The sequence below is a fragment of the Peromyscus leucopus genome, chromosome 13, assembly GCF_004664715.2.
Source record: "Peromyscus leucopus breed LL Stock chromosome 13, UCI_PerLeu_2.1, whole genome shotgun sequence".
In the NCBI taxonomy this organism is placed as follows: domain Eukaryota; kingdom Metazoa; phylum Chordata; class Mammalia; order Rodentia; family Cricetidae; genus Peromyscus; species Peromyscus leucopus.
The window spans coordinates 14,121,310-14,265,488 of NC_051074.1; the positions used below are offsets into that span (position 1 = coordinate 14,121,310).

The 144,179-nt window shown below is 38.6% G+C and overlaps 3 protein-coding genes across 32 annotated transcripts in view; 2 read left to right on the top strand and 1 right to left on the bottom strand.

The window, feature by feature from the left end:
* Positions 1 to 8,516: 8,516 nt before the first annotated feature.
* On the bottom strand, positions 8,517 to 34,512 carry Gin1 (gypsy retrotransposon integrase 1). 8 transcript variants are annotated; one of them, XM_037210159.1, is made up of 10 exons: positions 34,407 to 34,505; positions 33,108 to 33,177; positions 29,624 to 29,749; positions 25,910 to 26,021; positions 24,252 to 24,397; positions 21,743 to 21,936; positions 20,028 to 20,333; positions 17,885 to 18,244; positions 16,744 to 17,026; positions 8,517 to 9,186 (listed from the first exon to the last, which is right to left on the bottom strand). In XM_037210159.1, exons 5-10 carry the CDS (start codon positions 24,388 to 24,390, stop codon positions 8,912 to 8,914), a joined length of 1,557 nt encoding a protein of 518 aa, XP_037066054.1. In that variant the 5' UTR covers positions 24,391 to 24,397; positions 25,910 to 26,021; positions 29,624 to 29,749; positions 33,108 to 33,177; positions 34,407 to 34,505; the 3' UTR covers positions 8,517 to 8,911. The 8 variants fall into 8 exon arrangements, with proteins under 8 accessions (XP_037066054.1, XP_037066052.1, XP_028734921.1 ...); XM_037210157.1 differs by having other exon boundaries at positions 25,910 to 26,048; XM_028879088.2 differs by having other exon boundaries at positions 25,910 to 26,090.
* A 14-nt stretch (positions 34,513 to 34,526) lies between these two features.
* Ppip5k2 (diphosphoinositol pentakisphosphate kinase 2) lies at positions 34,527 to 107,675 on the top strand. 19 transcript variants are annotated; one of them, XM_028879100.2, is made up of 33 exons: positions 34,528 to 34,837; positions 41,824 to 42,216; positions 44,122 to 44,317; positions 46,531 to 46,621; positions 47,560 to 47,645; positions 48,390 to 48,544; positions 50,559 to 50,660; positions 52,386 to 52,547; positions 53,519 to 53,640; positions 55,071 to 55,172; positions 56,144 to 56,230; positions 57,174 to 57,249; positions 57,366 to 57,475; positions 58,786 to 58,871; positions 60,563 to 60,688; positions 60,810 to 60,931; positions 61,279 to 61,461; positions 69,308 to 69,449; positions 70,296 to 70,519; positions 76,347 to 76,474; positions 77,158 to 77,272; positions 79,611 to 79,718; positions 79,806 to 79,922; positions 85,587 to 85,751; positions 88,486 to 88,659; positions 89,835 to 89,907; positions 92,137 to 92,256; positions 93,067 to 93,129; positions 94,931 to 94,990; positions 96,565 to 96,705; positions 100,538 to 100,663; positions 101,678 to 101,731; positions 106,015 to 106,101. In XM_028879100.2, the coding sequence occupies exons 2-32, from the start codon at positions 42,103 to 42,105 to the stop codon at positions 101,689 to 101,691; spliced, it is 3,690 nt and encodes a 1,229-aa protein (XP_028734933.1). In that variant the 5' UTR covers positions 34,528 to 34,837; positions 41,824 to 42,102; the 3' UTR covers positions 101,692 to 101,731; positions 106,015 to 106,101. The 19 variants fall into 19 exon arrangements, with proteins under 19 accessions (XP_028734943.1, XP_028734933.1, XP_028734928.1 ...); XM_028879095.2 differs by lacking the exon at positions 101,678 to 101,731 and having other exon boundaries at positions 106,015 to 107,675; XM_028879097.2 differs by lacking the exon at positions 101,678 to 101,731 and having other exon boundaries at positions 60,813 to 60,931; positions 106,015 to 107,675.
* A 34,383-nt stretch (positions 107,676 to 142,058) lies between these two features.
* Macir (macrophage immunometabolism regulator) overlaps positions 142,059 to 144,179 on the top strand; it is a 20,846-nt gene continuing 18,725 nt past the window's right edge. Inside the window, exon 1 of one of the 5 annotated variants that reach the window (XM_028879113.1) lies at positions 142,059 to 142,244. The gene's annotated coding sequence lies outside the window, so the exon portion shown is untranslated. The other 4 variants (XM_028879117.1, XM_028879115.2, XM_028879114.2 and 1 more) reach the window with 4 other exon arrangements.

Sequence of the window (144,179 nt, forward strand, 5' to 3'; positions counted from 1 at the left end):
CTACATGGTATACACTAAGTATTCAGAATGTAATCTACGTGGCTAATTGAAACTTTCTACCCATTGACAAATATCCTTTGTTGTTGTTGTTACCAACTCCTGACTTCTGATTTCTGCAACTGTCGTTCTAACTGCCCCATAGTTGTTTATATTTTGAGATTCCACATATAGGTCACTTCACACAATACGTGTCTTTATGTGCTTTGCTTGATTCACTTAACATAAAACTGTGCGTATTTATTCTTGGAAAAATGATAGAATTTTGTAAGACTGAAAGCTATTCCTTTTTAATACATTTATATCTATGTTCTTAACCATTTTTTTACTGTTAGTATTATGAATAGTGCTGTAAAGGACATGTGAGTGAGTGCAAATATTTCTTCTAGATACAAAGGTTCAAGTTCCTTTAGCAGTGGAACTGCCAGGTGTTGCTAAAATTACTTCCTAGGGGAATGAAAGCAATGTCTACCCCTTCTTCTCAAACTAAGGTCCCAATGACTAACAGGGATAATCCCACAAAAGTTCACGCTGGGGACCCAGTGTTTATTGAGCTTTCTTATAGGGCACAGGTGAAGGGTTATTTACAGGTTGTGGGTGCTTCTCCTCCCAACTGGCTGCACCCAGAAAGCCTTCACCCAGAACAGAAGAGAGTTTCCCCATAGTTACATGGATCTAGTCTCCTTTCCCTCATTTCCCCTGGCTTATATACTCTAGCCCCTCCCCAAGGCCGTGTGCAAGTAAGGTAGAGGTGCACACAACAGGTGGTAGGGAGCAGCTCAATCCTGAGGTGAGAGTCTCACAACCCTCCTCACATGAGAGGGCATAGTCAACTGGCCAGTGGGGATAATTCTTTTGCAAGGGGGCCTAGCTGAACTTACCAAGATTGTGGTTTCTTGGATCAGAGAATAGTTACTGTCAACTCTGGATCACATTTAGTTTCTATTTTGTTTTTTATAATGGTTACACCAACATACTTACTCTCACCCAGTGTATAAGGCTTCTAACCACTTGTTAACTCTTTCAGTCAGAGTTCTTTAAAGTAACAGAACATAAGAATTAATATATATAATATATTCATATAAAATTATATAGTATACTTCATATAATTCATATAATATACCTATTATAAATAATTATTAATAAAAATTAATGGTACAATTATATATAATGATATATCTAATTATATAATATGTATATATATGATATATGTGGGATTTATTATACTGACTTACAGGCTGTAGTCAAGCTAATCCAACAATGACTGGCTATGAATGGAAAAGTTCAAGAATCCAGTAGTTGCTCAGTCCACAAGGCTGGATGTCTCAGCTTGTCTTCAGTATATGCTGGAATCCTGAAGAAGTAGACTCTAATGCCAGTGAGGGAATGACTTGCTAGCAAGCCAGAACATGCAGTCAAAGAGAAAAGTTCCTCTTTTCCATGTCCTTATATAGGCTTCCAGCAGAGGGAGTGGCCCAGATCAGAGATGTGTTTCTCCAGATCAAAAGATCTGGATTAAAGGTGTGTCTTCTTATCTCAAAGACCTGGTTCAGAAGTTGATCTTCCCACTTCAAATTAAGCAAAAATCCTCACACGTGTGCCTTCCATTTTTGTATTTTAGTTAATTACAGATGTAGTTAAGTTTACAACCAAGAATAGCCACCATACTACCTAATCTTTGAAAAAAATAGCCATTATATTTCTTTTTTAAACTTTTTTTATTAAGAAATTTTTTATTCATTTTACATACCAACCACAGATCCCCCTTTCTTCCTTCCTCCTGCCCCCAGCCTTCCCCCTCAGCCGATCCTCCATTCTCTCCTCTAACAAGGTAAGGCCTCGCATGGGGAGTCAGCAGAGCCTGGTACATTCATTAGAAGTAGGTCCAAACCCCTCCCCCTGCATCAAGAACTCTCTGTTTAGCACTGTATCCCATTTTTTAATTGAAATGTTTGGTATTTTGATGTCTAGTTTTTTGAATTCTTTATATATTTTGGAGATCAGCCCTCTCTCAGGAGTGGGGTTGATGAAAATCTTTTCCCATTCTGTAGGCTGTTGTTTTATCTTATTTACCATGTCCTTTGCCTTACAAAAGAAGCTTTGAAGTTTCAGGAGGTCCCATTTATTAATTGTTGCCCCCAGTCTGTGCTGCTGGTGATATATTTAGGAAGTGGTCTCCTGTACCAATGCATTCAAGGCTACTTCCTACTTTCTCTTCTATCAGGTTCAATGTAACTAGATTTATGTTGAGGTCTTTGATCCACTTGGGCTTGAGTTTTGTGCATGGTGATAGATATGGATATATTTGCAATCTTCTATATGTTGACATTCATTTATGCCAGCATCATTTGTTGAAGATGCTTTCTTTTTTTTTTCCTTGTACAGTTTTGCCTTCTTTGTCAAAAATCAAGTGTTCATAGGTGTGCAGATTAATGTCAGGAGTTTCAATTCAATTCCATTGGTCCACATGTCATTTTCTATGCCAATACCTGTTTTTATTACTATAGCTCTATAGTAGAGTTTGATGTCAGTGGTGGTAATGCCTCTAGAAGTTGCTTTATTGTGCAGGATTGTTTTAGCTTTCCTGGGTTTTTTGTTTGTTTGTTTTTCCATATGAAGTTGAGTATTGTTTTTTCCAGGACTGTGAAGAATTGTGTCTTTTGTCCTGCCCCTTGGGATTCCTTTAAAAAGCCCTTTAGAAGAGACAGAAGGGGCTGGTGGATAAGGATACAAGACCTCCAGAGCTATCCTGTGTAGCTAGAGTTTTCCTGCCTTGACCATAGTCAGGACAAATCTTTGTCACCCGCCAGTCCCACAGCCACTCAGACCCAACCAAGTAAACACAGAGACTTATATTGCTTACAAACTGTATGGCCATGGCAGGCTTCTTGCTAACTGTTCTTATAGCTTAAATTAGTCCATTTCTATAAATCTATACCTTGCCACGCGGCTCGTGGCTTACTGGTACTTTACATCTTCCTTGTCCTGGCGGCAGCTCCAGGCAGTGACTCCTTCTGCCTTTCTTTTCTTTTATTTCTCCTCTCTGTTAGTCCCGCCTATACTTCCTGCCTAGCCACGGGCCAATCAGTGTTTTATTTATTGACCAATCAGAGCAACTTGACATACAGACCATCCCCCAGCACAGCCAAGTGCAGACCATCTCAGACACCTGCACTCAGGCCCGTGGTCCTAATCATCCCCTATGCGGACCTGCTGGGTAAAGCCATGAGGAACCCGAGAATGGGCTCCCATAGGACATACAAAACATCCCACAGCAATCCTGTGTCTATTCTTCTATCTAAATATTTCTTACTTCTTCCTCCTCAAGAGTATCCTGGGGTAAAAGTGGGAGTGAGTCTCCCACAGATGGTGCCTGAACAGGGACCAGGGACTTTGCATAAGGGGGGGAGAGGGCCCCAGAGGAAGTTTGGGCATGCCTGGTTATGCTGAAAAATTATGGTGGGGGTATTCTATTTTGGGCAGTGAAAGTTAGGTGGTGGAATGCTGAATTGAAAAGTGAAGCTGCAGCTGGGTTGTTCAGCTCACCAGGTTTCCCTCACCATCACTACCCAGGCAAGCTCTCCCGTGCTTCCTCGGCTAGCTCACCCAATGCAGCCTGCAGCGAGGAGCAGGGCCAGTTCTCCTGCTCCCAGGCCCTCCGATCCAGGTCCCTCTTCTTCATATGACCAGGGCTCTACTGTTTTGCCCAAAGTGCTGGGCCCTCTCTCCTGATTGCTGTAGGGGGCATATGAGGGGGAACAGGTTCAGCTCTCCTACACTCATGCCCTCAGGGTTGGCTCACCTGTACCTTGACAACAGAGTCTGGACATCACCATGGCTCCTGGTGGCAGTATCAGCCACCCAGATCAGCATGGCCCTGGGCATGACACAGTCATTGGTCACCAACATGGTCAGCCATCTACATGGCCTTTGGGAACATCAGGACCCCATTAGGAACCCCAGATATCAAGTCAGATGCTGGCTGCTGTAGGGCCATGGACCCAGACATGGCTCTTTGTGGCAGCCCTGGTCAGGATAATACCATAGTCCCAAGTGACAGCACAGGACACTCTGATCAGGATGTCCCTGGTGGTGGCATGGCTTTCAAATGCCCTTATGGCCACAGATTGTGGCCCAGACCTTGGGCATCTATGTGGCCTTTGGTGGCAACATGGGCCACAGACATCAATACAGACCTTGGCTGTGGTAGAACCATGGAACCAGACATGCTCCTAGATAGCATCCTTGGCCTAGATGTCATCATGGTCCCAGGTGGCAGCGCAGGACACCCAGACCAGCATGGCCCCCCAAAAAGCATGGTCCTCAGACACCAACATAGCCCCAGGTGGCAGACCAGACACCCAGCATCACCATGATCTTCAATGATCTCAGGAGCCACAGACATCAACATAGACCCTGGCTGTGGCAGGGCCATGGACCCAGATATAGGTCTCAGCTGCAGCCCCTAGTCTGGATGAAACCATGGCCTCAGCTGACAGCCCTGGCCACCCAAATTGGTCTGCTCCCACCCCTGGCAGCACAGTCCTCAGACACCAACATGGCCTCGAGTGGTGGTCTAGACCACTGGCCCTTGCACGGCCCCCAAGAGCCACGGACACCAATACAGGCCCCTTCAGCTGCTCCAGGGCCCTGGATCAAGACTTGGCCCTTGGTCATAGCCAAGGCCAGACATCTCCCTGAACTTGGGTGGTCATTCATGTCTGCCCTTTCCTCACTAACCTCAACTCTCCCTCTCTTCCACCTCCCCACCCTGTACTCTCTCATCACACAATGGTACCCAACTGCCCAGAGCCAGGGCTCTTGATTAGGTCACAGGGGGCTCTTGGTTGAGTACTGCCTGTGGCAGGGAGCTGCACCTTTCCTCTCTCTGGTGCCCGGGCCTAGAGATGTCGGGCAGTACTTGGTATGATGGTACCTGATTGATTGAGACTCCGGCAGACCCCAAATCTGGTGGGGAGGAGCGGTGGTGGCCATCTGTGTCCACCGCTGATTCAGGCTCAGGTCAGGCCAGCAGTTCCTGGTTGATGTGTCCTGGTTTTCTTCTGGTAGTTTTTGGTGTTACATTTAAGTCTTTAATTTACGCTGACTTTAAATTACTTTTTATTATATAGTAGTCTTATATGTAGATACTTTCCCCAAGATAATTTGCTGAAGACTACTCTCAGCCATTTTGTATTCTTGGGAACTATCAACGATCACTTAACTGGGAAGGCGGGATGGCTCAGTGGGTGGAATACTTGTTATGCAAGTCTGATGATGTGAGTTCAATATCCAGAACTCAGATAAGGTGGATGGACAGAAACAACTTCACAAAGTTGTCCTCCGACATACTCTCCCTCTCCCCCCTCTTTCTCTCTTCCCATCATAACTCATGCATAAATACAAAAATAAAACTCTAAAACTGAACGACAAATGCATAGATATTTGTTTCAGAGTTTCTTTTACTCTGATGAAACACCACGACTATAAGCAACTTGGGAAGGAAAGTGTTTATTTGCCTTCTCTACCACAGTTCATCACCAAAGGAAGTCAGGACATAAACCCAAACTGGGTAGGTACCCAGAGGCAGGAGCTGACGCCGGGGTCAGGGAGGATTGTTGTTTGCAGGCCTCCTTTCCTAAAGCACCCAAGACAACCAGCCCAGGGGTGGCACCACCCATGGTGAGCTATGCACTCCTATATCAAATATCAATCAAGAAAATTCAGCACATGTCTGGAGAATTTCACTGAGCTCTGCAAAAAGACAGATGTTGCAAGGCTACTCTAACTCCCTTGCTGATGCAACCCTCCTCCACCAACACTGATGTAATTGTGGGTTTATCTTTAAAAACACTGTGCCCCTGAGCTCTGGCACCAAAAGAGATTTTGAAGGCATTATCTTACTCTTGGTCTGGCCATTATTAAAGGTCTCATACTCTTAATTGGCTTAATTAGCATGATTGCCGGTAATTGTCCCCCATGGATTGTTTTACTCTGAATTGAAAACATTCCCACAAGGAAAGAGTGAGAGGCTTATGAGACTTGGGAACTGAATGAACTTCACACGGATGAGAAGAATGAAACTTAGAGCATTCACGGGGATCCCTTCCCAAGGATACAGAAACAGTTAAACAACTGCCAGGAGAGGAGACTAATCAGCCTAGCTACCAAGAAGAGATTCTTCAACCTGTCTAGTTGCCTAGAGGTCATGTAGAGACCTCTGAAGTTTTTACGCTGTCACCCATGTTAGGGTAGGCTTTGGTGATGGAGCTGTTTTGAGTCATCTCTGCTCCTGTAAGTAACCCCAATAAAAACTCATTGGCTCACTGGGGGGTGGCGGGTGTGTGTGTGTGAATTCACCACAGCCTCACAGGCCAGTCTGATGGGAGCTTTTTCTCAGTTGAGGTTCCCTCCTCTAAAATGCCTCTGACTTGTATCAAGTTGACATAAAACCGGCAGAGTATAGTTATAGGTCACTGTTTCATTGGTTTATATACCATAGGCCTCTTGCTATACCAGTGCCATGCTGCTTACCATATCGATGCAGTACAGTTTGCTAAGTTGCTTTTTTTTTTTTTTTTTGTGATTTAAAAATCGTCTTTGGTTTTTGAGAACTTGATTATGTCAGGGTAAAGGCATTTTTACATTTAATATAGGTATCGTTCATAAATCTGCATACTGAGTTTTCACTTTTGATATGGTAAGGTTCTGACATTACTTCTCAAGCAATTCCTCATCTTTCTGGAGAGGAAAACCAATATCCAGACGCAAGGGCCCTGACTATATTAAATGTAAAGATCTTCAGCAAGGAGAAGAGTGTAATAGTTGCTCTGTTGTTGTTGCCTCTTAGGAGCAGACAATTCCTTAGGCCTTTTCTTTCCACAAATTGTAAGTTTAACTGGGTTGGGGTTTGCCCTCAGGGTACTCCTCCCTTTATCCCAGTGCAGATTAGCCTCCCTGACAACTAGGGATAGTACCACACATAGTGAGAGCATATTCCCGTTTCAAACAATACAATCAAGACAGTCTTTTTCCATGTATGGGTTTCAGGTTTCTTTTTAGTTGTCTATGCTCACCTGTAGAATATCTGAACTTCTTTCAGACAATTATTTGGAATTCTTCTCCAGGCACATTTTAGGTATAGGCTTCTTGAGGGTCAGGAATTGGTGATTATTCTGAAACCTTGGTTGAATAATGTCTTTCTGCTTTGTCAGGATTTTCAGAGTCTTAATGTTGGTGTCTACACACCTGAAAAAGCAGCTACCTCTTCAAATATTTACAGACCCTTTCATCAGGGAAAGCCCTTTACTGGTCTGACCAGAGTCTGTGGGTGGTTAATCTGATAATAACCTCAGAAGGTTGTTCACAGGGGTCTGTTCCATGGGGTCATCCTGGTGCCATTATCAAGTGAGGAGAATATGAACAGTAGGCAAAGACAGTATGCCTGAAACACCCTTGTAGATGGTAAGGTTCAGTGAATTTTTACATATTCACACTGTAAAACTTATCATTAATTTCAAAACAAAAGAAATTCTGTGCCCACAGCAGTACATGGCATTGAACCACTGTGGTGATGTGCACAATGTCTTGGTCAACACCCTTTGGTCTAGTGCGCAGTTCAACGTGTTACCTTCCCTTTGGCATGATGTATAGTGCCATTTCCGGAACTAAGCTTCATCACTCTACATTTGTGAGGGTGAAACTTCAAGCAGTCACTGATGACCAAGAAGGACACGTGGGTGGCCAAGAAAGAAGCTTTATTATTTTAAGCCGCTAAGATTTGGGGATAATTTGCACAAAGAACAATGTAGCCTGATATGACTCAAACACACATAACAGAAATCTGATGAGAAATTACTTAGGCAAGAAAGACTTTATTTTTAGCTGTTCAGAATCTGCGACTCAGAAATGAATCTGATTGCTAACTGGCCTCCTTAAATAGAACAAGTAAAATAGGCCAATTTCAAGTCAGATGATCTCTAAAAGAAACAGAAGAAAGTGACTTCATTGAGAAGAGAAATGACAGGATCACTTTATCTACCATCTAGGCACTGCAGCAGGATCCCTTCATGAACTCAGCCCTGCTGAGGAGAGAGATAAGGCTACAACAACCACACCTTTTTTTTTTTTCTTTCTTTTTTTTATTTCAACAGTTTCTTTCTAGAATTCTATCTGCAATTTCTTTGGTCTGTATTATGAGACCAGAGACTTAATTCTTTCCCTGACAGTCACTTGCCTTTTAGCTACAGTATATCCTGCTGATGCAGCAGGTCCATGTTTGGTTCCCAGTACTCATATTGGTTGCCTCACAACCATCTGAATCTTCAGCTTCAGAGTATCCGGCACCTTCTTCTAGACTTTATAGGCACTGTACTTGCATGCACAAAGCCATAGACAGAAACAAACACACACACACACACACACACACACACACACACACACACACACACACGTAAATACATAAATGCAAATTTAAAAAGTTCCAATATCACAGAAAAAAATGTTTCATTTCATTCATGTTATTGTTCACTAAATATTTATTAACTAAACCATAGGTAGTTTAAATTTATTTCAAAAGGGAGATATTCCTGAAAAATATTAGGCAGAAAATGCAGTACCAATACTAGAAAAAGTTTGAGAATATTCTACTAGAATTTATTTCCAAAGAAGCAAATGGATTTTGTCTGTTCTCTGAGACATTCCTGAATTCTATGCATGGTATACTTCTGTTACATATATTTATACGTATTTTCAAATGTGCCACAACTTTACATAGGATTAAAATAAGCCTTTAGAATTTAGTTAATAATATTGTACTAAGATATTTCTTCTATACAACATATTTTAATAAAGTGCTTACAATCTAGGAATATATACATTCTAAGTAAGCATTTTAAATTAATTTTGGTATTTACTAACTTAAGTACTCAAGAACTTGATTTGAAGAATCCAATAGACTGAAAGTCTGTTTCTCAAGAGAATTTGGATCTTCTACCAATGCAGAGATTTTGGAATTTCTATATTCCAAGAGTTCATGATCCTTGCTTGATGCCAATAATTCATTATCGGTTACACCAATAGTTGCATCTTCTACCAGAATATTTGCCTGGTATGCTCCAACTGAGATTTCAGGTAATCCAATGTAGTCGTGATCTGCTACTATCGAACCTTGCAAGAGATAAAGACTGTCTGAAAGAGAGAGATCAATGTTTGAAGGCAAACGTCATTTTAAAGTTAAATATTAAGTGACGGATGAAGCTCAAAGCAATACACATTAGTTCATGAATATTAACTTCTGAAAAGCTCTCTTATCAAGCTGGCAATGGTAACACACATCTTTAATCCTGGCACCTGGGAGGCAGAGGTGGGCAGATCTCTCAGTTTGGGCTACACAGAGAAACCCTGCCTCAAAAAACAACCAAACCAGAACCAAACCAAAGAAACCAACCCCTGCCCCCAAACCAAACCTCTTATCCTCTTAAAACATTCATAAAAGTGAACAAAATTATATGTACACACACACACACAATTCACATATAAAGAATGTAGGACCATCAAAGATGTTGAAACAAAGCTTCCAACTTCCTTGAGTGGTCCTTGGTGTACAAGGAGCAGGAGTGATATAAGTTGAAACAAAATTACAGAACTATAATTTTGAAACTGATGATATCCTTAATATGCATCTACAAAGCATTTCTGTGTGAATTAATGAGGGTATTTTAGCCAACTGAATTGCAAAACTCTTACATTTCTAATTTCAGATGCCTTCCAATTTGTACAGAATTCACAGTAGTACAAGTATATCAATGAGTTATAATATAAAGCCATAAACTAGAATAAGATAAAGTAGCCAAAATCTGACTCATGTGACAGGAATGTGTAGTAAGGCGAGCTCCAATGAAGCAGCTAAACTTATTTCAGTTGAATCTGATAGCAAAAGCCTTAGGAATGTTCAAGATCTACCTGATCTACACTCAACAGGAAACCTTTCCTTGTCAGTATTTTGTTATATCTTTAGCAAACTTATCATAAACTCCTTGGAAACAGGTCTAAAATAAGTTGTTAAACTAAGAGCAAAACAGCAGTCTCTTTCACTATAACGAATACAATAGACAAAAAAATTTCTCCAGGTCTGATTCTCTAATTCATCACAAAAAGGAACTCATCTGCCATAGCTGATTAACGTCATCCCCGCATTCTCTTTCTGGATCTTCTCCCAAACATTAACAGAGTCTCTTAAAGATTATAATAGTTTATAGAACCCTTTAATCTAAGTGCAAGAAAATAAGACTAATTGCCTATTTAGATCAGAGGTCAGTGGGGATCACCCCAGAGTTGGTAGCATGTTTGGGAAAATGAACTCTCTCCAGAAGTTCATACATTTAAAAACTTAAAATTTATAAACTTTAGGAGCTCTTAGAATCCACACTATAAACAGGTGGCATAAAGAACTTGTGTGGGAGTCTCTGTAAACACTATGACCAGCAGACAAATGATCCACGAAAGGAAATCTGGTACAGCATGACTTAGCCTGGCTGGTTCAAACTTGCAGAGTCTGACACCAGGCAGCTTATTTTAGGCATATTTAAGCACAGCTCATTTTTGGAAAGTAGTTTCCTGATAATTAACTCAATCTCATGTATACAACAAAGCCTAAGACATGTTTAGATTGAAACTCTTTACAAAATAGATATGGTTTCTTACATAAAGATGGGTACTGTTGACTCAGAAACAATCCTCAAGATAATCCTCAAGAGTCTAAGGAGAATGACAGGAAAACAAAATAGCCTGTAGGAGTCAGGACTGGCCTGACTCTAAGATAAACACAGACGTTACCTAGGCTGTTGTAAAGCACAAGTGACATCTCTCATAAAAAAAGGGACATCTCTCAGAAAGACGAGTTTTATTGACTGAGAGGCAATGCTCAAGATGTAGGGGGAAAAGTCTGGGATAAACAAATATAATAGTCTGGTGGATTTGGGCGAGGCCTGGTCCTGTAGATAGCAAACCATCACCAGGTAATAAACTACATCCATTTCCTACATTCCAGGTGGAAACAGGTAAACACTTCCTTCCTTTGAAGAGACAAGCCTGAGTGCTTAACTTTCCTGTCTTCCTTGGTGCTTATCTATGTGCACAAGGACCCCATACCCTCTACAGGCTTGGGTTTACACAGCCATTTAGTTCATTATTATGCAAATTATGCCTGGGCATTAAGTGTTGAGAGGTTTTCCAAGTTACACTTTACAAATTCTTATGAAAGAGTATGTGGTGATCAGACTGAAATTAATTCAGGAGATGAATTATTTATGGGGGAATAAAAGTACACAGAATTGCAAGGGGCAAGAAAATGATGGGCTGTATGCTATTGTGGGAGAACTGCTGTACAAAAGGAATGAATTTGAAAGACAGGCTACAAATCATCCAATTAATGATTGAGAATTGTTTTGACTAAAAGCACCAAGAAGATGGAAAAGGGTCAATAAATTTGAAAGACAGTACTATTAGAAATTTAACATTGCAGCTTGCTTATTAGCTTATGCTTAATACAAAAGGCCAGATAGTTCATGAGCACAATTAAAAGGTTGGGTATGTTAAAAAGTGTTGTTGAATTTAAAATATTCATGAAGAATTCTACAAGATCAATGCCTGTATGTTAGATGACATCATCATTGACTGCAGACACCACAGCACCTAGGGTATGCTGGATGAGGTGATTGCTGATGGCAGACATCATAGCACTAGGGGATGTTAGATGGGGTCATCACTGACAGCAGACACCACAGCACCTAGGGAATTTCCAAGACATTTTTCAGGAATGATTGATAAAGGAGGTTTTCTGAAATTTTTTTCATATAGATGAGTAGGTTAGTTTATTGTAACCCAAGACCAACAGTCAACCCCTAGGTTGGCTTATTTTAGAAAAATATGCTTAGGAAATACATATCAGTGAGGGCAATGAATCTAGATGCAAGAGGCAAAACTCTCAGAAGCTGATTTTTCGGATCTGTGCTCAGGGACTTTATGTTTAGGTTTGTTTCAGTTAACTGGACTTAGAAAAAAATAAATCTTACCAACATCACTTATTATTAAGAGAGAACATGTTAGCCGGGCGTTGGTGGCGCACGCCTTTAATCCCAGCACTCGGGAGGCAGAGCCAGGCGGATCTCTGTGAGTTCGAGGCCAGCCTGGGCTACCAAATGAGCTCCAGGAAAGGCGCAAAGCTACACAGAGAAACCCTGTCTCGGAAAACCAAAAAAAAAAAAAAAAAAAGAGAACATGTTATATATATTATATATATATGTGTGTGTATGTATGTATACTATATGAACACATGCATTTTTCCTTTCCATAAATGATGGTTCTTACAGTATCTTATAACAAAACTATGCAGAGTTATGGGTCATATTGTAAGAATTACGTGAAAATGTCGAGGCTAGTTAATATTAAAAAACACCTCATTCATCCATAAGGAACAAATATGTTTCAGTTCTAACTATAGTCTCTAACTGGACCCAACTGAAATGTGATTCAATTTCAAAAAAGTTTATTAAAAGACTCTCAGACTCTTTGGGACCTCCCAAGTATGCAGATTCAATATTTTGCATATATTGTTAAATAAAATGAGACATCATTTTCATCTCTTTCCATTTAAAATGTGCTAGTAGAAAATTTAAACTACATGTCACATAGATTTTGCGTCACTGGACAATACTGATGTGGATCTACAGAAAGATCCCGAGTAAAGGACACAGAAAAGAATATGCTGACATTCTTACTTTTAAGGCAGAGACAAACACCATATTAATGGAGTTTTCCACCAAGTTACATTACACAAAATATATTGTATTAAGTAGTTTTATTTCCCCATTCTATTGATTCAGTTGTGATTATGATGAAAATACATTTAACAAAGGTAATTGTTTCAACTTTGAAAAGACTGAATAGTGTCTTCAGTTTTTTTTTTGAAACAGATATTTTCAAGATGTTTTTACAAACTTTCTCTTACGTGGTTTTAAGGAATAAAAAATTTAAGATTAGGAAATAGATATTTAATTTTTAGGAAGGAATCTACATTTAATGATCACAAAAATTGAATGATTTGAGTGAATTAATGTTTTAAATTATAAAAATAAGGTTTCTTGTGAGTTAGTTTTCTTATTCTTATGTGAGATGTCAAAATAACTTGTCTGATAATTTTCAAACTTTTACACTATATTGCTCTTGTACTATATCCTTTCCAAGACAAAACAACTATAATTTGATGCTATTATTATTACTGTTATAATACTAATAGTAGCTACCTGTAACAAACTAGATGGGCTCTGGGTCTGGAGAGTATGTAGCTATAAGTACAAAGGAATGCTTTCTCTGCATAAACTATATTACTAATAATGTGGTGATCACAGGTATAGTGTCATAAAGCATTATGACACGATGACATTAAGACACATTGTTTTATTAATGAGACTGTTAATTGTCTTCAGCACAATAATAGTCTCCCAAAGTGTATACCCATTAATCTCTGCAAATGGTGAATATGTTGCTTTACCTGGCACAAAGGAATTTGAGTAGTCATGAAATTAAAGCTGCCAATGATCTGATCTTAAAATTAGTGAGATTATTTTAAAGTATTTGGGTGGGTTGAAGGACAAAGGTCCTCAAATGGCGAAGATGGAGACAAGAGGAATTTGAAGCATGCTGGCTTTGAGAACGGAAGAAGAGGACTGCAAGCCAGGGAATAAACGAAGCATCTAGAACAGTGGTTCTCAAGCTGTGGGATGCAACCTGTTTGGGGGTCAAACAACCCTTTCACAGGGATGGCATATTAGCTATCCTGCACATCAGATATTTACACTGTGATTCATAACAGTAGCAAAATTACAGTTATGAAGTAGCAACAAAAATAATTTTATGATTGGGGTCAGCACAACATGAGGAATGATATTGAAGGGTGGTGGCAGCATTAGGAAGGTTGAGAACCACTGCTCTAGAAGCTAGAAAGGACTAGGAAATCCACTGTCTTCTCTTCTAGTCATTCTAGAAACATGACTCTATCAGTACCTTAATTTCAGCCCAATAATATCCATGTAGAAATTCTAAAGTACATATGTTTATGGCAATAAATATGTGTTGTTTGAAGCACTAAATCCACTGCAAATTGTTTTGGCAGGAATATGAAACTTGCAAAATAAAAATTATTTCATAAGTGGGCATTTAATCATAAAGGAAAGAATGAGACTAAAACTTTAGTGAGGTAGACCCCAATCTATCCTCAATACAGCAAATAAATTAAAAACCAGTCTGTGTCAGATGGGACATCAGGTCAACACCAAGATCATCTCTTTCAAACAAGATTGCGATCACAATGGGACAGTAGAATATTTTTAAAAATTCCTATCAGAAAAAGGAGCTTAGCTGTGCTCAGCATCTAATCAGACAAACAGCAAACAGGCCTACTTAAAATAGCAACGACAAGTACTGCTAACCTAGTACTGGATGTGTTAGCTCAGTGCTATGTTCCAGACAAGAATGACAGGAACTTGGCAACAGAAGTTTTAGACTGTGACCCTTTAACATAGCGAAGAAATCAGCAGTAGTAAAGAGTAATATGACAGATATAAACAGATATTTGAACTCCTTTTCGTTATTGGATGTTTAAATTCATGTCAAATAAAAATCATCGATGGTCAAAGTGACTGTTTTCACTAAATTCACTTCAGGGACTCTTCAAGGTCAGCTGCTGAGGGAAAGGCTTTGAGGAAAATGTATGATGCTGAAGCAAAAGATGGAGTAAGCCACATTTACTTTGTATTTCTGCCAATGAAACACCACATACAAACACAAAAAAAGATCAGACACTATTGAAGAGCTAGTTCATAGCATGGCTGACAGGAAATTTTAAAATAAATCCCACTTATCAACTTCCAAAGTCTATGTTCATAGCAATACCAACACTACAATTTTCTTGTATTACTAGAAGAAACATTTCCAGAAAATTTCAACATGAGGCAGTAACTCTATTGCTTCTGTTTAGACACTTGTGTTTTCAACTTGTTTCTGAAATATTCAGAAGGAAAATAACTGACTTCCTTTCTGAATGTCTTTGATAAGAGACAACTGAAGAATGACAACAAGATCCTGCACAGCAGCATTTTACATGCAAATTCTATATGAATGAATATCAACATATTAGAAGGAAACACATTCCGAGGGCGAAGGCAGAAATCATGGTGGGATTAAAGAACTCATCCAATTCCCTTGTCCCTGCTTAGGCTGTAGAAGGGAGAGTCTACAGGCAGCTCTGGAGTGAGAAGACACACGAGAATGAATGTACTGCCCTCTTACAGGAAAGACGAAATCACCCATGTGTTCAGAGTCAGAACAGTCTGAGGTAAGTTTGTGACTAGAGCAACTGGTTCTGCCACAGGAAAGAAAAGGACCAAGAGCCCTTAACGGAAGTGCTGGGGTCCAGACCAGAAGTAGATAAGAAGTACTATAATGATAAGCCCCATAAGGGCTTCATATCTCAACAAAGAAACAGGGTAAACATAGGTCATTGCTTATTTCTTGTTATTTACTTGTATCTATTAAGTGACTTATTTATGATATTTAAATATATATTGCAACACAATTAGATGTAACTTGCATTCAAATAATATTAATGCATCATTTTTTGTTTGTTCATATATTACTAACTAGCATATATTCAATGTACAAAATGAGCAAAGTATATGATAAGCATGCATGAAAATGGTACAATGTATTATAGTCTTTACATAAAAAGCATAATTATAAAATAAGTACCAAATAACTTCCTCTCACTTATCTACCTCAGGGAAGCTTGGAGGAACAAATACAGTAGGAATAAATGAAATAATCTTGAAGAAGCAGGGGACTTAATCTGAAAACTATGTTAAAATATCATTCAAGTCTTATAAAGAAAAATGTTAGAGATCAGAATGCTTGTTGACATAGTTTGGGGCATTATAACACTCCTATAATTATAATTATGGGAATGCCATAATTCTATAGTCTGATAGCATTCTGAGTATTATCTGTCCTCCATCCTTACCCACCCCAACCCATGACCTAATTATGAAGTCACATTAAAAGAAAATAAATTTTTAGAGTTCCCCTATTTATTTTACAATAAATTAGATTCTGGGCAATATGATTGTCTTTGGCATTAAATGATCATAGCTGCTATTTTTCCACATACAAATGAGGCAGAAAGTAAAAGTATATTATGCAAAACTGGAGACAGAATCTTTCCATTTTTGAAACAGGTTTAGCATTTTTTCAAACAATTAGGAAAAGTAAACATAAGTCAAAACAAAAATCCTGGTTTGTTTGCTTTTATAGCATACTACTACTACTACTACTACTACTACTACTACTACTACTACTACTACTATTATATGCCTGCTTGTTTTCTAGCAAGAGAGAGAGAGAGAAAGCATGGATTTGGGTGTTTGGGAAAGTGGGAGGATCCGGGAGGGGCTGGAGAAGGGGAAGACATAATCACAATACATTGTATGAAAAAAAATCCATTTTCAACCATAAAGTAAAAAAAAAGTTTGTACAAGTACATTCTGATCAGATGACGAGGGAGAACTAAAACTCTATCAAGTATAAAATTCAGAGGGGGTAGCAGTTTAACCAAAGGAGGCAAGAAAGTTTGCTTGAAATTCGAATCCCTCTTCTCAGGGCAAAGGACACACTAGGGAAGTAAGGGACGCCTACCTTGTTCAGTGGGCTCCCTCACGTAAGGCCGCAGGTGGGACATTTTGATGGGCCTCTTCAGTCTGGTCCCCGTGTTGTCCCTCAGGACAGCACATCCACTCTCGGTGATGTAGTCTATGACACAAGGGCCGACCCATTCCGACTGGAAACGGCCATCTTTCCACCAGTTCTTCCTCTGTCGTAGAACCTCGTGACCCACTTTTAAATGAAATGGATTTAACTGCTTTGGTTTCTTTTTAACAGTCTTGGTTTTGTTTAGTTCATCCAAATTGTTGTTCTCCATCTGTCAATGCAAAACCAGAATTATGACCGGGCTTAATTTAAATGCATATACTGATCAGACAGTAGCAGTGGGCATCGACTGAGTTGTTACCGAAATGAAGGATGGACTCCTAACTAGTTCTTTAAAAATATCTTAAAGTTGGTATCTCTCTTTACATAAACGGTAAAACACACAGGCTGAGTGCTTCTGAGAACTTGCACTAGCACAAGTACAGAGTACAAAGTTCTACAACTGCTAACAAGGGTACAGATTAGACACCAGGTCCACCCAGTCTTCCCTAAGTCATACCCTACTGTCCATTTCTCAGACTTTCATCACCTTAGCAGACAATTCAGGGGCTGGGGAACAGGCTCAGTGGTCAATGCCTGATACACACTCACGAGGCCATGACTTCAGATTCCCAGCACCCACTGGACACAGTACCACACATCTGTAACCCCAGCAATGGAGGGGAAGGGGTGAGCCTGGCACACCCGGGTGCACTCTGGGCAGCCTGTGTAGATGAGTTCATGAGCTCCAGTTTCAGGCAGGGGCCTTGGCTCAAAAACTCAGGCTCAGAGTGAGGAAGACAGTGGATGTCTATTACCAGCCTTGACACACGTTCACATGTGTGCACATGCACTGCACAAATACATACATAATCGACATAAAGCACATACACACGAAAACAATAAACAAGCATATTACTTAACCAAAATAAGCAGGACTTGGTAGATAAAAACTTTTCATTTTTAAAATTTTTTTTTTTTTGCTTAAGGGTATATCATGCCCACATACGTGAACGTGCCCACATGCTGAGATTTTAAACATAACTCCTCTTCTGTAGGGCTTCACAGAGCTTTTCCGGTACAGACTTACCTGGCCACCTGCCGGTGTCTTGTCCTCCAATACCACATCAGCCTCTCTAACTGCAGCTACGATTCTGGCAAACACGCTTGTATTTTCCCCAGCCACTTCGGGAGGCCACTCCAGCAGACAGGGATTCCGGTTGAACATCTGGAAATACGGTGTGTTTTTAGTAGGCTCTGAGTGAGTCACATTGAAGGCAAAGGAAAGCGCAGGCAGATGCTCGTCCCAGGTGTTTGGGTGGTCGGCACAGTGTTTGGAGAGAAAGCCTTTGATTGTGCTAGGTGTACTTTCAGATGGATTAACACTTCCAGAAGCATGAGAAATGACAATCTGTTTTGTACCAAACAATCTATATAGTTCTGTATTGATCTGGAAAATACGAAAAACAAAATTGACTGTTTGAAGTTCTTATTTTTCCTCTGGCTTAAAAAAGGTTTCAAGAAACCCAAGTCTTGTCTTTCATTGAACACAGGCATTCAGATAAAATATATAAGCACTTTGGGTAAAATTCTACTGAGTCGTTACTAGGTGCTGATCAACACATGAAATGTCATTTTTGTCATTACATGTCAAGATGACTTTATGATGTATTATTAACTCCATTTTAAAGACACAAGCTTAAGATTTGGGAGTCTAAGTACATAATATACACACACAACAAGGAAACTGAAGGACAGAACTCAAAAATAACCTTGTGGTCAAGTAATTTTTGAATTCAGTAGACTATTTTTTTCAAAGGACCACTAGGTCACATGACACAGTTTTCTCCTTTGTAAATTGAGAAAAACCCTACCCACAGCTGCCTAGAGGCATATACAAAGTAATGCTTGTAAGAAATCAAACAGCTCTCAGCAAGGAGTAAGTACGGAATTTATAGAATTTAATGGCAACTACTATTGCTGTTATAATAATAATTTTTATGGCCTGAACTTCAAAGAATTCAGGATGAGTTTAGGACACTTGTAATAGTAAGTCTCTCAAATGTTAAACAACTATTTTCTTTCCATGTTGATGCTTTCATATTTTCTGTTATTTTAATTTAGTTAACCTGATTAATTTCTCTTTAAAAGAATATTTTCTACAAATAACTGTCAGAATAATTAGAAAGATAAAGATTATCAGAGGAAAGCTAATACATATCTCACATTTCCCAAGATCCCTAGAAGGCAGACGTGGTCATGTGAGGACTGTGTCAGAAAAAGACGTGAGTTATAATTTTTGCACAAACTCAGCCAGCACTAGCTTTTTTCCCCCCCCACCATTCTGCCCTGCTAACTGCAATATAAATATTATGACATGGGCTCCACACCACCACACAAAGACTGACAGCTGCTTTCCCAAAGACGGGAAGAAGCTGGGAGCCTGAGCTCCCACACGTTCACGGCTTTCCTTCCAACCTTACGTAGTTTACACTTCTTTCACTTGAGTACAAAAGACGTTTCTATTTCCAGTTTGGTTTTAGGGAGAGGAATTCTCTGTTGCTTGCACCTGAGCTTGACTCCTCACCCATTCTTATGTGGAAGACTATATGATACTTAAGTCATGTGACCACTCTATAAGGAATAGCTTGTTAAAATTTAAATTTTGTATTCATAAATTTAATTAGCTGCTGAAATGAAAGAATGAATAAGGGATCTACTTCAACATGTTGTTTTCCATTTTGCTCTTACTGAACTTTATGTATCATGTGTGACTACTGAATTCCTTATTTATTATCAATCTGTAGTGTTAATAAAGCCTTTTAGTTTGTATACCTATTATAGTTACCTATATAAATATATAATATGTACATATAAAATTATTCTTTATATTTTTAACATGATATAAATATTGTCAATCATTTCATGCTAGTTAATATCATTTTATTATATTTTTATTTTTGGTTGTTCTTAAGCTAGAAGTAAAAAATATTATTTGGTTCAATCATCTCACTTTAGTTTGAAGGTATCAAAAGATAGGCTTACAATTACTTAGTAGTAAAGTAGTAATAAAAATCTTGATTTCCTAATCTCTAGTTCAACAAATCTAGTACTATATATTATATACCTCCCTATCTATAGCAATTTATTTGAGTGTATTAAATATCCTATAAGAACTGTGTGCCAGACACCAAGAGTGATTGCTGCTCCCAGATGTGAGCACTCTGTCCTACCTGTTCAATGAATTCATCTCTTTGGTCCATTATTATTTTCTGAGGAGGTCCATATAAGAAAAATATGTTGATAATAGCTTTAGAAATTTCTGATGCCGAGACATCACATAAAGGCAAGATCATAACCCATTTTGTGAACAAATCAGTCACGATTATGGCATAGACATGACTCCTGTGGCTGGTATGGAAAGGTCCCATCAGATCCGCAGTAACTACACTCCACGGGTTTCCCACCGTGAGAAGGTGCTGCTGAGGCGCCACCACAACTGCATTTTTTGCTACTTGGCAATGCTGACAAGCATATACCTACAGAGAGGCACACAACAAGAAAAATGCATACACATGTTAAAATAGTCACCGTAACACCTCAGTCTTATGAAGCCGAATCTCTCTATTTTAAAGGGAGTTTACTGGCCTGGCAACAGCCCATTCAATGAAGCCTTTTATTTAGAACAAGCAAATATCGGTCACCACAGCTGTGTAGCTAGGAAGTCCAAACAGCTGCACCACAGGGACCGCTCACACTCTGATTAAATGATAATCTCAATAGGGCCTCATTCAAATGGAATATGATTCTGGTTCACATTCAAATATATATTAAATCAACAGATCTTAGAATAGTTTTTTTTAATTATTTTATTTTTAATTGATGCATTTATGTAATCCTTTGACTCAGGATGCTGAAGCCCGACAGGGCAACATGGTAAATTCAAATCCAGCAGGATCACATCATAGGAACTCAATTGCCAAAAAAAAAAAAAAAAAAGAAAAAAAAATAGATAAAAAGAAAAAAAAAATGAAAAGGAAGAAGATAACAAAGAATCTCCTAATAGGTTACCATGAAATATTCCATTTTCTATCATTTTAAGCCAGCATGTGGCTATGCAATAATTTATATATACAAATGACATTTCTTCCTATAGTCTTTATTCTAAAGTTCATTCATTCACCCATTTCACTAATATTGGCTGAGCTATAATTTTAATCAAATCATATCTAAAGATGCCAGAAACCTCCCTATGTCCTAGGGGAAATCAAGGTCTCATGAAGCTGTTATTTAAGTCAGTGGTTCTCAAACTGTGGGTCGTGGCACCCTGGGGTCGCATATCAGATATTTACATTATGATTCACAACAGAAGCAAAAATACAGGTATGAAGTAGCAATGAAATAATTTTATGGTTTGGGGTCACCACAACATGAGGAACTGCAATGATACCTTTTCTCAAATTATAACCACTTGATATTTCACTGAATGCATGGAACACTTACAAATTGGATTTAGGTTCCTGCCATTTAGATTTGAGATTTTTCTATCTCCAGGATAGGTACCAAAGCTGAGAATCCACATGGAGATTGAATTATGAATGCACTTATTTTGATTATATAAAAAGTCATTCATGGTGGCATTAAAGATATAATAGTTATCTAAAGAATTTCAACCTCAATTGAATTTGCCTGCAAAATAGAGCTCAAAGTTCCAATTCTCAATAATTTCCTATCAAAATATTGTATTTTCTTGGTCTAATTCATACTTTACTGATTTAAAATACTTATAAAGAAAAATAAACTTACTTTTAATTTAAATGTTTTATTTAAAAAATAACACATACAGTACTTATCCCATAGGTGATTTGTACAGTACATTGTACAGCAATACTGACCTTTGTATTTATTAGAAAGACAATAAAAACGTTTCTAAACACACAATCCATACCCACTGTTTGACGTCATTGGTCACGGAAGTCCAGTAGTAACTGGACTCCACTAGAGTGAGAGTTCTGGATATGCCATGATGGACACCAGTGCCATTTTCGTGGCACTCTCTTAGGACTTTCTTTTTTTCCTCTTCTGAAACAACTACCAAACGATTTTGTTTTCTGTCTTTTCCAACATAAAACAGCTTTTTTTCTGAAATGAATGACATAAAAAAAATCTGTAATTTTCAAAGCTCCATAGTGTTTAGACCATTATAGCCTTAAATTAAAACCATGAAAATTTTTAATTTTATTTTTACAGAAATCTTTCTTTGAAACAGAATATTTACTTGCAATGCTAGTGCCATGTATTCTGAAGACCCAGAAGGGCCCCCATCTGCTATAATTCTGTAGGTATCAATGTAAATGGAGTAAGCTTGCTCACTAAAGCATGTGGTAACTCTGAGAATATGAAATGACCCTTCTTTGGGAGTACTCAAGTTAGAGAAGTACTTGTAGAAGCTATTAAAAATGGCTTGGGTTATAAAATGAATTCTGTATAGATGGAGAGCTTCTTGGTACAAAGTTTCCTGAACAACTCATTATAATTGTTTTTTTGTAAGCAGCCCCGTTTCTTTCCTTGTTCTGAGTTGAGTAGAGCTGGGGGGGGGGCGTAGTGGGGGACAGAGGGGGATGGTGTAGTGGGGGACAGAGGGGGATGGTGTGGGGGGGACAGAGGGGGATGGTGGGGGGGGACAGAGGGGGATGGTGTAGTGGGGGGGGACAGAGGGGGATGGGGTAGTGGGGGGGGACAGAGGGGGATGGTGTAGTGGGGGGGACAGAGGGGGATGGTGTAGTGGGGGACAGAAGGGGATGGTGTGGGGGGGACAGAGGGGGATGGTGTGGGGGGGACAGAGGGGGATGGTGTGGGGGGGACAGAGGGGATGGTGTGGGGGGGACAGAGGGGGATGGTGTGGGGGGGACAGAGGGGGATGGTGTGGGGGGGACAGAGGGGGATGGTGTGGGGGGGGACAGAGGGGGATGGTGTGGGGGGGACAGAGGGGGATGGTGTAGTGGGGGGGACAGAGGGGGATGGTGTAGTGGGGGACAGAGGGGGATGGTGTAGTGGGGGGACAGAGGGGGATGGTGTAGTGGGGGACAGAGGGGAATGGTGTAGTGGGGGACAGAGGGAGATGGTGTAGTGGGGGACAGAGGGGAATGGTGTAGTGGGGGACAGAGGGGGATGGTGTGGTGGGGGGACACAATGCTCAGTTCTTTCTTTTGAGGACACTAAGTGGAGGAACAAGCAGGGAACAGGGAGAGTCATTATCTCTCTCCAGTTCATATGGGTTGCTACACAGACCCCAGAATACATCATTAAGATACTAAGGTGATTAATAAGCACTGCTTAAATTAGAAGGTAGGCAACGGGAATGCTGAATCCCTATCTTACTCACTAGAATATCCCAGGGCCTAGAATGTGATTACATTTTTAATCCCATAAACATTTCTAACATAAATGATTAAATGAATGAATGCACCTCCACTTTACTGTAAGAGGTCTCCCTAGTGTTAAGAATAGGAGTTCCTGACAAGGATCTGGATAGGGATACACGAACAGACATTTACTTATGACTTTATATTCTGACCTGATTGGGAGAAAGCCTAACGCGGTATCTGCAGGGGAAACTGCCATTCATAGCAACACAGTTCATGTATTTAGTTACCTGTTGACTGTGCCTGCTGATTATCTCATGCTCAGTTTGCTTCCTCCATTGCAGGAGGGAAAGCTCTCATAACTCCCCCCTGCTTCTCAGATATTTAACGTACTGATGGAGTGTCAAGGCAAGGAAACAAATGTAATCCTGAGAACAACTAATGGTACGGTGTGGGGGGGAGGGGCAGGTATGTGGGTAAACTCAGCTTTGAACACAGTTAGATCTTCCATTCTTTTATTTTAGTAAGCAAACTAGTTAACTCTGTTAACATTTCCATACTAAGCATCAAATAACTTCTTCAACACTGTGGCATCAATGTCTGAAAGTGAACCATTAGGTGGCGAAAGCAAGAGAAATTAATTTGTGTAATTTTCATAGTTATTTCTTTTGATCTACAACTTAATAAGTCATTTCCTTTTCATTTTTATAATTATTTTTTATTTTAAATTATGTGTATGTGTGTGTCACTATGTGTGTGTATGTGCACTTGAATGCTGAAACACACCAAGACTAAAGGCCCAGGTTCCCTTGGAGCTGGAGTTAGAGGTGGCTGTGGGCTGCCCAACACAGGCACTGCAAACTGCACTTGATCACTACGTGCTTTGAGCGGCTGAGCTCTCTCTCCAGCCCCATAATAGTTCTTTTTCACGTGTACCAGCCTTCAGTTAGCTTTATTTATGTTACTTTTGAGGATGATCTTACATTTAGTTAGTAACTGCTTAGCAATAAGCAAATACTAGAGAATTTCCCAGGATTCCACACACATATATGGGAGATAATCTATAATTTAAGATTGAGACACCAATTTCACCTTTGAAGACAAATTTCTTCGCTGCTCGTCTTATGCCGCTTCTCTCACTCGACAGTGTGGTTGGATGATATTCACCTGTTCGTTTGTAATATGCAATCTGCTTAAGATGGAGGTCACCATTTTTCCCACTACGGACCATTGTGAACCTAGGTAAGATTATTTAAAGATGTTACTTAAATGACAAGCTAATTCCACTGCTATTTCAGTTCAGGCTTCTGTCACATTTCTGCTTATGCATGAATTGAGCATTCCCAGAATATTATCTGCGAGGGAGGTAATTGCAGTACAGAACAGGGACAGAATGATGTCTACAAACTAAAACATCTGAATGCTACTTTTGAGATCCTTCTCCTTTCATGTGATGTAAGAAATGCTGAAAGTTTTTGAAATGCTAGGAAGAAAAAGGAAATGAGTCAGTACACTTCAGAAGTTTGCCTGGAGTCTCTTGTTTGCAACCAAGGAAGTGTTATTCACAAAGGTTGACTTTGTTATGTAGAATTTAAGGAGAGAAACATAATCTCACATTATTTTAAGTGCATTCACATTCAAGATTATCACAAAGTGAAAACAAAACTCTACTCAAATCACATTTGATGTCTTTTATAAATGTTTAAATGATAAATTCTAGTCATTTAACAACCAGATTCCATACACTCTGAACCATATATAATCCTAGCTTTCCTTTAACAAAAGTGGCAAAAAGCAAAACAATGCTCCTGTCCATTATGGGCTATCATTAATATAAGACCTTTTAAAAGTAAATGTGGGAGGCCAGCTCCCACCTTTTCAAGGATTCTTATGAGTACGAGAGAGGGTAAGAAAATATTAGGTAGAAAGATAGCAAAGAGGAGAAAGACGGAAACACAGGATTGCTTCGGGAGGACCTAGGTCAATACTCAACGGCCCTTTCTGTTTATTCAAAAGGGCTTTTTATAACAATGGCAAGGGGTGGGGCAAAAGCCCTCCCCCTTGCTAGATCAAAGCACACTGCATAGCCAAGTGTAGACCCTTCCAAACACCTGATAACCATGTCTTTGGTCAAATCATTCCCTTATGCAGGCCTGCTGGGTAAAACAAGCTCAGGTTCTCACTAGGAAACCTCCTTGGGTCTCCATAAGTAAAAGAAAAAAAAATTTTTTTTTCATATTTTCAGTGGCAAAAATGACATTATGCAGTTATCTAGTTGGCTATCAACTCAACCAACCAAACTAATTTTTGGTCTTTCTTTCTTGGCTGTTGGTTTTAATAGGTAGCACTGTTACTGTGCGAGAAAGGTTACGAGACAGGACAAAGCCCAGTATCAGAGCTTTATTAGGAGGAAGGGACAGAAGAGAGCGTGGCCAGGCCTGTTGGAAAGACACGTGAGGAGGAGGTAGAGATGGGCAGCACATGAATTAAATAGGACATAAGGTCCCTTGCTTGGTTACTGAACTGCACATGTGCAGTCATGCAGCTGGAGGAGTGGCTGGGAATTCCAACACTGCCTGCCATGTTTCTAGGAGACTGACTCTGTGAGGCCATATTTGCTGCTTTCCAATAGGAACTGTCCACCATAAGGCAATGACGGGGAATCAGAACGCACAAGAGGTCAGGGTATTTACTTCTGAGCTCTTGCTAGAAGCCGACATCTCTACAGAGTCCTGCTGAGAGCCCCTTACCTCTGTCCTTTCTTTCTCTGTAAGTCAACCTCCTTTCTCCTGGAAACTTCAGTCACAGGGCGGCCATCTTCCTCTGTGCAGCTAATTCTCAGGTTTCTTTCTCTCTACACCTCTGGAAATAGGAGCATCACTACAGCGCCTTCAAAAACCCCGAGAATGTATTTTCTGCTTCTTGCTGAAACTCTGATACCAATTTCAAAATTCTGAATAAGGATGTTTATGCAGCTGAAAGTTTTCCTGTGTCCCACCCAGCTGGCAGCCGGGACAAATCTCGTGCCCCCCAAGTAAACACACAGAGACTTATATTAATATAACTATATAACTGCTCAGCCATTAGCTCAGGCTTATTACTGACTAGCTCTTACACTTAAATTAGCCCATAACTATTAATCTATGTATCGCCACATGTTCCATGGCTTTACGTGCATACCATTACATGTTGCTCCTTTGGTGGCTTGCTTGCATCTCTCCCTTTTGCCTTTCTGTCTCTCTCTTTGAATTCCTGCATGCCTCTAAGTTGTCTTGCCATAGGCCAAACAGCTTTATTTATCAACCAATCAGAGCAACACATATTTGCAGCATACAGAAAGACATTTCCCTATCACTTCCCCTTTTCTGTCTAAACAAAAGCAAGGTTTTAACTTTAACCTATTAAAATTACATATAACAAAACAGTTATCAAGCAAGGATTACAGTTACAATATCTAGTCTATTTGTATTTTGTAAAATTAAAGAAATTTTTTTTATCTATTCTATATTTGTGAGTCTAAGGTATATCTAATTTATCTTTTATCATAACCAAGGAAAATTATAACTATCTAGTCCTCAACTATATCAAAGACCTCAGAATACTACTCATTAAAGTATCTAGGGATTGTGATGACTAATCTCGGTTGTCAACTGGACACACAAGGGAAGAGGAAGCCTCAACTGAGAAGTTGCCTCCATCAGATTGGAGGCTACTATAATATAAATATTCCATAGTACTAAGATAGTCCCATCAGAACCTACAAATAGGTTAATTCAGCTATAAAGTATTATCATCAATGAGTTTTAATTCACCTTTTTGAAGACAGGGTTTTGATGAAGCTCAGGTTTGCCCTGGGATTTGTCATCCTTCTCCCTTAGCCCTAAATCCTAGACATAGAGGTCCACATTGCCATACCTGGCATGAGCCCACTTTCAACTAGAGATTTGAGTCATTTTATAGTAGATAGCTATACGCCAAATAAATGGTGAATGGAGCTGCCATGGTTTCTAAAGCATCTCTAAAGGAATGAAACACAATAGGGCATGTAGCTCAGTGATACAGTGCTTGGCTAGGATGTATAAGGTCCTGGGTTTTAAACTTGAGTCCCACACGTATGCATACTGTACCCATACACAGACAGACAGATAGACATATACATACATACATACATACATAGAGACAGACAGCCACAGACACACACACATAGACACACACACAACCAAGTATCTGGCACATGCCAGACACAAAATTGGAGATACACTAATGATAACCCTCATGAAGTTTATATTATAGTGGGGTTAGAGATTATTTTGAAAGCTAAACTCAAGCTGCATTATTGATAGTAGTTAGAAAATGGAAAGGATCCAAGTGCCCAATGACAGATAAATAAACAAAATATGGCATGTACACATGCCTTAAAAAAAAGAAACGATTCTAACACATGGAAGAATATGGATGAATCTTGAGGAAAGTATGCTAGTGAAATTTTTAAAAAGACAAATATTGTCAAATTCACAGAAACAGAAATTAGAATGGTGGTTCCCAGGAACTGAGGCTATGGTGGCTGACAGATAAATTCAGTTTCACAGCTCCTTCTCTAATTCCGAAACATGCTTGGCTGAGTCAGTAACAGCCTGGGGCCAGGATGTATGGAGGAACATAGTTCCTTCTCTAAAACCTGGAATACGCTTGGGGCCAGGGCGTGGGGGAGCTGTAGCTTCAGATCCTGAGAACACAACTCTTGCCACTGTACGGAGCTTTGGTGAACAGTGTCAAGGCCGCTGTGTGCTCCGTCTGTGATGCTCTTGAGATACTTGGTGTTCCCTCTGTGCAACATTGCTTGATTAGCTTCCTGCTGACTTTGTCCCATTGTGTGATAGCTTTCCAAGGACACTGTCCAATTTCTCTCCTAAAACCTGTATATAAAATGCTGTACTTCTTAACAAACTTGCTGGCATAAGCCACCAGCTTACGCAAGATCCCCTGACCCTGGCTTTCCTGTGTTCTTTATCTTTTCATCCTCTGGTTCTCCCCCTTAAGACCCGGTCACTGAAGAACAACCTGTTGGTCCAGGTCGATATGATGAGTACTTTACTAGAACCTAGTTGTTTTAAATAGCTTACAAAATAGTATGTTTCCTTATATACTTTTCATTCATACTTAGTTTCTGTTGACCCTACCTCTCACCTACTTCTAAGTCTCCCTATTCCTCTTAAACATTTACACTCATTTTTCTCTTGTCTACTTTCATGTCACATGTGTTCAACTGCTCTTCATCACCATCCCTTAGGCCCTCCTTTTCCCCCCTCTCCTGGACCCCTTTCTACTTTCTTAACCTCTACACATAATCACACACTTCTGTCTTAAAATTAGAAGCTAAGAAGAAAAGGCTCAAACATGGGAGAACATGTAATATCTGTCAGCCTGAACGTAAGCAATATTTTCCAGTTACATTCCTTTTGTTTGCTTTTGAAAATTTTGTAACTTCATTTCTCTTATGGCTCAACAAAATTCAGTGGTATGTATGTGTGGGGGTTTGAAGGAAAATGACCCCCAAAAGGAGTAGCACTATTAGATGTGGCTTTGTTGGAGTAGGTGTGGCCTCGTTGGAGGAAGTGTGTCACTGTGGGGGCGGGCTTTGAGGTCTCATACATGCTCAAGCCATGCACAGTGTCTCAGACCAGACCACTTACTGTTGCCTGTGAACCAAGATGTAAGAACTCTCAGCTCCTTCTCTAGCACCATGTCTGCCTGCATGCTGTCATGTCCCACCATGATGATGATTAACTAAACCTCTGAAACTGTAAGTCAGCCCCAGTGAAATGTTTTCTTTAGAAGAGTTGCTGTGGTTATGGTGTCTCTTCATAGCAATAGTAAACCTAATTAAGACAGTATGTTCTACATATTCATTACCCACACATTCTGTGATGGAAATCTATACAGATTCAATTTCCTCACTATTATAAATAGAACAGCAGTAAGCACAGATATGCAAACATCTCTGTGAAAAGATAGAGACCCTTGGTATATGCCCAGAAATTATACAGCTAGGTCATATGGAAGTTCTTAGTTTTGTGAGAAGCCCCTAGGCTTACTTCTATAGTGGCCATACCAGCTTACACCGCTGCCCAAACTGAGTAAGAGTTCCCTTTTCTCACATCCTTGGCCTGTTTTTTGTTGTTATTTGATTTCTTGATGATGGTCACTCTTACTGGTCAGAGGCGGAATTTCAAATTTAATTTGCACTTACCTCGTGGCTAAAGATGTAAGACAATTTTTAAAAAAACGGCTTCAGTTATCTGTATTGCTCTTTTGCGAATTTTCTGCTCAGTCCTTAACCCATTTATAAAACTGGATTATTGTTTATTTTAGGATTTTGATTTCTCTGTTTCTAGGTAGTAATCCTCTACCAGAAGCATACCATGGAATGATTTCCCCATTGCGCAGGCTATCTCGGCACTCACCAGTTCCCTTTGCTGTACCGAAGCTTTTCAGTTTTGTGAGGTGCGTATATTAGTTACTGTCGTTACTGTTGCTAAGAAGACCCGGCAAGAGCACCTGAGGAAGTTCTGGTTTATTCTGGTTCACAGCTGGAAAGCACAAGGGTCAGGACAGGGAAGTCAGTGTGGGAGCCCGTTTTCAGGTTTCCTAGGGGCTTTACCCAGCAGGTCTGCATGGAAAGGATGACTGGACCACGGGGCCTGAGTGCAGGTGTCTGAGACGGTCTGCACTTGGCTGTGCTGGGGGGAGGTCTTTTGCTCCACCCCTTGGCATTCCTATAAATACTCTGGGGCAGAGACAGTCAGGGCCAGTGGATAAGGATCCAGGCCTACCCTCTCTGTTTCTCTCCTCTCTATTTCTAACCAAGTCTCTTATCCCTCATTCCTCAAGAGTTCCTGTTGTAAATAAGTGTGGGGGCTGGTCTCCCACAAATAAGTTGGTTGGAGTGAGGCAGCTGGGCACATGGCGTTCTCCTAGGAAGCTGGGTATGAGGAATGTTAGGGCTCACATGCCAGTTACACAGGTCTTCCTACCTCAATTCATTTTATCTAGTTAATTCCCCAAAGGCATCCTGAGACACTTGTTTTCCAGGTAATCCTAGAGCCTGTCAAGTTAATGTTATCAACTATTCCAGTGTCATTTTTGACTGGTGGCCTTATTTCCTGAGTAACTGGAGTCCTAGTCAGGAAATCCTCGAATATGCCTATATCTTGATGTATATACATTTCCTCTAACAGTTTCAGAGTTTCAGGTCTGCTGTTAAAGTCTTTAGAACACTTGGAGTTAATTTTAAGCAAGGTGAGAGATAAGGATCTAGGCTTCATTCTTCTATGGGTAGATTTCCAGTTTTCCAAGCCCCATTTGCTAAGGAGGCTGTTCTTTACTACAAGAATTTTTGACATCTCTGTCAAAAATCACTTGGCTACAGCTGCACAGGTACAAGTCAGGAACTTTAATTTGGTGTCAGTACCATGCTGGTTTTGTTACTACGGTTCTGTAATGTAACTAGAAATCAGATATGGTGATACCTTCCACCCTTATTTATTATTGCTCAGGATGGGCTTGGCTACTTTGAGGGCTTTTGTGTTTCCAAATGAGTTTTGACTGTTTAATAGTATTTCTATGAAGAATGGCATTGGGTGGCATTGCTTTTGGTAAGACACTCATTTCATAATATACAGATTCTTGTAATCCAAGAGCATGGAATAGCATGGATTCTTCTAGGGTTGTTGTTTTTTTTGTTCCTTTGTTTGTTTTGTTGTATTTTTTAGGCAGGGCCTCACTGTGTAACCCTGCTTGGTCTAGAACTCTCTATGTATACCAGGCTAGCCCTGAACTCACAGAAATCTGCCTACCTCTGCCTCCCAAGCCCTGGGATTAAAGGCACAACCACACCACACCTTATTTTAAGGGTTGTGTTACAGGGCCTTTTCACTTCACTGTTGAAGATTACAAGGAAGGTTGTATTGTTGAGATTTAGACGCTTGTGAATGGGAACCTTTCCCTGCTCTCTTCCTCAGCATGCTGGTTTATCATAAACAGGAAAGCTATTTTTCGGATGTTAACTTTTTATCCTGTCACTTGCTCAAAGTGTTTTAACCAACCTAAGAATTTTCTGACAGGAGTTGTTAGGGTCTTTTATGTATAGACTCATTATATTTGTAAATAAGGATACTTTGACATCTTCCTTTCCGATTTGTATTCCTTTTGTTTGCTTTGCTTATCTTACAGCTCAAGAAAATAAGTAAGTAAGTAAGGAAATAAATATATATATAGAGAGAGATTTGGCTTTCATGAGGGGCATAATCCAAAAAGGTTAGTTCCAACAACAGGGCTATGACAGGCCATTGGAAACAAGAGGAAAGAAAACTTACATGACCAAAGACATGACGTTCTTTAGAAGGAAGGGGCAACATTTAACACAGAGAAGACAGGAGTGAAAATTAGACAACTTCATTAACACTCCAATTCCCATCAAATTAATCTACAGCTTCAATACAATCCCAATTCGAGGAAAATTGGCAAGTTAATGCAGTTATCCAGTTTTTTTTGTTGTTGTTTTTTTTCTTGTTTTTTTTTTTTTTTTTTTTCTGTTGGGACTTACAGTTTTTTTTTTTATTCTAGACAAGGACTTTTTATAGACATTTCAGAAAGAAATAATTTATTTCCATTTTCCCCTATCTTTTGTAAAACCCAGTAAGTTACTTCTAAATTGAAATGTAAAATCAAAAGGCTTAGAAGAGTTCAAATGACTGTGAAAAACGATATATGTAAAAAACTTCACATTGGAATATTTTAAGACTGTGGGACTGAAATAATGACAGCTGCCGATCCATTGGACAGAACAGTGTCTAGAAACAGCCACTCAGATATGGTAAACTGATTTTCAACAAGGGTAACAAAGAAATGATAATTTTCAAGAAATGTTGGGCCAATTAAACATCCATATATTAAAAAGGTGAACGTCCATTCATATCTCACAGTACGTGTAAAAATCAGTTCACAACTGGCCACAGACAGATACTTAAGAGCTAAAATGACAGTATTTCCAGAAAAGAAAAACATAAAACACTTGTGAGCTTAAGTTAGACTAAGGAGTAAGTCTAAAACATGATTTCTGAAGGAAAGGATTAAAAATTTTTTAAAAGGACACTACTAAGAAAAAGAGTCGAAGGAATAATATTTGTAGTACCTATCTATGACAAAGCATTCAAGAATTCTCAAAGCTTAGCAAGAAAGCAAACAGCCTAACTTTAAACATGGGCATGAAATCCGAAATGAACGTCTATGAAAGAGATATCATAGCACATGAGAAATACTCAACATCATTAGACAATGGAAAATGTCAAGTACAGCCACATAAGGATTGGAGCATACAAATACAGACAACAAAAACCAGAGACTCATGCACTGTTGGTGAGATACATAACAAGTAGGGGATGTGAGGAAGACACGAACTCGGAGTAAGAATTTCAGGTGTGTGACATTTACGTAGGTCTTAGTGACCATGTTGGGTGGAAAAAAGGACATAGTAATTGTCCCTCCTTTTCAATAAACAAAAAGATCAATGAAATAATGGATTTAAAAGTCTTTTCCAAATGGCAAAATGATATATAATCATTCTTATATTTATGTTTTCAATCAAGCGGTTTAAAGTAATAGAATCTTCTTTCTTAAAATATTCTATCAAAAAAGATTTTAAATTTTTTTATTAATGTAATTAATATTTTAGAGCAATATCTATGTTTTACTGTTAATAGTAAAGTTCAGAAGACCTAGCAAGAGGTATTACTTGCTTTTTTTTTTGTTGTTGTTGTTTTTTGTTTTTTTTAGGGTATCTGCAGCCAGTGCTGTCCTTGAATTCACTAAGTAGACCTGGCTGGCTTCAAACTCATGGTGATCCTCCTGCCTCAGCCTCCTAGTTGTATATACTTTATAATGACTTACATTACTATTCAATGTAGTCCATCAACTGCTGGCTTTGAAGATTGAGATAGATGAAAAGGAAAAACAGTAACTGCATAAAATGGAAAAAAAATCACACATGTAAAGAATATTTTAGGACTTTAACAATAGTTCTTATGTTTTCAAGAATTTAGGAATTAGAAAAGATATTGAAGATGGCTCATCACAACTCACTGCTCCAAGATCACCAGGCTATCTGGTTAAGTTTTTTCACACTAGGTTTCTTGTACACGTTAAATAAAACAAATATTTTTACTGATACTTATTGCTTAACTTCAATAACTTTGCTTTGTGTATCTAATAAAATTAAAGCGATTAAATATCCCTTTAAATAAGGATTTGTTCCCCCGTATCATACCTACTAAGCTACATACACGAAGCTACCTTTAAAAGCAATGAAAGGTTATGGGAGGTTTGTATTCCAACTTAAAAACATAAAACGTGTAATGTTTTAATAAACATAGTAATTCGGGATTAGAATTCTGACTTTTGAATTTTTTCTAGTTTAATCTCTGAAAACTGAACCAGGACAGTTTATATATTAACTGGGACAAGGCTGGGAGAAGACTGAGGAGGCAATACTCCAGGACATTCTGTAATCTGTCTCACTGAAGTGTATACATTTGTTTAACAAGAAATCCCTTTACTTCATCTGCCGCACAGGACAAATTCATGTCCGTTTTGAAAATTCTCAACCGAGGTTCGAAATGTCCACGAAAGGGGAATTCAGTGAGACTTTAAAAGTGCCTTTTTCCTGTAAAGCTACGTGCTAAGACGACCCCCATCCCCCTTTGGGCTCATTTCTTTGCTTCGGTGTAGGTTTTCACACTGAATGGTGACTATGATCCAGGGGGGAGACTTCTCCGGCGACAGCCAAGCGACCAAGGGTGCTGTTTTGAATGCAGTCAAGCATTCGCAGCCGCCAGCGAGGGAGCGCTCCGCAAGCATTTCGCAGCTTGTTAACCGACTCCGGAGGGCAAGGTCCAGCTAATCCTTGCATAAGCAAGAAAATGACCGTTGACAACTCAATCACACACACAGCCGCCAACTCCCTGAGCCCAGCAGTCCTCGCCTCTTGGCAGCCAGCTTCCGATCGGCTGCAAAAGCTCAAGGCCCTCCCGCCCCAACGGCGCCTGCGCGAAGCCTCCACCTCCTCCAACCCTTTCTCAGAGCAGTCACCGGGGGCCGTTTTAAAGTTATTATCAGGTTACGCCTCACTTTAAAAAAAAGAAAAAGAAAAAAAAAAATAGCACGACAGAGCACGCTAGAACGACCACTCACCGAAGTGGTCCTAAATGCAAACGGCAGGTTTTAACTCTCCTCTCGCGACTTATCTGGTGCTGCCGGAAGCGGAACTAGCGGGGTCGGTGTTTGGGTTGGAGGGGCGGGGGGGGGGCGGGAGTGAGCTGTGGAACAGGAAAGCTCAGGCGGATCGTTGGCCCGGGCGGAAACTGTCCCGGCCGGTGCAGTTTCCGTGTGAGACCGGTGGAGGGCAGGCCGGGGAAGAGGCGTGTCGGAGACTCCCGGGGTGTAGCCGTGCCCGCCCGGTCCGCTGTGGCCGGAGAGGGAAGATTCAGGTCCACGCCTCCGTGAGCCGCCTCTGCCCAAACGCCTCAGCCTGGCCCCCCGCGATTAACAGGGGAGGAACCGAAACCTGGATGGGCTCAAGCATCTCCCGCAGAGCGCTTGGTTGACCGCAGCAGCCGAGGCAGGTGAGGACCCGGAGCTCGGTGGAGAACCCGAGCCAGACCCGATGGCCGGAGGCTCGCCGCTGCCTCGAGGTGTTTGCTTTGTTTCGCCTCCGCTCTGCGGACCCTAGACACGTGCTCTTGCAGGAGACACGGACCGTGGCGGATGACAACGTGGTCTGGGAGGAGTGACAGGACAGCTCCGGGGGTCCTTTTCAGGCTTGACTTCTCTTGCACTTCCCGCCTCGCTTCCCCTTTCCATTTCTTGGGTTTGAAAAAGCCAGAAGCTGCCTAACTTCTAACGGAGGGGTGTGTGTGTGTGTGTGTGTGTGTGTGTGTGTGTGTGTGTGTGTGTGTGTGTGTGTGTGTGTGTGTGTGTGTGTGTGTAGCGTTGTGTGGATTGTGTGTGTGTGTGTGTGTAGCGTTGTGTGGATTCTGCCGTGGGGAGAGGTGGCTGTGTGATTCCTTAGTCTCCATCCCTCTGCCGGCCTTTGCTTTCCACACCCACTTTCCAAGAACAAAAGCCCTGTGAGCCCGCAGCTTCGCGGGGTGAGATATGGGGTTGCAGGTCAATGCCGCACCCGCACCTTATAGATTAGACGGCCTTGCGTCTTCCCATGTAGGTAATGACCTTTGGATATCATCCTCGAGGTTCTGGGCAACTTCCCGAGAGTTACCGTTCTTGGAGTTTTGTGGTAATGGTTGTCTTGTTTCAGCGTCCTAGAAGTCTTAGCTGTAAAAGTAGGAAGCATGGCTGACTCCAGCATTAGCGTCCTAGCCTACCCGGGGACAGGACTTTGTTTCGCTGTTACAGTTTTAAAAAACGGAAATATGTGGTTTTACAGCGATAACATGATGATAGCTACTATTTAATGGGTAGCAGCCAAATGCTTTGCACATATATTTTCATCCAGTCTTTCAAGAGTTCCGTGAAGGTTGTTAGATTATTCCTTTTTTTTTTTTCAGCTGGAAAATGGAAAGTTAGTGAGGTCATGTAACTTACCCTAGTAACATTTTGCTACGAGTAAACCTTTGAAGCTTTACTAGAAAGTAGATCTGAATCCAACATCTGCATTCTATTGTCCTGCCATTATTCTCGTTATTATGATTTCTTCACTAACATTTTGAATGGCTAAAAGGTATATCTGTCCATTTAAGAAAGCACATAGTGTGCTTTTTTGTGTCTGACAAATGACAGCCACGATCTCTGTGCAACTTCTGTGTGTGATGTAGAATTAAATATTTCAGAACCTCAAATATTCTTTCTTGCAATATAGACTATTAAAAAATACAAGTGAAGCTGATGAAGGGTCATAATTGTACAATAAAAGCTTGCTATTTAAGTGTTGGATCAATGTGATTTGTAGATTAAGGGTATTAAACTGAACATTATGAGGGTATTAAATTGAGCAATTAATAAAATGTTGACTCTAAGGCTAGACATATAAGCAGTTGGTGCAGTCTTTCCAAAAATTTGAAATGTTTGCTAATTAAAAATAAACAAACTCTTGAGCTCTCATAGAAACAGATCATTGGAAAGAGGTCTTTATGGAACTTGAACGGTGGGGAAAGGTTAATCTATGTGTTTGGGGTTGGTAGACAATGCATGAGAATTGTCTGGAAAACATTCTTTGAAGTCTTCCAGTTGTTTATTTCAAGAATAGGAACTTCCACACCAAAAAAGCTGACTCAGCGGAATGGTGAATTTCCCAACAGAAGAGCTGACTCAGCAAAACAAGCTGTATACCTTTTGAAGAGGGAGGGGAATCAGTGCCAGAGCTGTATGGAACTTGGTACAGGCTTGGTTTGTATAAAAAAAAAACTATTCTAGCTTGCCTTTGCTAGCCTGAAGAAGCCAACATTGAACTCTTTATGTAGCTTCTTCTTATTGTGCTGGAATTAGCTACTATTTATAACAATGTTTCCCCTGGAAAATGTTCAGTGGATCTCAGGAAAACCGGTTATGTTTTTGTGTTCTGGTTCAACAGCCGTTATTGGAGTTCTAGTTTCCTTAGATTTTTTTTTTTTTTTTTTTTTTTTTTAGTGGAAATTTACTCCTTGATGTCTGGGTTTTAGTGGAATCTATGGGAATGATAGCTTGAAAGATCTTTTGAAGGGAGCTCTAAATACTGTTCAGGACTGATGGTTTATCCAGGGTGTTATTTTAAAGGACGCAGCTCTACCCAGTATCAATGAACTGTTTATCCAGCGCTGTAGGACTGGAGTGTTGTAACAAGGGCGCCACAAGCAGGAGAGGTTCTGAGCTGGCCAGCATCCTCTGCCAGAAGGTACACTCTAAACTTAGCTGAGTTTAGATTTTTTTTTTTTGTCAGTTAAAATAAAGTCAAAAACTTCTTTACAACCATAGTTAGCCACTTACAGAATCAGCTGATGTTTACTGAGTCCTTAACGTATGCTAATTGTCGTGGCACGTGCATTCTCATTTAATCTGCAAAACTATGGGATTTATAACCCCGTTTTATCTGGTGGCTAGAGCTGGGCAAAACATAAAGAGAGCTGAGCCAGTGTCTGGGGGGGGAAGTTGAAGTTCATTTTGCTAGAGTGGAGCAGTTCTCAAAGTGAGACTCCTTGCAATGTCGGCATCACCTTGGAGTTTTAGGAGGGCGGAATCCTGGGCTCAGCCCTAAACTTCCCTGGTTGAGATCTGAGTCCACCAAGTGGTTCTGATATATGTTCAAGTTTTCTGGTTGCTGCTTGGCATGTGTGGGAACTAGTAAATGGAACACATTTCAAATTTGGAAGCCAGTGTTAAGTCATTTTAATTTTTTGCACTCATCTCAAATGTAGCTGCTTGTCTGTTTGTTAAAATACAATTTCTCTCTTTAAGAATTCCTGCTCAAAACTTTTGTGATAGGCCAGTAATGTGTTTATTATTATGGTGTAACCAGTCCATTTGGGGACCATTGCTACAAAAGGAATCATAAAACTAAAGAAAGATTCAATTCTGATATTTGAATAATCCATAGATCTTTCAGACTAGGCAGTTATTGTCACTTTGGAAATTCATGAATGAACATTGAGCAAATTGTTGAGTATTGATTGTGTGATGCTATGACCACAATCAGTACAAGTTGTAGATTTCAAGTGAAATAAGCATTGAGAATGCTCTAGATCTCACATTCTCATTAAATTCAATTTTGTGGGAGACTGTATACCACTTGAGAGGGAAAAAACTTATTCAATATTTTTGAGTACTTATTAAACATCTGCAATAATGTGGTAAAGAACTATGAATTTTTTTTTTTTTTTTTTGCTTGTATTAGTGACCTTAGGTTTAAACAGACCTGGCTTTTGCAGATTTTTTGATTGATTGTGTGGTCATTGATTGGTTGATTTAATATTATTTAAATTATTGGAATACTTAGGCCTCATGTTCAGTACTACTGAAATGATAAACATTTATCTATGTACTTTAAATATTTATAAGATGGGGAAAATATCCATAATCAAAGATGATTTGAGAGCGTTTATTCACAAAGCAGTAATTGCTTCCTAACTTTTTCCATGTTAAGGCATACTTTGAAAATGAGTCTCTTTGCTGTATCATAGGGAAAACCGAACTCAGTGCTGCTCAAGTTATCTGAGTAGGGCTCATAGCCATCTGAATGGCTCAGACGATTTTTGAACATGCCTAATTTTACATTCATGGTTGAGCAACATGTTAGGAAGCTCTGCATTAAAAAACTTAAGTCTTTAGCACATAAAAACATTCAGTAAAATTTCACCTTGAGGTTTATATTTGCAGAGCTGTATACAGCTGAGATTATTAAATAATAAGACTGTAGGTCACTTAGGCCGAATGAATGATAAAAGGAATAAATCTTGAATATTGGGAAATTTTGTGGAGAAATATTTATATTGGGTTAAGCCAAGCACCAGGAGGACAGAGATTCTATACTTTATCAGGTTTAGATCCTTTTATTATAGAAGATAATCTGATTTCTTATAATAACAAACTTCATAGTCATGAAAGTGGTGAGCATGTGTTTTGCTTCCTTATGCTTTTATTATTTTACTCTTTTCCCCTTCTTTTTTTTTTTGGTCGGGGGGAGGTAGTACATGACTAAACTTGACTGCTTGTTGGAACTGCTTGGGAAACCTTACGAAATACCCAAGTCCTACTCAAACATTCTCATTGGTGTGGAGTTTGCCCCACATTTGGGGTATGGATACCTTTAATGTATGTATGTATATTCAACCCTTACATGGGCTATGACAAGTACAGTTTACTTATAGAAATTGAGGACCCAGGAGATCAAATACAATTAATTATAAAGGACAATAATCCAGCTTAGGTCTTTTGACTCCTAAGTTCTTATTTTTAAGCATTGATTGGTTCAGCTTTTTAATAATCTCTCTCATATGTTGAAATAGAATTACAGGAAAATAAATGGAAGCATTACCCAGCCTTATATTCTTTTGAGGGCTAATTGCTCTGCTCACCATTATAACACAATTCTTTACGGTCTAACCTGCCTGCCTCTTCTTCATCACCTGCTTTTTCAGTGCAGTTCAGAAAGTGATTGTTACCCCACCCCCACCCCGAGTCCTCTGAACATTATTTTCTCCATATTTCCTTTGCTTTCCTGTTCTACTCTGACCTCCTTGACTATTCTTTGGACTCAGGAAATGCACCAAGTGTACTTCTGCTTCAATATTCCATGTTTCTTGACTAAAATGATCTCAGCATATCACCCCCGGCTTTGGTCAGACGTCATGTGTTTGGAGAAGACGTCCTAGCACATGCTTCGTTGTCGGTTCATCTACTGTCTTTCTCCAGTGAACGCATAAGACTCGGATTTGGGTATAAGCTTACAGTTGTTCGGAGGACATGTACTCTTGTCCTCTAGGCAGCATTCAAAAGACGCAGCTCAATTCCGTAAGTGGTGTGTGTGTTGTAGGTGGGGGGAGGCAGATCACTTACTAATTTATATTGTTGGGGGAAGAAGAAAGGTGCTACACACCTTCTCACCCTATCCTCGGGTGATTTCTGCTCCCAATGCGGACTATTCGTTGAAAAGAATAGTAGGAAGTAGAAACCAGTATTTTTTTAATTTACATATGTTTTTCATGTGTATGGTTTGTCTGTATGTATGTCTACACACCAGAAGAAGGCATTAGATTCCATGGGACTATAGTTGTGATCTGCCATGTGGGTGTTTGGAATTGAACTCAGGACCTGTGGTAGAAGACACAGTGCTCTTATTACTGAGCCATTTCTCTAGACCCACAAATTAGTAATTTTACAACCAACAATAGCAATCATATTTCTGTGACTCGTCATTGGATTCTTGACTAAGTTTTTCAAAATTTTACATTCATGTGTTTGCATTTCACAAAGAATATTTAAAGGAAAAACAAACAACAACAAAAACAGCACTGTCTCTAAAATGAGGTGGTTTATTTTTATCATTTTTGTTACGATACTTAAACTAGAGATACAGTTGTTTGTGTTTAGTGAAGTGTGTCTATGAGAAGTGACTGGTATTTATTTAATAAATATGTCCAATTCAACAAATAGCTAGCAGTACTCTTAGATTTCCATGTTATGTTAGTAGGAAGCTTAATTTATAGTAGTTCACATAGAACTGTTGGTTTATTAAGTATTCAGTATGCGTGAAGCACTGTGCTACATCAGTTTTCACAGTTACAGGCTGTTGGTATTTCTCTCTTTCTCACACGTACAGACGTACACACACACACACACACACACGGGTGGGAGGGAGGGAGGGAGAAAGAGAGAGGGAAACTGAGATTCAAAGACGTTAGCATAAGTTGTTAGTTGTTTAGTAGCAGGTTGGTATAGTTGACTCCAAGCACATACCCTTTCTGCTACTAAAATATTTGGAGAGGTTTAAGTGGAAACAAGATACAGAGCACTCAGAGCCCCCAAGGATGTATGCCATTTAGTAGCAAAGCTGAGCTGAAATTATCTACAGCTATGACACGGACAGGATTGACAGATTGATAGCTCTTTCTCTTTCAGTTTAGTCCCAAATGATTTTAACTTTTATAACAATTTCATGAAGTCAAGATTTAGTGAGTAAAAGTAAACTGATTGTAATATTTCACAGAGAGCCATCAGTGAAACTGGATCAGACCTCTGGAAATAAGAATTTTGAGTTGTGCTTTGTAAATCTATCTAGCACATTAATCAATATTTTTTAAACATTACTTGATTAAGTAGTTTTTTTTTTATCCAGTCATCAAATGGAATATTGACACACGATTTCATCTTGGCAGATAACTAACTTTAATGTCACCAGTGTTCAAATACATGTAAACAGCTTTGTAAGGGACAGTTTGAGATTATATTACTAGCATATGGTAGTTAATTAGTGGATTTTCATGGAGCGTTTTTATTGGGAGTGTCATTGAATCATATGCAGTTTCTTGACAGAGCACATTATATTAGGAGGCTATATCAATTGTGTTATTTTCGCTAAATAGTTTAAAACTATCAGTTTGAGAACTTCTATTGAATAAAGTCTTGTTTTCACTCTACTAATTAATGCAGAATAGTTATGTTCACTAAAAGAAAAAAGCCTGTTTTTAACTGAACTTTTACAGTTGATTTAATGCCGTCTCAGATCGATGCTCAATTTTCAGTTATTAGCAAACTTACATTATGTTTTCTCTGCCCTTGTCTACTCCTTTTAGATACTTCTGCATGGAGGATTTTAACTTTTAACAAACTTTCGTTTTATAATTTGCATTAATTTATATTTTCTCAGGTCCATTATTTGTCAGGTACTCTTTAGATTTGAATTGAGTGTAATCTTTCTGTTATGCTTTGTTATCTCATCCACTTGTGCTGATGTATTTTACTAGAATATAATCTTCGTTACTTAATTTTATGGAGGAAAATCTATTTTCATTTTGGTGGCCTTTATCAGGTTATTGGTTCTGATTTTTCTAATATCATTTAAAATTGTTTTACGTGTTTTTAAAGTATACTCTTCAAATTAATTGTTTGCATTGCATTTTAGGTAAAAGGATTGCTGTTTCAACTCAGGGAAGCAGTAGCCTCGTTGTCTTTGTGTTTAAACTGCAGCAGCAACTTGGAGACCAACAATGAAGCCATGATATCTGAGAACAAAGGAGCATTTGCCAACTAAATGTCAGCACATTTCACGGGATTGTGGAACAACACTGCAGCAGACCTGTGTGTCAGCTAGCACAGCGAGAATGTTGTCTTCCAGCACGACTTATTGGAAGAGGTTTTAATGTAGATTCCTGAAATTTGTCATTTATCAAATGAAATAAAAATGAGTGAAGCCCCCAGATTCTTTGTTGGGCCTGAAGATGCAGAAATAAACTCTGGAAATTATCGTCGCTTCTTCCACCACGCAGATGAAGAGGAGGAGGAAGAGGATGAGTCTGTGAGTTGTTTCTTTTGTGAGAAACCAGTACAGAACAGAACTTTCTCTAATTACTGTCAATGTAAATGAATACTGTGATTTTAAATTAAGACTGCTTTTTAATGTGCAAATTTGTGAAAAAGTCTTTAATTGAAAAAGTATAAGTGAATAGACAGGCACTTAAAAAGTGTAATACATGTAGCTGGAGATAAGATCCTGAAGTAGTTTAACGACAGTTCAGTGTTGTTGTAAGATATCAAGAAACTCCTTGACTTGGTTTATGAAGTTCAGTAAGACTGTCTCAAAGGCCTGCTTAGTACGTGTGTGATAAACTAATGTATCTGCACGTCATGTCCACGTTGCATCTTAGAAGTGGAGCACATCTGTTAGACTCATTTTCTTCCTTGTTCTTCACAGGCAGAGATTATTTTATTTGGGGAACTGATTTAAAATGCAGACACATGTGTTGATTTTCTTAAATTTCAAATTAAAAATAGAATCTTATTTTAAAAGAAAAGCCTATCACACTTGGTAAAAGTGGTAAGGTCAGACTACAGGAGTGATTGGACACTTACTTAGGCTCTGTGCTGGAAGAGAGTCACTGGGGGTATGTATGCCTTGGAGGGCTAGTCAGGATGCACGCCCTTGCACACTCTTACTGCCTCCCATTTCTGTTGCGGTGATGTTCTGCCTAAGCCACTGTGGGCTGAACCTTAAGGAACCGTGACTAAATAAACCCTCCCTTCATGGTTTCTGTCACTTACTTTGTTGTAGCAGTGAGAAATAACTAGTAGATGTGACCTGTGAAATCTCCTTTAGGAAGATTTTATATATATATGTAATGAGCCATTTCAAAAATTGTGATGAGGAATAAAATGAATAGGGAAGCCTAAGATGGATGATGAGGGGAAGTGGAGATAGTAGACCCCAAGACAGTTATTGTTTATAATCTGATTGGTTTATAATCAAACCTAATACTCATTTGAACTCCAATTTTCATGTTAGAAGAGGCAATGTAGAATTATTTTTTCTAGATGAAAAAAAGGAACAATTTAACTCCCAAATTTTTATTGCTACATTAAAGAGAAAGTTTAGTGAACCACTTTTGAGCCGCTTTATATAGTGATATATGAAATACATAAAGTCATGGAAGAGAGAAGAGCGAGATACAACTTTATATGGTTAATAGACCATATAAAGCTCCTGAATGGAAAAAGCAAGATGCAGTGCAAAGAATCAGGAATGAATGTTAAGGAATTTTGTGAGCATGTGAAATACCCGATATGTTACTATTTATATGATGTGCATATTCAAGATTGAATGTTAATTTGGTAAAAAAGTACAAAGAATAACAAAACCGTTAGGTGGGAATGCCACGTCTGAATACCGGAGGGAGTGTCAGAGGTCGTTGGCATCTTTTTTTTTTTATCAGTGAGCTGTTCAGAAAGCTGTCTGACCAGCTGATGTCCCAGCTCAGTCTATAAGGAGACTCAGTGCTGTCTAGCTCTGTACTTGGAAATGCATTTGATTTTAGATAGCCATGGATTCTTTATCTGACTCTTCCTGGACTTTTTACATGTTTACATGGAGTAGATGGATTTTCACTCTCACTTGCCCTTTTCTGCCTGAAGATAGTTAGAGAAATGCCAGAAGTAGTTGAAGAAGGGATGTTTATTCACACTTTAAAGTTAATTGGAAACAATAGCAATGTGCTTAAAGTGTTTTTTTTAAGTTCTTTTCATATCTTTGTAAAAAAATGTTTTAATTGGAAAGTATTATTACTGATAGGATTTTAATGACTTCAATGGTGAATATGTCAGTTTTATTGATTCTTATGGCTCATCTACTTCTGAGAGGAAATTAAGATAGCAGTATTTTAGAATGCCTATTAAGTCATCCTATCGTTTTGTTTTGTTTCTGTTTTAGCCACCAGAAAGGCAGATTGTGGTTGGAATATGTTCCATGGCAAAGAAATCCAAATCCAAACCCATGAAGGAAATTTTGGAACGGATCTCCTTATTTAAATACATCACAGTAGTAGTTTTTGAAGAGGAAGTAATTTTGAACGAACCTGTGGAAAACTGGCCTTTATGTGATTGTCTTATTTCTTTCCATTCTAAAGGTAAAAAATGGTGGATGGGGGCTTTTATCCTCTCAGATTGTAAAAATAATACACATTAGTTGTAGAATATTGGAAAAAACAGTGAAGCTAGCTCACAGATAAGGGAAATTAACATTGAGATATATTTCTTTCTAATCTTTTTCTTCTGCATGTGTTTTTTAAAAATTTGTGTCATAGTTATATTTAACTTTACATTTAGCTTTTCTTAGATTTTATCAAATTTTTCCATTTCACCCTTTTTATGGTTTGTATTGTGTAAATGTATAACATAACTAATAACCAAACATTTGGATGATTCCTAGTCTTCATTATTAAAATAAGGTTGTGATCAACTCATTCACACATCATGGATAAACTCTTGAATTGTTGGATGTTTTAAATCCTATATTTCTACCACATAGAAAGCGACCTGTTGTTCTTTATATAAACAAGCATACCTTATTTGTTAAGAACTTTCAGTTAAAATTTTAGCTCTCCCTTGCCATTTTTAATTGAATGGCAGTATCAGTTAAGTTTAAGTATTACATTATAGTAAAATCCAGTAATCAAAATTATTGCTGTCTATTTCTGAAATTTTTTTTTACATTTTGTGAATTATGTGATTTTTTCCCATTAATAAATATGTTTTTCCTATATTAATTATTATCTGTTACCTAGAAAATAGCTTTGAGCTCTGTTAGGTTTTTTTTTTTTTTTTTTGTATACTGATAATGGAAGTTGTTGTTCATGTTGAGTAAGCCCAGCTCTGATCTCGCTTGGCTGAGGCTTTTTCTTTGAGGAGAGTTTAAATTTCCTGCTTGTGAGCGTGTTCTTCTCTTGCCATCACATGGTTCTTTCTGTGAAAGCTATTAGCTCCTAAAAGCGCCCTGCCATGTCTCAGACATATTCTCTGTGTTACCTGTTGCTATGAGAGAATTTTCTCATTAACACAAACCAACGCAGAGAACTGCTGGCAGGTGCTTTCCACTTGCTAAGTGCTGGTGGGAAGCTTGAAATCATGACTCAGGAACATTTACACATGCAGAGTTCTGATACATTATAGAGCTTGTGAAGATTTGTAATCTGAGTCCAGCTGCCGCTTAATGCATTATTAAAAATCTAAGGGTAATTTAGGAATAAGTTTTCTTTAATGGAACATAGCTTTGTGATTTGAATTTTAGTACCTTTTAATACTTACCCTTTCTAAAATTTCCTGTAGTGCAGGAAAAATGCAATGTCCTCACATGCAGTTAATGTTCATAGTTAAATCATACAATGTCATGCTGACTGATTTTTATCCTCCATAGATAAGTTAGATACTTATTAAAGAATTGTCACATAAGAATAATAAAATGTATCATTCTTTGGAACATTATGCAAAGTCTTCTAAGTGACTTTATACATTAAAAATGTTTTAATTCCACAAGAATCCTATTGGCTAGTTGGGTGTCATGCACATTTGCAGCTGGACTTGAGAGATAAATTTGTTCAAGCTTTACATAGCTAGGCAGAGGCAAGGCTTGAGTGCTGGTCTATGTTCTCATCCTCCGTGTGTGACACACTGGGGAATTTCAGTGACAATATAGAGAGTGAAATGTGATCTCTGAAATTCTTTTTGGCTTTTCAAGTCTGTTCTAACCATATCTACATTTTACTCATTTCCATTTTTATTAATCATTACTAGTCTAGAAATTTTAGGGGATTACTTTCTGTATCCTAATGGTGACCCAGCAGCTGCATGTTTCTATTCATGTTTTTATCTTTTGTGCATTTTATTATGTATAAGCCCATTTCTGCTTTTGCTTCTGTTTTTAAAGCTAGTTCATATTTATATACATCAAACTATCAAATAAAAGGGAGTTGTATATTGAGGATATTTTTAAAAAATCAAGTGATATGAAATGTTATTTATTCATAGATTTCCCTTTATATATGAATCTTACCTTCTATCAGGTGTCCTTAAATAGTCAGATACAGGATAACATGTCATAGCCAGTGACTTGGTGTGCCATTATCAATGATAATAACTAAGGAAATGTTACTTTAATAGTAAAAGTTAAATGAAAATTATTATTATATCTTATTTATAAATTATTTTATATCTTTTATAGAAGATAGTTATATACATAATGAAAATTTTTTTTAGGGGAGGTGACATAATTCAAGTTGATAAATTTATAGATGTCAGCTTTTCTTGAAATTGTAAAGAATATGATAAAAATATGTGTTCTTAGGATTTCCCCTGGACAAAGCAGTTGCCTATGAAAAACTCAGGAATCCATTTGTAATCAATGACTTGAATATGCAGTATCTCATACAAGATAGGTGAGTGGTGAAGTTGCTGAATTAAGGGAAAAAGAAATCAATACTTAATTAGTGTATGCTGACCTAGCATCAGATGTTTTCACATACATTAGTTCATTGCATCCTTATAATATTCAGAAATAATTAATTATTAGCAAACTTTACAGAGGAGGAAACCTGAGAATTGAGGGAATCAGTTCACTTACACGAAGTCACGGGTAGTCTCCCAAGTAGTGGGACAGGGAATTGGAGGACATTTGCTTGATTTCTAAAGCCTACTAAACCCATCAAGATTACAGTTTCCTGTCATATGACTGATAATTGCATTAGAATTCATTCATTGTAATTGATGATTTTTGTGGTGAAGTGTACACATTAGGAAAATTCTTTACTGTATGTCTTAGAATTCATTGAGCATAGACTTCTAGTTGAAATGATGAAAGGGTATAAATTTGTCTGCTTCATTTAATTGGTGTTTTGCTTTGGTAGTTACATATAATTGTATGTGTCATTATCATTCTACTTTTTTGTGTTATAACATGAGATTATATTACTTATGTGGAAATACATATATACTAATTATGTATGAAGATAGAATCACCTTTCTCCTAGCATACTGTGAATATTTTCCTATAGCATTAAATATTATTATAAGATAAGATTTTTAGTAATTAGGCTGTATTCTGTCCTTTTGATATGTTAGTCTTACTTGACTATTTCTCTTCATGTATGTACAGTCTTCTTTTAAAGTATAGTCTTTTGATATGCTACAAAAGTTATTTTGCGTGTACTTTGACTATTTTGTTAGGAACACTGATAATTTGAAATATTTAGAAAAACAGAGAAGGTTGATATTTGTACCTCTTATGGTAGTAAAGAGTAATAATTTACTTGTGTGGGAAGACAATAAATTGTGAAATAGAGAGCCAAACAATAAGGGTGCTTTTCTGTTTCTTTAGAAGAGACGTTTATAGCATTCTTCAAGCTGAAGGCATCTTACTTCCTCGGTATGCCATTCTGAACCGTGATCCAAATAACCCGAAAGGTCAGAGAACTCAACAGGCTTCCTTTTGGTTCTTGACGAACTGTTTGCCACTTCCCTGCAATAAGTAGAAAGAACTTAAGAATTCATAGTAGCCTATTTGATAGTTTTTCTTAATGAATTAAACAAATGAGTACTGTATCTGATTAACTTGTAACATTGTGGGCTGTTGTGGAGGTGCTCGCCTGTAGTACCAGGACTCAGAAGGTTGAAGCAGGTCGATAGGGAACTCAAGGTCAGAGTCAGCACGTATTTAGTTCTGGGCCAGGCCGGGCTTCCGACTGTGAGACTGTGTCCCCGAAAACAGAACCAAAGGAGACACCATGAGCTAACTGGCTAACTGGTAGTGCAGGAGTTAGCTCCATGGTTTTCCTGTGTATAACTGTGCACATATGATTCGAGGGATGACCATTTGGTACTGGATAATCATTTAAGAAACTCATTCTTGGGAAGACTCATTCTTCCTCTCTCCCCAGTCATTAGTTACCTGTAGTTCTTGCCTCAGGATAGGCTTTTTTCCCTGAGGTTCTGAGGGTTGAACCCAGGGCCCTGCATAAAAGCCAGGCTGTTATGTTGCTGCTGCTGTGGCGGTGAGGCTGCCTCCTCAGCTCCATGATTGTGTCTGCTGAGGCTTAGCATAGTTTTACTAGAGGCTTGAAAAGTCAATTTTACTCTTGCTCTTGTGAAGATGTTATCTAAGTGATACAACAGTTCGTGACTTTTCTTGTTCTGATGCGTTGTTTATAGAGTGCAATCTGATTGAAGGAGAAGATCATGTAGAAGTCAATGGGGAAGTTTTCCAAAAGCCATTTGTAGAAAAGCCAGTCAGTGCAGAAGACCACAATGTTTACATTTATTATCCAACATCTGCTGGTGGTGGAAGCCAGAGACTTTTCAGAAAGGTAAGTCTTTGTAACCTTTGTGCTAGTAATATTCACTCTTCTATATACTTTATTAAAACTTTTTTAAAAAGTCATCAAGTGCTGAATAAGGTCAAATATTGCACTGTCATCATCTAGAGGAAAATTCTTAAGACTGAGATAATGTTGTTAATAAGTATACTGTTACTTTTCTGTTACTGTGATAAGATACCATGAGGAGAAGCAGCTTATAGAAGGAAGGGAGAGGGTATTTGAACTTGCGGTTCCAGAGAGAACAGAGTCCCTTAGGGCAGGGGAAGCTTAACTGCAAGCTGCAGGCATCCTAGGGGCCGGAGCAGAGAGCTGAGAGAGCAAGCTGGAAATGGCTGTCAAAGCTTTTTCCTCTCAAAGCCCACCCCCAGGGAGGCGGGTCCTCCTGTCCTCTGGTCCTCCAGCAAGGCTGCACCACTTAATCCTCCCAAACAGTGACACCAGTGGGCAGCCGGTGTCCAAATACCCGAGTCTGTGGGGGACATTTCCCATGCAGCCACCACAGACAGTGTAGTTGCATAATGTTGTGAACAAAATTCCTGCCCTCAGAATTCAGAGAAAGTTACCCGATGTTTCCTCAGTCTCCCACTTGCATTTCTGTCAGACTAGAAACGAGTTAAAGATAAAACCTTTGTTGGAAAAATCGTGTGGGGGAAGAAAATGCCAGTTTATACAAAAAGTAATGTTGGTAATTTTTACACGTGTAAGTGTATCCTTAATTGTTCCCATAGTAAAATAAATGCAAATTAGTTCTGAAGTATAATGATGATCATGTTACCTATTGGAGTAATGAGGATTTTCTCTTAAATTGGGTAGTTGGGAAATATGCCTAATCCAAAATGTGTTAGCAGGAATGCAGTCTCTTTGTTACATAATTTAGAAATGCATCAAAATTAAAGATACGCTCATATATCGTCGTGGATTCGTATGTTAAGTGAGGGGCTAGAAAGATAGGTCAGTAGTTATGAGCACTTGTTCTCCTTGCAGAGGACTCATGGGCAGCTCACAACCATCTGTGACTTCAGTTCCAGGGATTTGATGCCCTCTTCTGGCCTCCATAAGCACTGCATGCATTTGGGGCACTTACATACATGCAGGCGAAACACTAATATATAAAGTAAATATAAAGTAAAAATAAATCTTAACATGAAAACAAGATGCCATCTAAGCATTCATTATAGTGGCAGATATTGAAGTGTAAAAATACCAAGTATAGGTAAGACTAGGAAATTTAGACCAGCTAGAACTTCCTTATATATTATTGGTGAGACTCAGATAATGTAGTTTCTGAAAAGTTTTGGCAGTATCTGTGTAAGTACAGATATGAATGAACATGAACCACCCTAGCAATTTCTTAGAAACATAACTATAGATGTGGCAGGGTGACATTTTAGGAATGTTAGAGCGTCACTGCTGTATTACGCAAGAAGCTTGGCAAACAACTAGACATATATATATATATATATATACATATATATATATATGGTGAAATGTCATTTGCATAGTAGAAGCTCTGTAGCAGAAATAAACAGACTCAATACTGTGTGTGTGTGTGTGTGTGTGTATGCGCACGTGTGCGCACACGCGCGTGCACATGCATGTATGCACGCCACATCTATGTGGAAGGGAGGCAAGAATTAGGTATCAGATTACCTGGCACTGGAGTTCTAGGTGGTTGTTAGCTGCCTGCTGTGAGTGCTGGGAGCTTGGATCCTCTGGAAGAGCAACCAGTGCCCTTAAACACTGAGGCTTTCTCTTCAACCTCCTGAGACATGATTTATTCATTATATTTTATGTCCTTTATGTTATATTTAAGTAAAATAATACACCAGAGAATATATACTGCCAAATATATTATAAGTATTGTTAAATCTTCATGAATTAAAGTTATTTAATAATTAAGAATGTCTAGAGTACATAGGACATAAAGGTTACATTTTAGATTTATTATAAAAATGAGGACACTACCTTGACTTTTATGTTGATGGACATCTTTTCTCTCTAGATTGGCAGTAGAAGCAGTGTATATTCTCCAGAAAGCAGTGTGCGAAAAACGGGATCATATATATACGAAGAGTTTATGCCTACAGATGGTACTGATGTTAAGGTGGGGTTGATTAGATTTTAATCTTATATTTAGGATAGCGCTGATTGAGGCATGGTGCGGTAAAGCTCAGATGCTCCTTGACTAATATTGAGTCATGTCCTGATAAACGGTGTTAACTTCAAAACACTATGGTAGCTGGGTATGGTAGTGCATCCTATAATCCCAGCACGCAGATGTGAGACAGGAGGAACCTGAATTTGAGGTAAGCCTTGGCTCCATATCCAGTTCCATGCCAGAAGATCTAATAGCAAGAATCTTTTCTGAAAAAAAAAAGGACGAAAAAAATTACTGTAAATTGAAAATACATTTAATAAATCTAATCTCATAAACATTATACCTTAACTGCATGGTGCACTGCATAAAGAACATTATTATTTTTCAAATGGCAACAAACTGCATTTAACTGCTGCTGTCCAGCGTCATCATGAGAGTATGATAGTGTATTGTCAATGAACCAGACAGAAATCAAAATTCAAAAGATAATTTCAACTGGAAGTAAATCACAGTTGCATCATCTTATGTCAGATCAAAAACTCACAAGTTCAGTATCATAAGACCATATGAATCACAGAGACCATATAAGTTTCAGGTTCTATCTTGAGCTTACCAGTTAGTTATTTTAGAGAAGGTTAACTGTTTAGCTTCTTCTTCGTTTTCTTTTACTGTTATTGGTACTAGGGATGGAACCTAGGCCCTTATGTGAGGTAGGCAAGCATTCTAACACTAAGCGCTCATTAGTCCAGACTCTATTCAGTTTTGTGTGGTGGACACCACTGACAGTTGGAAGCCCAACAACTCCTTTTAAAGAATAGTGTTCTTAAATACTTAAAATAAAACGTACAGTATTACAAAGGTGACAGATTTTAGTGAAACTTATAAAAATGTTTAGGTAAAGCTTAAATACAGATGATTCTTTAAAGGCTAGTGAGTAATGCAGTATCAGGTTGAGCATTCTAGTAGCTACCAGTTTCCAAGCAGTGATTAATGCTAGTGATGTTTGGTTCTGTGTCGACTCTACTGTGATATAAAAATGCCATTGCTCTTGATAACCACTCAAGCTTACCTTTTCCCAGAATGCCTTTCTCTGACTAGGCTGCTGTTTCTAAACTTATAAATCTGATCTTGATCCTGTCCTTTACATTTTGCTGGCAAATTCGCATTGACCACAAGATAACATTCATGTTTGCAGGACTGCCATGTGAGCTATTTCCTACGCTCTCTTCTGAAATGCCATTTCTTAACTGCTGAGCCCTCTCTCTAACCCCCAACAAATGCCATTTCTTACAGTACATACTACAGTCAAATTCTCTTCCCTTCCCAGAATACCTTGTGCTGCTTTATTCCTCTGCCTTATTACCTCTGTAGAAACCTTCCTTTGTCTACGTTTGGATTAATCCCCACGCCACCCTTTAAAAAAAAATCCTGTAGCCTATTTTTCTATTCCTATTTGAGTTGTATCTTACTGTTATTAGACATAGACAATTTTAGCATCATAATGCTCAGTTTAGTAGTTTAGTACAAAGAATAAAGCCTCATGCTGTGTAAGTAATTATATATAATCCTTTCGAATGTATTGAAAATCGTGGCATGTAAAACAGAAAAATGTGTCTTTTAATAATCTGGAATCTGAACTATTTTAAATAGATACTTTTCTTTGAATTTCTTATTTTCCAGTTATATATTTAACTAGCAATATATGCTATATATATTTCCATTTTATGAAAGGTTTACACTGTGGGCCCAGACTATGCTCATGCTGAGGCTCGAAAATCTCCGGCTCTCGATGGCAAGGTTGAACGAGACAGTGAAGGGAAGGAAGTCAGGTACCCAGTCATTCTCAATGCACGGGAGAAGCTGATTGCGTGGAAAGTCTGCCTCGCTTTCAAGGTAAGCTGTTACACAAATTACGCATACCCTTGCAGTCTAAGTTTGTTTTTGAGCACTAAGCATTATTGGACAAGAGAAAAGTAAGCTGAGGGAGTAATTGTGTATGTGAGTTCATGTATGTATGTAGGCATTTCTGTGGGTCTGATACTGTTTTCCTGTATTACTAATGTGTTCTTTCCTTATTATAGAAAAGTAATAAACCTTATTCATTTAGTCAAAAATTAAAGTTATAGACTAACACCACTAACTAGTATTTAGTGGTAGTGCCTAACATATTTTTTCAAATGGTGATAAATACTTTTTACTTTTATAAAATTGATTAAAAATACTGTTGAATAAAAACTATCTTCATTGTTTTATTGTTTACCTCTAAACCCTTCGGCCTAATACACAGTAAAACATGTTCATGAGAACAGTACAAATACCTTCTTAATACCTTAATACCTTTTTGCTTCTTGTGTTTGACTTTCTCCTCTTCTTACTATTCATTTTTTTAAATCTGATTACTAGTCTATAGTAAAAATGTAAGTGGAAGTGTTATTATCTGCACTTAATAAAGAATGCATTTTATCTTTTTAAATAAGGCCTATCCCAGATTCTTAACATAAGCTAATTACATTACTGGTTATAAATAAAAAGAACTACTTATATGAAGTAATGTGAAATCTTTTGTGTGAAGAATGTTAGTCTCTAAATAAGCTATAATGTGTTCTTAAAATTTGTTTTATTGTACTAGGATTTTAGAGGCTAATATCGTTCTATGTCTTCATGATAGGGAATAATCACATGGAATACACACTATTCAGAGTACTCAAGGTTATGATTATTTGTAACCTTTATTTTTTATATAACAAACCTTTATGTAATATATTATTAGATATTTTAAAATATATAAATGTTCTTAAAAAACTAGAATACTGAATCATAATAGTTCCAATGAAACCTTAAAATTTCTAACTTGTTTTAAATAGCAAACAGTTTGTGGCTTTGATTTGTTACGTGCCAATGGACAGTCCTATGTCTGTGATGTCAATGGCTTCAGTTTTGTGAAAAATTCTATGAAGTACTATGATGATTGTGCAAAAATACTTGGGTAAGTATTTACCTTTCTCCTGTTTACCTTTGTGTATTTGCTAAGCCATGGAAGTTTTTAGGTCACTCTAGAGTAGCACTCAGTACTCACAAGATCTCTGAGTTGTGCTTTGGGTTATGAGGACAACTTAATGGGTAACATGTTGCTAACAACTTTACATCATGGACTTGGATATAACACGGAGCTACTAGATACAACATTCTTCAATTTTTCCTATGTAATTGTATTTGAAATGTTTCTTTAACCTACTTAATGGTATAAAATAAACATTTATGAAATAAAATACCAGAGTAATACAATTTTCAAATTTAGGAATTTTTTCTTTCTTCTTTCTACATGTGTGCTACTTGTTGTTCTAATAAGATTATCAAATAAATAGAAAAGAAAATATTATGTGTAGAAATACCATTTTTATATCTCATTTCAAAGAAATTGGAAGCAAGGTATGTTAAATTTTAGTATGAATTACATGCCAACTTAGAAGAAAAGAAAAATTATGTCTATGTAAGAGAGAGAGAGAAGAGGAGAGAGAGAGAAGAGAAAGCAAGAAAAAGATTTAGTGAGAAAGAGAGGAGAGAGAAAAGGGAGAGTGAGTTTATGTACACTGTTGACACATGGCCATGGCCGTATGAGTGCTTGTTCATGTGTGTGCGTGTGCTTGTGGTGGCCAGAGAGCGACCTCAGGCGGTGGTCTCAGGTAACGTCTACTTTGAGACAGGGTCTCTCGGTCTCTCTGGCCTGGAACTCTCCTCATGGGCTAGGCTTGTTAATTCTGGACATCAACATGTCTCTGCCTTCCCAACACTGGGATTACAAAAATACACTACCATGCCTGGCCTTTTTTTTTTTTTTTAACTGAGTGTGTAGTTTTTTACTGTGTGATTCAAAATCAGGTTCTCATAATTGAAAGGTAAGCACTTCACCAACTAAGAAATCTGTCAGCCCCTCAAATCAATTATTAAAATGTGTTTTCAGTATAGTAATGGCTTGTTAGAAATTATCACATTTACAATAAGTTTGTCAGAGATATAAGTCAGTTGAAAAATATTCTGTGCACAAGGCTGTGGGTTCCATGCTCAGTAGACATAAAGAATCCATATACATAAAGAAAAATAGCTTAAATAGGTGTTTAACAGACAGAGAATAAATGATAAGAAATGCATCTAACTAGAAATGTAATTAAAGCAGCACTTATTTTATTTTTCAACTGTGTAAGTTAATCACAAACTTGTAGCATTTTGTTAGCATGTTCAGTTTAGGCGTGCCTGTCTAAGGTTTCATGATCAAGACTTGATTTGGGGAAATTTTTTATGTAACATAACTATTAGGGAGTTTGACTTTAATTCTTACGGTCCTCTATCATGGCATAATTAAATATCAACTCTGTCTTTGAATTAACTAATTTTTAATAATATTCTTTGGTTTTAAAGCAATATTGTCATGCGAGAGCTTGCTCCACAGTTCCACATCCCCTGGTCAATACCCTTAGAAGCTGAAGACATTCCCATTGTACCAACCACATCTGGAACGATGTAAGTTTCAATTATGTATTTTTCATTCAGAAATTCCTTGCGTTTTCCATGTTAGTCTACCTTACTACAGTAAAATATAAATTTCTGAATCATTATTATATACTCTATGTAGTTTTATATGATTCAGTGTGAAGATAGGGGAACAGATACGTTTTTATAAAGGTATACTAAACTAAAACTCGAAATGTTGTGTTAAAATCCTGAAACAGGCTTGAGCAAGTCCAGAGCCACATAATAAAACCTATAACCGTGTTTGGGTGTCACTAGGTGTATTGCTCAGGTTTATAGGATCGTGCACTTTCATGTTTGTCTAGTTATATATGTAGGTAAATCAGTAAGATTGATATTGCCAAAGTGTTTGATAGCATTTTGCATTGGGAAAATCACTCAGTTTAATGTCAGGTGATTTGACTGAATGCTTCATAGTCACAAGTTTAGAGACTTATTTTAGCATGGTAAATATTCTGAAAAATCCTAATTGGGAGGAAAATGTACTTAATTATGTTTCAAGGCAGTATTTTTAAAGTTATTCAAAATAGAATATTTTTGGACTGTTAATATCTTTCAAGGATGTATTTGTTCAGTGGTTTGCACTTTGAAAATTGAAATGAGAGCTCTTTGGTCTGGCATACCACTAAACTTTTCTAAGTTGAATTTTAAATAATTTTTTTCTTAAATGACAAGATACACTAAATATATAAATACAGCAGCCATCATATAAAAGTTGATTTTGCTTTGATTTAATGGTGTCTCCCCTGATAACAATCTAATAATACAGGGCAGATATTTAATAAAATTCAGGCTAGAGTTTATTCCCCTCATTATCTGTAAAGTAGAAGAAATACTGTATTTCTCAATATCACGCCTTTGTGGCTTCTTAATATCTTATAGGACCTGGTTTTTCAAAATTAAGACCGAGGAAACCTTTATTGCTGGAGAGTTGAGATCATAGGTATTTTTTGTCATTTTAGGATGGAACTTCGGTGTGTCATAGCTGTCATACGACATGGAGATCGAACACCGAAACAGAAGATGAAGATGGAAGTGAGGCATCAAAAGTATGTCCTAAGAAAAAGAACTGCCTCCCTGTGTGTAATCGAAGAGTTATGTTAGCGTTAAGCTCTTTTGATTGATGCGTCAGACAGATTTTTACCTACTACTTTTTGATCGTGAAAATATTTAATCCGCTGAATACATACAAACTCATTTAAAGTAATTATGTGTGCTAGCGCCTAAAATTTATTGTGGGTGTATCCATAACTCTCAGTCTAACCTGCCTTTCATTTATCATCATAGATATATTCTACTTATTTTTAGTTTATTATTTTCTTGCACTGTACTATGAGAATCAACACCTCAACATTCTAGAAGCAAATTGGTAGAAAGTGCCCATTATCTTTGTTCCATGTTTGATTTGGAACTTATAAAATACGGAAACCTGAGCCATTAAATATAACACATTATGTCATTAAAATTGACACATTATACATTGACAACAGAAAATATTTTTTATTTGTTTGCTGTTTCCTTCATGAGCAAACTTTTGAAAGTCATACAGTGGGTATTAGTTTGATGTGTGTTAGGCATGTGTTAAGTTTTATTGGTAAAAGAGGAGCAGATGCCAAGTGTAGTGGGTACCACTAGTTCATGTACCTGTGCTTCAGAGATGGAGGCAGGAGATCACTTGAGCCAAGGAATTAGACGCCGACTGGGTAATATGTAACCTGATACTGTGGCAGGGAGAAAAGGCAGAGGAAACCTCAGGTTGAGTGAAAGAGGAAACAGTGCTTCCAGGCACAGACTCTAAACCTTCATTGCCGTGTCTGTTTGATTAGGTTGACTATGTGGTGAGGGTTTTTGTCAGTAGCCCTTGATCTCGTGCCCCTCCCGGTGCAGCCTGTTGAATGCTGTGATTATAGGTGTGCGCTACCATGCCCAGTTTCACAGCAATAATAATACTAATTATTGCAAATTACTAACTGTCTTCTATCCTTTTGTAAGGTTTTTTGATCTTTTTGAAAAGTGTGATGGCTATAAGTCAAGGAAGTTAAAACTCAAGAAGCCAAAACAGTTACAGGCAAGTTTTTTTTTTTTTTTTTTTGTTGTTGTTGTTGTTTGCTTTTATGTATGTTGAATTTAAACCTTTTAAGGTGAAATAACATAAAAATTCATACTCTTTATTAACATACATAGGAAGTCCTGGATATTGCACGGCAGCTTCTTATGGAGCTGGGGCAAAACAATGACTCTGAAATTGAAGAAAACAAGTCAAAACTTGAACAACTTAAGACTGTGTTAGAGATGTGAGTACCTCTTTGGCACTCTTCCTTACGATACAGTGCTCCTGTTTGCTTTATGGGATTGTCATTTGTCCTAGTCAGGGTTACTCCTGCTGCAACGAAACACCATGACCAAAAGAAGCTTTGGGAAGAAAGGGTTTGTTTGGCTTACAGATCCTGAATCAGCCCATTAAGAGAAGCCAAGCCAGGAACTCAAACCAGGCAGGAACCTGGAGGCAGGAGCTAGTGCGGAGGCCATGTGGAGGGCTGCTCACTGGCTTGCTCAGCCTAATTTCTTATAAAACCAGGACTGCCAGCTCAGGGGCTGCATCACCCACATTGGCCTGGCCCCTCCCCATCAATCATTAATTAAGAACATGACCTACAGGCTTGCCTACAGCCCAATCTTATGGGTGCATTTTCTCAACTGGAGTTCCCTACTTTTGGAAGGCTCTAGCTTGTATCAAGTTGACGTAAAGTAAAACTAGCCAGGACACCATTTTCATTTCTTTCAGTGTGTTCTTCCAGTTTTTTTATTGGAGCAACTGAAGAGAAATGAAAATCTAATGTGATAATATATTATTATATTGAATTATTGCTGTTTTAGTTTTACTATGAACTTCAGTGAGGAGAAAGAAAGCAAACATTGTACTTGGGGCTTCTTGAATACTTAGAATGAAGATCACATACCTAACGGAATCATAGATTGAGCTCTATTTAGCTAAAAAATTTTGAATTATTCAATCAAAAATTGATACCCATCAGTATTTCTGTTACTTATATCCTTCATCTAATGATACTTAATTGTACTTTATTTTAAAACATTTTTATTTTATTTTTGAGAATTTCCTATGTGTATACAATGAAATATTATCATATCTACTTCCCATTTCCCTCTCCAACTACCCCCATTCTCCACTAACACATCTCCCTCCCAACTTTGTGTTTTTGTTAAATTCCATTAGTGCTGATTATATACGTGAAAGGGTGTGGGACGTCCAGTGGAGCATGGGAAACCTGTCCATGATCATATTCTGAAAAAGGAATGCTTCTCCCTCCCCAGAAGCCATCATATGGCAGTAGCTCCTCAGTGATGGCAAGGGCCTGGAGTATATCTTCAACACTTATGCCTGAATTTTGTCTAACTTGGTCTTGGAACCATGGCTTCTGTGAGAATTTTTTTTTTTTTTTTTTTTTGGACTAGGGTATTTTTGAAGAATCCATTAAGGCAGTAGAAGAGAATTAGTTTTTATCTATATATTTTAGTTTTTCTTTAGGAAGTCAATCAATACTTCATTAATACTTTATAATCTAATTGGTATTTTATTTTTCAGGTATGGTCATTTTTCTGGAATAAATCGTAAGGTCCAATTGACCTATCTCCCTCATGGCTGTCCTAAAACGTCCAGTGAGGAGGAAGGTATATAATTTTTAATCTCTCTTGCAATTATGTATGTGGAGGAACTTACTTTATTTTGCTAACTTAGACCATTTTCTGCTCAATAGCCTTTGGGGTTGGTGTGCTGTGTAAAAAACAACTAAAATGAGTATTTTGTTAACTATGCTTCTTATTCTTTAAATATATTTTTGGTTTGTTTATTTTTGAGATTATAATTTAATTACAACACATTTCCTTTCCCTTTCTCCCCTCCAAACTCTCCCAAATCCCCCTTAACCGCTGAGCCATCTCTCTAGCCCCTTTTTGTTTAGTTTTCAAAACAGGGTTTCTCTGTGTAGCCCTGGCTGTCCTGGAACTCAAGCTGTAGACCAGGCTGGCTTCAAACTCACAGAGCTCCGCCTGGCTCTGCCTCCCGAGTGCTGGGATTAAAGGCGTGGGACACTGCCTCCCCTCCCCACTGCCCTTCAACTTCATGACCTCTTTTTTTCACTAAATATGAACTGTTCAGGCCATATAATGCTACTTGTATGTGAGTTTTCACAGCTGGCCACTTAGTACTGGACAACCAGGTGGTGTGCTCTTCCCTGGGGAGGACCCCGTCCCCGTCCCCCTCTCCCTCCCCCTCCCCCAGCTCAACTCAGCTGCCTGTAGATCTTTGTGTCAGGCTGAGGCCCTTGACTTTTTCTTGTCCAGTTTTGTGTGTTCATCTGTGTCGTCTTGGTTCAGCTTAGGTTTGGGCAGACATGTTTTTGAGACTTTATGAGTGTGGCTTCTGACGTTACTAAGAGACACAGTTTCATTGGAAACTCCCTGAGCCTCTGGCTCTTAGAATCTTTCTGGCCCTCTTCTATACTATTTCCCTAGGTGTGGGAGTATTTTATGGATCTATTCTTTGGGAGTGGGCTCCACAATCTGCATTTTTATTGGTTGTGGATTTTTTTGTAGTGGCCTCCATCTGTTGCAAAGAAAAATTTCCTTGATTGGGGGGGCAGGATGAGGACTACACTTATCTGTCGGTATAAGGACAGATGCTTATGGATTGTTATTAGGGTTCATGCCAGTATGGTGGATTAGTGATTGTAGATTCTCCTCCAATAACCATGACCTCACAAGCACTGAGTAGTTAGCTATCTCCAGTACTGGGCATGGCATCCCTCTTGTTGAGCAGGTCTTGAATACATTTGGAAAGCTGTTGGTTACACCAAGATATACATGCCACTACTGCACTCATAGGGTTGTGGTGCCTTGCCAGTCATTGATGTGGTTTACAGTTGTCAGAGCCTGGTAGGGCTGTTGGTTGCTTCCCTCTTTTGGAAGCTTGCATGGCCTTGTTGTACCATGAAAGCTAGTTCTTAAGGAAGACTCTTTCAGGTCAGTTCCAGCCCAAGAGTTTCTATTATCTATCTCTGGCAATAGCAATAGCCTGGACATTAGAAGGGAGGGGAGGGAGAGAGGATAGTTCTCTGTAGAACATCGATATCCTGCTACCTAACTGAAAGAGACTTGAACACTTCAGTAAGAGCTTTAAAGGGAGAACGAAGGGCATTCCTGTGGGAAGCAGCAGTCCACAAGGAGGCACATTTAGAGAATAAAATCATTTGCATATGGGCCAACTTCCACTAAAAACAAAGCAAAGAACCCCGAGTAAAGATTAATACCAAGACCTGTCTAAACAAAGTTAACATTTGTTCTATTACTCATGTCTGTCTTAGATAACCGAAGAGAGGAGCCATCCTTACTGCTGGTTCTCAAATGGGGAGGAGAGCTAACTCCAGCAGGCAGGGTTCAGGCTGAAGAGCTGGGAAGAGCTTTTAGGTGTATGTACCCTGGAGGTCAAGGTAAGTGCTGTAATTTGATTGAGTCTGGACACTTTGCTTCTACCTTGTGGTCTTATTAAACATTCACAGAACTATAACAAAACAGAAATATAGCTTAAGTGATTTGAGGACTTCTTTTCAGGAGATTATGCAGGGTTTCCTGGTTGTGGTCTGCTCCGATTGCATAGCACCTACCGACATGACCTCAAAATATACGCCTCCGATGAAGGGCGGGTCCAGATGACTGCGGCTGCTTTTGCAAAGGTATAAACAGCTTTGCTGTAATTGTCATCAACTATTTCTTGGAGATTTCTACTAAGGCAGTATTTTTAATTCCAATCAAGCCATTACTGACAAAGATGAAGTATGACATTAATAAAGTTAATTTGTGATGAGTAGCTTAGGCATGATGACACGTAGCATATCATGAAGTTATTGTGTTGGCCTGTTAGTTCACCTGTGTTTATACCGTTGACTTTATTTTGTATTTAGGGTCTTTTGACTCTAGAAGGAAAGCTTACCCCCATTCTGGTCCAGATGGTGAAAAGCGCAAATATGAATGGCCTGTTATTTCACGTATGTTTACACCATTGACTTTGTTTTGTACTTAGGGTCTGTTGGCTCTAGAAGGAGAGCTTACCCCCATTCTGGTCCAGATGGTGAAAAGTGCAAATATGAACGGCCTTTTGGACAGTGACAGCGACTCTTTAAGCAGTTGTCAGCAGCGTGTGAAAGCGAGGCTTCATGAAATCCTTCAGAAAGACAGAGATTTTACAGCCGAAGACTATGAGAAGGTGGGTCTCGGCAGGTTCTTAGCTCAGTCTGTGTTTGTGAAATTCATCTGTGCTGTTGGTATTTCCATTTTTCCCTAGACCATTAATAATCTTCGCTATGTAGTAGTCTATTTGAGGGACCAGTATTCTTTTCATGTAAAGAATCACATAATAATTATTTTAGGTTTCGTGAGCCTGTTGGGGTTACTTTTCCTGTTGCTATAATAAAATGTCCCGATAAAAGTAACTGAAGGAAGAAAGCGTTTAATTTGGTCCACAGTTCAAAGTTACAGCGCATTCTGGCAGAGCTGCTGCCGCAGCTGGAGTTTGAGACAGCTGGGGACATTGCATTCACAGTCCAGAGGCAGACAACAATGCATGTTTATCCTCAGCTCCTTCCCCCCTTTTTATATAGCCCAGGACCAAACCAAGGCCAGAGAACGGTCATGCCCACTTCTACAGTGGGTCTTCTTACCTCAGTTAATTCAGCTAGATGATTTCCCAAAGTCATGCTCAGAGACCCATCACTCCGGCTAATTCTAGGTCTCATCAAGTTGACAACTGATATTAAATAGCATAGTGCTTGATTGTGGTCTCTGTGTCTCTGAGGTGTGTGTGTGTGTGTGTGTGTGTGTGTGTGTGTGTGTGTGTGTGTGTGAGAGAGAGAGAGAGAGAGAGAGAGAGAGAGAGAGAGAGAGAGAGAGAGAGAGAGAGAGAGAGAGAGAGAGAGAGAGAGAGAGAGAGAGAGAGAGAGAGAGAGAGTGTTTGTGACCCTTTAAAAATGTTAAAACCATTCATACCTCATAGGCTTACATCACTAGACCTACTTGACCTGCAGAACTTACTTTGCTGTCCCATATTTTATTTTATGAATATTCTGTAGTTTATAATGCTTTCAATTGGTTGCAGTTTAGGGCTGTTAAGATTAATGCTGGCACGGACATCCTTGCATGCCTCCTGGTTCTTAGGAGACCATGTTTCTCTTAGATGTATTCTGAGTGAAGTTGCAAACCTTGGTGTGTTCATATTCGGTATTTCTGGATAAAGTCAGGCTGTTTTCCAGAGTGTAAGCCGGTTAAGACTCATGAAGTCTGAAAAGCTGTCATTGCTCCATATATTATTCACATGTGAGACTCTCGGGTTATTTGATGGTCATTCTGGTGGCTAAGCCTAGGATATACGTTTTCATTTCTTTAAAGTTGACTCTTTAGATGTCCTTTTTCATGAGTTCTCCTTAAGTATCTTGTCCTTTCTTTCTGCTTGATGTCTATGCTGTTCTAAGTGACAAGAGTTTTGTGTTATTTATGTTCTTGTTACTGATAAATACGATGAGTCTTAATGACGAGTTTGAATAAGTATAAATTGATATTTTCAATTAATTTTAGGCTAATTTTTTTTCCTTTGAATTTAGTGTTTTTCTAACCAAAGTCATAGTATATTCTACTTTATGGTCTAAATTTTATGATTCTATTAACTTTATTGTTTATCTGAAACTCAGACAAAATTGATTTTTGTGTATGCTGTGAGATTAATATGTCAAGACCAATTTTTCCTCTAATTATGTTTACATTTAGCACTTCCTAAAGAGGCTCCCCACTTTCCTGGAACATTATTTATCAGCTGTTGCAGTCTGTTTCTGCCTCTGCATTCTGTTTGTTGATCATTGTGTAGAAACAATGAATCAAATCTTATGCCTTCTACACAGACTCCTCTTTAATTGTTTTTGGCATTTCTTGAATTTCCATATAAGCTTTAAAATAAACTTATTAAAAATACTGCTCACATTTTTATTTAGCTTGCATGAAATCCATATTTCCATGGTTTGTACAAATTTGCATCTATTCTTTCAACATGTGAAAATACTATAGTATATTTACTTAGATCCTTTAAGATTTTCAATAACATTTTCAGTGATATTCAACTTCCTATGTAGTATTTCCTATTCCTGTTATATTTGAGCTAAGGTAAATGGTATTTTTAATGCAGTTGTTTATGGCACTACTTGAAAATGTTTGTTATTCTTTGATTATTTTTAATATAGAAGTATAGTTGTTAATATTAATGTAATATTAGTCTGAGCTGTTTCCCAGCCTTCATATTTTTTCTTGCTTTATTTTAATGTTTATAGTTCTATAAACAATACTAAACAGAAGGCATTCTTTTTTTTAATTAAAAAAAAACTTTTTTTATTTTACATACCAATCCTGGTTCCCCTTTCCTCCCCTTCTCCTGCCCCCTCACCTCTCCTCATCCCACCTCCCATCCACTCCTCAGTGAGGGTAAGGCCTCCCTTGGGAAGTCAACAAAGTCTGGCATACGAAGTTGAGGCAGGACCAAGTCCCTCCCCGCTATGGCAAGGCTGAGCAAGATATCCCACACTAGGAAATGTGTTCCAAAAAGCCATTTCATGCACCCGGGATAAGTCCTGGTCCCACTGCCAGGCACTCCCCCAAACATATCTAGCTACATAACTGTCACCCACATTCAGAGGATCTAGTTTAGTCCCATGCATGTTCCATCTATATCCAGTAACTGATGGAAGCAGATGCAGTATTCCACAACCAAACTGGGCTGAGCTCCTAGACTTCAGCTGAAGAGAAGGAGGAGGGATCACTGGAGCAAGTGAGGTCAAGGTCATGATGCAGAAGGAATTCTTATTGCTGGCCTTGAAGAACATGCAGTCTTCCTGCCTAAGCCTCCAGAGTGCTGCTGTTAAAGGGGCATCCCACTACACCTACTTTAAAAACAGTATTGGTTTTTCTGCTCACATTCTCCCAGAGGAAGATTTAATACTTGTCCATTGGATTTGAGATTTTCTCTGTTGCTTTTGCTTTTGTAATTACCTTTTTAAAAAGTAATGAAATTATACATGGTCATTTTTTGCTAAGTTTTTGTCAAGGAAATGCTTTGGTCCTAGATTAAATTTGACTTCCTTCCTTCCTTCCTTCCTTCCTTCCTTCCTTCCTTCCTTCCTTCCTTCCTTCCTCCTCCCTCCCTCCCTCCCTCCCTCCCTCCCTCCTCCCTCCCTCCCTCCCTCCCTCTCTCTCTCTCTCTTTTCCATATTACCCTTTTTATATGTTACTCATTTGAGATTACAGATTTTATTGTTTGGAGTTTGGCATCTATAGTCATGAATCAGATCAGCCCATTTTCAGTTTTATTTATCTTAATTTCCATGTCAATGATGTGCTAGTGTGAAGGAAAAGTTAGTAAGGAACCCCTTCCTTATTTGATAAGAAATGTTTGTATACAACTATTTCATTTTTTTTCCCTCCAAAATCTACTACTAAATACTGTGGGAACTTTTCTTGTGCAAAATTTACAACAAATGAAACTAAGAATAGTTGCTACTTCTCAGTTTGGTTTGTGTTTCTACTCTCATGTTCTTCTAGAAGTTTGTTCTGATACCATTTAAGTTCCTTGCAGTTTGTATAGATCCTTTGATTTCTTTCCCGATCAGCTTCTCCATCACCGATCAACTTCATCAGTCTTCTGAGAGTCATTATTTAAATTTTTGTTTCTCTGAATTTGATTACTTTCTTAGTTTTATTCCTACACACTTCATTAATTATTACACAAAAATGCTACCGATTATTGTATCTTGACTCTGTCCTGCAGTGTTACTGAATGTACCAGGCCTAGCAATCTTTTGAGTCTCTGTGGAGTATGGAGTATTTTTGTCTTTTTCTTTTTCTTGATATGAGGATTTACTTAATGGCTCAGGCTTTCCTTCCCTTAGGAGCCTCCTACTTCAGCTTACAGAGTACCTGGCTTAGTGGATAGTATCTTGAAATTTTCTATATGTAGAATAATATAATCGATAAGGAGGATCATTTTTCTTTTTCCTTTACTACTTGGAGCTCACATTGTGGTGATAGTGTGCCTAATATATTGTGCACCATAATAAACTTATCTGGGGTCAGAGAACAGAGCAGCCACTAGATAAACATAGAGGACAGAAAATGGTGGCACACACACCTTTAATCCTAGCATTTGGAGGCAAGAGATGCATCTGGATCTCTGTGAGTTCAAAGCCACACTGGAAACAGCCAGTCATAGTGACACATACTTTTAACCCCAGGAAGTGATGGCAGGATGCAGAAAAGTATATAAGATGTGAGGACCAGGAACTAGAGCCTCATTAAGCTTTTAGGTTTTTAGCAGCAGTTCATCTGAGATCCATTTGGGTGAGGACTCAGAGGCTTCCAGTTTGAGGAAACAGGATCGGCTGAGAAGTTGGCGAGGTGAGGTTAGCTGTGGCCTGTTCTGTCTCTGATCTTTCAGCATTCACCCCAAGACCTGGCTCCGGGTTTGTTTTATTAATAAGACCTTTTAAGATTCACATTACATCACATTTTACTTTTTCTTTTGCTATTTGCTCTGGCTAAGACTCCTGGAACTGTGCTGACTGATGGTGACCCTGTGGTTATTTCTGTCCTCTAGTTCTTAGAGGAAACACTGTGAGTTTTTCCCAGATGTTGGCAAAGTTCATCGTACACAAGCCTTTATTATGTTTAAATAAGTTCCTTCAGTGCCTAAATTACAGAGATCTTACTGTTAAGGGCTGTATAATTTTTATTACTTGTTTTATTTTTTGAGTTTTTTTTTAAAAAAATATAATTATATCATTTCCCCTTCCCTTTCCTCTCCCCAAACCCTCCCATGTGCCCCTCTTTGCTTGGATGCTGTTCTTGTGTGGTGGTTAGTGTTTATGTTACTGACCCACTGTCACATCCCAGGACAAATCTTACCTAATAATGTGGTGATGACAGACAATCTTCCCAATTGTACTTGGTTTGCCGGGTGTTACTGAGGAGTTTACATTTACTTATCAGGGATGCAGAGCAGTAATTCCCTCCCTCCCACCTTGTTCTGCCTCTCTTCCCTTGCCCCATTTTTCCTCCTTCCTTGTTGGGTCTTGGTATCAGGTAAATGCTCATCTTGTGGGATGGATTTGGAATGTCTCCTTCCTTTTCAATGTTTGTGGGATAATCTTGAGATGACTTGGTTTTAGTTTTTAAATCTAGATAGAAGTGAGCAGTGACAAGTTTTAATGTTGAACATCTCTTACTTGGGAGACTTTTGTTCATACATGAATTTTTTTTACAACCTAAAGTGACACCTTTAATAGGTTATAATTTTTACTATTATACTATATTATACATTGTACTACTATAAATTTATTTTTCACATATAATGACAGCTAAGGTTTAGCTACAATTTAAAATTTTATCACTAACTTTTTTTGCCATATTTTTCAGTTTAACATCTTTGCTCTCATGAATTCAAACAATAATCAATAAAATAATAAAGTGCTTTTTCATTTTCCTAAAGTAAAAGACGAGATAATAGGCTGGATACCACTAAAGACACTTCACCTTTTGATTATGGCCTCTGCATTTAAGATCTGTAGAAATTTTTTCTGATCTTCCCATATCTGAAATATTCAGAGTGAATACTGTACAAATCAAAATCTGACTCACGAGACCCTAGTACCATAATCACACGGTCTACTAAATATTGGATTAATTAATTTTCTTGGTTATAAGATGTCAATAATATAGACACATTTCTAATACGACAGAACATCAAGTTCATCAGTTTTCTGCCTACTTTCCAGGAGGCTCGTCTCCTATGGCTCCTATTGCTTCCACTGTGACATTCTTAGCATCTTTTGGCTACCTTGATGCTGCTCTTCTAAGTTTTCAACACCTGGTTCTGGTTTGACCATACCAGCTACAACTCATTTGAGATCTGTTCTATAGTTTCTATATGATGCATTTTACTGTTTGATCGAGCATCAGGAATTGCTAGGACAGTGTTCTTCATCTTTTAGAATGGCACATACATCGAGTCCCACTAGCCCAGCACATGTGTTCTGCACACCTGCCCTGACAGTGTTGCAGAGCTGCTGGTGCTCATCCCATTCACTGTGTGAAGGTTCTGCTCTTTATTGTTTGGTTCAGGTCACTGTGTGAAGATGCTGTTGTTTATTGGTTGGGTCAGGTTTTCTGTGTTTCTATGGCTCCATTTTGATAGATATTGTGTGTCTAAAGCTTATCCAGTTCTGAGGTTTTTAGATTATGTGCATGATTTTTCATAGGAGTCCTTAGTGAACTTTTATCCCTGTGATCTAAGTGTCTCCATTTCCGCTCTGATTTTATTCTCTCTCTCTCTCTCTCTCTCTCTCTCTCTCTCTCTCTCTCTCTCTCTCTCTCTCTCTTCCCTCCCTGTCTTTTTTTCTCTATCTCTCTTGCTTTGGCTAGCTAAAGCCTCTCCATCTTCTTTTAAATTTTTTAAATTTATTTATTTTATTTTTTTTACGTACACGCACAAATGAGTATTTTGCTTGCATGTATGTGTGTGCACCATGTGTGTGCCTGGTGCCACAGGGTCAGAAGAGGATTTTTGATCCCCTGGAACTGGAGTTAGAGTGTCGGAAGCCACATGTGAATGCTAGAAATTGAACTTTGATCTTCTGAAAGAGCAGCCAATGTTCTTAACTGCTGAGCCAACTCCAGCCCATTTCAAACATTTTCGTTGATCTTCTGTAAAACTTTGTGGAAGTAAATTGATTCTGAGATAACTTTATCTTCTTTATTTTTCTTTCTTCCTGCCATTCTTTTGAGCAAATCATGCCTTAAGTCAGTTTCACAGACACATCTTTCTTAGCCAACCAGTTGATTGACTGGCCTGTAGTTTGTTGCTTGGCTTGGTTTACCCCTAATGCACCCTTTTTGAATCCTACATGCAGGCTATTTACCATACTTTTACCTTTGTGAAAGCTGGACTTCATTTTGAACCTGGTGTTCTTAGTTCAACAATATTAGATTTCTCCACAGCATCTCTTTAAAATCTACTGTTTCCAGGACAAACAAACCAAAATGTCTTTTAACATCAGACTCATGTTCTTGATCACTGGACGTTTTGTTTTGCTTTTATAGTTTTTTATGACTTTGCTGTTTCTTGGATGCTGTAAAAAAATAATAACTTTTCTCCATAGAGTTTCACTTACCTCCAAAGAACCTAGTCTGTTATAATCAAAAGTGCAATTTCTCTTTGTGTTTTTCACATTTGTAGAAACCTACTTTATTGGCTAGATATCTTGCCAAGGTAAATGTTAAAAGTTGAATTTATAACTGGTACCAATTATTGACTTCTGTTGTATTGGAAAAACATCATTAACAAAATATAATAGCAAAGTGGTTAATAGTGTGAGTTCTGCAACCAGCCTTTCTGTGATTGAATTCTGTTCCTTCTTATGCTACGTACTTCACCTAAGCAAGTTACTTAACCTCAGTTAACTAACTTACCAAGGAAAAGATGATGATGATTATAAATGCCTAGTATAATTATATGTAGGTATATGTCAAGTGGTTAGAACCATAGTTGCACATGATATGCAGATCACCAAATTCCCATCAAATCTCATCCTTTAATTGAGAGTACTTCTGATTTTTTCTGTAGATAATCTAATTTTAGTTGAAGTTTAATATTGTTTCAACATGAAATTCTGAGACTTTCATACCCCTTTAAAAACATACAGATTGTATTACTGGATGTTAACTATCTTTTTTTTTTTTTTTTTTTTTTTGGTTATTCGAGACAGGGTTTCTCTGTGTAGTTTTGGCTCCTGTCCTGGATCTCGTTCTGTAGACCAAGCTGACCTCTAACTCACAGAGATCCGCCTGGCTTTGCCTCCCAAGTGCTGGGACTAAAGGTGTGCGCCACCTCCGCCCAGCAGGATGTTAGCTATCTTAATGTATAGAATGTAATTATTTTCTCAGCTGTGGAAAGGTTTGTATTCATTCTCTTGGATAATGGGACATAGCCATTTAGAAAACACTTTTATCTTTTTCATTTGTAGCTTACTCCATCTGGAAGCATTTCTGTTATCAAATCAATGCATTTAATTAAAAATCCAGTGAAAACCTGTGACAAGGTATATTCCTTGATTCAAAGTTTGACTTCTCAAATCAGACATCGGATGGAAGATCCCATATCATCTGGTAAATATTTTTTTTCCTTAGAATTTAAAACAGAAGGCACTGTCATTTTTTAGTAAACATTTCAAATAAGATGTATGAATCTTCTTATGATATCAAATCTCTTGTTTGAAGTGTGGCTATAGTATGAATTAATGTATCTATCCAACAAGGAATAATAGCTAGGTTATTGTCACTTTATCCATGATAGTAAGAAAAAGACAGTAAAATACTCTTATTTGATTATTGAGTTATTTAGCATTTCCAGATAGTTAAGCAGAAAATAGGCAGCACAAAAAGAAGCAGAAAACTGGTTCTAAGGTTAGTTTGAAATCGTTAACAACTTGGGTTTCTTGGTGATAAATAATTCATTCAAACTCCTCTTAATATCTAAGACTATTTTCTGCAAATATAGTCACTTATTCTGTTTAGTTGTAGGAATTTAGGAAAGTAAAGTATTTAAATTTTAGAATAGAAAGCATCTTAATTCTAAGAGTTTTGCTATAATTTTTGGTGTTTTTCTTTTTATCAAAATCTGTAATATATGGGAAAGGTCTCATAAATAAATCAGGCACCTAATGCAAGTACTTGTACTATGTACCTATCCAAGCCTGCAACCATCCAGTATATGTGGTATGTGTGGATAGTAGTACCTTCTAGCTTCTTCTATTAGCTTGATCTTTTTCTCTTTAAAGTTTTCTAACTATAGGGAGCCCAGTCATGGCGGCACAGGGCTGTTATCACAGGCAGCACCAGAGAGCCTGGAGAAGGGTAGGGAGTTCGAGGCCAGGGAAAGCTGCAGAGGACTTTAGGCTGTGTTCCTAATCAGATTGTTCAGTTGGATATACTAAAAATTGTGTGTTGTTTTAGATATCCAGTTGTACCACAGTGAGACTCTGGAACTTATGCTGCGGAGGTGGTCCAAGTTGGAGAAAGACTTTAAAACAAAGAATGGAAGATATGATATTAGTAAAATCCCTGACATATATGACTGCATCAAATATGATGTTCAGCATAACGGTTCCTTGAAGTTAGAAAATACAATGGAACTATATAGGCTTTCAAAGGCATTGGCAGATATTGTCATCCCTCAGGTAAGTTACTCTTAGGAGGTAATTTCCTTATACCTTTGTGTATAAAGCACTTTCATAGTACTCACTACTGGATAAAGACAAGTTTGCATGATCCTAAATATATCTGTGAACTTTTATATTAAGCAATTTTGAGTTATTATAAGCTTTTTATCAGTAATATTAATCACAATTACCTGATTGTCTAGACATTTGATGATACTGACTTTTTAAAAGTAGGCTTTATTTGTTTAACCATTTTTAGTTTTATGGCAAAATTAAGTACAAGGTTTAAGGCGTTCCCATATGGCATCTGCCCCTACACTAATGGAGCCTGCTTCCTTTTTCTCCCACATTTTACTCCACTGGGATAGCATATTTGTTGTATAACCACATTGACATATTGTGGCTACCCAGAGTTGATAGCTTATGTTAGGATTTATGCTTGATGTTGTATGTTCTGTGATTTTTAGCCACATGTATTGTAATATGTATGGTATAAAGTAGTTCTGCTGAATTAAGGATGTGGTGACTTTTTTTAATTGAATAATAATATGCTGACAATCCTGGGAGCAGTATGGGGTAAATGCATTAGCAAGTTTTTATTGCACACAACTAGTGTACTTGTGAGCACTGTGCTAGGGAAGTGTGTGGGAAGTAAAGAAAATGTTGATTGTGGTTCTCTGTAAGCATTTTCTCAGGCTGGGAATATAGTTCAGTGATAGTATACTTGCCTAAAATGTATAAGGCTTTGGGTCCAGTCTCTGACACTCTTATGTCAGCAGAAAAGCAGAAAAACAAAGATGTCTTTTTACTTTATATAGAAATATTTCGAAAATGTTTAGAGGTCAAGATATGATATCTTGATATGATCAGACATTCCAACTGCCAGTGAAAGTTAGGCAGCAGGGAAACAATGAAATATATATAAGGTTAACGCTTATGAGGAAAAATTCAACTTGCCTTACTTATAAAGAGTTGTTCAAATAATGCCATATTTCTTTCCTGATATTCACAGAATGCCAGTGTTCCTTTCCTGATATTCATAGAATGCCAGTATTCTTTTCCTGATATTCACAGGAAGTAGATAGAGGAGACTTTGTAAAGCTTTAGGCAGGGCACACCCTCCGTAGGTGCTCCATTCATTTGACTGTTGCCTGCTCTTCACCACAGAGGAACAGCTGTATGTCTGTTCCATCAGAAATATAGGACATACTCATGGTGAAGATTATGAAACATTTTTGACTACTTATTCATAAATATAAGATGGCGCTCTCTACCCTGAATAGTGGCTCATATGCACTTTTCAAAATAGGCTTGCAGTATATCTAAATGTATCACTTAGTAGTCTCATAAATATGTAAATGCTTTATATGATTGTTAGTACAATCTGTATCATTATATAACTTATTTAATTTTACCTCTCTTTCTGTTAAATATTAAAAATATTTTAGAATTAAGGATAAACATCTTTTTCTAGTGGTGGACCAAAAAGAGTACTCAAATGGTAATGGAATTTGAGGATAATCTGAGATTTAATTATTTTTTTATTTTGCATGTTTGGGTGTCTTTCCGGTGTATATCTATGCACCATGTGCATGCAGTGCCCATAGAGTCCACAAGAGGGCATCATAACCCTGGAGCTACAGTTACAGACAGTTATTAGCTGGCATGTGGGTTCTGGGAACTGAACCTAGGTCCTCTGGAAGAGCAGCTTGTGCTCTTAACCACTAAACCATCTCTCCAGCCCCCTGATAATCTGATCCTGCACTGTGTATATACTTCAGTATATTCTCTCTCTCTCTTTTTTTTTTTTTTTTTGGTTTTTCGAGATAGGTTTTCCCTGTGTAGCTTTGCGCCTTTCCTGGAACTCACATGGTAGCCCAGGCTGGCCTCGAACTCACAGAGATCCGCCTGCCTCTGCCTCCCGAGTGCTGGGAATAAAGGCGTGTGCCACCACCGCCCAGCTCAGTATATTCTCTTTGCAGCTGAAGAAACAGCTCATTGTATCCTAGTAGCTTAAATTATAGTAATTTATGGTTTTGGTGTTTTGTTGTAGTTTTTGTTAACTATGGATTATGAAATGTTAGAACTTGCCATTGAGAGTATAGCAGTAGTCTTGTGGAGATCACCATCGTATGCCTTTAAATAGACTCATCTGGAATCTTTTTTATTGTTATTGTTCTTTAAAATATATCTTTTATTAATTATTTGAGGATTCCATAGAATGTATTTGGATCATATTCCCACATCTGTCCTCCATTTCCCTATTCGCCAACTTTATACTATGTTTTTAAAAAAATAACTCACCAAGTCCAATTTGTGTTGCTCATATATTCTTGCTTGTGGGGCCGTCCTCTGGGGCTTCCAACCTATAGGGGCCACACCCTTAAAGAAAACTGACTCTCCTCCCAGAATCCACCAGCTCTCAGTAGCTTCTCAGCTAGGGGTAGGGCTCATGCACCTCTTCCTACTCCATACCGCTGTAATGTTGTCTCACTTGATCTTGTGCTCATCTGGTATCTTAATTGGCTCTATTTGTAGCAGAAATACAGCAAATACATATGAGAACTTAGCTAAGAATTATTTTAGCTAATTTTAATGAGATGGTGGCAGATGAACAAAAATTTTACTATCTTGAAGAGAAAAACTAATACTAAATAGCCATACACATACACACACAGAGACAGATACTGTCTATTTCTGTAAATCCAGAAAATATAGTCACAAAATAGTTGCTTTAACTTTGCAATTAAGAGCAAAGCATGTTAGTGTTTGGATTTTCACAGTCTTCTTCCCTTAAATTCATGTGCATACATTTCTTTACTCACAAGTACGTGTATATATGTATATACATTGACAAAAATGGAATCAAGCAAAGCATGCTATTGTTCTACTTGATTTCCTTTTTCATTTAGCATCTAGAACTTCTTTTCATATCAATAAAGCTGTCTAGCTATCTGTCAGTCATCAAGATTGTTATTATTACTATTATTCCCATCGGCTGATATGTATGAGTTGAACCTAACTAACCTCACTTTTTATTTGGAAACCTAGATTCTCGTTTCTTTTTTTTGTTGTTGTTGTTGTTTGTTTGTTTGTTTTTCGAGACAGTGTCTCTGTGTAGCTTTGTGCCTTTCCTGGAACTCACTTTGGAGACCAGTCTGGCCTCGAACTCACAGAGATCCACCTGCCTCTGTCTCCCGAGTACTGGGATTAAAGGCATGCACCACCAACGCCCGGCAGACTCTCATTTCTTTCACTTCCTTTTTATGTAGTTTTTCACTCCTATAACTCCAGAGCTCTGTTTTTACCAAGGTTAGCAGTGTACGAAAATTTCTGTTATACCTCGCTAAATCAAATTTCAAAAGTTTTCCTTGATTATTTTTATTCCAACATATTCCTTTTGTTTGCTAATACTATATATATATATATACCTTTGTGTAACCAATTTATAGTACCATATTAAGATTCACTGACTGAATTTAGAAAGCTAACTTATAGTTTAAGTCATTTTTTTAGTTTGATTTCTATTGATGTGATTAAACACTAACTAAGGCAACTTGGGGAGGAGAGGTTTATTTGTCACACGTCAGTCACAGTCCTTTGAAGAAGGGCAGAAACCTGGAGGCAGGAACTGGAGCCTAGACGGTGGAGGAACCCTACTCACTGGCTTTCTTAGTTTGCTGTCTTACACACCCAAGGACCACCTGCCAAGGGATGGCACCACCCATGATAGTCTGGACCCTTCTACAGCAATTATCCATTAGTAAAATGCCCTATAGGACATTCTGTTGGAGGCATTTACTCAGTTGTGGTTCCTGCTTCTTAGATGATTTCAGCTAGTGTCAAGTTAATCAAAACAAAACCCAAACAAAAAACAAAAACCCTGAACAAACAAACAAACAAAAAACAGTAGAGCAAGTGACCTTAAGTTCAGTTTTCACAGCTACAATGTCTGTATTAAATACACATTTTTGTTATTGTCGTCATGGATCTTTAAGATCTTTTCTGTGCACTGGGGTTTGCCATCTGAATCTGAGGGTTTTTCGATTAGTAGAAACATCCCAGAATGAACTTGAACAGCGGGGGTTTGACAGTTTCCTCCTTCTTCCATACCCCCCATCTTTCTGCCTTTGTCCCCATTTGCTGCATCCTCCTGCTTGCTGTTTCCTCTCACCTTCCTTACAAATCACAGATACTCTTTTTTAACAAGGTTTATTTCATATTCATACATGAATTTAAAGAAATGTCCAACTTCCAGTCATCTTCAGCAGTTGGCACCCTACACCTCACCACGATTCTATCCAGTTTCATATGTTCTCCTTTTCAAAAAGTCCCATTGGTTCCATTTAATGTTGCTTGTGTGCGCATGGGTGTGGGACCATCTACTGGAACATGAGTAGCCTCTCAGGACCCAAACCCTGAAGACTGACTATCCCTTCAGCAGCAGACATCAGTTGCCAATAGCTCCTTAGATAGGGGTGGGCTTAATGACCCCCTCCCCAATCCATGCTGGGTTTTTGACTGGCTTGATTTTATGGACATCTTCTACATATAGTTTCAGCTACTCTGAGCTCATTTACGCAACTGGGTTTTTATGACTGGCAAATACTGTTTCATTGCAGACCTCTACTGTCTCTTACCTTACAGTCTTCCCTCTCTCCTCTTCCATGGTGACCTTGAGCATTGAGGGTTGGTATATGATATAAATATCCCACTTAAAGCTGAGCATTCCACAGTCTCCTATTCTCTGCATGTTGACCAGTTGTGGGTCTCTATGTTAATCATCATCTACTATAAAAAGGAGTTTAGCTGTTGGGGATTGAGAGATATATTATCAATTGATGAGTATAAAAATAAGAATTGAGAAGTGAGTTTAATATCGTATCTATTTAGCAGAAAGATAGTCCAATGTTTTCTCCTGTGACCAAGCCATCCACAGGTTTTTGACTCAGTCAGTGGGTTTTATCTTGTGCAAACAGCTTTAAAGACAAGCAGAAAGTGGTGGCTACTCAGGCCACTGTTTCCTCAGTCCAGTCTTTATTATAGACCAGATAGGAAATCGCTTTCTCATTCATGACTTTGAAGGATAACATTCATTAAAGTTACCTTGCAATTAACTTGCTCTCTTAACATTTTACGTTGTTTTGATTCTTTAGAAGTCTAATTAACCCACAGTGATTATAAATATGTAATTTTATTTATTTTATCACAACTTTAAGATTATTAGACAATGGCTTGTTTCTTGAAACTGAGTCTTACCATGTTGTGATTTTAGTTGTTCTTGAACTTTATATAGACCAGGTTGGCCATGAACTCAAGGGTCCATCTGCCTCTGTCTCCCAACTGCTGGCAATGAACACATACTACCATTACTGGCTAGCCAAAGGCTTTTTCTTTTCTTTTTTTTTAGAAAAATATGTTAGACTTTTTGAACTTTGGTGTTACAATGATTTTAGTTTTACTTCTTTTATTAGTAATTACTTATATATTTGGTTAAAAATGTCTGACATCAATTTATTTTTGTCTTAAAATTGTTCTCATATTGTAAACCTTTGGATGAAACTTGACTAGTCATAAAGCTTGCATTCATCTATTCACCGTTCCTTTTCTGTGGTAAACTGCTTTTTCAGTTCCACCATAAAATTCTTCTAATTACACATACTAGCTTGAAAAGAATGTATTTGCAGTTGCAAAAAATGCAAACTAAGACTTGTCTGATGTTTTAAAGGGATTTAATGTAACGTTTGGGTCTCACGAGAATTTTTCACTTCAAAGAGTGCTTTTGTTAAGACTGCTTATTATTATAGCTTTTTTTTTCTAATTTAATTTTTTTTTTTCTGCTCAGGAATATGGTATAACTAAAGCTGAAAAACTGGAGATTGCCAAAGGCTACTGTACTCCTCTTGTTAGAAAAATCCGGTCAGACCTTCAGAGGACACAAGATGATGATACTGTAAATAAACTCCATCCTGTGTAAGAGACTGCACCAGCCTTTCAAACTCTAGGCATCTGCCATTGTGTATTTCACATCAAAAGTCCTTATTGGTGGTCTAGAGAGAAATGGAGAGTGTGTCACTTGATACATTATGGAATCAGTATTACCTAGTCCTATTAATTACCTGTTAACTAGCACTTTGAGGGGCATAGACAGGGGGAAGGTTGAGGCTTAAGCATGCCATAGGCACATGCCCTGTCACTGACCTACATCCCTGAGATAGTGTTCCTCTCTTGTGCCAACTGACCTCAGTATAGCAATCTAGCCTTTACCCACGTTCTGGTGTTAGAGTCACCATACCCCATGCCAGTCTCAACCAAGATTTTGTTTGGTGCCAACATGGGGAAAAAAAGGTGAAGGGGATAGGAAGATATTTTTTCACCAATTATCGGTTGTAAACAATGTGAACCCCATAGGGCAGTATTATTTTTTATCTGTTATTGCTACTAGAGGAACTAAATTAGTGAACTTAAGTAATACTCTTTTATAGTTTCGGTTTTGCTTTCTTTTTTATTTCTCTCCGAGGGCCTAGTATGTTAGTTTGTTCTAATTAGAACAATATTGAAGTAACTCTCAGTTGTGGTTTAAATGACAGATTTATTTATTAAGGGGCTTTGCCTCTAGTAAGATTAAAGTCCAGAAAATCTGCTCCTGCCTTTAGGTATTCTAGAGGTGTCCTGTCTCCTGAACGCCATGTCCGCACCAGACTGTATTTTACTAGTGAAAGTCATGTGCATTCCTTATTATCCATTCTTCGCTACGGCGCATTATGTGACGTAAGTATGGGCTGTTTCATTCTAACTGACAAATACTTTTCTTGAGAATTTGTACTCAGGTCATCAACTGATTTTTTTTAACTGTTCATTGTTATAATTTTCTATATTTTTGTGGTTTATCATCATTTCTTGAGGATATACTAGTCTGTACTAAGCAGTTTGCTACATTTGGGGAGTATAGACATGTTTACTTTTCTTCAGAGATGAATCATATGGTAAGCTAGACGTGATCAGTCATGCCTGTGAGGCTAGGGAAAGCCACAGTTTTATACCAGCCTGTTCTATGCAGTTGTTCCAACAGAGTACCTGACCAACTTACAAGAGGAGAGCTTTGTTTTTGCTCATGTTCAGACCACACTGTGTAGAAGGAAGACACAGTTGATAAGGCTTATGGCTGTGGAACAGGCAGTGTGAAAACATTTGGCTTACATTGCAGTGGACTGTTCAAATGTCTGCTGCCATGAAGAAGCAGAGGCATTGGCTTTATATGGGCTGGCTAGAACTGTTAGCCTCTGCACACAAAGAGGGCTTGGGCTATGGCTCAGTTGTGCATGGCTTGTCTAGCATGTAAGAGACCCTAGGTTCAATCACTCCTTTGAAAAAGAAGATGAGAAATAGTAAAAGTGCCATCTTTGCATACAGGTGTGGGTTGGTAGAGCTTTATAAAAGGCAGAGTGAATGAACAAGATCCTAACTTAGCTACAGAAGACGTTGTATATCCAGTAGTAATGATATTACTACTTTGGGGTAGCAGCTTCATCTCTTTTACCCTCTTGAACATACATGAGGGCTACAAGGAAGGACAGGAAGCTTGTGCTGCAGCGTGAGTACAGCGTGATCCAAGCCAGGGTGGAAGACAGTGATTTGTGTTCTCAGAGGACCAGGAAGGTTTTAAACAGAGGAACAGGTGGCTTTTGTTGCTTTGTGGACCAAAGATAGGCAAGTGACTATGAGGAAAATGATGAGGACACTATTATAGATGATTCAGCTTGAGTAAGACATGGCAGTAGAATGAGAGCTTGTTGAGAATTCACTATCTAAAGCCTTACTCTGATTGTAAGGGTTTATAAGTAATACACCTGAAACCTTCACCAGTCTCTTCTAAGTTGAAGTTTTGGATTACTCTTCTGAGTTGAAGTTTTGGATTTGAATTACGTAAAAATGAACATTTTTAAAGGTTTGTTATGGAAATAAAATTGTTAAAATTATCTGAGTGCTTTAATAACAAAATAGGTTATTGTGGCTTCTTCCATATTAATTATGTTCAAAAAGATATTATTAAAAATTATTTAATTTTATGTGTTCATTGGGGCAAACCTGAATTTTTATCTTTAACAGTAACCCTGATATTGTGTGGTATTCTTAATACAGAACCACAAAGCCTTAATTCATCTCTTCACCGGAAGAAATTCTTAGTCTTTAATTTAAACTCATTTCTATTGATTGATATCTAGTCACCTAAAAAGTAATGTTGGTTTTCCTATCCCTCCATCAGTTTTGAAAAGAACAGAACCTTACCTCCCAAACATGTACACACACGTATGCGTACATACAGATGTGATTTTTCATTCTATAGCATTGCCTTAATTTTGGTATATATCTTGTCTGAAATAAAAAGGAAGTGTATACTGAATCCAAAAATAGATCAATCAGAATGTAGTTTCCAACTCCTTTTATAATAGAGGGCATTCTGTGCTAAAGTTTATGGTGTTTTACCCTCAGGTAAAGTAAAAGACACATGTATGCGGACACAAAAACTGTTGGTTCCTGCTTTGAGTAGTTTTCTCATTTCAGATAGAGCTTTTTGTCTTGAGTGTTCTCATTCTTTTATGATCCGTTTCAACTCTGGTGCTGATTACATGTGTAAAGATCACTGAATCTCTAAGATGGAGACGTGGTAAAGGAGGTGATGAAATCAATTGAATTTATGGATGTCTCCTCATGCTGATTGGTTTAGAATCACTACTGTGTAAAAGGGTTTTTTTTTTTATTGGTGAGAGAAGTGGTAATTTCAGAACATAATATTCTGTGTTATCAGGCAGAAAATACTCTGCTAGGTACTTTGAGACTTACAAGATTAAAAAGCTGTTCCTTACCCTCAGAATTAAATAGCATTATGTTATATTTCGAGAGATTTTTCCTACTTGGTGTAAATTGTCTTAAAAGATTGACTCTTAGAGTTTAAAATATCATACATATGTGGTAAACATTATAAATAGTTTTTCTATTCAACTGATGTATGTGATGACATTCAATATTAAATAAGCTATCAAATGGTAATAAAGTGACTTTCCCATGGAAGGATTTGAAAAATACTTATCATAGATCTTTTGTTCAGGAATCAAAGGATGAGCAGTGGAAACGAGCCATGGATTATTTAAATGTTGTCAATGAACTCAACTACATGACTCAGATTGTTATCATGCTTTATGAGGATCCTAACAAGGTAACAGCATTTGTGATTTGTTTATGGGACCAGAAGTCAGCAAGTATGCGAAATTCTTCTCTATAGAAATGTTCTTTCATGTTACAGGATCTTTCCTCGGAGGAACGCTTTCATGTTGAATTACACTTTAGTCCTGGAGCCAAAGGCTGTGAAGAAGATAAGAATTTACCATCTGGCTACGGGTATAGGCCAGCTTCCAGGGAGGTAATGAAAGATGGGACTTTCAGTATGTGGTTACCACAGCTCTAGATTTTCATGATATTTCCTCAAGATTTCCATTACTCTAGCAATAATTTTCATATAACTAATAGGAAAGAAAAGCTTCAGCTTTTAAAAAATAAAATCCTAGGGACCTGGAGAGATGGCTCAGCCGTCAAGAGCACTGGCTGTCCTTCCCTAGATGGCAAGTTCAATTCCCAGCACCCAAATGGTGGCTCACCAGTCTGTAACTCTGATTCCAGGGGAATCTGATGACCTCTCTGGCTTCTGTGAACATTGGGCACATATCGTGGTACACAGACATGCATGCAGGCAAAATACCCTTACACATAAATAAGAATAAATAAATCTTTAAAAAATTTACATATATATGTAGTCTGAGTAAATAGCATGTTCCTGTCTATTAGAAAATTTCAGAATTTTATCTTACTTGAATTGTTTGGATTTTAAGCTGTGTTTAGAATGGGTAAGTGTAAATGTAGTTTTTTCGTTATTTTGCCTGAGGACTACTTTATACTGAACACTGTCCCGAGCACTTAGAGTGGGTTCTTCTATTTTTGACTCTATTTAGTATTTGTGTGTGTGCGTGTGTGTGTGTGTATGTACACACACATATATATATAATCTGTATTAATAATCTTGTTCTTTGATTCGTTATGAGCAATTATTTACTGCTACTGTGATTATTGAACAAATTTAGGATAAATATGCTTGAATGGTATTTGTGGTTTTTCATCTCTTGCCTGTTTCTTTTCCTGTCTTTTAATTCCTTCATCTTGTTAATTGATTTTTTAGTGTTGCATATTGGGTAATGCTTTTTGTACCTGTGACTGACATTGTTGGGTTTTTTAGAACACTTGCTTGTTTTTTAAACACTTGTTGTCTCTTTAAATAGCTGCCCTTTGTACCCGCTCTCTATTCCACTTCTGACACCTCGCTTATATGCACATTAGGTTTACCATGGATCCCAAACTATTAAGTGTTTCTTATACTTTTCTATATATTTTACTTCTTTTTCTCTCTTGATTTAAGGTACAATATTTCTTTGTACTTCTCTAATTCACTTGAGTTCCCTAATTCTATCAATACTATTTTTCAATTTACTATTAAACTCTACTTAATTTGTTACTTTGTTATATTTCAAGTCGACAATAGGCTTTAGTTATATTTTTAACTCTACCATTTCCCTTTGTTTTCTTTTTATAAGTTCTAGTTCTCAACTGACACTCAGTTTTGCTTCTAATAATGTGACCGTTAATAGCTTTCATTATAGTTTCTGACCAATAACATTAATAATCTTAATCAACAAGGACTCATTTGGTTTGTGGTTTGTTTTTTAATTTTTCTGTTAATCTTAATCAACAAGGACTCATTTGGTTTGTGGTTTGTTTTTTAATTTTTCTGTTATTCTTTATAGTCTAATACATAATGATGTCATATTGAACACTGAATATATAATCACTGAGAAGTAGTAGATGCCTTTAAGCCATGCTTTTGGGGCTAAGGCCTGGTGATCATGTGTCAAGGCCAGCCTGGGCTACGTAGCAAGAAGTGATATCAAATAAATGATTACACTGTAGCCAGAAATTTCTCGGTCCCGCTCAGCCCCCTGTGCTCCAGACAAATCTCTCTCACCTGAGGTCCTGCAGCTGCTCCTGTAAACTGTAAACACACGGAGGCTTATGTTATTTACAAACTGTATGGCCTATGGCTTTAGCCGCTTGCTGGCTAGCTCTTTCATCATAAATCAACCCATTTCAATAAATCTGTATGTCGCCACGTGGCGTGGTGTCACCCGTCTGCTGACATCTTGTTGCTCCTTGGCAGCAGGCTCGCATCTCTCTGCCTTTCCTGTTGCTGGAGGGCTTCTCTCCAGGTTCCCCAAGCCCCGCAGTCCCACAATCCACTTATAAAATAATCACTCAGACGCTTATATCACTTATAAACTGTATGGCCGTGGCAGGCTTCTTGCTAACTGTTCTTTTATCTTAAATTAACCCATTTTTATAAATCTATAGCTTGCCACGTGGCTGGTGGCTTACTGGCGTCTCTACATGCTCTTCTCCTGGTCGTGGCTGCAGTGTCTCTCCCCCAGCCTTCCGCTTCCCAGAATTCTCCTCTCTCCTTGTCCCACCTACCTCCTGCCTGGTCATTGGCCATCAGTGTTTTATTTACATAGAGTGATATCCACAGCACTTCCCCTTTCTTCTTTTTTTAAAAAGGAAGGTTTTAACTTTAACATGGTAAAATTACATATAACAAAACAATTACCGAGCAAGAATTATAGTTACAATATTAAAGAAGATGTCCTATCTATCTTATATTTGTGAGTTTAAGGTTTTATAGCTAACTTATCTTTTATCATAACTGAGGAAATTATGACTATCTAGCCTTCAACCACATCAAAGACCTGAGAAGGAACATAATGGTACCTGAGAAATGGTAGACGGATGCAAGCAACTTCGGGAATCTTGCAAGAGTAGACCAAGACAGCTGGCAGCCTGGACAGTCACCTGATGTTTCTCAGCATTGTTGGTGCATTCAAATTGGCTACAGGCCTAGAGTATCTGACAGACCATTTTTAGAAGCAGGAATTTTAAGAGACCATCTTACCCTGTCTTGGCAGAGTACAGTGGTCGCTTTCCTTGTGTCCCACTTGTCCAGAAAGGACAGCATTGCATTTGTACTGTCAGCCATCAAGGCAAGGGCAGTTCTTTGCCCAGTAGGCCATTTTGTGCCAAAAGACAAACTTCCAAATGGAAATGTCTTAGAAGCCCAACATTCTCTCGGGATCAATTGGTGCAGCCAGGAGCAATTGTGTCTCACGTCAACAGAATTCTAAGTTATTTAAATGCCATATTCTCTAGGTCTATGAAGTGTTTGAAGATTACCTATCTATCTGAAATATATCTATGTATACCTAGAAGACTTAACTAACATGGCTACAAATATGATTATCATAGATGACTAATTATTAATCTATTTTTAATTATCCATTACAATTTTAAATGAGTTACATAAACATAATATCTCAAACAAGAATAGAAATATATATATATACAGTATAACAAAATTAACCTCAAGTTTGTATCAACAAACCAAAATTTATACCAATGTAAAACATTTTAAACATAAACTAAACTCTATACCAATGTAAAACATTTTAAACAAGTTGTTCTTTAAAAGTAGGTTCATTAATCTACCCTTTTATCTTATCATCTCCATATCCTATATATCCATATCATATCCCCTTTTCTTTTTTAGAAAGAGATCACATTTATAATCAACCTGTTTTAAATAAAAATATTGGTTTTTCTCTGTCCCACACCAGAGGGCTCTTCTGATTTGGGACACAAGAATCACTTAACCATTTTTTTTTTTTTAAAGCAATATGTCTGGGTTTAGAGGGGGAGTGAGCCAATTCCACCTCTAAAGCCAGCTTGGTATATTTGGGAATTTGGGCGTAGCATCTCTTACTACTTCCTGCTGGAGGGGGGCGCTGTATCTTATGGGGATGCAAAGAAAATTTTAGACCTATGGGGTAGTCCGTGAGGCTGTATTGTGTGAACCAGTTGCCTTGAAACCGATCTGGATGTTGGATCATCTGGGCCATGGTGTCATCGGAGTCCTTTCAGGGGTGTTGGCTGGTGAAACCTGATGTATCTTAATCTGGAACAAGTCCACAGCCTCTGGCTTTCTGTGGAAACAAAAGCAGAACCTCTTTTCCAAAGTAACATATCCTTATATCCAAATTTTGAAGTCAGGGTACCTTTAAAATATACATTTTGGCATAACTCAACAGGTTTTGTAATCAAATGTTTTTCGTTAGTTATGAATATCAAAGAGAACATAATCCAGATTCTCTGTGTGGTAGCCATCTTTATGTGGCTTATGTTTTATATTACCTTGAGCCTTGAGCCTATTGCTTTAAACTGTACCATTGTAAGCCTGAAACGGCGCTGTGGCTGCTGGCTCCGCCCACTTCAGCTTCCCAACATGGCAGTGGTACGTTTTCCGCCAGCTCTGGGAGTCATCAAGTCTCAGAAATAGTGGGTCTAAGCTTTTATCAAAGCAGCGTGTAGCCCAGAAACCCTTTTTTTTTTTTTTTTTTTTTTTAAATAATAGTAAAGACTAAATCTACCACACAGCTTAATTTGCCGCTGGCAGATGCCTCATTTCCGCCATACTGCCGGTCAAACACACCCGCCAGGAACCCGCCAGTGTCCAAACTTGCGTTTTGCCGCATCTAGCTGCCGTATGAGACAAGAAGCAGGAACCTGGTTTTGGCTCTGTTTAGAATTGGTTATTAAATATTCTCAGGTTTAAGGTGGAAACTCGAGCCGTTGGGCGCCATTTGTTGCTGGAGGGCTTCTCTCCAGGTTCCCCAAGCCCCGCAGTCCCACAATCCACTTATAAAATAATCACTCAGACGCTTATATCACTTATAAACTGTATGGCCGTGGCAGGCTTCTTGCTAACTGTTCTTTTATCTTAAATTAACCCATTTTTATAAATCTATAGCTTGCCACGTGGCTGGTGGCTTACCGGCGTCTCTACATGCTCTTCTCCTGGTCGTGGCTGCAGTGTCTCTCCCCCAGCCTTCCGCTTCCCAGAATTCTCCTCTCTCCTTGTCCCACCTACCTCCTGCCTGGTCATTGGCCATCAGTGTTTTATTTACATAGAGTGATATCCACAGCACTTTCCTCTTTCCTGTCTCTCTCCTTGGATTTCCCACCTGCCTCTAAGATGCCTTGCCATAGGCCAAAGCAGCTTCTTTACTAACCAATGGGGACAGTGTATATTCACAGCGTACAGAAAGACATCCCCCAGCATGACACAGAAAAGTCAAGGCTTGACTTGACTTTTTTGCTGTAGTCACCTGGCAGTGGGTTACTCTTATTTACTGTTATTACCTTTTTGTCTTGATTATTGAAGCTTAATGATAATTTCTGGTGAAGTCCACTGGCTTTTTTGTTCTTCACGGTTACCTTGAATATTTAAGGTAATTTTGTGCTTTAAAATCTGTATTTTACTGAATATTCGTTACCTAGTTCCCCCTTTCTGTTATAGATAGATACTGGTATAAAATTTTTTAACTTGTCTGTTTCTTGTGCTGTAAGATTCTTACAACCTGGGACTATTTCTCATTCATCTGAGTTCTTGGCGTACGAGGGACTATTTTTCATACCATATTTACCTTAGAATTTAACTATAGTAAATTATTAAAATTTGTATTGTAATCTGTTTCTCATTGTCATCTGATAGTATTGTATATTTGTTTGCTTGTTTGATGAACTTTGGCTGAAGATTTGGTTTTCTATGGTTAATAATTATCATTTTAGGCTTAACCCTTCCACAGAACTTGCTTGTCTCTCACAGTCTTTGGCATACTAAGATATCATAAGAATATCAATTCACTTGAGAAAAAACTCTTATATAATAACTAGATCAGTTGGTTGTTAGATTTACCAGGAGCATTTTATTGGTGTCTAGAGTTTATTGTTTGTTTGAGAGAGTTGACCAGGTCTTGTTCTGTGGCTTCAAATTCTTGATTCCAGAGTGCTAGGATTACTGGAATGTACCATCACACCTGGCTCAGGAGAGATATCTTAACCTGAGTTTTAAGTGCTTTCTATTCTTTTCTCATAGAACGAAGGCAGAAGGTCTCTTAAAACTGATGATGATGAACCTCATACTTCTAAAAGAGATGAAGTTGATCGAGCTGTAATATTGTTTAAACCAATGGTATCAGAACCAATTCATATACACCGGAAGTCACCACTTCCAAGGTCTAGGAAAGTGGCTACAAATGAAGTGAGTATCCATGTAGAGTGGTTTGTATAGCAGAAGCTAACTATATATTAATTCAAACTGGAAAGAAAATACAGCTTTAATTATACAGCTAGGAACCCTGACAAATTTTTATTTATCAACATTTTCTAATATCCATGTAGAGTGCTTTGTATAGTGGAAGCTAACTATGTATTAATTTGAACTGCAAAGTATAGAGCTAGAAACCCTGACAGATTTTTATTTATCAACATTTTCTATTTCTCAAACAAATATTCTGTTAAAAACATACCAGTTAAACCAGGCTTAGTAGCATCTACCTTTGATCCTAGCACTCTAGAGGCAGGAAGATCAGGAATTCAAAGGTTCGGAGTCACCCTTGGCTCCTTAGTGAATCTGAAGCCAGTCTGGGCTACACAAGACTCTGCCAATAAAATGAACAAAGGGAATCGACCAAGCTTAGTGGTATGATTAGAGCTCTGTATGCCGCTCTCATGGTGTCAGTGACTGAAGCTGGAAGTGAGTGAGGCGAAGAACGGAATGAACTCATCCAGTCTTCTTTAGCCTGTCACTTTAGCTGTTTCAGCAGTGCTTTTTGATAAAAGTACATAAGAATTCCCTGAAATACTTAAATGATAACCTGATATTAGCAGCACTGTAGCAGTTTTATTAGCCTGATGGCAGAAATCTACATAGGAATTTGAAAGCATGATGATGTACTAGAAATTTTTAATGGTGTATTAAGGTCTATAACTAAGTTAAACCAATTATGTTCAGTTATAGAATAAGATTTAAACAACATAGAAGTAAAGTTGAGCAGTTAGGATGAAGCTTAAATTAATTTTTAGTGTCTATAAGTATTTTACTTTAAACTCTAAGTTACCTAGTTTGTCTATGATCTTCCTAGTGTTGCTGGAGGCCAGTGCTTAAGTTTTTTCTAAATCTCTTCATAGGAAATAAGAAGCTCCCAGGATAAAGACCAATAACTCTTAAATTAGATACTTTTTGTTGATGTTTATATGTAAGAAATACATAGAATTAGTTTTAACATTATCAAGCATTGATAATAATATAAGAAACAAAAAATTGTGATCATTTCCACTACCCTCATTTATAACAATAATATAAGTTCTGAATTTTTAAATAATTGACAATTACATGTTGGGGGAAAAAAACTATTCATAAAGTTTATCATCATAACTTTATAAAAGAAATTATACATTAGTATTTCTTTAATATGCTATTTCGACTTAATTAGAAAAGGTTAATTTAAGAAAAAGAGGGAAGCTAACAACTTGTGATAGAATAAATATTCTATTAAAACTCAATCAAAAATTGAGAAATCAGAAATTTGTCCATATATCTTTAACTGTAGGAAAAAAACCCCACAAAAACAGAAATTACCTAAACTAATATAACCAAAGCTACCATTTGTGTGAAGGGAGTGCTTTTGATGTATTGATGAATGAACAATTTTCAATCAATCAAATTCTTCAGAATTTCACAATTCTACTCTTTCCTCTGCCCTTCAGAAGATCTGGTGTTACTTGTATGGCAAGTAGATTGTATCACCATTTTGCAACTTATTTATATCTTTGTAAATCCTTCCATAGAACCACTGCCATGGTTAACTCTTAAAACACAGTTCATAGCCAGGTGGTGGTGGTGCACACCTTTAATCCCAGCACTCGGGAGGCAGAGGCAGGCGGATCTCTGTGAGTTCGAGGCCAGCCTGGGCTACAGAGTGAGTTCCAGGAAAGGTGCAAAGCTACACAGAGAAACCCTGTCTCGAAAAAACAAACAAAAAAAACCCCACAGTTCACATTTTTAAACCTTTTCCTCATGTTTAAATAGTTGCTTTCAAGAGATTATGTTGTGCCAAACTTTTAGTTTCCCAAGGTAGTCAAGTAAAAACTTGAAGACTGTCCAGCACCCTCCACCTCCATGCCTGTCAGATGTGTATAGTTCCAAAAGGCACACAGGGAAACCTCTCCTCTCCATTTTCTGCAAGCAGATTTCACTCTGTCCCCACTGTCTGAAGCTAGACAGTATGCAGTGTTCAGGGTTTGCCTCCTGCACCTCCTGGCTCTCCCAGGAAGGGTAAACACACAAACACACATGCCTGAACTGGAAGCATCATCTGTATCCATCTTACTGCCTCTGGATTTTACAGCTGTGGCTGACTCATTCATTTCCTTTTCTGAGTGATACATCAGATTCTTTGTGCTTTACACTGAAAAATCTAACCAAAAGTAGCACGAAATCTTTTTAATATCTAATATCTAAAATAAGTCAAAATACCTTTTATATTTAAATATTTTCTTTTTAGACATAGTTTTTCTGCATAGCCACTTTGTAGACCCTGCTGGCCTCGAACTCAGAGGTACTCTTCCGCCTCTGCTTTCCGAGTGCTGGGATTAAAGGTGTGCACCACCACTACCCAATATTTTCATCCAAAAGAAACACTGGTTTTCTAATTTTAAAGGAGAAGGGACAACTAGTAGATAGTATAGTTTGTGATCTTTCTGTGGTTGATGATGCTGTGTACCAATTGAATAATTTCTTAGGGATTTAAATATTTGGCTCACAAATAAGTGATAGTTTGTCTTTGAGGGGGAAGAATGATAAGCAAATGCCAATAAACTGTATTTTTTTTCCTTCCTGATCATTTGGCTCTAATGTGTCTAACTTTGCATGCTCTGCTTTTTTTCTTTTTTCTTTTTTTTTTTTTTTTTTTTACCCTTTTTCTTACTTCCAGGAAGAGAGCCCCCTGAGTGTGTCTAGCCCAGAGGGTACTGGTACCTGGCTGCATTATACCAGTGGTGTGGGTACTGGGCGTCGAAGACGCAGATCAGGGGAACAAATCACCTCTTCCCCTGTCTCCCCCAAATCATTGGCTTTCACATCCAGTATTTTTGGCTCATGGCAACAGGTTTTTAAACTTTACTTCATTAAACATTTTTCATTCCTGCATTCAGAGCAACAGACAGCTGTTTTTTGAGGACATCTAATCCCTTGTCATTTACATCAGAGGAAATCCTTCTGTCTTAAATTTGAGTTCACTTAAAAGTACCTGGATATTGGGCAATATTTGATGTAAAGAAACCACTTATGTTGCATGCATTTAGCATTCATACTAGGAAGCTTTTAAATATACAGGAGATTTGAAAATCCCAATTCTCCTGGATTTTTAGCCATGCTAATTAAAAATGATTTAGAAAAGAAAGAAGTCTTTTTTTACCTTAGTTGTCCTGTAAACTTCAAAAAACCAAATTAATACAATTTGGTGGTAAGAATATTTGAAAAGCTTTGTTCCATTTAGAATTTTCTGTGAATGTGAAAATTTTGAAAATATCAAAAATTATGTGGCCTGGTCTTAATCAGCAGTAGATATCTAATATTGATTGGTCTCTATGATTCCCTTATCTGGAAGTATATAACTTAAGGGAAGTATGTAGTGTGTTTTCTAAACACAACAGCAAGCATGTATGAATTTGTAAAAGTGGTTCCCACTAAAGTAATTTCAGAAGGACTTTCTTTGATGACATATGAAACTAAAACACTCTGATTTTACAATGGAAGGTCTACCACCATGTGACTTTTCTGATAATTTCAGCTATTTCCTCTTGGAAATTTTATGCATTTGATTATAGGAAAAGGGATTATGGTATCCATTAAGGCTGAATATTTAAAGGTTACTCTGATAAAGCCCATGCATGGATCAGAAATTGTATGGTGACTTCAACAGTGTCTGTCTGTCATTTCTTTGGTTTGTGGTTGTTTTCCCTCTAAATACAGGAGCTGTTTAACTGTGGGCAATGGGTTTCTTTTAAGAGAAAGTGAAATTACATCAATCTGTGGATTGTCTCCTTTCATCTGTCATGTTTCATTATGAATGCTTGCTTCGCACCACTTCATTGCAAGGATCTCATAGGAAATGGACTCCCTTCAGAAGGGGATCTTGCATGTCTTTCATGTTTTAAATATTTCTACTAATATTTATCATACAGCTTATTAACCTTTGTCTGTCTGGAACAGGCTGCATATGAAATATGGATTTTAAATTCATTTTACTGGCATATTTCACTCTTGGTGTTCTCTGTGCAGGTTGTATCTGAAAATGCCAACTATCTTCGAACACCACGAACTCTTGTGGAGCAGAAGCAGAACCCTACTGTAGGTATGTGGTGCAAAGGGAATTGTATTCCCTACCCTCCTGAAACTCACTGTTAGGCACACGTATATAACTCTAAGGTGGTAAAATCATGACCAAATGCTATGCTTTAGTGTGTATTTAATGTGCACAAGTTCAGAATTGTTGGATTATAAAACTCAAAAAATAAGATGTAATTTTCTTACTACAAGAAGTCGTTTAGCCAGGCGGTGGTGGCGCACGCCTTTAATCCCAGCACTCGGGAGGAAGAGGCGCACGCCTTTAATCCCAGCACTCGGGAGGAAGAGGCAGGCGGATCTCTGTGAGTTCGAGGCCAGCCTGGGCTACCAAGTGAGTCCCAGGAAAGGCGCAAAGCTACACAGAGAAACCCTGTCTCGAAAAACAAAAACAAAAACAAAAAAAAAAGAAGTTGTTTAACCTTTTGAGTGACTACTCTGTGGCGATCAATTGCCAGTGTTGGTTTTTATTTGTTTGATTTTTTTTTTCTGTCCTTCCTTTTGAGGGAGGGATGCTGTAGTTAAGGATAACATCTCTAGGGTCTCACTTGTCCTTGAACTTATGGAAACCCTTCACTCAGCCTCCCTGGTGTTGGGGTTATAGACATGAGACTTTCAGTGCTTCAATTTATAAAGAAACCTTATTTCAGAGACTGGTAATCTAAGAGGGCTGGCCTGTAGGTCAATGGCAGAGCACTTGCCTAGTATGGTTCTTTGTTCCATACTGGGTACCATAAAACAAATCCATTAGGTAAGGATGACGAAATGCCATTTTTATTTTATTTATTTATTTTGGAGACCAGTCTCTCTATGTATTCCTGGCTGTCCTGGAACTTGCTATTTAGACCAGGCTTGCCTCTACGTACAGAAATCTACCCACCTCTGTAGCTGGGATTAAAGACATGCTCCACCATGCCCAGCTACAAATGTCAAAACGAATTCCATCATACAGCTGCTGTAAATCGTGGCAGAGGAAACACTGGTGGGCAGTGTCCCTTGGTAATCTGACGTTCATGTGAGTGCTACCAGAGTGCTGTCACTGGGTCCAGGTCTGTGTATAGATGTAGTCATGAAAGCCCTTACTTTATACGAACAATAGTCACTAACTTAGAATGAATTAATCTCACATTGCAAAGAAAAATGCGAAGATACCAGCTGGTGATCACCAATAAATCCAGCAAAAAATTGATGGTTTTGACTACAAGTAAAAAAGAAAACAAACAAACAAAAAAAAAGATAGGTGAGCAAATAAAGTAAAAAGACTTAAATACCCTCTGGGTAAGCTAGTTTTTTCATTAGGAGCAGCTCTTTGAGAAATCAAAATGAAACTGGCTATCTAAATAGGCTTGACACAAAACTTAATTAGATATCATTAAGTGCTATAATCTATCATATCTGAACTGTGTTGCTGCCTATGTACGTGAGGATCCCGCTATCCTGAGAGCTTTTGATCTTCCTATGGTATCTATATTTGATCATACATTACTCTCTTTCATTGAATGATCATATTATATATTTTACAGAAATTATTTATACTTTTCTCAGTGGTGAACATTTTTAAGTGTGAAGACTTTTGCTACAAATAAAACATTGATTTATACTGGCTGTGTTTTATTTATTGATGACATATTTCCTTGGAGGCCTTTATTAAAAGCTTATTATATTAAGTCACTTGTTAACTGACTGAAAAGGAATGATTTTTGTCTATTTTCATTAATAAATACATTTTTTTCATAAGAAAGTATGATAATTCTTAATTCACTGGCATCAGGAAGGATGATTCATTTTCAGATGTATATTGAAAAATATCTAATATGACTTAATTTTTGCTAAAAGGTATATATATCATATATAATACATATATGATATATACATAACCTCCTCTTACAGATTTGCTATAAGACTCTATTCTGTTCCTAAATTAATTTTCATGGTGGTATTTTTAGTACTTTTAGCTTATATATGTTTGATTATTATGTTGGCATATTATTTTTCCAAGAAGGCATTTTATCCAGTACTAAATTACTCCATTTGTGTTTGGGATGAATAACAGTGGCTGTTAGAAGCACTGAACTCAAATAGGTGTCTCTAGACTATTAGAAGCATATTGCGAATCTGTTCAAGGCACTGCCAAAGGCTGCCTGTGCATTGGTAAGAGCCCCGTTGGTTGCATGCTGCATGAATTCCCACTGTGAACGGAAGAACACCCGTTGTATGTGTCTTCTCTGACTCCCATCAGGGTCTCACTGTGCGGGCCTGTTTAGCACCTCAGTGCTCGGGGGTTCTTCAAGCGCTCCTAACCTACAGGATTATGCTCGTACTCATCGTAGAAAGCTGACCTCCTCTGGCTGCATAGATGGTATGTGCGCACACGCACACACAGACTCATGCCTACACCCATGCATACACTCACAGGCAGTGTTTCTCAAAAAGCAAGTCCAAGGCCACAGACTGCAGTAGAGCCTGAGAAACGCCTTCCCACATGACTGTCAGTGCTCTCTGGGATCCACATCCAGGATTTGTTAGTCAATAACAGTTAGATTTAGGCTACATGTACAACAAGTGGTTTGTTAAAATAGAAAAATTTAAAACTTTATTATTTTAGCTGAATGAGAACCTAGATTATGAAGAATAAACATTAACACTCATTTTATTTATTAATATGAACAAACTATTTAGCAGAGAATAGAATGAGATGTGTATTTGTGAGAGAAAATATATTGGCAGTCATTTTTATAAACATAAAGTAGAATGGGACATTTTTAGGATCCCTCCCTAATAATATGACTTCAGTTTTAATATTCTGATATTCAGAATGTCTTTGAGACTCACGAAAATTGTTCCTGTTGATAGAAGGGGTATTTTCAGCTCTTTCGGGATCAACATTGTTTAAAACGTTTGCTCTTATCTGTACAAATTTAGTCAGTGAAACACGGATTTACTGGAATTGCCAGGTCATCTTGCTTTTCTTTCTTTTGTATATTCCATTCAACATTTTGCCTGTACCATCGAGCCAGTTTACTGCTTTTAACCAGTCCTTGGCTTCCTCTCATCGTCCCCTCTGCATGTCACCTAATTCTGACTCCTCACAGATTTATTTTCCACTCTGTTTTAAGTGTTCTTCTTTTGGCAGCTGTGAACTTCAGGTACCTGTTTTTCTCTTTCTCAGACGCCACACGCGGGTCTGCTGTTAAAAGGTTTTCTATCTCATTTGCTCGACACCCAACCAATGGTACGTTTGCTTTTTATTTTAAAAAAGATACTCCCCGCTTCATCCCTTTTTAATTTTTTTCTTTTATTTTAAAATATGGGATACACAGTATCATTTCTTTATCAGTCTTTAATTTCAGTTGGCATACAATTCCAACTTATAAAACCACTGATACTGTCTTGCTCCCCTTTCTGCCGTAATTTCCACAATAATTGAGCATTACTCGTCAAATTGTCTAATGACCACAGTAATGATGAGCCCTAATTCTGAATTAACACTTGGAAATTCTAATTTCTTAAGTGATCAGTTTATACATTTTTTTTAAAAAAAAAATACAATTGCTATTCCTTAATTTGTTCTTAATTCTTAGCACTTCTTTTTTTCTAATTATTTTTCTGATCACATTGTTTTATTGAGATATTCAACAAAAATACGAAGCAACCCATGTCAAACAGCCCAGTGAGATATGTCTCTGTAAAGGTCTCTGGAGCCAGCTGCAGCGAGGGCACTGTCCAGCAGTTATCTGGCTCTCTCCCATAAACAGACCTGGATGTGGTGTGGACGGCTCCAGATACTTTCCAGGATCAATCTGTCCTTGGGTGGCTTTATGGTTTAGCTGTTATTCACAGTCATCTCCTTTGAGTACCTTTCTTTTTCTTAAAAATTGGAGAATTCCTGGTAGAAAGAAAACTAAAGTTAAAAGACTCAGGTTCCGTCAGAGTGAAGCTGGATAGGCGCATATTGCCACTGTTGCTATAAACTGAGCTGTTGTGACCTTGTAGCTTTTTGCTGAGCTTGGATCTTGAGCCAGAAGGAATATTTACTGATAGTTTTTGTTTGGGGATGTTTTGTTTTGCTTGAGCCAGGATCTGATGTTGTAGTCAGGCTATCCTAGAACTTACTGTGTAGACCCGGTTGGTTTCGAACTTCCAGTCTTCCTGCTTCCGCCCTCCCTAGTGCTTGGATCACAGACAAAAGACATCGACATCGTGCCTGGCTTACCAATGGTTTTCAAATCCCATATAGCTTTCACCTGTAATGAAGATACTTTCATCCCTGAAACTTTTTTTTTTAACTGCAAGTAAGTTTAAACAGCTGACCTTTATGAAACCTAAGAATGGTCTCCATTTGGATCTTTTAACAACACTTCTAGATAACAGCCTGCTAATACTTCTTGAACTGAGTTAAAAGAAGACCTCACCCTCAAGTGAAAATTGAGCTAAACAGCTTAATATGCTTCCTGTCATTGTAGCTGTTTAAATGTTACTTTTTGGAGAAAAAAAAAAAAGTCTGATTTGATACAACTGCAACTTCTAAAGGTAACACATCCTTAGTAATCTAAAAGAAAAAAAGCACCAGCCCTAAGGCAATCCCTACAGGAGGTGTCAGCTTTTCTATGAATGTCTGTGTTTTCACAGCCAGCACTGGCTTTTCTGGGAAAGTTCTATGTTTAACTACAGGTAAAAGGAGTAGTAGTACTAATTACTTCAATGGAATAGAAAATAAGAGTAACTTTGTATTCCTTTGGTTTGGGCTGTTTCTTTTAAATGGTGGCTTTCCAACAATATACAGCTTGATGCTCAGAAAAATATTCCTTTCAGTTCTAGAAATACCCCTTTGGAGTTTTCCATCCTTCATCTTCTTTAATGCTGTCCTGTCTTCTCCGTCTATGGATTGTCATTTGACCCCTTCACTCTTTCATGTCGCCTCTGTCTTTAACCCACATTGTGGACTTCCCTCCCTCCCTCCACCTGTAGTTAAGGAACGTGGTGAACAAGTATTTGCTGACAGTCTTTCCCTTATTTTCTGGGCCTTTGTGCAGAATACCTATACCTCTGTAGGTGCTGGTCTGCTTCCTCTGTGGAATTTCTAGGCTCCGGTGGTATGTTTTCATAGCTTCCAAACATGTCCGCAGGGTGGCTTTTGAAATGCCTGCACTAACCCTTTCATTGTACTTTAAGAGCTGATTTGATACAAATGGCAAGAGTGTAGTCTAGAGCAATTTGATCAGACATCACTTGCTGTTTTGAAATTGAGCAGGCAAATGGAAGGCACTCTCACAAAAGATGACGAGCACCCGGAGAAAGGAGAAAAGCATATTGTTTAGAGAGCTGCAAAGAAAGGATTTGTGCTTATTTGCATGGGCCACTTGTATTTAAGAAGAAAAGGAGTTGGAAAGCTTCATTCCTCAGTGCGCGCTGAGTGAGGTGCTTTAGCTGCTGCTGGGGTCCTGTGTTGCTGCTTTTGTTTTGTTTCGTTTAACATTACATGAAACGGTCTGTCATGCTTTGGTTTGCACCTGGAAATCAAGCATTAATTTTTTTAATCCTTTGGTTATTTTCATAACAATACTTAATTCCCCTTTTTAAAAGTTCCCCTGTTCCAACTGAGAATTCCAGCAATTCTTGAGTTCCTCCCAAATTTTAAATAAATCCAGTAGCATGTAATCACAAAATGAGCATATGTATGTTAAAAAGAGTCTATTTTGCTGTCTGAGGTTAGATAACTTCTGTTTTTTAACTAGTAATACTCTATTTTTATGTAAATTTGAGTATTATGGTATTTCTTCAGAGAAGATTTAGCTTGAATTTTGGGAAACACTTGTTATTTTAAAAGTATATGAAAGTAATTTTTAAAGCCATTCAGTTAAATAAACTTTAAGTGGATAATTTTATTTTTAAAATGAAGAACTAGTATTTTTTTGTTTTAGAAAAGTAATTTGTATGTATAAGTGCTTTTGTGTCACTGATTATATTAACACAATGCTGCATGATTCATCATGAAATTTTGTATGCCTGTGCAATGGTTAAATGTGGATATACTTGCACTTTGTATTGCTTTTCACTTAGTCTAACTTTGTTCAACCAGGGATTTCCAAAAATGGAATTATCGGTGTCCAGTAAAGGAATGTTTCAGAATTTTAAGTCCAGCCTGATTGAGGAAGTGTTGCTCAAGGATCACATTAGGGTGTTATTGGCCTTAGAGGAAAATTACAATTTGTGCTTTACAATTAACTACATAATTAACTCCTGAAATTTGTGTGAGAATTTACCTTCATTATTATTTAATTGTAGAAGTAGATACTGTAACATCCTGGTCTCAGGGAAATATGGCATCAGCTTGTTCATCTGTTAAACAGATCTGACATTGAAAGATGAAAATGTGAAAATTTCTCTCCCCCACACCCCAGATTTTCTCCTTGTTACCTTAGGTCTTAGCAACAGTGAAGGACTGTGTGCATGCTGTCCTGTCTGGTTACATTGAAAGTGATCATGGTCATATCTTGTTTGGTTTCATGTTGCATAGCATCTGGTGTCATGACTGGAAAGACCTTGTGTGTTTGCATGTAAAAACCTGAACTCACTCTCCAATCCTACGTAAGTTGCCTTCCTTTATAATGATTGAGTTTTGAAGTAACCAACCTTACTCTTCCATTCTGTATTTCTTCTCTTTTAGGCTTTGAGCTGTATTCCATGGTCCCATCGATCTGTCCTCTGGAAACTCTTCACAATGCCCTGTTTTTAAAGCAAGTGGATGACTTTCTGGCTTCCATTGCTTCTCCATCAACTGAAGCTCTCCGCAAGGTCCCTGAAATGTGTACGTAATTTACCTTCATTATTAGTTAATTATCAGACAATAGATACTATCTGAATAGAGCCCAAATTTTAACAATGCAAATTCAATGGTAATTGTGGGAATTTTAAGAGAGACAGAGGTAAGGGAATAATATTAGTAATTCCTTCGTGTTACATATGTGTAATAGACCACTTTTCTTGATTCTATTCCCAAATCTTTTTTCTAACAGTAAAAGTAAACAATATCATATAGAGTAGCATCTTGTTTTATTTTTTAAAAAAAAAACAAAAAAAAAACTATGCTTGCTGGAAAGCTCACATATTTGTATTTTGTAATTTACAGAAGGGATCACATAAACTCATACATGTCCATCCCTTACCATTTTGCTAAATAATCAGAGACATTAGTTGTTACTGTTGTTTTGTTTCAGTGTTTGATAGATGTAACCAACTGTCTTATTAAATAAGAAACACAGAACCAATGTAAAAGAGAAAGCCAAGAGGTCAGAACTCAGAGCTAAAATCTTACTCTTCTTCCTGTGGTGCTCCTGGCTTCCCGAAAGAGAGCTATTTCCTGTGTGTATGTCTTTAGTCTTTCTGTTCTGTCTTCTCATTGGTTGTAAACCCAAACACATGACTGCCTCGTCACTGCCTGTAAGTACCACCCTCCAGGTCTTAAAGGCGTATGTCTCCAAAGCTGGCTGTATCCCTGAACACACAGATATCTATGGGATTAAAGGCGTGTGCCACCACCGCCACACTCTGTCTATGGCTCTAATAGCTCTGACCCCCAGGCAACTTTATTTATTAACATACAATTAAAATCACATTTCAGTACAAATAGAATACCACCATAGTTTGAGACAAGGTTTCTCTGTATAATCCTCGTTCTTCTCAAACTCACAATGGTCCTCCTTCCTCGGCTTCCCAAGAACTGAGATAAGTGTGTGCCACCACATTCAACTTTAGAAAGATGTTTTATGAAAGATACCAAATTAGAACAATAGGCTTTTAAACTGCATTTCTTAAAAAATATTCTGAAGAAGATATTCATGTGTATTAAGAGCGTTCATAGCTAAGTAAGTTTTGGAGTTGACGGTGTCCTCCCTAGAGTTACATTAATGTAAAAAAGGTTCAAGTTGTATAAAGAACTCACATTTTCTGAAACATATTTTGTTGTTAGGGGAAAAAAAAACTTTTTTTTTTGTAATACATGAAACATCAGTGACACTTGTCATTATTCACTCCATAGCATCCCTCAGCCTGTTGGAATTTCCAGTTTAGAAAGCATTAGTTTGAGGAGAGAGCTATTGTAGTTACATCTTAGAAAACCAGTCTTTCTTTGCATGTTATCCTCTTTTCTAAGGTGCTGCAAATATATTATGCCTAAGCATAAAGTGATATACATTGAAGTTCTTAGAATTCATGCCACTTTCCTGTCTTGATGTCTCTTCCTTTTCCTGGACCATCACATTGGATATCTGAGGAGTCCTGGCCACAGTTTAATCTGTCCTAATGACGTCCCTCCATTTCTTCAAGGCGATGATACCCTTTGCCATTTCTTCTGCTTCTGGTAATAGAGGCCAGCTGTCAATTAGTAGTGGTAATGAGGATGTTTCTAAACTATTTCACTTTGGAGTTGCCCTTGGGAAGCAGGCTTTAATTCAGATTTTACATATGAATTGTCCAGTTCTAAGTATCCATAATACTCCAAACGAAATAAGTTTAGAATAAGACAGAGTCAGGAAAATAAAGATAATTAATCTCATTTATGTTATCTATAACTTAATAAAACACACAGTGCTGTTTCCTTAGAATAGATAATCCAAATATGCTCTATTATCATGTATTGCTTTCCCCTTAGACCTCATGTTTTATTGCTCCCCTGGGTTGAGCTTTCCAACTCTTCAATTAGAGAATATAGAATGAGTCTCATAAGTGAAAAAGACTTCAGGCAGCTATTGATACTATTTAATTTTAGAAAGTTTGTAGTTCATGACTTAAAGGTCATACAGGAGTGATGTCTCTTTGTTCTTAGGGAAAATTTAGTATAATAGTTAGAAAAAGACAATCTTGTGGTTTATTCTGTAGTGCTCTTATTTTATGATGGCTTCATTTTTTATAGTTAGTGAATCCAGTTCATTAGAGTGTATTATTATGACATTAATGAGGTGATTTTAGATTCCTTTTCTGTTTGTTCTGATGAACTCTTCTCTACATCATGAGTACAAATTGTAGTTCAAGACTTTGGCTTTCTTAAAATTTCATGCTGTTAGCTATTAAAAGAACCAGATATAAAGGTATATCACATAATGTAGTCCATAGGACTGTGTAGACATCTGAGGCAGTCTAGATCATTGGACCATAACCTAGATTCCCAACGAGCACTGAAAATCCACTAGTAAGAAAGAAGCTGAATGTTTAGAGCATTTTATTTTCCATGGCTTTTTCATCCAGCAGATCTGCTTTGATACATTTTATGTTTAACATGGTATTTGAGGAAAGTTTCCTGGCAAAGTAAAAATCCAAGTTGACATTGTTAAGGACAATCAACTAGTCAGTTGTTAAACAGTGCTAAAACCCAGCTCTACTAAAGCCTGTGTTACACCCCACATCCAGTTCTTTTGGACTACTAAATAAAATGTGCTGCCAGTTATGAAATACCTGAATCTCATATTTTATAGACCAGTTGCAGAATTTATACTTAGTATAAGTACTGTGAGTTTACATTATTTATATTTAATTCCCAGTAAGCACAGAACTGTACTGATTCTGCGGTGTTTATAGCAAAGGAGAAGACATTGCTAATCTGGTAGTGTTAGAAGGCTTTTCTTCACCGAGGACAAACTTCAGAAGTTGTAACTGAAGAAGACTGACAGCAGTATATTGACAGTGAGCTCAGACACTCATACACGTGAGCCCCATGTGCTCTCTGCATTGTGCCCCATCTTTCCCATAGCACTTCATGGCCAACGATTAATTCTTCACCTTCTCTTTCTGCACCATTCAGTGTCTCCATGTTGAGTAGAAAACTGGGCTTTGGAAGGGGAGAACAGCTATCAGTCCCCCTCCCTTCCAGGGAAGATAGCTCTCAGCTGTGTAATAAAGAAAGAAAACGTGATGCATTGGACTGCTTACGATACTTACGATAGTTAGTTCTTTCTTAGCTATGATATGTCAGTAGATGAAGATGCTTATAAATAAATAATCCCTAAGTCTACACTTGTCATTAGGATCCTCTTTAAAATTACTGTTTGTTATAGGCAATAAAGCTATACCATGGCTCCCTACCACCCTTTAAGGGCCTCTTAGAGCAGAATACAAGTAATATGTTTCTCTGTGGGTTTGGGGGAGGAGTTCTTTGCTATGTACTGTTGAAATAATATAGTTGCAGTATAAACATTGATTTGAGTGAGAGAACTGCCTTTCTATTAGAAAGATGACTTGGCTGAATTGACGGTGAACCTTTTCTTTTCTATTATATACTATTATTTGTACTAATTATTGGGCATAATTTTACTTACTATATTATATCATTAGAATTTTTGTAGTTGGGTCTTGTGGCATAGGCCTGTAATCCTACCCTCTCAGAAGACTGAGGCAGGAGGATTACAGTTTCAAGACTAGTCTGAGCAAGAGTGAATTACAGGGCTGGCCTGAGCATCTTAGGCTGTCTCAAAGTAAAAAGGAGGAATAAAAGGCTAGGGTTAAGGCTTAGTGTCATAGTACTTTCCCAGCATATATGACGCCCTGGGTTCAACTCCCAAGACTGTAAAAATGGGAGTAAAAAGCAGTTTTCGTAGTGTTAAGACAGACTTGGTAGGAAGTTGTTTTATTTTGTTTATTTCTTTCAGCCTCTATGGCCTCACGTGCCAGTCCAGCAATGAGAAGAAAAATTTCCCTAAATACGTATACACCTGCAAAGATCCTCCCCACACCACCGGCTGCCTTAAAGAGTTCTAAAGCAAGCGGCAAAGCAGGTTAGAGTGTTTGAACTCTGGATTCCATACAGCAGTAACCGCGGGCGGGGTAGTGTTTGTCTGGTGATGTAAAATCAGACCATTGCCTACTGCTTTCCCAGTAGTGATGTCAAATTCAAAACCTATTATCATGACTCATTTATACTTGTCCTTATCTATGGAATCATCCTGTCCGCTTTTGCTTCCCTGTCTTCCCCCCATAGCGGTTGGTCCTAAGGCATCATTTTATGTTGTCCAGTGTTTTTGTCTTCTGTCTGTAGTCTGGTAATGTGACTCCCAAATTCAGCTCTGCTGTCAGTGTTTTTGTTATAACTTCTTGCCAGTGTGATTGTGTGTTGATCCTTCTCCCATGGCTGCCAAAGATGTTCTCCATCTTCACATTTTTTCCTGTTCTCTAATGCTGCTTTTCTGATCTGATGGTCTTCCTCCCTATTCCCCATCCCAGATTGATACTCTAACCCTGTTCATTTTTTGGTTTCATTATACAAACTCATGGCAGAGATGTGATTCTTTTCAAGGTTTTAGTGTTTTTAGATATTCTTTTTATATGAGTTTATGATTTAGAGTCAGAAGGACATACTTATTAAGATCTCAGCTCTGCTACTTGTTAGTCATGTGACCTGCCTAACGCTAATCCTTAGTCTCCACTAAGAAAATCTGGGTAATGATTCTTTTATGGCATTGTCCGAAGTGAACACATACGTGTAAAATACTTGGTTACATTATAAACATTCACTGAACAGTAGTTTCTTTTATTGCTCTTGGCTATAGCTAACCTCCATTTCTGCCAGGTAAATCATGGCACTCCTGCCTTATGAACCAGTCAGTATTTTAAATAGATCTGAATCTTGTAGAGTCAAACAAATAAGGGCTATAACGCTAGTGGTCAGCACTGCAGAGTTGCTTAAGTATTATTTTGATGCATTTAATATACAGTACAAAACTGACATTTGTATAGTTCCCCTTTCTAAGAAATCTGTATTGTTTTTATGTCCATGACAATGAAAAAAACAGACGAAGAGCTGTGACTTGTGTCAGTCAGCAGAGCCAGTAATCAGGGGACCAAAGGTATGAATTCTCTTGGGATCACAGAACACGTTGCTGTTCCTTACGTACTAATTACCCTGTAAATGCACGGCATGAGCATATTTGAGTAGCAAAGTTAAAATGGTGTTGAATGTGTTATAAGTGGGTTTTAAAATATTAAGCCACTTTTGCAATTCAGAGGTGAATTCTCCCTGTTCATGCTATGTGATACACAGAAACCGAAACAACCACTGGAACAAACTGGATTCCGTCCAGGTATGAGGATTTCTGTGTCACATATGGGAAGGCATTGGTCTGTAGTTTTGTGTTCAGAATGTCTTTTTCAGCGTTACTGTCAGAGTGGTGGTATTTTCATAAAACATCTGGGAAATACTTCTCCTTTTGTGTTTTCTAAATACGTTTTATAAGATTTTAATTTCCACTTTAAGTTCTTGGTTAAAAATTAATTTTTATGTTTCATTTTATAGCAGATTTGATGACTCACATTTGTCAGGGAATTTATTCATTTTGTCTTATGATGTCCACTTTGCTCTTTCTTCATAACTGTTTTGCTGTGTCTGATACTATGTTACTACGTTGTGTTCTGCCTTTTTTTTCTGCTTGCACTCACTAAGGATTTATCAGTTTTCTGGCCTTTTAAAAGATTGCCTTTTACTTGTTACTCTGCTTGCTTTATTCTTGAAGGTTTATTCCTCCTGTTGGTTTCTCCTTTCCACTTCTTCCTGTAGGTTTTACCTTTACCTTTATTCTTTATAAAAAGTGTACCCTTTTTTATTGATTTAGGAAAACTTACCCTAATTAAATTCTAGTTATGGAGGGCGGATATGCCAATTTATTATTTATTATTTTTTATTTTTATTTATTTATTTATTTATTTATTTATTTTGGTTTTTTGAGACAGGGTTTCTCTGTGTAGCTTTGCGCCTTTCCTGGAACTTGCTTTGTATACCAGGCTGGCCTCAAACTCACAGAGATCTGCCTGCCTCTGCCTCCCGAGTGCTGGGATTAAAGGCGTGTGCCGCCACTACTTAATTATTAAATACTTTATATGATATCTGTCTTTTATATAAGACTTGTGCATATGCAAAGCTCTGGGTTTGATCCATCTCAAAAACAACAAAAAATGTATTCAATAGAGTTCAGTGATCTAAACAGATGAAATTATATCACTCATTAAAATCATTGTTGATGTTGTAGTTTTCAAGTATTCTACTTCATGGAAGGAGCTATAGAGAGGAGGAAGAAATATTTGGTTATTTATCAATAATATAAAGGGCAATTTCAGTTACAGAATTATTTACTTTTCCTTGAATTCAATGAATGTTAGATTTGTATATTTTAGAGAACTATTATTTAATGGCTATATATACAATTGTTAGGTATTATTTTGTTCACCCATTTATCACAGTGAAATTTCTCTCTAGATTCTGGTAATATTAGCTCTTAGTTTATTTTATTTGATGTGAGTATAACTCTTCAGCTTTCTAAGGCTTTCTCAATCTAAGTATTTAAATTATCTTATAGGCAGAATATATTTGACATTAAAAATTCACTAAAAATATCAGTCATGTTTATTATTGTGGTGTTTATATTCCATTGACCCTCAATGTAATTATTGACAAGACTTCTTTGTTTTTTTCCTTATTTTTATTCTTTTCTGCTTTATTTGAATTGATTCAGTAATCTGTAGAATTTCACTTAAATACGTGTGTTGCTTTTTGTTGTATTTTTGCAGTATTCATTTATTGATAGCTCTAAATACACATTCTTAGCATTTCCTGGTCTATTTTGAGTTAATTGTGTGTCATCCAAAATAATACATAGGAAACTTGCAGATTCCTTGACTTTTTCTTTTACCTTCATTTCCTCTGTCCTTTCTCTATAGTTATCTATGCGGGTGTTAATTTCACATGCAGTATGAACAATAAAATACAGTGCTGTGACAGTTCCCTTAAGTAATAGTTTATGTTAAAGAAATGAAGTGGGGAGGGAGACACGGCCCTGCACTTGTCCACAGTTGCTGTTTTCTGAGTTTGTCATTCCTTCATTGAAGTCTGTATCCTGACTGCTTTCATTAAGCCGAAGACTTTTTGCCATTTCTTATACTGTGGCTCTGTTGGCAACATAGTCATTTTATCACGACAAAAAATGTCTTTGCCTATTCCTGCAAGGTAATTTTGCTCTCATTCTGGATAGAACAGATTTGTTCCTTGACAACCCTGCTGATGTTTCACTGTCTTCTAGTTCCCACTGTTTCTGTAAGAAGTGCTAGTTAATTTGAACTGTCCACGTATCTAACACTTGCGGTTTTCTCTGTCTGTGCCAGTGTTTTCTCCGGGTGTGTGGCTTTCAGCAGTGTGAATATGGCTGCACCTGCTCTTCATCTTCCTCCTTCTTTCTTTGTATTCTTGGTATAGTCCTCATTTCTTCCTCCTGTCTATACCTCCTTCCATGAAGTAGAACACTTGAACACTGTTCATTTTAACTCAGTTGGCTGTTAAATCCAACCAGTTTTTATTTCGGTTATTTTAGTTTTATGCTTTAATTTGAAACATTCTATTTGATTCTTCTTAGGTTTTCTTAAAAGACTTACAAGTGTTTATTTATTATGAGCATAAGGATTTATTTTACCACTGAGCATGAAGTTGCTGTTCTAAAAATTGTTTTTTAAATTATTCATTTCCTGATTGGTCTGTGATAGTTTTCTCCTTTACAAGAAAGATGTTTTTCTGTTTCTTGTTATGTTAAATATTTATAATACCATACATTAATCTTAGTATATTAAGTAACTTTTTAATTATATCCAGTAACTTTTTAATTATATACTAGACATTATAAATAATACGTTATAGAAGCTTTGCATTCTGGTATTTCAGTTATATTTTTTCCAAAGAATATTGTTTTATTTTAAAAGTAAAGAGTTAAATTTACTGAACTCAGATTGTAAAATTATGTCCCTTCAAGTGGCTGACAGCTCACAAATTCAGTTCTCTTCAAGTAGCCTACACTACCTGAGACTTTCTGTGCATGCAATAGATTAACTAAACATAGTTATGTGTGAATTACAATCTCTCCCTTCCTGTCAGCTGTCGTCCCTATACTTGTCATCTGCTTCTTCATGCTAGTAAGACTGTCTTTTATGTTGGAGTTTTAGCTGAATTATGTGATGGACATTGAGACCAGTTTTTAAACTAAAAGCTATTAGATGGGAATGATGAGATTAAAGAAAATGAGCAGTCCTGTGTTGCTTTATTTTTATACATGTTGATTCTTCTGTATTAACTATCCAATTCTGTCACTTTCTGTTGTCTTTAAACACTGTTGTTATAGTTGTTCTTCTTTCTTTGTGCCTGACTGCTTGTCATATGAAGAAATGTGTAAACGGACATTTCCTTTCTGACCATCTGGTCCCAAATAACCGACTCAGAGGCTGAATATTACTTATAAATACTCGGCCGATAGCTCAGGCTTGTTACTAGCTAACTCTTAGACTTAAATTAACCCATAATTCTTATCTATGTTTAACCATGTGGCTTGGTACCTTTTCTCAGTATGTCATTCTCATCTTGCTTCTCTGAGTTTATCGGCGATTCTCTGACTCTGCCTTTCCTCTTCCCAGAATTCTCCTAGACTGGCTCTCGCACTCAATCTCTTCCTGCCAAGCTATCGGCCAATTGGCTTAATTGTTAACAATGAGTATAATCCACAGCAGAAATGTCAGCCTGACAAGCCTATGCTTGCATAGTAGAAGTGTGACTGCGCTCAGCGTAGCTCTGTGGTTAGCCCTGGCTTTGACAATGGTACAGACACAGAGTAAGTTCTGACTCAAGAAAGAGTGCTTCTGCCCTTCCAATTTTGCAGCCTTGCATAGTAATGAGATGGAAGATGGAAGAGGATATGGTACCTATAGGGGAAATAATATTCAGTTTTAAGCATGTTTAGTTTATATTTCTTTTCAAATATAAGTAGAGACAGTTCTAATGACCAGTTGGATTTCTGTATCAGGAGCTAAGGGGGAAAGCCTGGCCACAAGTATAAATGAGATTAGCAGAATGGATTGTACTTAAAATGGTAGATATGATTGTTTGCCATGAAGAATATAGAATGAACTAAAAAGTTGGTTTTGTGAACACAGCCTTTTGTCATTACTTTTCGATATTGGTGTAGAGTTCTAAAACGTTAAAATGTTATATTGAAAGCTTATAATGTTACAATTATAACAAAATAGCCCATCTCCACCAACATTATTTTACCCTTGATGATGTGTGTGTATCCCAACGACACTCTTTCTTCTGTTTGTGTAGTAGTCAGCGGGCCATCTCCAGCAGCTACCTCAGCTCGGAAGAAGAGCTTAGCTGGCAAAACTGAGGGCCAAGAACACAAGAAAAGCACCGGGAAAAAAAGATGAACTCACACCAGAATCAAAAGTTCCCATACTTAGAAAGGGACTTGTTGCTTAGCGAAAGATTTGTAAGAAACCTTGACTGAAGCTGGTCAGAGCCAGTGATACATGCATTACCAGACCTGACTTTATACATCTGTGTATTTGCTTTAAACACCTCAAAAACCGGAGGACCCTGTGTTTTTATTCTGATGGAGAGCTTTGGCAGGATCTAGAAATGTTCAAAATGTCTGTCAGCTTTCTGTGTGTGAAAAATTCATGACACCTGCTGCTGTCACTGTGATGGTTACCGTGTGTCTGTGGCACAAAGGACGCAAAAATCCGGCTGACTGGTACCAAAGTGCACTCTGATCAGGTGATTCTCTGCACACCTGAGTCTCCACAAGATTGCATTCAGTAAGACTGGACAGGCAAGATCACCTGTTGAGGACTTTTCTTAAAGTGCATTTCCAAAGAGAGCTCATCGACCATTTACATTAGAATTTTTTTTGTTATTGTTACTATAGCCTATGCTGCGATATTTATTGACTGGAAAATATAGAACATGAATTATTTTTTCAATTTGTGCTTTGAATTTTATATTATAAATTATTTAAAATATTACAAATACAGGTGGGAGAACTATACCTTTATACACATAAATTTGCAAATTCATTTGTAGAAAATATTTTCTTTATACATTTCTTTACCATAAAAGGTACTTGGTTCATCCAGAAAAATTTTGTTTTCTGTATTAGCAAGAAAGGCATTTTTTAGACTTTCTTTATGAGCTGTAACTGCTAAGTTTGTAAATCTTACACTTGATTTTCAGAGTTTTTCTTGAGACCTATAGACTCAGATCCAAAATGGGAGTTGTTAATGTTAAACTGAATTCTGCTGTTAATAAGTGTCATCTATGATACGTTTCTTGTGTTTCCATTCTTATGTTCAATGTATTTGTTGATTTCATCAAAAAAATCAAAGATAGTAAGTAAATGCCATTTATAAATGATAAGATTTGGGAGATTGAGATCACTGTTGTAATTTCATCTAATATTTTTACAAAAAGAAGAAATCATCATCCTTGGTGCTTTTTCCCCTTGATGCACAAATAATTGTACGAAACATTTAAAATGATTTAGAAACTAAACAGTGCAGCCTGCTAAATAACAATCTCAAGCATTGGATGTGACAGGACTTTAAGTAGTCAGCTGTAGCTTCAACTTATATTTAGTACTACTGGACCCTTACTGTATAAATACAGTTACTGTAATGCTTCAAAAGTGACTTCTAACCTTACAGTTCCTCATCTTACAGGAACTGACTTGTAGAGAATAGGCATATTATATTATCTTGGTTGTTTTAAAAGGGATGAGATACAAACGTTACAAATGTATACAATTAAATAAGTTCATATACTTCACTTGAATGTAAATGGATTATATGGTGATGTATCTTGTAAACAAATGAATGTATGTTAGTTTTCTGTATGTGAATATGTGATTAATGTGTTTATGGCGGGGTGAGGATACTACTTTATTTTTTAAGTGGAATGAATTAAAATTCTTTCTAGAATAAGAGTGACTTGACTGTAAAGTGCTTTATTTGCATTCTTTGTTTTCTTTTATGTTTCAAAATAGAAAGTCTCCAGTAACATTTTATATTAAATAATAATTAATAAAACTTATTAATGACCCTACACATAGCAGTTTGTCTTCCGCCTTAGAAAATATGCTAACACTCATTTTTCTCAGTATTATTTAGTAATTGTGATTTCACTTTATTCACCTAAATCAGTACTATTGCTTTGTAAGCTCGTCTTTTGCAAGAATCTTAGAATTGTTTTTCAAAGCACACTGTCGGAGAGTCTGTTTTGTAACAGCAAAATAGTTACCACTATTTATAGGAGTTTGTCTGAAATATTTTTTTCTTGCAGGACTCAGGAGACATGGAGTTTAAGAGTTTTTTTAAGTGCTAAAAGGTATTTGTTTTTGCAGCATGATGCTCCAGCCAGCAAAGAGATGTGGAAGCCAAGCTAGAGGCATTGTCCAGTCACCCTGAGGTGTTAGTCTTTGTTGTTTATCTTTCATTCCTTCACCCTTAGGAATCCTATCTCTCAGATCTTAAAGTCTCCTGCTGGCAGATTTTTATGAGGTAAACAGTCCATTCTGAACTACTGGCAAATGTCAGAGGGCATCCCAGCAACCTGTATTAAAAAGAAGGGTGCTCAACAGTCATGATCAGGAAATAGAGGCAGAAGGGAAATGGTCATGTGACAGAAGCAGATGTCATTTGTGCTCAGTGTTTGTACACAGCAGAAATGCAATAGTTGACAGCTAAAGTTAAAGTTCCTCAAGTAATCTAACTTCAAACTCATTAGCTATTGAGACCTGGGAGGGGGAGGAGTAAATAACACTAGGATGTTTGAAAACGCTGCTGGAAGACATTGTTTTATGTTTACTTTAAAAATAGTTTATATATATATACACACATACATGCATATAGATGTAGAACTTAAATGGAGTTACGCCATATGCCACCTGGAGTGATCCCATTCTCCCAAAAGCCATAGACTGTCTAACAAAAACCCCAGTTCCAGGAATGGGAAACTTTGCAAGTTGATCAGCGTAGAACAAAAGACTCCCGAAACAGTATAGGATACTGCCATTGCTCTTAGTTGCCTCCCAGAACTTGAAGGACCTATTGCTGAAGGCACTACACACTTTGGACACAGGACTTGAAGGAATCACCTTGAAGACTAGTGATAATAGCACCCAAAGGTCCTATGCAAGCTGCCAAGATAGAAAAGTTGTTGATCCTAGCCAGCTGTAAAGCCTGTGATTCACGCTGGTGATTGGCCCAGCAGGATATTCCCAATGGTTCAGTGATCAGCACTTTTATCTTGGGTATAACTGATAGCTGTGTAGTTGAACTTAAGGCCTGCTCATTGGGAAGGAAATCTTGCCTAGTACTATGAACCAAGTTAACTACCTGTGACTGCAGAGGTCATGGACCCTAGAAGATAACGTACTTTTATAACTTTTCTAAACATTGTATAATTTCTAATTATGCTTTATTTGGGTTTTTATTTATGTTTTCTATTAGTTGTATTCCTTTTGTGGGTATTTGAATATAATTTACAGTGGCTTTTGCTTTACAACTAATATTAAGATCTCTTTTTACCAGAGAGGTTTGTGACGTCCATGTATCTGTCATGTACCTTTGGAGGCAATCCTTTCTGGTATTGTTCCCTTTAAGATTGTCATCTTCTTGTAGCTGTAATTTTCATTGTAGACAAGAAAATACCAATTAAAACTGGCTTAAACTGTTAGAACAGTCATTATACATTTATTAAAGTCTAAAGGCAGAGTTGACTCCAGCCACCCTGCTCTCTGCAATAATGTCAGTGACCCTGGTTGTCTTATTTCTCTGTTAACATAACACGAACTTTATTGCTACAGTATTTTTCCTCATACTCACAAGATGGCTGTCTATGGCAATCAAGGCTACATCCTTGTTCATTACCAGCCCAGCAAAAATTGCAGGCAATTCTTCCCCGTGATGTTCATTTAGTATAGTTGGAACAGCTTGGTTGACCATCTATCTGTCTACCCCCATGTTATTAACATTCATGGAAAAGTCCATGAGCAGGGAGCTGTTGACCAGGTCAGGACCACCAGCAGCCTTAGCACTTGGCATTTTGAACTAGATAATTGATCTGTGATTCAAGATATTGAACAGCATCTGTAAGAAATTGAGGTATTATGGTAGTCATTTTAAGACAAGGAGCCAAAATGAAATCGACGAAAGAGCAGCCTGGGCTCCTTCTGGCCCATCTCCCTCCTGTGGACAGATGTGAGGAGTGATGATCTGCAGTTTCGGCAGGACAAATTCACTGGTACGCAGTGAACAATGGGTGGTTCCTGGTGTTTCCTCCATTAGACTGGCTGTTCCTGCTATTGTGTGGTAACGGGAAATGCTCTCTTGTAGACACTCATCCCATTTCCATTGTTGTACACGAGGAGCTGGTATTACCCCTCAGATTAGGCCGTCTACTTTGGAAACTATTATCACTTGGTGTCTACATTCCAGCCAAGCACCTTCCTGTGTGAACTTCACTGCGCTGAGCAGCCCTGGCTCATCAGGACTGAGGCTAAAGCTTCTCTTCATTTTGTGGTGGATAATTTGTGTTTCTATTTTCATATGTGAAGGATTTTTTTATGGTTGAAAACTGATTATTTTCTCCCATTTTTCAACTAGACATCACTTTTTTTTTTTCTCATAACAGATTTTGGTGAGATTAATGGTAGTCCTACCTACTGTTGTCAGAATCAAATCAACTGACATTTAATAAAGTGTAAGGTGAAAAACAGATCTGAGACATTATTTCTCTTCTGCTGTATTGGGGCTGTGTGTTGTCCAAATGTCAGCCAGGCCTCTGATTTCAGTGGCATTTTTACAGCCAAGGATGCTCGCATAGCCTGTGAAACTCTTATGAGTGCATGTGTTGCCAGGGGAACAGCCTGCCTAGTAACAACCTAATAGATACCCCTCCAAAGATCAAGGTTATTCTAGCATCTCCCCTACTTAAAAAAAAAAAAAAATCTTTAAAATGAAACGCCCCAGTCTCAGAGCGGAGCAGCGTTAAGAGGCAATGAGAACAACTCCAGCAAACCAACCACTACGTCTACTGTTTAATAAAGGGAGGCGTGCGATGCTGTGCATAAACTTCCTGCTGCAACCACCGTGTTACCCCAGGGGATAATGGAAGCACAATTTAGATGCCCATTTTAAAACTTTAAAAGGGCGTGACTTGGTGAAGACAGCAGGCCCTTGCTTTGTCATTCTGTGTATAGTGCTTCAGGAGCACTTGATATATGGAAAGATTTTTTTTTTTTAAAGGAAAAAATGAATATGTCTTCTGGAAATGTTTTGCTGCTTTTAAAAGCCCATTTTCTTCAGCAACTCGGTGCTCAAGAGAAAGCAAGAAGAGTGGGCGGGTGAATAGATTGATGAGAAGAAAAGGGAAAAAAGCAAGTGAGGCGCATGACAGAACGGAGACTCCACCGTATTGCCAAAGAGAATTGCTGCTATCACCATGCAGCAGTGGCGCACGCTTTTAATCCCAGCACTGGGGAGGCAGAGCCAGGCAGATCTCTGTGAGTCCGAGGGCAGCCTGGGCTACAGAGTGAGATCCAGGACAGGCATCAAAACTACACAGAGAAACCCTGTCTCGAAAAACAAAAACAAGAATTATTGCTATCAGGAAAGAAATTAGAAAGCATATAATTTAAAGGTTGTCTCTTTCATTCTACATAAAGATTCTAATTTGTCTTCTAGTGTCTATGCTGAATATTCATGATGACCATAGGAGACTTGCATGCTTCTGAACATCTACAAACCTTTTGTACGTCACTTGTCATGCATACAGGGAACATGCCCCAAGTGGGTGAGCCATGCAGTGTGGTCTTGACTATGAGACAAGCAGCACCAGCCTCACCTGGAGAAATGCAGTTTTGAAAATTTATTATTGAAAGATTCAACACTCAAGAAAAGCATGGAATCCTTTCGGAAATTTAAAAGAAAAGAGTGTCCAGTTTGGAGTCAGATGCCTGAAGTCCTCCTGTGTGCAGGCTTGTCTGCAGGCTTGGCAGGGGAGTGAAGTACCAACAGTGAATGGATGTGTAGAAACTGCTTATGCTGTCTGGTTGTGAGGATTTTCTAAGTCTCTCCAGGAAAGATCGCAGTGGCCTGCTGCCATGTGTAAGGAAAGGGGAGAAAGATCTCACTATCCATGCCAACTCTCCCTCTGTTTATCTGGGAAATCCTAGAATACTCCACATCGTCTTGGGTCTTGGTTTTCTTATCTGTGACCCACAGGGTTTGCTTGAGGTCCTGCAACTTCAAAATCCATATAACTTGCTTTTCCTTTCCCTCTTCCTTCGAATTCTGGAACATTTTCTAGTCCTACTATCCCTGTCACCCTTTATCATCATAGTTAACATGACCGTTTGAGCTCTTGCTTCAAGAACATAACCAGAAAGTTAGTGGTCCTGACTCCCATCTCTGAGTGATGTTTTGAGAATTAGCGACATGACAGAATGACAGAATTTACTTAAATGATAGCATCTTGTTAGTGTGTAGAATATGTTTAGTTCTAGGTAGTAGTTGATACCATGAGTGCAAACTAGTTTTTATATTGGCCCAAATAAAACATAGTTACAGAAATATTTCTGCTACTACAACAGCAACAAAAAATATGTGTATGATCAGTCTGTGGAGGCAGTACATTCCCATAAACTAAATGCAGATGTCCGCAAGTGAATATAGTGTTCAGGATTCCAACCATGGGTGATGTATTAGCCTTGTCTGATTAGCTACTAAAATGACATCTGTAAAATTGATCTGAAAAATGAACATCTGGCTTCTGACCGATTTCTTACAGCAGAAAACCTGTTTGCCAAATGTACTAGTTACTGTTCTTTTCCTATGAAGTGGCACTGTGACCAGGGCAACTTTTAGAAGAAAGCATTTAAGTCAGGGGGTTGCTTACAGTTTCAGTGAGTGAGTCTGTGACTGTCGTGGCACAGAGCGTGGGGGCAGGCAGACAGTACTGGAGCAGGAGCTGAGAGCTTACTTACATCATGATCCACAGCAGGAGAGAGCCAGTGAGAGACAGACAGACAGACAGAGAGGGTGACAGACAGAGAGAGACACTGGGTTTGGTGTGGGTCTTCCATACAGCTCTTTCCACAGGACCATACCTAACTAATTCTTCCCAAACTTGGGAGGACCAAGCATTCTAACATGTCAGCCTATGAAGGACATTCCCATTCCAACCACCACATCAAGTATAGTATGGGAGGAATTTAGTCAAAATTTCTCACATAATTGCTAGATCTAGGATCTGCAACGTTAGCATTGGAAATGCCTACAAAAACAACAAGAAGACACTATGGAGTGCAAAAACTCAATGACCTCCCTGTGGTGAATATAAAGGTAGCCTCTTTAAACATACAACTGTCCTTAGAAGGCATTCTTTACTTTAATGGACTATAATGTCATACTTGGAAGCTTTTTCCATGGTACCCTGAGAACAGGGCTTCTTTTTTTTTTTTTTTTTTTTTTTTTTGATTTGCCTAATGTGTGCTAAGTGAACATCCATTATAAGTAGATAACTATGCTAATTGATGAACATATGAATGTAAAAGGTCTTGTTTCCATTTGGAAAGGAACTTACCATTTGGTGTGGACTCACACTCAATAGCAATCATAATCCATGACCAAATGGTGGGTGTGATTAGTTTTCCCATTCCAAACTCTCTGTCCCAACAAGTTGGTTGTTCCCTGCTTCCATTTTCCATTGGCTTGCACACCTACTCTGAGTCCCATTTCCAAAAGATAATTCCTTCAAATCTCCTAGCTCTTCTCCAGAAATTTGTTTCCACATCTTTATAAAATAGTTGTGTAGGCTTATATTTTGATTAATCGGTTTTGCTCGTATATATTGACTTCTCATTTTAGTGAGAATTTAACTTCTAAACCCCACTTTTCTCCCAATGGTGTGATATTGTTTAGTCATTAGTGGGTACTTTACAGAACGCCTATGTAAATACTGTTTATTGCTCAGCCCAATAGTATGATGATTCATTGTACATTTGTTTCCACTTAGTAGGTCATTGTTTCTCACTCAGTAAATATATTTCAAGCTCTTCAGAGTCTAAAATACATTCAACATGATAGAAACTTATTAGTTTCATTGTTCTCCATGAACATTTTCTATTTTTGTTTTTAGATATTAGGCTGCAAAACAAGAGAATAAAACAATAGCTATTCAGAAATAAATCCAATGTCATCTTACTATATAGGAGTTGTGCTAAGAATTTGAAATTAATGAAAGAGACATAAAATTCTATAAAAAAGGTATTTAGGAGACATTTATGGTCCAAAAAGGGGCAAAATAATACAAAATAGAATGTCGTTTATCCAAGTAGATAGGAAAAAACAGACTTGGAATCCTGTATGAATGCTTCAACATCATAAAGGCAGATTATAGCAAGCCCATAGCCAACATCAACTTAAATGGAGAGAAGCTCAGAGCAATTCTACTAAAATGAGGAACAAGGCAAGGTTGTCCACTCTATATCTATTTAATATAGTACTTGAAGTCTTAGCTAGAGCAATAAGACAACCAAAGGAGATGAAGGGGATACATATTGGAAAGGAAGAAGTCAAAGTACTCTTATTTGCATGCCTAAGTGACTAAAAATTCCACTGGGAAACTCCTCCAGTTGATAAACACTTTTGGCAAAGTAGCTGGATACAAAATTAACTCACACAAATTAGCCTTCCTAAATACAAATGACAAATGGACTGAGAAAGAAATCAGGGAAACAACACCCTTCACAGTAGCCTCAAATTATATAAAATATCTTGGGGTAACTCAAACAAGCAAGTGAAAGATTTGTCTGATAAAACCATTAAGAAATTGAAGAAAGAAACTGAAGAAGACATCAGAAGATAGAAAGATCTCCCGTGCTCATAGATCAGTAGGATTAATACAGTGAAAAAAAAAAAAAAAAAGGCCATCCTACCAAAAGCAATCTACAAATTCAATGGAATCTCCATCAAAATTCCAACACAAATCTTCATAGGTCTTGAAAGGACAATTTTCAGCTTCACATGGAAAGACAAAAACAACAAACAAACAAAAAACAGGATAGCTGAAACAATCCTGGAAAATAAAAAGATGTAGTTAGAGTTTTTCTCTCCGGATCCCACCAAGTCCTGGCAGTCCCGTAGCCCACTTATAAAATAAACATACAGATGCTTATATTATTTAAACTGCTCAGCCATTAGCTCAGGCCTACCATTGTCTAGCTCTTACTCTTATACTCAGCCCATTTCTGTTAATCTATATGTCCCCACATGTTCTGTGGTTTTACATGATGCTCCCTGGATGGCAGGCTGGCGTCTCCTCCTTTCCACCTTCCTGTTCTCTCAATTCTCCTCTCTGCTAGTCCCGCCTATACTTCCTGCCTGGCTACTGGCCAATCAGTGTTTTATTTTTCAATCAATCATCCACAGCAAAAAGAACTACTGGAGGTGTTATCATCTCTGATTTAAAATTGAACTATAGAGTGGTAGTAATAAAAACAGCAGTTATTGGCACAAAAACAGACATGTTGATCAGTGGAATAAGATCCAGACATAAACCACACACCTATGGACACCTGATGTTTTTTGTTTGTTTGTTCGTTTGTTTGTTTTTTAATAAAGAAGTTAGAAATACATACTGTAAAAAGACAGCATCTTCAACAAATGGTGCTGGCCAAACTGAACAGCTGCATTTAGAAAAACCAAATACATTAATATTTATCACCCTGCACAAAGCTCAACTCCAAATGATTCAAAGACCTCAATATATGACCAGATTACACTGAGCTTGGTAGAAAAGACTTTCTAAACAAAACACTGTTAGCACAGGCACTAAGATCAATAATTAATAAGTGGACCCTCCTGAAACTGAAAAACATCGGCACAGCAAAGGACACTGTCATTCTGACAGTGGCAGCCTACAGAATGGCAAATGATTTTTTTTATACCAATTCTGTGTGATAGAGGGTTAATACCCAAAATAGATTTTAAAAAAAACTCAACTAGATATCAAGAAAACAAAAAAATTAAAAATGGGGCATAGATATAAACAGAGAATTCTCGAAAGAAGAAACTAAAATAGCTGGACAATAAAGAAATGTTCAACGTTCTTAGTCATCATGGGAACTCAAAACTACTTTGAAATTTCATCTTACACCCATTAGAATGGCTAAGATCAATAAAAAAAATGATAGCTCATGCTGATATGGAGTAAGGAGAACAACAAACATGGCTGGTGCAAGTGTAAACTGGTATAGCCACTATAGAAATTAGAGTGGAGGCTAATTAGGAAGCTGGGACTCGATCTAACTCAAGATCCAGCTGTACTACAAAAGAAACTTCATCCTAGTGCAGAGACACTTGCTCAACCATGTTCATTGATGTTCTATTCATAATAGCCAGAAATTGGAAACAAGCTGGATGTCCCTCAGCAGATGGATGAAGAAAGAAAATGTAATACAGATACACAATGGAGTATTACTCAGCTGTTGAAAAGATAACAAAACTCACAAGTAAATGGATGGAACTAGTGTATTTTCATCAAGTATGTTTTTGATAGTAGATTATGTCTCATGTAAAAGTTTAGAAATTAGTTCTTTCATAGAATTTATTTATTTACCTATTCATTTGTTTATTGTGGAACAGGTCCTTTTGACTACAAAACAAAATCATACACTTCCTTTTGTTATTTCAAAGTCAATTTCTGGCTCTGATCTTGTATGGAATATTGCCTGCCCAAATAGTATTAGGATATCTAGGACTTTCTGGATGGTCCTCAGGATGTTAGGAGCAATTATTTGGGATACACGTTTAACAAACAATTGAATCTTGGAACAGGAATCCATTAAATAAAGTTTTAAAATTCTTCACTAACCAGTCTTCAGAGAATTTAAAATAAATATATGATGATTACAATAGAGAATGCAACAAGTAATGTCTCTTCTAAACACTTTGACTATGGCGTCCTTTCCCCCTGACGGCATCCCTCGGGAAAGGAAGATGGAGAAGTTGAGATTAGCACAGACAGTTAGGAAAACTTTTGAAAATTTAAATGGAACTCTAGACTGGGTGTTGATGTTTATTGTGTATGTCCCTGGTGATGGTGCAAACACCCAGATTTCTGAGGCTTAGTTTCCTCAGCTGCAAAATTAGGATAAGAATGCTTACTTCAGCTATAAAAAGGGATTTAAAAAATATACACTATGAAAGGCTCTGTAAAATTGTAATGTATTTTAATTTTACAGACATAAGACATTATGAGAATAAAGGATCTCCCTCTTAAAAGCTGGACTCACTTGCAATGTTTGACCTACTTTTTTATTTTTACTTTTTAATTTTCAGAAAGGGTCTCACTATGTAGCTTTGTCTGGCCTGGAACTCACTATGTAGAACAGACTGGCCTTGAGTTCGTACTTGAGTCTCCCTCTGGAGTGCTGGAATTAAAGGTGTGCACCACCACACCCAGAGACCTACTTATCCTTTAAGAATGTGCCAGCTTTAGATTAATGATCTGCAGTGATTCCCCTATTCCACAAGACTTGCTTTTTTTTTTTTTTTAAGACACTGAAGTAGTTAAGTATTAACTTTAGGAGGAACAGGAACTGTGAAGTTATCAAATACAGAAAAAAAATGTTTCCAAGTGGCTCATTATTGTACAATCAGCTCATATGGGAGTTTTTGCATATCATTGAAACTAGAGAGGACATACATTAAAGGGTATGTTTCATTATGTGTGAAATACCACAGCATCATGCTTTTCATCATGCTTGGATTGGTGATAAAAAAAATGCTAAGAAATGAGGAATACAATGTTCACGACTAAAAATGAAAGGATCCTGAGGTTTACCCTCCTTTATAGCCTTAGCTACATGACTATTGGTGAGAATAATAGCCTGAAAACCAAAGAAGCAGGTTAGTCAAAATCGTGCTGCTGTTCTAGAACCCAAGACTGAGTATTTTATAATAAAAAACAATTTATTCCATCCCAGTTCTGCAGGATGCAGATTCCACTCTCAAAGGGCAATCCGGTTAAGAACATGTAATTGCTATGAGCCATCTGAATCCCTCTTAATACATATGACAACATCATGATTATCTCCCAGTACCTTCGAATATAACTGTATCTACAGACAGGACCTTTAAGGAGATCACTTAAGTGAGGTCATATAGAATGACCCTTACCCTTTGACTAGTTTCTGTGGAAGAGATTAAATTATGAACCACACACAAATTAATGAACAACCCCATGTGTATACAGTTAGACTGAACCCATGTTCAAGTTAGGGCAGAAACCTCAGAAGAAACCTTGAGCTCAGACTTTCAACTCCCAGAGGCACAAGAAAACAAATTTCTGTTATTTAAGCCAGCCATTCTGCTATTTTATTATGGCAGCTCGAGGGAAAGGAATTCAGTAGTAAAATATTTAACTCTTTTTTTTAAGTTTACTTTCTCTGAGACCATATACAGGAACCCTAGCATTATTAAGAATTCAAGACAAAGGGAAATAAATACGAACAACTTGTCTGTCCACTTGTGTTTGACTCACACTATTTAAACTTACCTTCTTGTAGGCAATTGTTATCAAGTGAAAATTGATGTGACTTACTTTCAAATGGATTTTCTGGAATTCTACATGAAAGGAAAAGCAGACTATCACAGTTCAAAGTCAGGTTTGGAGCTGATAGCCTGAAATCAAGTCCTGAACTGCTGTTGTACAAATTATACATAAGCTAAGTATTCAAAGGACCCTCTTCTTCAGGCTGGTATGAGGAGTAAAGAAGCTAATAGATGTAAAGTTTAGAAAACTGTTTACAAGGCTGTAGTACAGGGATGTTGAACTTGCAATTCACATATCAAACACCAGATGGCAGTTTGGCTGGGTAGTCCTGGCATTCAGCTTCTGCGCTGGGCTCCAGTGTCTGAAGTGGTAACAGACTCCTAGAAGATTTCTATGGAAATAAAGTAAACTTAATATCTCGATGCAAATAATTTTATACTAGACCAGAGAAGCACATGTAAAATGAAAACTTAAAGTATATTTGGATATACTAGATGCTTTCTGTCACGAATTTTTCAAATCACTACTCCATGATTTGGGGACCAAACAGCCATGAGCAAGTTACTTTATATAAGACCCCACTTTCTTACCTGAAAATTATTATATGTATATAACTTTAACTTTTTTTCTGTTTTTCACCCTGGTGGTTGGACCCAGGACCCTGTACATGTAAGTTAAGCATTCTTACTATGGGCTGTGTTGCTATATACCATTTGACAACATTTCTTTGCACTCATATTTTATGCTAGGCCTTGTTTCAGAGGCTCAGGGTGTAGGAAAGATAAGCATTGCATACTTACTATATGTTGGGGGAGTTTAGGGGACCAAAAGAACATGAAAATAAAAGGGGGTTATTAGAGATATAGAAAAGGTAAGAGATTTTAAAAAAGTAATAGAAAGAGTAAATATGTACAAAATATATTGTATGCATATATAGAAATATCATAACCAAATCTGCAACTTTGTATAATGAATGCATATTAAAAATGAAGAAAGGGCAGAAACGCTTGCACTCATGAAGCTTATATTCTAGTTACTAGAGCCGAGTGAATAGCTGTGTCACTTGCAATCGGGTCCAGGTTAGTACCAGGATTTTGAAGTGCCATATGCTATTCCATTTTTCACTGAATCTCAAAGGACCCAGAACAAAATGGTTTCTACAGCAAGGTTTGCAAAAGTCCACCTATGCTGCCCTTTCAAAGCAACTGTCAAACAACTGGTATTTTTAGCTAAATCTGTAACACGGGCATATGAGAGTGTGTGGATAGTTGAAAGAAAGGATTGTTTTCAAAGACAATTTTTAAAAAAAGAATTTTTGCAGAGAACCTGTGTACCCCCATCATCATGGAGTACAGGTAATGTTCTTTTTCATCTTAATCATCTTAATCAGATCTTCCAATGCATCACTGAATGGAGCTCGTGGAGCTGAAGTGTACCAGGCTCGTTCTTTTGGGCCACCAACCAGCTCCCAACTCATGACATGGAGACTTGTTATTAGTTTTGAATGCTCGACCTAACTTAGACATGTTTCTGTCTAGACTTAAATCAACCTGTTTCTCTTTTATCTCCCTTTTGCCTCGGGGCTTTTTACGTTTCTTCCTTCTGTATATCTTACTTTCACTTCTTCTTGTGTCTGGCTGGCTGGTGGCTGCCTGCCTGACCCCAGATCTCTTCTCTTTCTCCCTCATTCTCTCCTCTCTTTTTCTTTGTTCTTCTCTCCTATTTATTCTCTCTGCCTGGCGGCCCCGCCTATCCTTTCTCCTGCCTAGCTAGTTATTGGCTGTTGAGCTTTTTATTAGACCAGTCAGGTACCTTAAGCAGGCAAGGTGAAACAAATGCAACACATCTTTACATAATTAAAATAATATCCCACAACACTGAAGCACATAGAGCTCCTGTGAGGGCAGCAGTATCCGCCTGAAGGGCTGGAGTGACAATAAGAAAGCTGTACTAAAAAGAGTGTATGCCTGTTGCTGACCTGCCACAAAGTAACAGTATTTCCTGTTGTCCAGATGTGAGTGAGCTCTAAGGATGCTAACAATCCCTCTGTGGAGGGACAGTGATACTCTGTAGCGACAATGCACCAGATCTGCACAGGATACCCAACAGGAGCCATTGCGTAGGCCATGGGCAATGTTGGAAAGCTTCAGCAGTGGTTATCTTACAGGGCCCCACTTTGTGGCTGGAAAGACGACTCAGTGATTAATGCACTTCCTGCGTCAGCATGAGGAGCTGAGTTTTAATCCCCAGAACCATGGACACCTAGACATAGCAATACACATATGTAATCCCAGGGCTTCTTTAAAGGCGGGGAGGAGGACACAGAAGGTACCCTAGAAGCTCACAGCCAGTTAGCCTGGTATAGACAGAGGTAGTACAGACTCCTTGAAAGAAGGAAAAGGCAACATGCGTGCCTCCATTGTGCGCATGTGCATGCACACACACACAGCCCCACTACATTCAAAAATCAACATTGGAGACCATCAGCCCTGGTAGCCCAGAGGTTATGTCTCATTCAGGCAAGGAGAACTTTCCTGTCCCTTACTTTTCTAGGCATGCTCATTCCAACTCCACTTCTAGAGTGAGAGTATCAGACACTGTCCATGGAGACACAGGAAAAGGAAGCAACACGCTTCCTCAACCTGCTGTCTTTCTGCATGAATCTCTATAGCCCAGAGAAGATCTATGCTGGGTCAGGGAAGGAGCATTGATTCTGAAGAAAATATGGAACACTACTATACTTCACTGAGCATATTAGTTACTAAAAGGAGAATATCCATGTATCAAGGAGAGATTAGGACTTTGACGCTACTTCTAAAAGTTAGCTTATTCTTTAATGATTTTATATTATATATGTATGTAAATATATATCCATATTTATATATTCCCATTCATCCTTCCACCCTCTCTTATCCTAATCCCACTCCCACCAATCCCACCTTCCACTAAACACATCCTCATATCATTTTTCATGTCTTCTTTTGTGTTTCCTTTTTGACACACTGGATTTAACCAGGGTCTCTTGCATGGGTTCAGGTGTGAGGTTATCCACTGGACTGTGTATAACTCTCTAGAAGCTATTATAATTGAATACAATGGTCTTCTTTCCTCCAGGCTAGGAGGGTCCTAGGAACTCCTCCCCTACATATGATTATTTACTAGCTCAGTCTTGTTAGGACCTATGTAGGTACCTGCTGCTATTGTGAGTTCATGAATACCATGGTCATACCATGACCATAAGACAGTATTTCATGGTAGTCTGCTTTCTCATTTGGCTCTTACATTCTTTAAGCTCCCTCTTTCTTGATGATTCTTGAGCCTTAGGAGGGATTATCTAGGTATCCTATTTAATGCTAAGCAAATAATAGTAACTCATCTTCATCATCCAGTCATGTATTAACCACTGTTTCATGTTTCAAAGAGAAGTTCCAATTATCATAGCTGAGGACATCATCAGTCTATGAGTATGGATATAAGTATTTAAAAGAGAAGTTTGACATATAAATTCAGTTAAAAAAATAATAAGATTCATCCATAGTGCCTGTGACCTCCCAAGGCATGGGCCTTTGATCAGATTTATGAACTCCCTCCTATGGGACAAGCAGAAATCAGTTGGTTACCTCTATAACAAACTGTGCCAGTATTGCATTAATAAGTATCCATTCCTAGACAAGTTTGTAGTGTAGTGTTAACGGTCTAAAGCTGGGGTAAACCATTGCATATGTAAGTATAGCTACCAAAGATATGTATTGGTGAAATGACAGCATCTTCAATAAATGATGCTGCAAAAACAGCAAATCAATGGGTAAAACAATGGAATTAGACCCTCTCTCTTAACTTGTACAAAAAATAAACTCCAAATATATCAAGGATCTCAACATAGGATTCTTTAGGCTTCTAGATGAAAACGTAGGAAGTTTGCATCAACATGTCGGCACAGGTTAGGACTTTCTGACTAGGACTTTAGTACTCAGGGAATACCACCAACAGCTGCCAAGCAGGATGCCATGAAGGGAGCTATCAATCAAATGAAGAGGCAGCCCAGAGAATGGGAAACTTTTGTCAACTATACATCTGAAAGAAGATTAGCATCTAGACTGAATATACCATGTAGCCCCCAAAAAACTAAACATCATGAAAACAAACAACACAGTTTAAAAATGGGCTTTGGAACCGAATAGAGAGTTCTCAGAACAAACACGAATGGCTATCAAACATGTTTTAAAGTATTCAACAATTTTAGCCGTCGGAGAAATGCTAATTTCTTTAAGTCTTCATTGCTAGTCAGAATGGCCTTGATCAGGAAAATGTACTACAAATGGTGGTGTGAGTAGAGGAACTCTCACAAACTACTGGTGAGACTTCAAAGTAGTACAGCCACTTTGGAAATCAGTATAAAATTTTCTCAAAAATGAAAAAAAAAAACTACAGAGAGAATGTCCAGAGTGCCTAGCTATACCACTCCTGGGTGCATACCCAGAGGATTCTAAAGCCTACTAAAGAGATACTTGGCCGTCCGTGTTCGTTACTATGCTGCTCACAATAGCAAGGAAATAGAATCAGCCTGGATGTCAATCTACAGCTTACTAAATAATGAAAATGTGGTACATATACAAATGTATAGAAAATGAAATTTGCAGGGAAATGAGTGGAACTGGAAGAATTTATATTGAATGAGGTCACTCAGGCCCCAAGTAAACTTCTCTCTCATATGTGAATCATAATTTTGAGTTTTTAGATTTGTTTCAGTTGGAAAGTCTATAGAGACTGGAAGCAAGAAAGTAACCCTGGTGGGGAGCAGAGGACTTAACGGGGTGGGGACAGAAGGACATATGCATTATGAAAATAGAATTAGAAGGAGTGACAGGGCTTAATAAGAGATAGCATGGGGGACAGTGGAGAAGATGGGGTACTAGAGAGGGTTAATGAAAATTAAGGATGTATGAAGAAGACACATGTAAATCCAACACTTAATTTTAAAACACAACTAAGAAGATACTTTGAATGAAGATGCCATGCATGGGAATGATGATGCCACTCTCAGAAGACAGGGGTAATTAAACAAAAAATCCTCCCAATGCCATGTGTGGAATATCTCTCTATGATTATTGGCCAGGAAGTCTCCAAAGACCCTCCCCCGCCAAACAATCCAGGTTATAACCATTGCCATTGGGTTACTTCCCCAACCCATCAAACTTGATGGTAAGATCACGGAAGAGACCATACACATTGCTGCAGAGTATAGGGAAACCATGCTGGGATGGAGTTGGAAGTTTCCTCTTGGTTGGCAAGCCTTCATGTGATGTTATTACTGAGATTACAGATTTTGTTATGGGTTTTCATTCAGATTCCATCCAGGGATGGAAAATACTTAGGCCTTTAAGTAAAATGTAAGTAGATTTAACATATATAAAGCACTTAATCGTAGTCTATAAATGTTTTCTATTTCATTCTTGTTCTTAATCAGTGCTTGCTGCTGGCTGGGCCCCAGGTCACACAGCTCTCATTCTGTGGAGTGAATGGACATGTCAGGGATGTCAAAACACACCAACAGAAGAGTCATTCTGCTCCGTGGTCCTTCAAACCGTACACAACAGAGGCTGGATAGTCCCTGATGGGACCCAAAGTAGGAGGAAATCTGGAACCTAAATAACCGAGTCATGTTTTCCAATTCTCGGCCCAGAGTCCCTAGAGCAGGGGGCTCTGTTGGGTAAGACTACAATCTCAAATAAGGAATAAAGCCTGACGCTCACTCAGCAGCCCCTGGCTATCGTGGGCTTTCAGTGTGTACTGAGTGAAGTCTAGTGCATGAAGCTATAGCCAGATGACAGAGGCTGGATAATGTTTGGGACTGTGGTGAGAAGCAGGGAGTCTTCCAAAGAAAAAACAACTGGGCAATCTCAACGGTGCCTTCAGAATCTACCCTGCCACCCCCAATGTTTCCACCACAAAATCGCATACATTTCAGTAAAGGAAACATTGTTCAGTGATATTCTGTCAACTTTCCAAGTGCTGATAGTAATATAGAGATCAGAAAATAAGTTTCCACTAGTCAAAGAAGCTTGGGAAATCCTATAGCCACACACTACATCTGTGGGATATACACATGAGCATATTATGTTTTGAAAGTCACAAAGGTTAATTTTGACAAATCCAGGATATTTCTTGACATTTTAGCAGTTGAACACCATTTTGGTCAGTACACATGTTCACCTCCCTCTAACCAGTGTTCTGGTAACATCATACTAGGAAAGGTAAAAATTCAAATATTACCTTCAGAAGGAAGAGGCATATTGTCACAGCTGTTCATGTTTGTATTTTTGTATTGGGAATCTATGTTTCTGGAGTTATGATGTTTGCTGTGTTTCTTGTTGTAGATATCTGGCCTTGTCTTTGTTGGGTGGGTTTTCCATTCTTTGATTGCTGTTGCTCACTCTAGATCCTAGGCAAGTAGGGTCACTGTGGGGTCCCCACTTTAGAGAGCTTATTCAGATCAGTGGGTGACAGAAAGGAATGGAGATAGTCTAGGAGGGAAGAATAAGAGGGGCAGTGGAAAAGAGCTAGAGAGGGCAGTTACACCAAGAGGTGGAATCTTCAGGAAGTGGAGGTAGGGTAAGAGGAGGAGCTTCTGTATGCAGGCTGCTGCAGGACTCAGAGGAAGTCTTAAGAGACTGAAATGGAGGGCAGAAAAGATATGAAAACTCACCCACTTGTGTCTCAGCCCAGTGAGGCCACTTGGGTCCCTGGTAGAAAATGTTTCTGTAGATTAGTGGCTGACATAAAGTAATGGAGATGGGCTAGAATGGATGGAAGTGGAGCCAGAATGTATCATGGCTTTGCTATGGTTACAGTCAAAACGTTATGTTTAGAAATAAAATAGTTCTGAAATTTAAATTAGACTTCTTCAAAATTAGAACTTCTGCTCTTAAAAGACACAGCTATGAAAAAGAAAAGAAGCCATGATGGAGGAGATTCCACACCACATATAAAGAACTTGTATTCAGAATGTATCTATCTTCCCCCAAATTCTCAAGAGTAACAGTAAGAAAAAAAAGCATCCAAATTCAAAAGAATCAAAGTATTTTACTCTATATCTTACCAAAGACATGCACTTGAAAAATGTGTAGCAGCATCATTCATCAAAGAAAGTAAGTTCAAACTGTAAAAGGTTAAGAATGAGGAAAAATTAAGCTACTGATACTAAGTATCATTCTAACAGGTTAGAATGATGACACATAAAGCTATGGATACCAACTGTTTCAATAAGTAAAAACAAAAACAAAAACACCTAGAACCTTTTACACTGCTGGTGAGAGGTAAAAATGGAACAACCACTTGGGAAAAGAATTTAACAGCTTCCTTAAAAATTAAATAAACTCTGTCTTTTAAGAAAATCTCTCTCTCTCTCTCTCTCTCTCTCTCTCTCTCTCTCTCTCTCTCTCGTGTGTGTGTGTGTGTGTGTGTGTGTGTGTGTATGTGTTGTATGTTCTGATGAGTATAAGTTATAAGAGGACAGAAGGCAGCTTTGGATTTCCTTTATGATATACATGCTGGAACCAAATGTGTGTCTTCTACAAGCAGCAGTTGTTTGTTTGTTTGTTTGTGTGTGTGTGTGTGTGTGTGTGTGTGTGTGTGTGAGAGAGAGAGAGAGAGAGAGAGAGAGAGAGAGAGAGAGAGAGAGATTTGCTTTTTTTTTCAGAAAAAAATACTCAAGTAGCATCTAAAATCTGCCCATTGGCACTTCAAGAGCATATTTCAAAGTAAATTATTAACTAAGTGTGGAAGCATGATACACAATAACATTTTACATGGATGAATGAGCCAACCTTGCTTCTCAAATTATTGGTTATATATTTACGCAAAAGCCTTTAAATAAAAATAACTTCCAATATTTTCAAGAATATATTTATTTTGGCCCTACAGTCCTAAAAATATACCACTGTCTGTACACATAGTTTCTAGTTGAAAATTCTACATAAAATAATTTTGTTTCCAAAGATTTGGGCATTGAAATGATCATTATTTGTGTAGCACCAGTTAGAGACACTTACAAATGGTTATTTATTTAATGGTCTAATAACAGGAAACACAAGTAATCTACCTTCGTGTCTGTTTTTGAATGTGTTCATGCTGTTACTACCAATAAACTCGGTTTATCAAAGGACAGTGGCCACTGTGAATTTAATCTATTTGTTTAGAGTGAAGTTAAAACATTCAGCAGAAAACAATTAAAGAGGAAAGAGGCCTGGAGAAGAGGATTTCTAGTATTGAGGTGTCAAAGATCATAGAATATACATGACAAATAAGCAATTTCTAACATTGCTGTTTAGCTTTGAGCTTATACTTAAGTCAACATTTTATATATATATATATATGAAATATATATATTGTATATATAAATATGATATATACATATTGGAAACTTTGAGAAATATGAATAATGATTCTTAAATTTTCAAGAAAAGGATATAAAAGAAAAATAGCACACAGCTGGAAGCTAAACCTTGGGAAATACATTTAAAAGTGATGTGCTACTATTGGATGGGCTGCTTTGGCAGCAAGCAGTTCATGTAAGCACTTTTAGAAGTACAGTTTTTCCTGACTTCTTTTATTGGCTATCCAGGTGAAAGCAGTTAGCTTTAAAAAGAATTGTCATTGACACCATTAACATTGTTATCATCTTGGAACTCATCATCTACTTCTGTAACAAGCGTTTCTCTGTCTCATCTCTCTGTGTCTGTCTCTCTTTCTCTTTTATGTGTATGGACATCATACAGAAACACACATGGCTATTACTTCAGTACTCAGAACACAAAGGAAATAAAGAAATCCTAGATGTCAACCAACAGAAAAATGAATAACAGTGTTTCATATGCACAGTAGAATTTTATTCGACCACAAAGGAAGATGAAATCATAACACTTGCAGGAAAATATGTGGAGATGGGAATTATATGAACCAAAGTAACACAAAATCAGAAATACAGACAGACATGTTTTTTTTCTCATATGTGGAACTTAGATTTAGTTTATATATATATGAATATATATGTGGACAGAGTGTGAATACTGTCAATAAACCGGAAAGGGGTCAATAGGAAGGGGAAAGGGGGTTTTCTGGAATGCCAAAGAGAGTAGTAGAATGCATGTGAGAATGAAAACAGAAGGAAGTTACTATGGGATGAGCAAGAGGTGGTGAGAGATTTGAGAGGAGAGTGGAAAAGGAGATCAATATAAACAAAGTATAAATGAAAATGCTCCAATTAAGCTGATTACTTTGTGTGTTATTTTTTTAAATAATAAAAAATGTTAATTGCTCAGATTTTTTTCATAAATCAATTACAGAATCTTCTTCCCCCCTTCCTACTTCCCTCACTCCCTCCCTTCTCTCCTTCCTTCAATAGTTAAGAAGCACTTACTGTGAGCCAACAGTAAATGATAAAATGAGAAGTTGAGGTCCCTGACCTATCCTTGCAAGAACAGGAGACTGCTGAGAAGTTGTTCAGTGCTTGGCATGTTTGTGCTAAGTATGCTGGAGGCTAAGAGACTCGAGGGTGCAAAGAACCTGGGCCACAAGGGCCACTGAGATACTTTCTTGTCACTGGATGAGGAAAGTTCAGGATCTATAGGAAGGGAGAGACAAGAGGAAGACTAGAGAAAAGGGGCTTTAAAGAGAGGAAGGCTAATCAGCAGCCAAGAAAGGTCCATCTGTCTCTGTCTTGCACATCTCTATCTTTACATGTCTATGCCTCTCAACAGACTCGAGTCAAGGATCAACCTGAAGAACAATTATGTATGATTTCTAGGACTCTATGATGATTTAACACTAAGGAACAAGAATTTCCATGTACCTCTGAAGAGGTTTAAAAACAGCATCTCTGAGATGGTTGTTACTGAACAGTATGTGAACAAAAGGGCAGATTTATGACTTCTAGAGCTGAGTCAGAAGAATGCACCTAAATTTCTGATGTAGTAAAGTGATACTGGAAAACCATGACACCTTATAAGGAAGGCATGGTCGCCATACTGTTTGGTAATGGTTCTTAATATGACAACTTGTTGATTGATTAAACTTGCTCACTTGTGGTGTAGGCATCCCATCCTTAAAAGGCTCTGGCTGAAGGTGCTATGAGAAAGGATCAGGCAGAGAGGTTCTCTCTCTGGAGACAGAAGCCTTTTAAACTGAGCTTTTACTCATTCAAAGGACAAGAAGGGGAAGATTAAGAAACTGACAGCCTGTACTTGGGAATAGCTTGGAGCTCTTCTGTATTGCTCGGGAATGGACCAACAAGAGTAGCTGTGAAGTCTTTAACTACTGAGGCTGATGTAACTTCACCTAATGCTAAGGAAGCCTGCTCACAATATTACAATGCTTTGTCAACCAGTAAAAAATTTTTTTTCCAGAAAAGTGACTAGGTGGATTTTTTTTTCTACTTGAAATCTATTTTATATAACTCTAAGCAATGAATTTTATTAGGGTATGAGTGATTTTTCTAGTTGGGTAGTCAAATTGCAGCCTACAATGAGGAAATGGAACTGTTGGTACTCTTTGAATATTAGTTTAGCATTCCTCACATCTGTCAACAACACTTGAAAGCATTTTCCATGAAGAACTGAAGCTGAGTTAATTCTTATAGTAAGACCATTGTGCACACAGCTGATTGTGTTGAGATTGAGGTTAATGAACCTTGAGATCCCTAAAGTATGTCTCCACGAGTCTTCTGTTCGTGAATTCTACTGAATGACAAGGTAGAATCTTCATCTAAATGCAAATATTTCTTAGAATTACAGCTGTCTAAGCAATGGTAATCACCTTGGAGTGTACATTTACACATGTGTAACATAATTTAAATAAGAAAATGTCTGTGACTTGATTGTTCTTTTGAGTCAAACTATAGTTTGAACTAAGAACTCAGGAAACTGCGTATTGACTAAGGCACAATATTTTGTGACTGGAAAGATGGAATTATATGTTATTACATGGACCTCACAAGTGTTATGGACGACAGTAAGTGGAAATTTATGTAAAAGTTTTACCTTGAAAATTTATTGTGAGGGGCTGGAGAGATGACTCAGTGATTAAGAGCACCTGTTACTCTTGTATTGGTCAGGAGTTCAATTCCCAGAATCCACCTTTGGTACTCACTATCACCTCTGACCCCAGTTTCAGGGAATCTGACACTCTCTTCCGGTCTTTGTAGGTACACACACACACACACACACACACACACACACACACACACACACACAAATAAAATTAAAGTACATCCTTAAAATTTTCATTATCTACTTACATCATTTTGGAGAGAACTTAATGCATGAGGCTATTAAAGCAGTGTAGAAAAAAGGAAGTGTTGTTTGCCTAGGTTTGGTTTGAGATGGTTTAAGGCATGTGTATCAGAGGCTTTGTGTGAGCCCTCTTCAGTTACAGTGGATGAAAATGCAGGAACAACACATTTATGTTGACTAAATAAATGTCACTGTTTAGTAAGTATCTACTGATTTAATAAGGGTTATCCTGCTAAAATGGCTTCCGATCGCTTTGTTGTCTTTGGTTAGGTGGGTACACAGTTGACAATTTCTTGACTTTGGAAGATTGCTCATGTCGAAAGAAAGCACCCAAAGGAAGAAGAGAGAGTAAGATAAATGTGGGGACAGCAGTGAAATGTGCCTTTCTCTCAAGGCAGTTTAATGGCCTAAGTTTTGCTACTCATCACTTCTGTGGCAGCCTCCCCCAGTTCAGCCTGGATTTGCAAAGGAGAAGGTACCTTTCATGTCTACTTTTGGGGTCTGAGTGTGGCAACAGACTCTTCACACCATGCACTGCCAGTCCTACCATCCGCTTCCACCCTCTCAGACTCTCATCTGTCCCCCATACTAAGGGTGCCAGGCTGGACTCCATCTGACTGTGATGAGAAACTCTACACCTTATTCTATTACTGTGCAGTTTAATTTCTCAGAGCACAAGCAGTCATTGAAGACTTGGGAGTAGTTCATGAGAATTAATTATAACTTAGGGAGAAAGGAACTCTAAAATTGCATCTTCAATATGTCTGTTTCCTGGTCCAATAGAAGAGGGTAAAAAGAAACAGACAAACCCCTGACAAGTCCTTAATTAAGGGCACACTTTCTGCATCTTGCTCTCCTTTCCTGGCTCTCATCTCCAATGTTCACTTTCCTCCTTTTTAGTAAAACTTTTTTGTCGTTCCCCCGACCCCATGGGAACTTGTCTTGCCCTAGTTTCCATTTGTTTCTTCTAAATATGCAATCAATAAAATAAAACATTCTCCAGCCATATATTTGAACTCTCTAAGATACTCAGTTTGAACAACATGGAATATCCTTTAGCAGAGGACAGCAGAGATGGAGTGGGCTTTGGTATTTCAAATGTTGAGTATCTAATGTTTCCAGTAGAGTTTTGCCTTATCATCCTTCCTGGGCGAAACTAATACTAATGGATAAAGTGTGTGTATGTGTGTGTGTGTGTGTGTGTGTGTATGTATGTGTGTGTGTATGTGTGTATTATGGAGTGTGTATGTTCATATATATGTATGTACATTCACACACATTGACCAGGATGAACATAAATCTCATGGAAGACAAGGCTGAATTTATATAACATGAATTGTGATATAGAAGCTGAGATACACTTCACATTGGTGAGCACAGTCATGTTAATTCTCTCCAGATGACTTCAGCAGATTCTCTGGTTTTCTGCAATAAATGTTAATAAAGAGGCTCCATCCTTTGTTCTCTTGATGACTCTTGGGTTTTGCAAGTAAAGGGCATTTTTTAAAACTAATTTTAGTTTTCCATGCATGTATTACACATAGGCAGCTTTCATTCAAACAGAAAATCTAGAACAGTAGATGTAATTCTATTTGTCCGAGGAATAAAGGAAGAGTGTTAGGTAGCTTAAATCATTTGGACTAGGTCACATGACTATATAATCTGTGTGATTTCAAAGCCCATGTTATTTATGAGATTTAGTCACAGTGTATCTCATAAGTAATTCAATATCATGAGTACAGGTCAGGACTGATCCAACTCACACAAGTGTGCAAATAGTTTACAGCAATAGGAAACAAATGCTTTGGTTTGGTCCCCACCAACTCTTTTGTTTGCTTGTTTGTTGGTTGGTTTTTGTTTTTGTTTTTCAAGCAAAGGGTGGGCACTCTGATTTGGATATCTTCATAATTAAACATAACAGCATTTGGGGATATGTTAGGAAAAACAAGAAGTTCCAATACTGTAGTAGGAAATGATTACAAAGGAAAAAAGACCCTGGCTATGTAGCTCAAGCTGACTTTGAATTTGCAACTTTGGCCCTCTAAGTGCTGATAAGTGTCATTATACATGTATACTACCACGCCTGAGGATTTTCCTTTCTAATGCACATACGTAGTGCTACAGTTGCCCTCTCAACAGCGATTTCCTTGTGGTCCACATATTTTATTATGCTTCATCATTCAATAAATAGAAACAAAAATTTCCTTGGGGCTTCCTCTTTGACCCCTGGGTTTTGTAGCACTTTTCAAGCATTTGAATATCCCTCACCATCTTTCTGTTAGTAATTTCTAACTTGATTTCATGATAGCTGTAAAAAAAAATTACCTGCATAATTTACTTTCTTTTGTACTTGCTGAAGTTTTTTTTTTTCTGTGAAGCAGGATATAAGATGGGTTGGTACGTGTGCAATGACCATTAAACACACTGTGCAATTTTCTCTTCTTAGGTGCTGCTCCACAGATAGGAGTTTGAGCCTCTCGGTTGGTGATTTTATTGATTCTCACTGATCTGTCTAGTTGTTCTATCATTTGTTAATATAAAATTTTTGAAGCTGTCAGTCAGTGCACATTTAGCTATTCCTTCTCCACTTCTCCATGTTTTATATTACATGGTCTGAGTTATGATGCTCCATGCACACACATGGGCTTTCTGGTTATACTGACCATTTTACAGTATAACATCCTTACTGTTTTTTGGCATTTTTTTGCTCTGAAGTTTACTTTAGCTGACATTAATTTAGCTACCCTTGCTCTTTCCCCAACAGTTTGTATGATGATATATTTACTCTTAAGCTATCTGAGTCTTATAATTGAAATTATTTTCTTACGACAGCATACAGTTGAATGACTTAAAAAAAAACATACCGCTGATTTCTTTTAAACACAAATTACTCTAATTTTTATTTTATGCCAACTGTATGCTTATTCTATAGTCCCAGGGGATGACTCCAAGATTATGTACACACTTAGCATACGCTTAACCATTGAGATAAACCCTTAACCGAAAGTTATTTATTATTGATCTGGTAGGGTTTGAACGTGTTACTTTATTTTAGTTTGTGATATATTCTTTTTGGCATTTCTTCTTCTTGTTTTCTTTTGTATAACTTGTATTTTAATACCACTTTGATTTTTCTATAGTGCTTTTTCCAGTGAAACCCTGTGCAGGAAAATGAGTGGTTGAGTTCAGTATCACACTGCTGATGTACACACCACTGTGGTGGCATTGTCCGATTAGTTAAAGTACTATTTAGGAACTCTATCATTTCCACTTTCCCTCCCCCTTTTAATTGTCTTAAGTCGATTTCATGCATGTACAGCAGGATAACATCATGTGTTCCAATGCTTCCTCTCCCTGGGAAGGATTACTCAGAAAATGCAAGGATGGAAGGGAAATCTCTTGTGCTCACATCCATGATTTTGTTCACTTAATTTTTGCTTCCATTTGAGTTTGGTGTGCCAGTGTTCCTTCTTCTGTTGTTTTATTTATTTCCTTCAAAGTGTTATCAAGGTGGGTCCAACAGTGACAACATCTTTCTGTTTCTATACTTGTAAACGTCTTCATTTTCCCTTCACTCCTGAAATGCATTCTAGCTGGACAGGATTCTGGGATGGCAGCTCTTTTTTCTCAGCACCTGAGAAATGTACTGCTGCTCTCTCTGTTTCCTGCTGCAACTTATTGGAGAAATTATTTTGGCCACTCCACATAGTTTAAAGGATATTTATTTAATGGCGTAACTCACAAATTAAGTAATGGGTAGGTCGCAGGGTCTGGGGAAGGTGTAACGCAGTCCAGCGGTGTTCTCCGGAGCTCTGCACAGTCCACCTTCACCGTTCGGTGTCTCGGCACCGAGAGAGTGCACAGAGAGAGCGCTGGCCCATCCAGCTCTCGGGTCCCCAGGCACCTCCCCTCGCCCCGCCTCGTAGGCGTGACAGTTGTCAGAGTCTCAATGGGGGTTGGAACTTCCAGATCCAAGCTGGAATGGCTACCCACTACAGCAACTTCTGTCACTTGAGTTATTTTCTGTTACAATGAAACAAACGTTATTTCCTGCTGCAAGGATTCCTCATTCCTTGTTTTCAGAAGTTGGAGTCTGATAGGTTGTGGCTAGTATTTCTTTAGGTTTTTCCTGGGGACTTTTGTCAGCTTCTAGACACTTTCAGATTGTGTGTTCTGTCTGACTTCAAGAGTCGAGCAAAACCATTTCTCAGCAGTGGTCCTCCCTCTTCTTTGCTAAGACTCTGGCAACAGGGAAGCTAGATCTCTTGTCTCAGTTCCACAGGTCTCCAAGGCTCCATTTACTTATTTTTTTAGGCTAGTGTCTCTCTGTTATTTAGATTGAACTATCTCCACAGTTTCTAATTCCAAGTCTCCAATTATTTCTCTAGTCATCTCCGGTATGCTATCAAGCTCAACCACTGAAAATTTTTTGTTTATTATTATACTTTTCAGTTTGAATATTATCTTCTCATTTCTCCTTATATCTTCTGTTTCTTTGCTGGATTTTCCTTTATTGTTGTTTTTTTCCCCTTTATTTTCCCCTTGTCTTCCTCTTCCTCATTCTCCTCCTTCCCCTCTTTGATGGTAGGTGTGGAGTTTTCCTGTACTGCCCAGATTGACATCGAACTTCTGGGCTCAAAGAATTCCCTTGCCTAGCCTCCTAAATACTCCGAAAGCATATATCAACTGTTGTTGTTGTTGTTAGAGAATTTCTATGAAGACTACTTTTAAATCTGTGAGGTGATTCTAGCATCTATCTTGTCTCCTATTGTATATCACTCAACTGGAGATTTTCTGGTTTTGCTACCAGTGACTTTAAACCTGGAGCCTTTGCATATTATACTGTGAGACTGTGGGTGGTATTTAAGCCTCTGATCTCATAGGGTTCTCTCTACTTCACTCCAGGAAGGTAAAGAGAGGGGCAAGTAGCAATGGACACACCCAGATTCTTCATTCAGCACCAAGGGGTGGAGGTTCGTGATTGCCACTACGGATGCCACACGGATAGAATCGTTTGGTTCCTGTTCCCTGACCTATTCATGCTAGCACCGCCGGGTTCACGGTACCAACTCCACGGGGAAGAGGAGGATATACGGATGCCAGATGGTATGGATGTATGGGTGGTATGGACTTCCCATGTGTCTGCGCCTGCTGCTGTAAAGGGAGGGACACTTTCTGTTCCCCCACTCAACCTTCTCTGACACTATCCAGGTTGTGGGGTGTTTGAGCTCTCACATCCAGCAAAGGTGAAGTTCCAGCACCCCTGCTTGACCTCTGATCATATGGGTCAAGTGAAACTTTTAAAAACTAATTGATCAATTGGAGTTTTGTTGTGGGTAGACTGGTTATTTTTGGAATGTTACTATGTTGCTAGTATGTTCTTCACCTTGCCCTGTGACTAGAGAGAATGGGACTTTGTGGGTAATTTCTTTTCTTGCTGCACCCACTGATATTTCTAGGTCATTATCTTACCTGACATCACTTCTGTGGTGTGTGATACATAAAGAAAACCCTGGGAATCAATAACTCTAACTTTAAGGCAGGCTTCAGTATCCTTAGCTGGTGTTCCTTTATCTACCTAACAGGTTTCTTATATTTAATATATAATGCCCAGGATTTGGTGTTATATTTTGTTGGAGGGCTAGCAAAAGGCCCATCTACTTCATCTTCCCTGACACATCTTTTCATTTAACTTTAACCACACTGAAGAGAAAACTGGTTTAATGATAGTTTTTTAGATAAGGATATACTATAACATCATTTTATAGTTTATTTTTTATTTATTATCATGTTCAGAGGTTTTTAAGTGTCCATTCCTATTGAGCTTCATTTTTCTTAACATACACCCAACATCTCATTAAGCAAAATGTCATTATTTCTTTAGTCAGGTTCCTATTAATAAACTTTATCTTTCACAATGATGTTGCAATGAATAGCTTGCATATATTATTTCACTGCACTTATTTCAGTAGAAAAATTACCAAATACTAAACTCAACCACTGTATTTCACAATACAGAAATCAGAAGTACAAGGTGTTCCTTTGGGGTCCACTAAATTTACTTTCTTTATTACAATAAACTGTAAGTTCCAAGGCCACTGTTTCCCTCTCACTGTCTGCGGGTCTTTGCCTGAGGGAGGAATTCTTTAGTTCTATTATAGCTCAGGGAACCTGAATTGGTGTGGCCTGCAGACAAGTTGGTGCCTGCCAGTCTTAGTGTCTGTCAAGTTTTTGTGCACATTAATCAATGCCTGTATTTGATGTTTTGTGTGTATGTGCCGAGTTTCAGAGGAGAAGTTTAGATAAGCATACTCACTTAAAAACAACAACAACAAAAATCTTTTCCTAGAGAAAAAAAACAAAACAAAACTGTAGGTCAACAAAAATATACAAACACAGCTTTCTTGACTCATTTGAAATGTCTTCAGAATTAATTTCTTTCTGTTCTTTAATGTTAACAAAATCAAGCAAGACTTCTTAGGTACATTCTCTAGCAACATTTTAAGAAGGGACAGCAGTTTGTATACATCTTAATTAAGAACCACTAATAATGATGACATTTCTTTGCTGATTTTACTTCTGTGATGGGAATATTATGACCATCAGGCCCCACGGAAGGCAGTTTCAGAGATTTCCCCTCAGTTGAACACGGGACTAAATTGTAAAAGTTGATGCATCAGTTGTTTGAAATTCTAAGCCTAATTTTCCCACATAAACATATCCTCAGAGAATCACAGAGAAAATTATCAACTATTATGAAACCAAGTTATAACTGAACAATTACTTATCTGCCTATTTAGCTGGCTTTAAATTCCTGGGATGGGAGCAAGACTGTATCTTTTCTCTTTCTATGCCCTAGTATGTAACACAGATCTGGTACATAGTATGTCTTCAATGAGTTAGAATGGGAGCAGGTGTGAAGATTCTTAGTGCTCTCTGAAGATTCCTTTTCATGAAGGTAGATTCATTACTATAACCTCTTTCTAGCTTCCCAAAGAAGAGAATTCTGTTGGGTCTGCTCTACTTGATGGGTCTCCCATCTTCTTGAGGATGGGGTACCTGCAAAAGAGCCAGGGATTCTTTTTTTTAATATTTTATTTTATAATTAACTTAATTTCACATATCAGCTACATATTCCCCCATCCTCCCTCCTCCCACCCCCAGCCCTCCCCTCCCAATCCACCCCCCATTCCCACCTCCTCCAAGGCAAAGTCTCCCCTGGGGAGTCAGCCCAGCCTGATAGACTCAGCCAAGGCAGGTCCAGTCCCCTCCTCCCTTGACCAAGGCTGAGCAAAGTGTCCCAGCATAGGCCCCAGGCTCCAAAAAGCCAGCCCATGTGCCAAGGAATGGTCCTGATCCCACTGCCTCCCAAAGAGTTCAAGCTAATCAACTGTCTCACTTATCCAGAGGGCCTGCTCCAGTTCCATGGGGGCTCCTCAGCCATTGGATCACAGTTCATGCATTTCCATTAGTTTGAGCCAGGGATTCTTAAATGCCCAATATCATCTACTATTAGCCTGAGATATGGGGCTGTTGGAATTGTATGCTAAATTATATTTTCCAGATCTGTAGAAACAACTGGCTCTATTTTGTCCTTGCCTTTGTCTTGTTTACCAGTTGTTTGGAGTGCGGTAGTGAGAACTCTACTGCTGACCTCAGAATCACAGATGAAAGAATGGGGGCCAACAGAATCGAAGCTAATTAGCAAAATGCAAAGATTAGTTTCTGAGCACTTGTGATGTAAGGAACACACTCGTAAACACAGCTCAGAGGTCTCTGAAGCCGTTGGTGGTCAGCCTGAAGTCCCACAGCAAGCTGGGAAAGGATTTCTCTTGTAAGTCTTAGGCTTACAAGACATTCATTTATTCTTGCTTCCTTTCCTCCTCTGTTTTCTATCCTCTTTTTATGATTATAATTAAGAGTTAGATTTTCCTATGCAAACCGTGGAATTCTGTAATTTTTTCAAATCACAGGCTTCAATTATCTGACCTACCTTTTGCTCCTGCACACAGGAGGAGCCCTTTGGTCCTTAGTAGACGCCCCCTTATAAACCAACTCTTGGCAACCAGGCATACTAGAGAGTGGTGGGACACCCTGAAGTCCTGCTTTGAGGCTTGACCAATCTCCACCGTGGAAATGTCTTCTTCATGGCTGATTACAAATGACTGATAACTTAGGAACTGGCCTCTGAAAAGAGGAACACAAAGGTCCAATTTAAATAAAAGCTGCCTCCGGAAGGCCTTATTGGGGTCCTTTCTCCCCCTCTCTGTAAAAAGAAGTGGACACTGGCTACACACCTCCTAGAATGTGAGTCTCAGGGACCATCAGCATGGAGAAATACGACAGTCTACCCCAGTACCACGCGGAGAGTGTTTGGCAGTGAAAGAACACAGGATTCAGGATTCAGGGCAGCAGCTCTGGTGACACTCGACTCGGACATCCAGGGATGAGTCTGGCTGAGAGGCAGCGGTAAAGAATGCTCAGTGGACGCACTGAGGAAACAGAAGGGCACATACAAGTGCAAGCCATGCACTCTTGGATGGGAGCTGTCCCCCACATTTCCAGCCTCATACCTGACAGCCTTGGCCAGCAATTAACACAGATTCCACCTTAGCGCTTTCTGCCGCCCTTCTCGACACAGGCTGTGGCATTCCACACCCTTTACTTCAATGGCTGGATCAGTATTTTGAGACATTAGTTTATTTTTTTTCCCCACTTTGGGTTTATCTGTATGTGGCAGCGGATACAGGCCTTGCCCTCAGGGTAGTTCTTCTTACTCCCTTTAGTCGCCCAAAGCCTGTATTCTAGAAACTGAACAGTTTGCTGGCCAAGCAACTGGAGAGAGAGAAGGAAGAGAAAGGCCTTTCCTGAGAGAGATTTTCCTATGTCTAGACAGAAGGGCAAGGGAGCAGTAGGAAATCTTGAGATGCTGCGACTTGAGGCCCACCTTTAAGGATGCCACAGGATCCTAAACATGGATGACTGAGGATGCGGGATGCTCTGTAGCATGGCTCCAGATCTGAATATTGCTGTGGCTTTAAGTCGTGAAGAGAAGAAGAGAGCCAGGCATGGTGGCACGCATCTCAACCCTTGAGAAGCAGGGACAGGACGATCTCTGTAAGTTCTAGGGCAGCCTGGTCTACACAATGCATTCCAGGCTGGCTGGGACTAAATAGAGAGACCCTGTCTCAAAAACCAACCAACCAACCAAACAAACAAACAACAAACAAAGAGTGGAAAGACCTGAAAAGAGAGCTCATACGTTTAAGTCAGGGCCATGCCATCTATGGCCATGCACACTGCTAAACATGGCTCCAAGTGGCAGTTCTGGAAAGAACAAGGGGAACGCGTGATAGATAGATTCGATAGCCTAAAGGACACCTGTGGGTATCAGGGTAGGAGGAGAAGAGGCTCTGTGGTACATTTCCCTTATCTCTGTAGGACAAATCTTAAAAGGTCTTATTAATGAATATAAACCCAGAGCCAGGTATTGGGGTGAATGCTAAAAGATCAGAGAGACAGAATAGGCCACAGCTAACCTCACCTCGCCAACTTCTCAGCTGATCCTGTTTCCTCAAACTGGAAGCCTCTGAGTCCTCATCTGAATGGATCTCAGCTGAACTGCTGCTAAAAGCCTAAAAGCTTAATTAGGCTCTAGTTCCTTGTTCTCACGCCTTAGATCCCTTTCTGCTTCCTGCCATCACTTCCTGGGATTAAAGGCATGTGTCACCATGCCTGGCTATTTCCAGTGTGGCTTTGAACTCACAGAGATCCAGATGGATCTTTGCCTTCGGAATGCTAGGATTAAAGGTGTGTGAGTGCCACCATTTTCTGGCCTCTATGTCTAGTGGCTGTTCTGTTCTCTGACCCCAGATAAGTTTGTTAGGGTGCACAATATATTGGGGAACACAATATCACCACATCTCTCCTTGCCATAGATGCCTCCTTGGCAGTTATCTTTTACTCCCATGGAGGCTGCTTATACCACGTGACCCCACAGCAGTCCCTGCTTGTATTTTCCAGGTAGGGGCTGTGGTTACTAGTCTCTCAGTCCCTTCCCTTTGGGAGACCGCTGCTTAGCCTCTGAGACCTTCACTGCATTCAATCACTGTGTTGGTGGACATGGACACGGGCTACACTTTCTGACCCCAGCCTGCTGCGATAGTTATTAACAAGGTGATGTATTCCTTGCATAGCTACATTGTAGTTTCAGTTTTAGATCGCTATGCTTTTTTATCAAATCCTCTTACCCTGTTCTTTCAAGATGGTTGTTTGCTAAGCGGCAATCCATCAAATGGATAATTCTTCCGAGACAAGTGACATTTGAGAAGTGGATTTGGGGGGAAGGAAGAACATCTTTAGGCCAAGATATAACTACAAAGGTGGCATCTGGGATGGTGCACCTGAGCCCCAGTTTCTGAGAGGCCGTTCAGAATACAAGTTCAATTCGACAACTGGGACGAGTCCTTTTAAAGAATGTCCTTTTTTTTTTTTTCCTTTCTCTCTCTCTTTTTTCTTCATGCATTGAACCGAACCGCTCTTCACGGAACACACAGTAAGCTTTGCAAAGTGCCTCCACATTGTTTTCGTCTTTCATAGGCCCACAGCCACAGTCCTCAAAGGCCCCGCGTAATCTAATTTAGGCATAAGCCTCAGGAACCGCACATAAAGCTGTTGTCAGTAAGGCCTGCCTGGTGAATAGGCAACATAACCCTCATGAACCTCATATAAAGCTATTGTCAGCCACGGATGCCTGGTGAATAGGTGTTCTTTGTGACACTCTAGAAGTAACCCAACTTTTGGTTGTGGTACAGAATCCCGGAGACTGGAACACCAGGCACCAACCACCTAGCAAGGGACACAGCGCGATAATGCCCTCTCATGGAGCTAGCCTTGAGCCCAGTGAACTGAGAGGCCAGTCTGGGTTTTATTGCTCCTGGCCAAAGAACATTGCTAAATTTTCAGAACAAAGGCCAAGTTACAAGGTGTTCTCCCGAAAAGATTATGAGTTCAGACAGGACAAAATGAGATTAAGCTTCTTAAAATAAAACATAATGTTTTGAGGTCGTTTTAGAAGAATGAGCATCGTAACAATAACACTACTGTGACAGATTCAAATCTGAAATGACTTCCAGTATGGCCTCCTAAGATACCCAGGAGAAGAAAACAAAAAACCCAACAAATGAAAAACATGTTAAAAACTCTGATCGCTTGTGCATTCAATACCTGTACGATGCACTAGGGTCTGTATTCTGAGAAGTTACATGCATACCACTTTGGGGGAGAGTAACTATTATTTTGAGAACATTCACGGACCTGACCTTTTCCTTCTGTTTTCTGACACTTACATCAGAGCACATGAGAGGCAATCCAGTAAGTATCCTTCAGTTACAGAGAAACCAGAGGCCATCTCTTGGACCCAGAGTGTTTATATTTATTAATATTGTTGGGGATATATATAGACTCTGGGATAAAAATGACTTGCTTAAGTTTGGATTAGTCTAGACGAAATTTATGATTCCTTATTGTTCAGATAAAGCACCCTTTCAAAGGCCACCCAAAACTGGAACCTTAATTTACATTTGGAAACGCATAAACAGCTCGGCCCTGTATTAAGTCTGTGACTTTAAGAAAGTTCCTTACCTTTTCTATATCTTCAAAATGCTGATTAGAAGAACTGCTAAGAGATGTAATCTTGGAAATGTATGTCAAAAGGTTTGGCACCTAGAGCTAAATACATATCAGCAAATATTTGTGTGCTGCATTTAACCACTCTGACAGGAGAGGGGCACATGAATAGAGAAAAGATAATCTTGTTGGGAATGGCTTGTCACTCCTGCAAACCCAGAGCTCTGGAGACTAAAGCAGGAAGGTTCTCAGGAGCTTGAACCCAGCCTAGGCTACAGAGAGAGACCCTGTCAAGAAAGAAAAGGGAAGGAAGGGAGGAAGGAAGAAAGGAAAGGAGAAAAGAAACACATGACTCAGAATCTGAATTCGGCCTTCACCCTGACCCCATATTTATTTATTTTTTCCTTTTTAATTTTTTTTTTCTTTTTTTAGAATTACAGTATAATTTGTAACTTCACGGGCTTCTGCTCTCCTCAACTTCTGCTCAGCAGAAACTCACAAATGACAGCCATGCATGCCCACACAGCTTTAAGCACACCGCTCTATGGGAACCGTCCGCATTCCCAGGCCTGCCAGCAGCGGCGGCTCCTGGGCGGCGGGAGCGCGGGGTTTTCGTCTGGGAGAGGTGGCATCACGCCGCCTCGCGTCCGCGCCACCGCCTCCCCTTCTGCGCTCTCCTGCCGGCCGCCCAGCGCCTTCTCCCGCCGCCCGCCCGTCCGCCCGCCCTTCCCGAGCGAGCGTGCGAGCGAGCCTGGCGCAGGAGGCGGGCTCTGCGCTTTACCGGCCTCGCCTCCGCAGCCGGAGGGAGGGAGGAGGCGGGAAGGCGGGCGGGGGCGGGGGAGGAGGCGGGACTACGCCGGGCCGTAGCTGGCGCCGAGCGCGGTGGGAGAGCAGCGGGTACCCGGCTGGCTTGGCTGGCGGCCTCTGCCCGCACCTCGGCGCCGCAGCCCCGCGTCTCTCCCGCCCTTGGCTTCGGGTCTGCGGCCGCCGGCATCGAGGAGCCGGCGGAACCCTGGACTGCTGGTACGTTGCCCGGGGACCGCCACTCCTTCTGCAACCTTTTGTGCTGCAGAGGTTGGCGGCGGTGATGGGTGGGGTACGCGCGTGAGGGTGGGTGCCCCAGTCAAGCGAGCCACTGTGCCAGTCCCAGGCACGGCGCCGCCCCTTCCTCCTCGCCTCGTGTCCGGGCTGGGCGAGCGGTGTGTGTGCAGCGCTGGGACGCCCCGGCCCGGTGCCGGCCTCCTCGGTGGCTGCTGGCATTGCAACCTCGGTGGCAGCCGGCTTCGAGGGGGCCCCGGTCCCTGAGCCCTAGGGCGGATGGATGGCTGGGGTCTGGAGACATGGGGTGGGGCCCACGCGGGGTGCGAGAGCCCGCAGTTTCCTGGCTCAGGGGTGGGGCCGGCAACGCCGGGAGTGTGCAGCGCGTGTGAGTGTGCGGGGGCGTGCGTCCCCGAGTGCGCGCGGCGGGCGGGCGGGCGAGCGAGCGGCCGTGCAGGCGTGCGCTCGCCGCCGCCGCGCGGTGGTGCGGGGACTCTGCGACCCGGAGCGGCGCTCCCGCGGGTGCGGAGGTGCGGAAGTCTGGGTGCGTTGGCACGCCCCGAGCTCGGCGGCTCGCCGTGCCCCGCAGCGCGAGGCGACAGGCCCAGGGAGGCCCATTGAGAAGGAGCTCTTGCCCGGCCTGCCGCGCCTCTGTCCCCAACGGTGTCCGGGCTACGACTGCGGGGACCCGATAGCGCCTGGCGAGAGCCCAGACGACCTTATCTCGGCCGCCCCGTGCGCTGGCGCTGCACCCTGCGGGCGAGGCCGCGGCCGGTGTAGCCGTGGGGGACCGACGGGCCCTCCCGGTGGTGGCCGAGGAGCGTCTGTGGACTGTGGATTGCGGCTCGGTGCTGGCCCGAAACTACCGCGGCAGATGTCTCGGGCACCGCCGCCCTCGCCCCACCTGTCGCGGGTGGACTTTGGGGCGGGTGGGAAGCGTAGGAAAGGGCGTCTGGGGGGCGGGCGGCGGGCAGACCTTGAGAAGCGGCCCATTGTGAAGCTGCCAAAGTCGCTCTAGTGGTGGAATCTGCAAATCTCGGCCAGAAAGGAGCCCGGTTCGCGAAGGGGACGACGGCCGCGTGCTTCCTACCCTGGCAAGTGTCTGCCTGGCTGGAGACTCCCGGGCTCCGCGCCCACGCCGCTGGGCTCCGGGTGGGCTGCCGATCTCTGCAGAGCCAGCATAGTGTGTGTGTGTGTGTGTACGCGCGTGTGCGAGGTTGGGAGACACGGGGAAGGAACCCTGGAGCGCTGAACTTTTTATCCTTGGAAGAGGAGTTAGACTGGAAACAGCAACATTGTACATTGTTAACTGCTCCTAGCCCGGAGAGCAGATGCCGCAGAAGATCTCTCCGAGGTTTCTAAACTTTGTTTTACGTTGTTTTTCCTCCCCAGCCATAAAAAAGTCACTCTGTAATTTAAGGTGGCGAAGTACTTTACAGGGTGCAACAAGGTAGACACTAGGGATTGGAAGCCACTCCTTCACAAAGTTCATTTTCGAAATTAGTTCAAAACACAGTTACTATCCAGGAAGCTTTGGGTCACAGTGTGTGCTTAGGTTATTTTGATGAGTGGACATTCCGCTGATTTTTTTTTTAATGGTACCTTGGATTATAAACAAAACAGACAGGATGAAATGTAAGCATTCATGAATGAGCACGGAGACCACTTAACTTTGGTAAGAACTGGTGCATAAATTCTGTTGTTGGTATGTTTATTTAATTGTAAGTGGGACAGTTAGCACCAAATCTCCCAGGGTGTTAGGGATACTCACCGACATTCCTACAGCCAGTTAGCTTACATTATGTGGTCCGTGTTTTTGAAGAGTACCTTAACATTAAGTCTTAAAAAAGTAATTTGGTGTGATGAGAACAATAGTTACAAACACCTTTTAATTTTTTTGTTTCCTGACTTGTAGCCTCG

What these genes read in the sequence shown, in the direction of transcription:
- Ppip5k2 (XM_028879095.2), top strand. Translation starts at nt 42,103, where the DNA reads ATGAGTGAAGCCCCCAGATTCTTTGTTGGGCCTGAAGATGCAGAAATA. An exon ending in GCCAGAGACTTTTCAGAAAG is followed by an intron (nt 48,545 to 50,558) that starts GTAAGTCTTTGT and finishes TTTTCTCTCTAG; the next exon opens with ATTGGCAGTAGAAGCAGTGT. An exon ending in GATTGTGCAAAAATACTTGG is followed by an intron (nt 53,641 to 55,070) that starts GTAAGTATTTAC and finishes TTGGTTTTAAAG; the next exon opens with CAATATTGTCATGCGAGAGC.
- Gin1 (XM_037210156.1), bottom strand. An exon ending in GAAGAAATTTGTCTTCAAAG is followed by an intron (nt 21,937 to 24,251) that starts GTGAAATTGGTG and finishes CATTCATTTCAG; the next exon opens with AAAAAAAGCTGTTTTATGTT. An exon ending in GAGGGAGCCCACTGAACAAG is followed by an intron (nt 9,187 to 16,743) that starts GTAGGCGTCCCT and finishes TCTCTCTTTCAG; the next exon opens with ACAGTCTTTATCTCTTGCAA.